General features: G+C 34.1%; 7 protein-coding genes and 2 pseudogenes across 9 annotated transcripts; 3 read left to right on the top strand and 6 right to left on the bottom strand.

The window, feature by feature from the left end:
* Positions 1-6,460: 6,460 nt before the first annotated feature.
* LOC124840721 (uncharacterized) lies at positions 6,461-9,051 on the top strand. Its single transcript, XM_047316827.2, has one exon. It carries the CDS (start codon positions 8,337-8,339, stop codon positions 8,790-8,792), a length of 456 nt encoding a protein of 151 aa, XP_047172783.1. The 5' UTR covers positions 6,461-8,336; the 3' UTR covers positions 8,793-9,051.
* A 15,736-nt stretch (positions 9,052-24,787) lies between these two features.
* LOC124840720 (ATP citrate lyase (ACL) family protein) lies at positions 24,788-30,140 on the top strand. The gene is made up of 12 exons (XM_047316826.2): positions 24,788-25,047; positions 25,303-25,413; positions 25,628-25,739; positions 25,991-26,055; positions 26,712-26,789; positions 26,914-26,988; positions 27,085-27,237; positions 27,322-27,456; positions 28,631-28,795; positions 28,955-29,077; positions 29,506-29,577; positions 29,668-30,140. The coding sequence occupies exons 1-12, from the start codon at positions 24,946-24,948 to the stop codon at positions 29,743-29,745; spliced, it is 1,269 nt and encodes a 422-aa protein (XP_047172782.1). The 5' UTR covers positions 24,788-24,945; the 3' UTR covers positions 29,746-30,140.
* A 2,861-nt stretch (positions 30,141-33,001) lies between these two features.
* Positions 33,002-34,448, top strand: LOC124840723 (CRIB domain-containing protein RIC6-like). Its single transcript, XM_047316830.2, has 4 exons — positions 33,002-33,451; positions 33,531-33,631; positions 33,734-33,812; positions 33,894-34,448. Exons 1-4 carry the CDS (start codon positions 33,391-33,393, stop codon positions 34,292-34,294), a joined length of 642 nt encoding a protein of 213 aa, XP_047172786.2. The 5' UTR covers positions 33,002-33,390; the 3' UTR covers positions 34,295-34,448.
* A 157-nt stretch (positions 34,449-34,605) lies between these two features.
* On the bottom strand, positions 34,606-36,329 carry LOC124840726 (uncharacterized). The gene has a single exon (XM_047316834.2). It carries the CDS (start codon positions 36,151-36,153, stop codon positions 34,798-34,800), a length of 1,356 nt encoding a protein of 451 aa, XP_047172790.2. The 5' UTR covers positions 36,154-36,329; the 3' UTR covers positions 34,606-34,797.
* A 4,949-nt stretch (positions 36,330-41,278) lies between these two features.
* Positions 41,279-58,882, bottom strand: LOC124840716 (uncharacterized). 2 transcript variants are annotated; one of them, XM_088097342.1, is made up of 12 exons: positions 58,681-58,882; positions 58,187-58,377; positions 57,812-57,907; positions 56,086-56,189; positions 44,379-44,557; positions 43,709-43,831; positions 43,530-43,618; positions 42,796-42,901; positions 42,360-42,457; positions 41,956-42,204; positions 41,778-41,861; positions 41,279-41,685 (listed from the first exon to the last, which is right to left on the bottom strand). In XM_088097342.1, the coding sequence occupies exons 2-12, from the start codon at positions 58,310-58,312 to the stop codon at positions 41,668-41,670; spliced, it is 1,272 nt and encodes a 423-aa protein (XP_087953468.1). In that variant the 5' UTR covers positions 58,313-58,377; positions 58,681-58,882; the 3' UTR covers positions 41,279-41,667. The 2 variants fall into 2 exon arrangements, with proteins under 2 accessions (XP_087953468.1, XP_047172778.1); XM_047316822.2 differs by having other exon boundaries at positions 41,279-41,654; positions 58,681-58,880.
* LOC148194406 (uncharacterized) lies at positions 53,460-55,317 on the bottom strand (annotated as a pseudogene).
* A 3,032-nt stretch (positions 58,883-61,914) lies between the features above and the next one.
* LOC124840724 (casein kinase 1-like protein 6) lies at positions 61,915-69,658 on the bottom strand. 2 transcript variants are annotated; one of them, XM_088097847.1, is made up of 14 exons: positions 68,927-69,658; positions 68,770-68,810; positions 68,028-68,097; positions 67,578-67,726; positions 67,405-67,500; positions 65,483-65,553; positions 65,047-65,108; positions 64,867-64,930; positions 64,680-64,764; positions 64,231-64,357; positions 64,059-64,132; positions 63,921-63,987; positions 63,573-63,706; positions 61,915-62,590 (listed from the first exon to the last, which is right to left on the bottom strand). In XM_088097847.1, the coding sequence occupies exons 1-14, from the start codon at positions 69,000-69,002 to the stop codon at positions 62,336-62,338; spliced, it is 1,371 nt and encodes a 456-aa protein (XP_087953973.1). In that variant the 5' UTR covers positions 69,003-69,658; the 3' UTR covers positions 61,915-62,335. The 2 variants fall into 2 exon arrangements, with proteins under 2 accessions (XP_087953973.1, XP_047172788.1); XM_047316832.2 differs by having other exon boundaries at positions 63,921-63,984.
* Positions 69,659-80,658: 11,000 nt separating this feature from the next.
* LOC124840722 (scarecrow-like protein 23 pseudogene) lies at positions 80,659-82,188 on the bottom strand (annotated as a pseudogene).
* Positions 82,189-84,614: 2,426 nt separating this feature from the next.
* On the bottom strand, positions 84,615-94,814 carry LOC148194405 (uncharacterized). The gene is made up of 15 exons (XM_088096073.1): positions 94,607-94,814; positions 94,449-94,500; positions 93,933-94,221; positions 92,800-92,974; positions 92,406-92,489; positions 92,058-92,299; positions 91,542-91,758; positions 91,190-91,269; positions 90,778-90,862; positions 89,996-90,127; positions 89,793-89,906; positions 89,658-89,705; positions 86,314-86,398; positions 85,361-85,417; positions 84,615-85,198 (listed from the first exon to the last, which is right to left on the bottom strand). Exons 3-15 carry the CDS (start codon positions 94,157-94,159, stop codon positions 85,086-85,088), a joined length of 1,659 nt encoding a protein of 552 aa, XP_087952199.1. The 5' UTR covers positions 94,160-94,221; positions 94,449-94,500; positions 94,607-94,814; the 3' UTR covers positions 84,615-85,085.
* Between the last annotated feature and the right edge of the window lie 30,842 nt (positions 94,815-125,656).

The following is a 125,656-nucleotide window of genomic DNA, read 5'->3' as shown; positions in this document are numbered from 1 at the left end:
TATAATTACTCGATCGTGTTTGACGATTAAGAAGTGTCTAGGAGATAACGACTGAGTAATCTTCATTCATATCCGATGAGTTCTTAGTATTGAGAAAATAAGTTTTGACTCATTTTTCCATTCGTTCTTAGGTTGAAATTATGTATGTTGATTCTTTGTCGCATGTGTCTTGTGTTATCTTTTCCTAGTTTCTTATTAATTTAAGGTCCTAAGGACTCACTCTAATCACAATTTGGTGATTTGTAGGCTTTTCTTGCATTTGAAGCAACAATTAGACGTTTTTAGAACTATAGTAGTTCTCTATGAGATAAGGGAAACTAGTGTTTGTATTTAAATTAAAATATAACGTATGAAATTGTAACTACTGGGATGTATGATTGTATATAATTGATTATGCCTAAAATGTGTGTTTTGATGTTAACTATGTTGATTAAGGACAATGAATGGTACGATGATTGATTCTTTGGGTGAACTTAGTGTGAAATTGGATTAACATCGTGAATACGGTTGGTTTGATGGTGTTAGTGTTATTTTTGGTGAAAATGTTAAGAGTAAAGGTGTGAGTGAAGTTATAGGTCAAGTTTGGTCTAAAATGAAAGTTTGAGAGCTATTTTCTGAAATACTGGTATAATGTGAGGATTTGTGGTTTAGGATAGTTAACTTGGTCTTTTGGAGTTAAGAGAAATCTGATCTAAGATAAGTTAGTAGTACTTTAAAGGTGTTTTGGTTGGTTTTTATGATCATTTTTGGGGTTTAAAGTAGTAAGATCTTGAACTATAGATTCTTGGTAAAATTGGTCAGTTTAGAGGATATTGATAAGTCATTTTTGACTTGTTAGAGTCTCTAAGCTACTTAAAAATGAACTAGAACAAGTAGAATGCAATTTTGGTCTCTAAGTTGGGAATTTAGTTGGTTTTGAGTTGATACCTTATTGTAAACAGTTTATTATTAGTTTAAGATAGGTTATACACTTTTATTTAGGTCTAAAATAGTTTATAATCCAATCTATAAATGTTAGAAGTTGATAAAAATGATTAGAATAGGTAATGGGTAGTTTAGGAGTGCTAATTTTGCAGTTTTAGTGTTGTAGAGTTATGTAGTCCGGCTGGGTGAGGGCAAGTTTAAGAAAGTTCTGGTAGTAAGTTCCAAAGCTAGGCGAGCCAACTCACTCAGCTTGAGGAGCTTGCTATTTTGGCTCCCGTTGGAAGATGGAGGAGCTCGCTAGTCGAGAATTTGGGGTTAGTTGCAGAGGCTGAGCAAACCAGCTCGCTTAACTTGGGATGGTTATTGTTTTGCCTCTTGTTGGACGAGCAAAGACTGTTAGCTGGGCAAGTGAGTTTGTGTTCTTGGGTGTTTTTGAATTCTTTTCAATTATGTGTTTGGTTTTTAAAAGTTATAATGTTTTGTTGTATTATCTATGGTAAGGTTTTGAATATATATGTGAATGGAATGAGGTGTGTAAGAGTTCTAAGGAGGATTCTTAATGGTTGTATCAAAGTGTTGTTAGTATGAATGCATGAAGCTCAATCTTGGGGGTTATTCTGAGACTCTAATTATCATTCATTTTCAAGTAGAAAGGATTGATACATGTGGTGAGAGTAGTAGAAGGTCTTAATATACGTGCTTCTAGTATGGCTCAAGACGCGATATAAACTAACCTTGTGAGTATGGTAGGGTGAAACCCATTGACAATGACTTTACAAAACAGTAGAGGCCACCACAAGTGCACAATCCTCCATAACACAATATTCATACTAAATCCGGATAATCTAGTCTAGGTCTTGACATGTTTTGGATTGCTTTATATGAAATGTGATTCATGTGTGAAATGTTACAGTATAATATGAACTATTTTGTATCATTGGACTACCTTTTTGTTTGTATCTCTTGTTAGTATGTTCGTGTATGTGATTGTCTTGGCTATGATCATCTGATGGATGTAAGTAGATGGTGATGAAGTGACCATGGAGCAAGTCTTAGGTGAAGATGACCTAACAACTTTGTAGTTATTGTAATAACTCTTTAGTAGTTCTTCTTTCTTTTAGTTGTTTTGAAAACACTAAATCTTATGGTGGTTTGAGCTTAGTAAATATGGTTATGGAGTTTGATTATAGTTATATTTAAATAATTGTAATATTTTATATTCTTCTAATTGTTAACTAATTTATTTTATTAATTATGTGATAATTTTTTTTTATTTTAATACTATATATTTTGAGATGTTAGAGTCCTAATTTATATAAATTAACATTACCATACATTATTGATATATATATATATATTTGTATGAAAAAATAAATAAATTTAAAATTACAATAATATAAATGACGTGAACCAAGTTGTCACAAATTTATAAATATAAATATATATTAAAAAAGTATACTTGTTTCAATTTTGTTGAAGATATTGGTGCTAAGATTATGTAAATTCTGAAGATATAAGAGAATACTATGTGATTGTACGTGAGAGTGGAAAAAATATGAACATTAATCTACATTTTTTATTGAATCCAAAGTTTGCTAAGTTTAGAATCAAAGGACCATAAGTTTAATCTTTTTAGGAAGTTTGTTTTGGCACGTAACGTGGGTATACTATACCTAAAAATGCTACATTGTAAAAATGGAACAAAGTTCAAAATATACCATAATGCTCACCACTTACTTTCAATTGATTAGATGTTAGATGCCATCATTAAAATATAATATCAATCTTCAAAAACAAAACACGAATTAACACCATCAAAATGCATTTTCATAAATAAATAAAAAATAGAGAGTTGATAAACATCAATATAAATACAACCATAGACTCTAATAAATAATAATGATAAATATGTTAATTTCAATTATAACTATAATAAAAAGTTATATCAAGCCTATTGTTATATTAATTCACAATGTAATTCTTTTTATCTTGAAAAATATACCTATTAGATGTATAATTTAATCCGTATTCATTCTTATATATTAAAACTTATCAAATTTAATTTAGATTGATTATCGGTAACAATTTTATATATTATTAATTTAATTTTACACATACGACAGTTTTTTAATTAACCTTATGTACATGTTTAAGCAACATAAGTTCAAGATTCAATATGAAAATACATTGATTTGTGGTATGTGTTGGGATTTTAATTAAAAAATTAAAATATACCAAAACTACCAAAAACTTAAAAGAAATATATACATAACAAAAGTTTAAAGAAAACCATTCTTTAGTATACCAAAAGGTTAAGTCAATTAGATAATTGAGGTTGAATCTATCAAAAATTTAAACAATTATATTTTAAAATTAAGTCAATTAAAACTTAAAATTAATTTCACTCTAACTAACTGAAAAAAAGAGTTTATTATTCCAAATAAAAATCAAACTTTGGCGCAATTAATTAGTAGCTATTTTCTTTTTCATAATTCACATTAGATTTAGTAATTACTTAGAGAATTTTTAAAATAAAAAAGAAAGTAAGAGAATTTCTTATTGAATTTTGAATTTGGTCACGTGATATATGTGTGCCGGTCAAAATAAAATATCTAAGTCCATGACCTTAGCCACTGCCTCACTTTACTATAAAAAGAATTTCCAAAATAAAACAAAAATTAACATAATACTAGTAGCATTTTAAGGATATAAAAATAACTTTTCATATTGTGACTTGGTATGTTTTAACTACTTTTTCAAAGTAAATTTTGGAGAAAAGACATTTTTCTAACTTGGTTTGAAAATAATATATTTAATCAGAAAATTATAATTATAATTGTATTTTAACATAATGTTGAGTGTGATTGTAGAATAATAAAAAGGGATTATCTACTTTAACTCATCTCTTTTGATCACCAACACAGTAAATTAGAGACATAATAAAATAATTTATCTACTTAAAAATATTAGTTAATTAATTAAAAGTTTAAGTTTGTTATAAAAATTAAATATGTTTACATAAATACATATATTAAAATATGACAAAGTACAAAACAGATAGAAGATGAAAAATAAAGGTTTAATGTCTCAATAGATCCCTATTTTTATTCAGAATTTGAAATAGGTCCCTTTATTTTTTGGCGTCTCAATTGGGTCCTTATTTTTGTTAATTTGATGCAAATAAATTCTTTCCGTCAATTTCATCAAACGGCGTTAATGAATGTGTGACGTGGCCTGAGGACAGTATTGACACGTGTAAGGCCACGTCACACATTCATTAACGCCGTTTGATGAAATTGACGGAAAGGATTTATTTGCATCAAATTAACAAAAATAAGGACCCAATTGAGACGCCAAAAAATAAAGGGACCTATTTCAAATTCTGAACAAAAATAGGGACCTATTGAGACATTAAACCAAAAATAAACTATAACAAGGCCTTATTTATATCATTTTTTTTGTGGATTTATTATTCAAATGAAATAAGAGATATCAATTTACGAAGATTTTCTTTGTTCGTTTAGAACGATTTACAGGTGAGTGCGAACGTGAAATAGTGAGATCAACCCTTCATTTCATCCCACTTCATGTGAGGAGATTTGTAGGTGAAATATGTTGTTTTACAAAACTAATTTTGTTTGAGTGTGTTATTTTTACTACTTTTAGGTGGTGTGAGATTAGGAGAGTTGTTGGATCTTTGATGAAGGTCACTTATTTGCTTTATGTTTACGTGGAGATAGTGCGACTATGGAGAGAGTTTGAGTGTGGAGACAACTCGATTGTGGAGATAGTTCAGCCTATATAGATAGGCCAAGTATGAAGACAGTTGGGTCGTAAAGACAACTAGGCTATGTATTAAAAACTTTTATTCATTAAAAAAATAAAAATAATTCTAATTTATCTAAATATCATTTTATATTACTTTCAACGTAAAGACAATTTTGTAATCTTACTTTTTTATTTATAAAAACTTTCTTTAATCTATCACATCAATCAAATTCTCACAAACTTTATTCCTAAATCCACCCACCATCCTTAAAAAGAATAACATAACTTCACCTTCAAATCTATCCAAAATTCATCCTTGTAGTTTATCTAAATACAATTACTTAAATATGAAATAAACTCTTTTTAGTAAAGACTTGATACATTTTAAATATTTCTTCATAAATATAGACCTACTTTGTTTTACATTGCATTCTTACCATTAATATAAATAATTTAGATAAAATTTAACAAATTTAAGGTACTCAAACATATTTTTAATTAAAATAATTAAATTTTTGGTGTATAATTCAATTAAGTGATATATTTATTAATTTTTATAAATAAACAACATTTTACAATTTATTTTTAAAAAAGTATTATAAGTAGTGATTTTATATTATTTTTTTCAGAGAAACTCAAATAATTTAATTACCTTTATTTTTTTTCATTACATAATAAATTATATATATATATATTTGTCATTTTATATGAAAAGAAGGATTAGTAACACACTATATTATATATACTTATTTTTTATATCGTTTTGATTTTATGAGAATAAAAAAAAAGTAATGATTGTTAGTTTATATTACATATAAATTTTAGTGATATAATAAGTAAAATTTTATTTAGTGATATAATTTATATTATTTTTATCTTACAAAGAGCTTTATTTTTTGCTTTTCATTGGATTGAGCGAGCTTTATCTTTCAAGGTTAGAAGTGCCTTAAAAAAAAGTAACCTCAATAGCAACAACATTTGAATACAATATGAACTCTACACGTTTATGAAGATTGGGCTTAGAACTATTGATGGTAATATTCGAGACTAGTTTGCATAAAGGATTAGATCTAAACTTTGATATGATTATTATACTAAAAGCGGATTCATCAAAGGGATAATAATATAACCTTATTAACATTTGTTCTGTGCATTAGGAAGGAGTATTTAGTCCCTTTTCAAAAATTAAGCATCAAATCCTAATCACTTTGATTAAACAACGCGATTCTATCATCATTTACATAAACTTAAATCAGTATTTTATTAACAGTTTAACCTAATATGCATTGCCCACATACTAAATAAAGAAGTTGACATCCAAACTCACTATACACAATCTGAGTTTTAAATATTCACTAATACCAAAATTCTAATCCTGGTTAAAGATGTTGACTATCAAAATCATATACGATAAGTCAATTCTCATACAGCTAATCCTTCAAACTTAAAGCTCTATTTTTTAATCTGAGTCGGAACCTCAACATGTTAATTTGCGTTTTAATAAGCATTCCGATTATTTCCAGAAAGAAAACTATTTTTACAACAAGTTTCTCGTGTTATTTTATAATTTTCATTAAATTTAGTTTCCAATGGGTGAACGAAATATGTATGGTTACACGTTTTGTGCTGAATAGCATTTTACTTAAATGAGTTTAGATAGTTGATTAAAAGTTATATTCAAATATAGACTTGCTTATTTTAGAGTTATAAGATAACCTTTATGTTAATTTGTTTAATGTAAAATTGCTAAACACAACTAAAGTATATATTTAAATTGGTTATAACTAAAAAAATCACTTTAGAATGAATATGATAATGCTAAGACTAATAAAAACATAAATTTATACTAAAGCAGTGCAGGAAAGTGAAACAGGGTAAGATATAAAAATCATACCGGCTGAATAAAAGTTTCGGACTTTGATCAGCATAAAAACAAAATTTCTCCAGCATCTGAACTACATAGTCCGAATTAGTGCTGCAAACCCAGTTAAAATGAATCTTTGCATTGTCACCAAATTTTCTGCTACTTTAACTTTAGCAGCTCCACGGGAAATAATCATATGCACCAGCCTTTGCCTGAAATCCAAGGTCTATTCATGAAATTACTTAGCAACAGTCTAGTGGCAAACTCTGGGATTAAAACACAGGATAATGCCTCCAAAACTCAATTACTAATTTCCTTAAATTCCGAGTGGGCAGAAAAGATAGAATAGAAGTAACCATCGGTAATTCAGTTTACTATTTTTGCAGAATATGGTGCGTGCCATGATAGTGTTACTCTACAGTCATCACCTGCAGAAGAGATAACATGATGCCAAGTTCTCGAGTTCCATGCTCTAGGTTCTACCAGTTCCAGATCCCACCTTTGAATAGTATACAAGTTTCACTATTCATCTGAAAAATAAAACTAACAACAGAAAATCAGTCACAATCTGTCCAAATTTATTTGAACCAAAGTTTGAGAATAAATACAGATCTATCTGCATTTCAACGTTCTATTTAATCAACAAAAAGAAGGGGTTTATAAGATAGTCACCAAAATAAAACTACGAGTTATTCAAGTACGATAGATTATATGATTCACCAAACAAGGTAAATAACTTCTGGATTACATGTCTGTAGCAATATTTGGGGGAATTCATTTTCCAGACCCTATATTATTCATATGTCAGTCAGCATGCATCTTCTGCACAGAGTAGCGTGAAATCCAACCAGCCAGAGAGGTTTATTTTTTCCTTATCACCAGTGGTAATGATGTATTTTCAATCTAAACATTCAAGTGAATAAAACTTCGAAATCCAAAACGGTAGGTCTGACTGCAAAATCAATCAGTGAGTGAGCAAAACAAAATAATTTCATATGAGGCAACTCTTCACCTTCTCCTGTCTCATACAATTCCATTGAATAGCAATCGCATTCTTGAGACCCGGACCCAACCAATAAATCAAACCACTCCAAGAATTAATCAATTACCAGAAAAATTAATAAAATAAACAAAACAATTAATCACCCTCCTTCCGTTCAACGAATCGCCGTCCGCAAGGGAAAGCAAATGCAATCTGAACCAATCCTCGGCGCCATGAGAAAAGCTTAAAAGGGGAAAATTTTCCATCATCATTTTGGGAAGATAATTATAAAACGGGAGGGTAATTGAGTAATTTAGGTCAACCAAGGTATTTTAGTAATTAGCTGAACTTCACAGGGGCAATTAGAGAGAAGAAGCGCTATAAATAACGAGGTCCCTGACCCGCTGCGCATTCTCTTCTTCTCACATTTTTCTCTTACATTCTCTCTTTTTCGCTCTCTCTCTTTTCCTTTTCTTTCATCTTCTCTATTCTCTCTCTACCTCATCTCTTATTTTGTTTTTATTAAATCTTGATAATTGCCAGATTCCGGCCACAAGTTTCTCTCGTCCCTGTCTCTCTCTCCCATCACATCGTCTTCACCATAGCGTGCCCCATCCGTTTTGTATCAATTTACCCTTTTACCCCTCTTTTCCAAATTTACCTTTTTACCCCTCATTTTTCACCCGAACATAGATAAATAATTACCGTTGTTTTTTTTTATTGTTTGAAAAACAAAACTATTTGTCAGTTTTGTTTTGAGGGTGGTTTGGTAGTGACGTGGCATGCGGATAGAGAGCCATGAATACCAAAACGATGCGTCTTCCCCCTCGTCGTGTATTGACACCTACCAATAAGCGCAAAGAGAGAGATGACCCGTTTGACAAGCCCAAGCCCATACCCGCACCACCCACCACCAAAATACTCAAGCCCGATAAGCCCGTCGACCCGATCATCGCCACCAACAAAGCCGTCTTGTCGCAGCCCAAGCCCTCTAACCAACTCTTAGCGGGCTACCTGGCCCACGAATTCCTCACCAAGGGCACCCTTCTGGGCCAGCCTTGGGCCCCACCAAAAGGAAAGTCGACGGAGGACGGCGGCGACGAAGCAGAACCCACGGCGGCTCCGCCGCCGTACCAGCGGACGGAGGAGGAGCGGGAAAGGTACGCCGAGGTGGCGAGTTTATTAAAGGGTGGTGGGACCCAGCTCCCCGGCGTGGTGAACCCCACCCAACTCGCCCGTTTCTTGCACTTGTGATCTAACGCTAGAAAACCACTGGGAGAGTCCTATCGGACACGTGGAACGATCGCATTTGCTCTCCCTCGTTTTGCTCCTCCCGAGACAAAACGAAACCGGGTAGAGAAATTTCTCCTCCCTCGCTCTCTTTTTTTTTTTTTCTTGTTTTTTTAATCTGAGAGATGGAAAAGGAAAATTTTCTGATGCATGCAAGTTGTATGTATGTCATCCTCTTGATGTATGCATTTTCATGCAAAGTACATGCTTTTAGTTTCAACCATTTCATTTGTTTTCCTCTCTGGTGAACAAATCTTCATGGTTTATCTAATTATCTTATTTCTGCTCTTTGTTTTGATTAGATTATTGGTATGAGTATAATTAATTAGACTGTTTAAGCATTGATGATAGACAGTTGATTGAAGTAACGCACGTAACAAAACACTTGTAATAAGGAAGAAGAAGAAGATGGTTATGCCTGATTTAAATGTGTGAAGAAAGATGGTATTAATTGAAAGTGTGTTGATTATTCTGGCTTACACGGAATCTGATGCTTTTTTTCTTGAATTGTTTCACGCACTTAAAGAAAGTGTTCATTATTAGTATGACGGTGAAATCAGTGATGGGTTTGGTGCATGGAAATTACAAGTGCTTATGCTTTGTTAATTTTCTTACCTGCTGATGCAAGATTTTTAGAACTGATTATGGTAGTTCTCACACTGTACTTACCCCTTTTTTTTAATGCAATTCAATCTGTTCTGTAGAGTTTCTGAATGTTTCGGATAATGTCTAAATCTAATTTTAAACCCCAATTCAATGCATTCAATTGGGAAACCGAATCAGTTTTTGTATTTTTTTTCCGAGTTAGATTACATTTTAGACAAATTCTATTTTTAAATGGTTTTTGTGAAAAAAGATTGTTTTGTAAATAGATTTGACTTTGAAAGTAATTCTTCAAATTTTATAATAACTACACTTTAATTTTTGTTATGGTTTGATTAAATTAAATTAGATTAAATCTCTTTCACGCCCTTGAAGTGACCAACATATTTTCGTATAACCATGTCTTAAGTCTTATTACAGTTAGAGTTGAATAGGTATTCACTTTTAGTATAAAAAAATTACATGTTTTACCAAACAAAATGACTTTTAAAATAAATATTATAAAAGTTATTAACTAAAACCCACTAATTAATCTTATATGTAATTGGAAAATATGTAAACAGTGAAGATGTTATCCGAAGGTTTCATGAAAGAGTTTTTCTGAAATTAATTAAAATTTTCAAAATAAAAAATGACCCTTTAATATAGAAGTTAACAAATTTATCATAATTTATGTTGTCTTCCACTTCCACGGTTCTAAGGGTTTAAAGTTGGGGAATTTTTTTTATGAAAAAGTAATATTTTCAAATTAAATATAATTTGAAAAATAATTTTTCATTGTATAACTTATGAGGTAATTATTGTCAAAGTTAAAATTTATTGTAAACCACGATTTCTGGTTTAATGATAACTTAGAAACAGTTATGTTCTACCAACTCCATATTAGGGTTCAAAGAGGAGGAGGTTTTCTTGTAATATTAAAATTTGTCGTAATATTTTTAATGTAAAAATTTTGTATCAATTTTGCCAATAATTATATTTATGATAATGATTAAAGAATTAAGAAATGATAATAAAAAGTATACAATTTAATGTCATTGAAGTATTTATTGAAATGTTTAATAAATATTTATTACCTCTTTTTCTATTTTTGTATTTAAAGTGATAATATTCCGTAAGACTAATTTATATTACCTTGTATAAATGATAATTTTTTGTGTTGTTTATCTATTGTATTATTAAAATATATTGACCTATACTGATTTTAATATTTTAAACTATATTAAAAACATTAGTATATCGGAATTAGTGTATTTTAAAGATATAGTAGACAGATAACATTAGAGAAATAACACTAAAAAAATCAACAAAGACATTCATTATCCATTTGTAAAATAATAATGAACAAAATTAATAATCTAAATTAACAAGTCCCTTTTTTATTATCAACTTGTTTTTATTTAATCATCAAGTTTCACTATCATAATTCTATTATATGTATATTCTTTTCTTTTTTTTTAAATTATTACTAGTTGGACCCAATTGTTGTTTAAATCAAGCTAAGTCTGCATTCAACGTTTTTACATAGAAATAGGAATTGAAACTCTAGTATAACTTTCATATATCTAGTAGAGTAAGTTTTATTGTTTTTCATCTGTTAGGTTTTTAATCACTGAACTCTTAATTGTATACATGAATAGAAAATAATTACATAACACTATTTTCATTTAATGCATTTAATAAAAAAAATTCTCATCTATCATATTATAAAACATTTTACTTGTTTACTTTGAAAAAATAAGAGAGTTGACTATCTTTGGTAGATTCCAACTTTCTTTAAATAAATCAACTAAATAAATCAAAACACGTATTTCAATTTATCTTTTACATGTAAACATATACGACTATACACGAAGAAATTTATCAACTAAAAATTCATTCAGACATTAAATCAAACATTTGAACTGCATTGTTAATTAGTGATGAAATGTTTGTTCATTGTTCGCAAAGGATATTTTATGGAACATTGATAAGCTAGGGTTAGCGTACTCCACGCCCTTAAATAAGATAAAGTGTTTTAGAGCTTTGAATAATTGAATTTTAACGGTCGTATATGCGTCACCATGCTATAAATATAATAAATGCTTTGGATTCTGTTACGAAAAACAAATGCTATAGATTGAAATAGGTAAATTAATGCAATAATAGGTATCCAAAAGAAGGTAGAAGAATAAGTAAACAACTATTTCTTTTTTCTTTTTACACCACTTTTTAAAAATAATTCATATTAAACGTGTTTCTCGCTTCAAATTATGTCGCTTTCTCTTATCTTCTACCTTTGATACAAACAATACTTGATCATTATTTAAAGTACCCTAATAATTATTTTTGGACATGTTTGTAGGTAAAGAAATTCATTTTTAGAAAACACCTTTGCATTTGATTTTTTTTTTAAATGAAGATGAAATGGATAAATAAGAAAATGTAAAATTTTAATTATATACTCCATCTTCTCCTTTTTTTAATTGTCTTTCTATTTATATGTGTTGAAAAATATTTGAATTATTATTTTACTAATTATATTCTTACTTTTTCAAAAATTCAAAGAAACTATAATGATTCCTTCTATGAGATTTTAAATAAACCCGAATTCAAAGAAAATATAATGATTCCTTCTTTTACCTATATATTTAACCTGGTAGGTTGAATGAAAACTTTTTATAACAATTTTGACAATAGATCACATATCAATATTTTATTAATCTGTTTAAATTTATTTTTTTTTAAATTAAAATGGATCAATCACAAACCACTACACGAGTGTTGTAAAAAAAATTATTAAAAAAATATTTTCCACGTCTAACAAAATGAGCGTTGGTGTATAATTTTCATTTTTTATTTGCAAAGTGTGATTAGAAGAATATCTTGAATTTTCAATGCGTGGAAGTGCAAATTTTCAACCACTTTCTTGTCGTTTAGTTACCTAGACATTTGAATGAAAAAGTAAAAATCTTTTAACCATTCTTTAAATTGTAAAGAAATTTTAGAATTATGTTAAAATTTTGAAATATTAATTTACATCCCTCATATTATTGATTATTTGTCAAAGAGAGGCACACACAGTTCTTTTTCAACTCTGTATCCATGGTTCTCAATAAGGCAAAAACTGTCCATGGATGCAAAACTATTTATTGTGTTACCATATTTTCAATCACACTAAATGCTTCTTATTTCTTTTTGTTACCCCCATTTCACCTTTTTAGTTCTTGTCAGTGTTCGTTTTTTTAGGAGAAATTGGTGTTCGTGTCATTTCTATAGATGCTCTCACCAATATTATAAATTAAATCTGGTTTAATGACAATATAATTAAAATTTAGTTCGTTTTTGCAAAAATATTGAATTGTTATCAGTTTGAAAACTAATTTTAAAAAGTAAACTTTAAATTAATATTATTTTTAGGTCAAAGTGTGTATCCTAGGAATGTGGGATTACAAACTTATAAGTGCTTCGATAATATTTTGATAAAATAAATTTAATAAATAATAAATCTAGAGTGAATTTTTAGATGATTTTAATATTATTTTAAAAAGTAAATATATGTTAAAGGTGAGCTAATTTAAAAGAAAACATAATAATTAAACCTGCAAATATGTTAAGACACTTCGTTTATAATATTTTTGGTTTTTGAAATTTAACAAACAATATTAAATGAAGTAGTTTTAAGTATAATCTTAAATTTCCAAATAGTTAAAACAAAGGAACATAAACATCGTGCTAAATGCGTTTGTTAGAAAAATCTAAATTGTTTACACGAGCTAGATGAACTCTCGTCACAAAATGATGAGTTTGGTAAACACACTAAAAGAACAAATCTTGTTTCAAACCACATGTTAAAAGAAATCACACTAAACACACTCTTGAAAACAACAAGTAACTACATTAATTAAGTGATAACATTGTCATTGACACGATCAAATTAATATTGAAGGTGCGGGAAAACACTAGAAGAGGGGGTTGAATAGAGTTTCCATAACTTTTTCGTAACTTTTAAGTTGATCATGATGTACGTAACACTTTGTGAGTTGTTAGACTTTAGTTTGTAAACGCTTATCCTGAATGATCATGTACATGACCAACTCAACGTGTCCAATGTTTATACGTGTAGGCAGTAACTTTAAACAAAGTAAGGCGTATGATCAGAGAGAGAGAATGAAAACTCTAACTACACTACATCGTTTATCAATAGATTAAAACACACAAAATGTTTTATACTGGTTCACCTATTAAGGCTAGTCCAGTTCTCATCTAAGTTAACTTATAGGGTTCTATTAGATATTCAATGAAGTACAATTGAGTGTTTTAAACCACTCCTGGTATTCCTAGTCCTATTGAGTAGCCATTGTTACTTTTGACTAGTTGAGTTCAACTCACTCCTGATTGCGTAGTATTATTCACCACTCTTGGTATCCCTAGACGCTTCTAGTATCATTATGATACATCGTCTAGTTGAGTATCACCCACTCCTGGTTATGAAGTATTTTCACCACACTTGGTATCCCTGGTTAGCGAATAATCTCCAGTTATCCTAGACCAGTTGAGTATTCGCACCACTCCTGAACTTGTCGAGATTTCCTTGAGTATTCACACCACTTTTGGTATCCCTAAGCAACCTAGTATTCATGATATCGCCTAGTTGAGTTTCACCCACTCTTGGTTGTGCCTTATTCTTCACCACTCTTGGTTGTGCCTTATTCTTCACCACTCTTGGTTGTGCCTTATTCTTCACCACTCCCGGTATTTTTGTAAGCCCTTAGAGTGATTGTCATCACAAATCATACTTAGATAATCTCACATACAAATTTTATACCATAAACCATTCATAAATAACCTTTTTATAGTTATTTCACAAAATTCATGTACAATGAACCAGATGAACCTAATTGTATAAGTAACCTCAATATTTATTCATTTATGGTAATTTCACAATTTCTTATTTATCATAATCTGTAAAGATTAGTTGTACTTTGTACTCATTAGTCAAGATAAATTAGTTAATAATAGTCATTTTAATCTCTAAGGTTTATACTTAAGGGTATAATAAGTTAAATTATGTATTATATATTATAGTGGCTAGTCAAGAGAGCTAATACGACTAATTTAAATCCTCAAGGTTTACACCTCTAACAACAATAAACTAATGTATGTATTGAATTTTGTAGAGGCTAGTCAGATTAAATAAGCTAATACAATCCATTCAAATCCCCAAGATTTATACCTCCAACTACAATAAATCAAATTATGTAATTTTATAATGGCTAGTCAAGATAAATGAGCTAATCTGACTCATTTAAATCTCCAAGGTTTACACCTCCAACTAGAATAAATCAAATTACATATTATATTTTGTAGTAGCTAGTCAGAATAAATGAGCTAATCTGATCAATTTAAATCTTCAAGGTCACCTCCAACTACAATGATTAAAGTATGTGTTAAAATGGAATACAGGAATATGTATTACTTGAGGTCTTAAACACCTCTACACTTACATTTATAGAAAACAAAGCAACTAACCACACTCCTTTCCAACTCACTCTTAGTTGGAACACACTTGAACATAACTCATACACACATAACTAATAATTCTAACACTCCCCTCAAGTTGGAGCATACAAATTGTATGAACCAAGCTTGGAATAATTGAACTCGGTTTTGAACTGGATGATTTGTCTTCAAGAGTGTGAGGCAAACAGAGATGGGTTATCACATGTCAATGAACTAACAACAGCTTGTGAAACTTCAACTTCAAAAGTGGATGAAGGAGAGCAGCGGTGGACAATGCAAACTGCAAGGTCTGAATCCCCATCAATGATGGATGAGTGAGGGGATCTGCAGTGGCTGAAAGCTATAAACCTGCAGGGACTACACTGAATCCCCATCAATGATGGATGGGTGATGGGATCAAAAGTAGTAAAAGCTACAAAACTGCAGGGACTACACCCATGTTAAACTGCCATACTTGGTTTGCAGGATGGGTGATGGGATCAACAGTAGTAGCTGAAAGTTACAAAACTGCAGGGACTACACCCATGGTGGACTGACATTTCCTTTGCAGTGTTGTCTTGGAACGATACTCCCCCTCACTGTAGGGACTAAATTGCCATCACTGATTGATGGGGCCTGTAGTGGTTGGAAGCGACAAAACTACAAGGACTGTCATCACTAACTGACTAGGTGATGGGGGCCTATAGTGGTTGAAAGGACAAAACTGCAGGGACTGCCATTACTAACTGATGGAGCATGTGGCTGGAAACATATTGCAGTGGTTGAGAATGAGGTAACGACTAGGGATGGGTCGCACTCCTCGAGACGCACAAAACTCCTAACTTCGACAGAGAAAATGTGACAATGGCGGAGACGAACGTCGAACAAATGTGGCGCACATGGCGGCGTTAGGATGAGAACTAGCCCTCTCGCTCAAGGAGGTGATCCAGATCACTAGTCGTCGGACTAAACTGTGGCAGTAGATGTAAACGGAGGACAATAGACGGTGGTTGGCAGCGGACGGTGGTCGGCAGCGGACAGTTGCGGACGGTGGGAAACAACGGATAGCGGCAGACAATGACGAACGACGTCGGGAACAGAAGTTGATGGTGACAAACTTCTACAACTCCTCACAGTGGCAAAACAGTTCTGGATGGACAACGACAAATGGCATCAGACAATGACAAACGATGTCAAACAGCGACAAACGATGCCTGGACAACGACACATATAGTGAGAAAAAGGCAAGAACAACAACTCAGAGACGAAAACCCCGTACGACAGAGCTGAAGGATGACGAAAGTTGAAAAAGGTAGGACTAGGCGCTGGTCCATCAACGGCGGAGACGAATTCTAATTTCCCTCTCAGACTAAAAAATTCTCAAATCTGTTTTCCGTCTCACATTTCCTCCTTTCCCAGGCCCAAAACTCTTTTTTTTTTCATAAAATTTTCCAAATGCGATGGCAGAAGCGTTTATTATGAACTTTGATCTTGCAATGCCAGTTGCGCCATATCTTGGTCGGCGCAAACATACGACTGCTGCGGCACATGTTACCGAAGGTGGCCTAGCCAACACGGTATGTGTCGTCGTCGGGGATGCGAGTGATAAGCTACACGGCACAAGCTGTGCCCCATGACTTGGCAGAGGTCTGGTGGCCGACGCGCTTTCTGACGACGTAGGGCTGACGACTGTTGCGAGAAATATTGGAGTGGACGAAATTAACAATGTTGGGGCGTATGGGAGCCTTCATGACATCAGGAAGTGGGACGCTGGGGCTGCATCGCCCTCTAGGGTTTGAACGGAGATGAAGACAGACGAAGATGACAGCAATGACTACTCTGGAGGGTCTGAACAGAGAGAGGGAGGTCCGGCGAGGCGACCGGCAGCGGCGCGGTTTGATGCCGACGTCGAGAAGGCGACGCTTGATGAACACGCGTCCGAGATCTATCGGAGAGAGGAGGCGCGTGACGGCGCATGCGAACGACACAGAGATGTCGACCACCAGGGTTAGGTCGCGCTTGAAGAGACGGTCCAGATCCACAGGACCCCGGTCGGAATTGTGATGGTGGCCGATGAGAAGGCGGCGCGTGACAAACACGCACCCGAGACTGGCTGAAGGAAGGCGACGCGTGAAGAGGAGTCTGGTCTTGACTCCGACCAGGTTGGCCTTCGCTCGAGGAGATGGTCCAGATCCGCTGGTCACCGGTCGAAACCGTGACGGTGGCCGGCATAGATCGGAAAGATTTGCTCGTGGCGGCTGAAGCGAAGGCTTCAAAGGATGGGACCAATAGGGTTGGGTTGCGCTTCTCAAGGCGCACCCAACCCTTGACTTTGCCGGAGAAAACGACGTTCAACGACGGGGGACTGGCCGAAAAGAAGCGGTGTGTGGTGGCTGGCACTGAATCACGATCACCTTTATGAGCCTCTACCGGAAACCCTGCGTTTGATGATGCTAACAAAAGGTTTGGTGAGAGAGCGGAAGGAGAAGGTGATGTTTTTGATGGCTCACTTGAGAAGGTGGATAATGACATTTTTAGGGGCTGTCGGCGGCCATGGCGGCCGGCCGCCGGCAGATAGCAAAGACCACCATAAGAGATCAGAGAACCTACTTTGATACCATATTAAAATGGAATATAGGAATATGTATTACTTGAGGTCTTAAACACCTCTACACTTACATTTATAGAAAACAAAACAACTAACTACACTCCTTCCCAACTCACTCTTAGTTGGAACACACTTCAACCCAACTCATACACATAACTAATAATTCTAACAGTATGTAATATTATATTTGCATATATACCTAACATTTCCGAAATCACTCAGATTTCACATCTAACATAACACTCAATTTATAAGAATTGTATATTTATTACAACTCAATTAACTTTCCATACTACAACTTTGTCAATTATTTTACACAACAACTTAACTGCACATTTAATAAACTGGCAAGGGACTAGAAATAAAACTACAACTTCCACAAAAACCCAAAAAATATTTTTCTTACATTTTAGAGATAATGGATTCAAGAACACAATATAAAAAGGATCAACTTAATTGGATAATGATAAAAAAAGTTATACATCAAACAAATAATAAAAGTCAAAATTTTCCACAACTTAATCTAAAGAAACCTTACAAGAAAAATTACTCTCACTATGTACCTATGATTCAAAATCTCACTAGTTGAAGTAAAGAACTATGTATTTAAGACCTACTGTTAAAATTTTAACTTAATATGACAGTTACCGAAACGAAAATCTTAATTTTTTGAGATGACTCGGTCTAGAAAATGGAGTGTTGCTCAAATGAGAATTTACTCGCTTGAACGACGATATTTGTTGCCTAGACACAAAATTTTGTTGCTTAAGTGATAATTTGACCGAAACTTCGTTTAATTGCAATATTATTCTCTATTGAATGAGAATAGTGTCACTTGGACAATAATTTTCTCGCTTCGAACAAAAATTTACTTGTTTGAACTAAAGTTTGAAAAAAAAAAAGAATTAATTATAATGATATTCTCGCTTGAGAATTTGATAAAGACACAGCACACCATATCTCAATTTTATGGTTCACGTTCTCATCATCAATATCATTTAATAAAAAATATCTCATAAACAAGTACATATACAACAATTTTATCAACCAAACACAAAACAACAAAACTAATTCAATCCAGTCAAATCACAAATCATAAACCTTATTAATATTTCAAACTTTTAATAACAAGCTTTCCTTATTTATTCACTTACACTTAGCTAAATACCATCTCTTATTTATAAAACAGGATTTATACAATTATCAATTAAAAGTCAAGCAATATTTATAATTAAACTAGAATTTCTTACTTTCGAATTTATTTAACTTTCCTTTCTACTACCACGTATATTATTAATATCACTTGCAATTATCACAATTCTAATAATCTTACAATTAAATTAAATTTATTAATTTAAAGAAATAGACTTATATAATTAAACTAGTCTCTTATTTAAAAAAAAAAAAAGACTTTTCCTCTTAGTGAAAATAAATAAAAAAATTAAAATCAAAAGAATGGAAAGGTGTGAGTAATTACGGAGGTGTAAAGGATTAAAATTGGAAGGTGTATAAAAGGCTGGTGCAGGCCCTAGACGTTCATGCTTCTCCTCCACAATAAGGTACAGAGATTAAGTTGGTGGGTGTACGAAGTAACCCAGTCCATCTTTACCTTGAGACCTTAAGGCTCTTCTTCACACACAACCACCACCATCTCCCTAATGCAACGGCGCCGCCTCCCTTCTCGCCGGATTCCGTTTCTGGCGACGACGCCAGCGTCAGCAGTGGCGCTCCCCCCTTCATCCTTCTTCTCACGTAAACCATCTCTGGTCATTCTGTCGTTCACCGCCGCCGCTCAGATCTCGCCAACTCGAACCCACGTAGTCGACAGCGGTAGTTGCTTGTGACCTCTCCGGCACCGCTGTGAGCTCCCTCCCTTTCTTCCTTCGATTTTCCATCCGGTGAGAGAGGTTTTGCTCTCCCTTCTTCATTCTTCCCAAATCTGGTTCCCCATGGAGGACCTAGCGACGCTCTACTGTGTCACTATCATGCGCTACCGGTCAGAGTAGTCGTCGGCCTTGCTATTTCGGCTGGAGGTGTCGCCGTCCGACACGAGCTCGCCACCGTCCGGCGTCCATTGTCTATCCAGAGCAGTTTTGTCGTGATGTAACATAGAGGTTTCATCTATCTAATGCATTATTATTATTATTATTATTATTATTATTATTATTATTATTATATTATTATTATTATTATTATTATTATTATTTTTAGAGAAAATGTAAATAAATTTGGCGTTTTATCTATAATTATCAAAACGAGGATGGTGGATGGGTCTGTGAATTGAAGGTTAAAACATAATTGTTTTGGTGAGAGAGCTAATGGCAGAGAAGGGGAAATAGAGACGGCCAGTTACTAGATTCTTTGAGATTGTGAACAAAACAAGTGAACGTGAATGGTGAGGTGAGGGAAAAAGATGTTAAGGGAACCTTAATATTTTGTCATTCATTTGAGTTCATGTTTGTCTTCATTTCACTCCATGTTTATTTTACACATGATGATGAAGGAGATTTGAGAATTACTTATTATTTTACTTAAATTTTTATTCAATAGTTGAAAAATGATGGTTGGCAAAATTGATTCAAAGGATTTTGATTCAAAATGGATGCTAAAATTCATTCAAAGGTGTGATATTGTTTTCTGAATATGATATCGATATTTCTGATTTTAATTTTATTTATGTTGTATATTGTAACTATTGTCGACATAAAAAACATCACTTCATATATAACATCATTCATTATCATAAAAATGATTTTTTTTTGTTAGTTTTAACGTTAGAGAAAATTCTGACGTCTTAGTCAAAGATGTCATGTCGGAATTGAATACATACATTATGTCTATTGAAGTCTAATTAACGTTATTTCAAATTAAAAGAAAATGCAGCATTTGATGTCTCTTACGTTAAGAGACGTCAAATTAAATGTTTTTTTTAAATATATTTTTTTATATTTACAGTTTATTCAAACCTAAAAAAATAGATATTTCAGTATAGATTATATATTAAAACTAAATTATTAAAGTTAATATTAATATAACTAAGTAGATTATATGAAAAAAAAAGTAACACTTATATTTATAACATGAATTTTAACTCATGTTTCATTTTTCTGTATAACAAAATTATATAATTGTGCATTATCTTGGAATGATGACATTAGTTGCTAATGAATTCTATTATGAATAACAAATAGTTAGTCAATTAATTAACATTATTTCATAAAATATCACATTCAGTAACACTTACCCATCAATGTATGGGATAATGAATATATATCTTTACACATCCATGTTTGCAAATAAGTTTGTTTGTCTTCAAGTGTGTTTCTATAATATTGAATGGTCTGAGGTTCAATAAATCCACACATGTAAGCTCGACCTTCACTAATGCAAAAAGAGTTTTATAACCTTACCATATCCATGTTGCAAGTACTAAATTTCGATGACGTTAAAGTGTGTAGTGACATTTTTATAAATATTTTGTCCAAATTGAAGTCGGATTTACTCATAAGAGACGTCAATCTTCCTTTTAAAATTTCATAAATAACATCAATTTCTTCATGTTTCTCTTTAACATTTGCACAAAACCTCTCACCAAAGTGCAGTGACGACGCTAAACTCATAAGAGCAAGTTTTTCAACTCATTTCACTTTATCTTGCAATTGTGGTGCTCGTTTGGACTGAAACTTTCATTCTCCCCGATTACATATCTCATTAATATTGATTTTTTCATTCATTAGCCACTATTGTGTGACCTAAAGATTATGTTTTTATGGTTTTAAATTAATCTTGAGTTTTGTAAATTTCAAGTTGTCATAACTTTTGGTATGGATCACGAATGAAGATGCTCAAAAAATGAAAGTTGTTGGAAATGGTGATCAGCGCGTTAGCCATTGTTTAATGTATTTTTTTTTTCTAAAATGTTCTAGAATTTTAAAAAATTCATAGTTTAAGGCATGTTTTTTTATTATTACTATTTTTCTCCCATTTTTCTAAACTTTACACTTTTATTTTAGATACTCATACTACCTCTAAAATTTTGAAAATTTTTGTAGTGTATTCTTTTATTGTATATTAACTAACGTTTGTTTAGTGATAACATACGTCACTTTGATGTCTCTCGCTATTACGTCAGACCTTTAACTGACGTCAAAAGCCTAAAATAACAAATGTTAAAAGTCTTTTTTGTGTTAATGATTGACCCACAATGACTGTGTCCATGTACCTATAACAAGAAAATTAAGTATATATTAAAAAGTAGCAATTCTAATATTTAAATATGGAAGACAATGAAAAATCTTACATGTACCATAGTTGTATGATTAAAATATTCAACATTTTGTCTCCCATATGTTAAGACAAAATCGTCTATGCGTATAAAACACTCTCATATTTTGAAGTTTAATCATGGGGAGTACACCAAAAGTTAGGATAGTATGGAATTAGGGGGAGTTTTTCTAGATTCTTAAAGTTCATCTTAGGAATCCATATTTACATTCATGTAATTTGTTTATCTATTTTTACATTTACATGTTTATTTTATTTGTTGTTTAATTTATGTCTTCATTTATAACTCTTACACTATATTGTTTTTCAATTGTGTTTGCTAACTGCATGCAAAAGATAAAAACAATAAAAGATGTAAAACACACAACGAACCTAAACACACATAACTTAAAACTAAATGCTGAACTAGGTAAGATTATATATCGTTTAAATGTGTATTTGTTAAACATAAAAAAAAAGGAGATTGTAAAGACAAAATCGTCTATGCGTCTAAAACACTCTCATATTTTGAAGTTTAATAAAATAATATTAAAACGGGAAAATAATCTGAAAACAACTTAGGGTGAAAACACAAGACTTAGAATCTGAATCTCAACATAGAAAACCTACACAAAATTAGAACTTGAATCCCCAATATAGAAAAGCTTAGGAAAACACTTAGGTTCTTAGGAAATAGAAAAACATTTAGGTCAAAACACCTAGACCCAAGATTAAACGATATTGTGCCTAAAGTGTCTAACAGAGTTGGAGTTAAACGCTTGATGTTTATCATACCTAAAAAAGGTATTAAGCTTAGTTGTCGAAAACAAAACAGGTCAAGATGATGTCTTTGACAAAATAAACTAGAAGACACAAAGATTAAAATATTAAAAAAAAGCTTGAAACAAGCTAAAACTATCTGTCTAAGAAGAGACAAATACGAAAGAAGCGTTTACTTGACTAAATGATACCATGAGCTTGAACAATACTTTGTCCAAACAATAACGTCCTTATACAACACTTGGTATCTTTAGAAAATAGATTAATTGTTAAAAGCTACCTAACGGTAGAAATAAAAAAGCACTTTGTTGTTCTGAGCAAACATTAAATGACATTAAATGCTCAATGTTTAAAAACAACAAAGGTGATAAGAAAAGACCTATCTGTTGCATGCACAATTTACTCTACTCTTTGTAGATAAGGACATTAGACGGTTCAGTCTTATAGACGATCTTGTCATAGCAACAACGACTCACGTCCTCATTGGGTTAGGCGTTGTTACCTGTGAGCCTCCTGGTTTGTGAGTTTTGGCAAAGGAAACCCCTCTTCTAGGGGCTAATATACAAAATCCATTTTTATTTTGTAAAGTAAGACCTATCTAGCTAAAATACACATTAACATTTATTTTTATTTTGAGTTTTCTAAAAGAGAAAGATAACATTTATTCAAAGACACTATTAGTATTTAAAACGAGTATGAGGAAAATTCTACTTAGGAAAGACAAGGTTCTTAAGTTTGTCCATTTGTGACTCATTTCTTTGCTGAGAGTTTACTTAGTAAACTTATAATAATATTCCCTCTCGAAAACTTCTATGCACTGCACAATTGGCAATTTGGGTTATAATACTATCAATTTACACCATCCTTCATTAAAAGCCTAAAGCCTTGTGTGTAAATGGAGGGTTGTTCTGGTATTAAACCTTCCTTGCGTGCGGGTGATGGTGTTTTCTTTGTCCTTGTGTGGCAGGAATACATGTTTCTTAGCTGGATTACGGGACTACTCGAACAAATTTATAAGGGAGGCTACAGATGGTCTGTAGGAGTGATTACATGCAGGTGAGGTAGGGTACATGATTCAGACTGTCTCTTTCCACTATGATGTTTATGATATTATGGAGGCTCATGGTAATGTCCATGATGGAGTTAATCATGATGATGGTACATGTATTGAGGACGATGATGCTCTAAAGGATGTTATGTTGATAATGATTGTATCATGTGGTATAGATTGTTTGTGTTATAGGATTGAAATTCTATGATTAATACTTCTACGTATGGAGTGTTGGATTATGGTTGATATAATGAATATGCATTTATCATGTTTTAATAAGAAAACACATACACTAGTTTTGTTTTTATAAATATTTTACTTTTATTAATCAAAATAATTATATTATTTGATAAACATGTAATCCCTTTATTTCACATCATTTCTTGATTAAAAAATAACTAGTTTTCATTTCTTATTTTTTTTATAAATTTATTTATTATTATTATTACTATTTTAAATCATGTATATGTATATTGTTCCACTATTTTTCCTTATTTATAACATAATGTGGCGTATGGTAAAATCCATAGTATTCTTCTGACCATTATAAAATTGCATGTATTCCAGTAACTTTCAGTCTATATTTTTATTAGGCTAAAACTACTGAAAATACAGAGCATGTGTGTTATTTATATGGGATAATAAAAAATAATGAAATTATTATTATAAAAATAAGTACAAATAATTTTTATAATTTAATTATAGATAGTTTTTATTTATTGTGTAATTATTTTTATTTATTTATTAGATTATTTTTGTTGACTTACTTTTAAAAAATAGTTAAATTTAAACAAAATGATAATTTGAAAGATAAAAGTGAAAATTTGTTTGGAGAGAAATCACCCGTATATAAAAGTTTATATAATATAATTTATAAATTTAAAAATAAATAATTTATAAAAGTAGAACTTGAATAATTATATAATTTCTTTTTAATTGAACAGTTATACTGTATTGTTATATATTTTATTAAACAATAAACTATTTAAATTTGATAAGGAGTGAAATTGTATACATAAATAATACTAGTAATTAATCTTAGCTTTTTTTCAATTATATAGAATAGATATATTATAATACTGTATTTTTTTCATTGCTATACATTATTATTACATAAAAGAAAAGCAACAGGTTTATACATAGGTATTTGGAGATTCGGTTTTTTCACTTTTTTTTTAAAACAAAGAAATTGTTAGGGTCTTGGCGTCTGCCACAGACTGCGCAGTGTTTGAACGTTGAAGGGAGCATAAGACGCAGAGGTTTTCTCACTGTTCAAACGAATCGAATTCTATTTGATAGTGCCACTCTCGATCTCCAAATCCGCAACAACAATGGTGAGGGGATTGCTCAACAAGCTCGTCTCTCGCTCTCTCTCCGTCGCTGGAAAATGGCAGCACCACCAACTCCGCCGCCTCAACATCCACGAGTACCAGGTCTATCTCTGTTTTCCTACCTCACCGTTATGGATATATTTACGATTTACAAATCAATTCGGAATCTGTTCCCAGAGATGCCTCTCACGGAATCTGTTCTTAACAAATGATGCCTTATAGTTTCTATGGATAATGAATCTGGAGTTCCTTCGATATATAATTTGTGAAATTGTGGATGTTTATTTGTCGGAGCACTTTGATTTATTGATTGAGCGAGCATCGCGTTTAACGACAATTGAATTTCCATAAAACTAGGGCGCTGAGTTGATGGGCAAACATGGTGTGAACGTTCCCAGGGGCGTGGCTGTTTCCTCTGTTGAAGAGGTCAGAAAGGCCATTAAGGACTTTTTTCCTAATGAAAAAGAGGTAATCCATGTCGTAACTTGATGCTCTCAGAAAATACTAACAAGTGTTTTTTTTTTTCGAATTGCAAAGTGCTATGTGTTTCAATTAATTCCCTTAGTAAAAATAGAAACCTTAGTTCTGCAAGTTTTTCATCTGGAAACGTTATATAATGTCTTGGCTTGGGATAGATTGCATGTCACTATGATGACGAAGTGTAAATCGGATGATTGTGCAGTTGGTGGTTAAGAGTCAAATTTTAGCCGGTGGAAGAGGCTTGGGAACTTTCAAAAGCGGCCTTCAGGGAGGAGTGCACATTGTTAAGACTGAGCAGGTTGAAGACTTAGCTGGTAATGCATGTCATCCCTTTATTCCTCTAATTGCAATTTCCTTGTTCTCATTTTATGGTCTTTTGGCCTTCAATACTAAACTATGCCCTGTGACATAACGTGCTCATATGCATTGATTTATTAAATTTAATTAATAGTGGATATACTACTCTATCATGCGATTTTAAGTGATATTTTTTCTTAGTACTATTATTATTTCATTGCTGTCATTGTCATTGTCATTATTATTTTTATTATTATTATTATTTCAGGGAAGATGCTTGGACAGATACTAGTTACCAAACAAACTGGTCCTCAGGGCAAAATAGTTAGCAAGGTTTGAAATTATACAACCATTCTCGGGCATTTTCAGTTTCTGCGTATCTGCTAGGAATTTCCATTTCTAGAAATTGAACATTTGGTCTGGCAATGCAATGATATAAACCTTGACAGATGTATTATGCTTGGGTAATTATTGTTTTTTTTTTCTTTATGGAAAAATTTTCCAACCTCATTTGAGCCCCCGACAGGTCTTGTTTCTGTAGTATGTTCTAAGATAATTTGGTGCTTCCAATCATTACTTCAGTTACTTCGCATTTATAGTTCGGTTTTATGTAGGTTGATTTGAACACGTAAATTGGTGTAGTCTGGCGTGACTTTTAGTCCTTGGATTGGTTAACTGAACATGCTTTCTTTCAAAATATTTCTATCAATTGTTACTTAAGCTATTAATTAATAATCAACTGTGCTAACCACTTATTCCATTTGATTCCTAACCTGTTGTATTGATATTGAAGTAAATTTCCTGTGAGTAATACCAAATTGGATATTCAAATACCTTGTGTAATGCTCATAGTTTCTTTATTCTAAAAACTGGATGTGCAACGCCGTGGCTATTTTGTTTTATTTTGGGTACCACTCAATTCATTTATATAGAAATATTCACAAAAAGGGGGTTGTTTGTTTTAACTGCACATTTTCCATGTTCCACAGGTTTACTTATGCGAAAAGCTTTCTCTTGTAAATGAGATGTACTTTGCTATAACTCTGGATCGTACAACTGCTGGTCCAGTACGTTTCCTATTTCAATCTGTTATCTTTGATTTGCTTTATATACAAAGTTAAATTCATATAACCAATAAACTGTTATATTACTTATTGCAATTATTTTTTTTTTATGTTTTTTCTTTTGTAGATTATAATTGCTTGTAGCAAAGGAGGAACCAGCATTGAAGACCTTGCAGAGAAATTTCCAGACATGATTATAAAGGTTTGTTATGCATGGTTTTTCTTGTGACGGTTTGATTTTTTTGCTTGAGCAGTCTTCTTTGCAGGACGCACCTGATGCACTCCTTCTTTCTAGTAGGTACCTGTCGATGTTTTTGAAGGAATTACTGATGAAGCTGCTGCAAAGGTTGTTGATGGTTTGGCTCCCAAAGGAGCTGATAGAAATAAGTCAATCGAACAAGTGAAGAATTTGTATAAACTTTTTATTGATTGTGACTGCACTCTCTTGGAAGTAAGCATAAGCAAGTTTTAGTTGTGACTTTATTCAGAATTATTTTATGAAGATGTCGCAAAAAAAAATGATTATTTTGAACAGATCAATCCCATAGCAGAGACAGCGGATAATCAATTGGTGGCTGCTGATGCTAAGTTGAATTTTGACGATAATGCTGCATATCGTCAAAAAGAGATATTTGCTCTCCGTGATACAACACAAGAGGACCCTCGAGAGGTTTACTTCTTATTTTGTTTGTTTTACCTTACATGGTGATGGAGGATTTATTGCCCAAATCCACTTCATCTTTGCCACTTGGGCCCAGGGGGATTCAAACCAGCTGAGATTTAATTGAAAATGCCTTGGGTTCTAAGAATTAGGTATAGTGTGTTTTTGGGTTAGATCCAAAACATATTTTAAGTAAGCCCGACTTGGCATGATGCCATGGTAACCATTTTTTGTAATTAGTGATAAATAAGAAAAGTTCTCGACTTAAAATAGTACCTTTTACAAAACATGATAATATATCTATTGATATGCTTTCTTTTGAATATATATATATATATATATATATGTATATATATGTATATATATATATATGTATATATATATATATGTATATATATATATATATATATATATGTATATATATATATATATATATTGTAACGTTCCTTAGCTTTACTTTCCTACTTCTAAATTTTAAGACATATGCAATATCAACATGCTTAATATTCAGCTTTTTATGGTTTGTCTATATAGGTTGGCCAGGCTATTAATTGGGCTGGGCCTGTGTTCAGGTCAAAAAATTGGCCTGACCATATATATTGGGTGGGTTCATGTTAAGAAACCCAGATCAGCCTGTCCAACCTACACATGTCAGCCTTATTAATGTAGCTACGCACATTTCTTTCGTGGCACTGTGCTGCTTTTGATATGTATGTGGAGCTTAAGTTTATGGTATACTTATGGTAAGACAGTGAGATTGTTAGGAAGGCCCAGAAATGCCATAAAACCTAAATGGTTAAAGGAATTTATTGGACGGGGTTAATACATCAGGATATTAGGTTGTTGTTTTAATATTAAATAGTTTTTATTTAAATTTACTAAAGCCAAATGATGACACCTGTAGGGTCATTATTCGATTGTTGGCACCATTTAGGGTATATGTGCTCCTTACCTATTATCATGAAGGGAAATATGAATGCTTATTTTATTATCTTTCTACTCTTTAACTTTAATGGTAGTCTTCATGGTATTTGCAGTAGGTAGTTCTTTTTTCTTCATAACAAAGATTCTATGTGGCAAAGCCAGTTTCATCTGATCTATTTATGGCGTATTATTAAGCCTTTATATCCCTGAATCTTCTTTCTTTATTGCGTGTAACATTATGGTTTTTTTCTCAAAACAGGTGACTGCTGCAAAGGCAGACTTAAATTATATTGGGTTAGATGGAGAAATTGGCTGTATGGTGAATGGAGCCGGTTTGGCAATGGCCACAATGGATATAATTAAACTGCATGGGGGTACTCCTGCCAATTTTCTGGATGTTGGTGGGAATGCCTCTGAAGGTCAGGTAAGTTCTGGAAGTTGGTATTACCATTAACCATTATGATCAACAACATAATTGTTCTTGTGTCCTTACTCCAAAAAGACAATTAAAAGACATCGTTTAATATGAATAATCTCCATCTTATGATTTTTTGTTCATATTTAATGCAATTATGTAATTCAGGTGATTGAGGCATTTAAAATATTGACTGCTGATGACAAAGTGAAGGCAATTTTGGTTAATATTTTTGGTGGTATAATGAAGTGTGATGTTATAGCAAGTGGAATAGTGAATGCTGCAAAAGAGGTTAGTGAAGCTATGACTATATCCACCCCCTCTCCCTCTCTTTCCACAAACAAATATTAAAAGAAAAAACAAAAAAATGGCTAAGTTTTGTTCCTTCTCTGTGCTACCATATTGATGAGAACGAAGATTATTTATCTGTTCAGATTAATTTTTTAATCTTATCTTCATTATCAATTTAGACTATGGTTTTATGTGGATCTTTTTGATATTGAGAGACCAAAGTGAAGCCAAGAAAATGTAAATTCTTTTTATTTGACGTCTTTTAACATTTCAATTTTTGTCTACGATGTTGATGTAAATTGTGGATATTTCAATTTTTGAAATAATGTTTGACATAAAGAACTACTATCATTGTTGTCGATTGAACATAATACCTATTTTATCCTGATATTATAATAGCATTAACTTTTCCTGCGATTGTTCTCAAGGTTGCATTGAAAGTACCAGTAATTGTTCGTCTGGAAGGCACCAATGTTGATCAAGGAAAAAGAATTTTGAAGGTAAATGTTAGATTTATTAATTATATGATATAATGAAAAGTGTTGTTGAAGAGTTGCTTAGTATGTTTTTTATTATCAATGGTTCAACAGGAAAGTGGTATGGCATTAATAACTGCTGAAGATTTAGATGATGCTGCCCAAAAAGCAGTGAAAGCTGCTTACAAATGAAGAGTTGCTTCTCTTTAGATTTAAAATTCGGTTTAGTTATAACATTATTCTTCGTGTTAAAACATTGAGGAGAAAGGGATTGATGCAAGAAAGCCTTAGTGATTTCATTTTGGCTGCACTGCTTATCAAAGAGTTTCCAATAAGTTAGTGATTTCCAACTTTTGTAGTTCGTGTGGGTTGATGCACGTGGATTACTTTTTGGCTTCTCTCACAATTCAAGATACTGGTCCCTTCCTTTCTGATTTTTCCTGGTTGAAGATACTACTCTATAGTATGCATATAACATGGGAAATACTTGTTTATCTGTTAGACATGGTCGTTCATTGAGAGGCCAAAACCTGATTCTAAATCGAGGTTATTCAATTTTGGATGTTTAATGACAAATGTCTTTCTTATGTTCTGTTGGCTCAAAATTAAATCACCAGAAATAAGGACAAAAGGAAAAGCGGTTGTAGTAACGTAAAATATGACCAATTCTAACTTAAAAATGTAGGATGCGGCATAATGCAAGTCACACTTTCAAGGATATTAATTTTAAACCAAATAGTATAGGGATTGATGTCAACTCAAACCAAAATCGAAACATAGAAAATTGCAAATAAATATGCTTCAATCAAAATTTTTAAATCATGTGATAAGTTTTGTCATTATTCACACAGTAGACACAACTATGTTTTGTATACATCTATGTTAATTCAAATCAAGTCAGCGAAGGGTGTAAATAGACAAAGTTTCACTCAGTTTTGATTCCTTTATAAATCCAATCCAATTAAATATATTAAAGAACACAATTCAATAAGATTCACTAAGCTTCTTAATTATGGAATAGTTCAAACTTATATTTATTTAGACTATATTCACATATTATAATTAAATATCATTTATTAAACTTCTTATGGAATAGTTCAAACTTATATTTATTTAGACTATATTCACATATTATAAATAAATATAAGTAGTTTGGTATAATGATTATTATTTATCATTCCATTATTATTTATTACATTGTTATTATATGTCTCAGGTAAATATTATTCTAATAGGAACATAGACTTATGACCCATATTGATCCTATAAATACTTCTAATATTTTTTGAGGAATACTTACTTCAAAAACACTTATACTTATTATATGTACAAAGATTCTAACTTTTTTACTGACTTGAGTGTTGAAAAGTCTTTTGTAAGTGGTTCTTCTCCCAACAACAAGGAGTCTCTTCTAGACAACGAGAGCTATCAAAATCACGGCTAGAATCTTGCCACCTGTTTGCAAGTGCATGCTCAAGATCCTATTAAGATCATTTGACACTCACCTGGTAAAATGTTTCCCGATCTCACCTCCTTATGGTTACCACCCGAAAGTCTGACCTACTCAGCTATGAGATGGAAGTCAACCAGGTGGTGACCCTCTACGAACAAGTACAAATACTCATACAATAGCACGACGAACAACACAAACAACATGACATCGAGCTTGAGGCCTTACGCATCAATAATAAACCAACTTGTAGGAGCTTTAGCAAAGATTGACCAACCTCGAAAATGAGAGGTCATCTCATCAGCCTCGTCATGACCTTTGAGAAGAAAACCCCTGGAATCATCAAACAAGGTATAACTAGCCAGCTCGATGAGATTCAAGTGGGAGTCGGGACCGCTCCCTTCAACACCGAGCTTAGGGAGATCGAAGCAGGTTGACCAAGCATGGGGTAGAAGGAACCTAAGGATGCTCTCGCCACTCAACAAAGATTTGCAAGAAGAGATTTATATGGAGCAACCTCCAAGATTTATTTCTTAAGAGGAGTCTTCTGAGTTGGTATGTCGTCTTTTGGGTTATTATGTCGTCTTCGCAAATCCTTATATGGCCTAAAACAATCTCCTATGATATGGTTTGGAAAATTTAGTAACATTGTTCAACAATTTGGTATGACTTGATGTGAGATAAATCATTTAGTCTTTTACTGTCACTTGAGTGTTGGATGTGTCTACTTGATAGTATATTTTGATGATATTGTTCTTACAGGTAGTGACAATCATGTCATCTATCAAAGGAAACAACATCTTTGCAATCATTTTCAAACCAAAGATCTTGGTAAACTTAGATACGTGTTAGGTATTGAGGTGGCACAATCCAATGACGGTATTGTTATATCTCAAAAGAAGTATGCATAGATATTTTGGAGGAAACTGAATTAATGAATTCAAAAATTGTTGACACACCCATGGATCCTAATACTAAACTTCTACTAAAACAAGGAGAGTCTATGTCAAATCCTAAGAAATATAGAAGACTAGTTGAAAAATTGAATTACCTTACCGTTACTCGCTGACATTTCTTTGCAATTAATGTGATAAGCCAATTCCTTAATTCCCTGTGTGAAAATAATTGGAATGTAGTTATCCATAAATTTTGTAATTAATATTGAATTTTAAAATTTTAAGTTTAATTTAAAATAACTATGTTTATTTTTTCTTTTTTTTAATACATATACATATATTAAATTAAAGAAATAAAAAGAACTTAATCACTTCTCATTTTTAAAATTTAAACAACGCAAATATTACTTATTTTCTACTCTTCTTTCTTGTTATCTCCTTTTCTTTCTTTTCTTTTCCGGTGTTCATACATGCTCTTAGGTTTCTCATTAAGAGTAAACTATATCCTAATACATGGAAATCAGTAGTTTCTTCTAAGAAGGCAGGTACTTTGTAAGATTAAAACTGTTAAATTAGTTAACAAGAAAGTGGATGTTGAGAAATATAAAAAAGATGTGCTACGTGGAATAACATTAAATATTATTTAATTTCTAATTAAATTTACAACCTGGTTTTGCCAATAATATTTATTCTATCTGGACTGTAACTTCTTACTCCTATAGTCGTGTAAGATTATACACGAAGATATCATGCGTCAAGAGACTAGATAATCATAATTTGTGGCTCTATAGTTTCTTATATTATGCAGATAATATGTATCTGTTGAAAACTATAATCTAAGAGTATAAGATATTACTCCTTTTTTTTCCGTATACGAGGATAATTGTAAAATATAAATAAGGCAATTCCCATAATTTAGTAATGAGAATATCCAACGACCTATTTTCCATTGAGGAGGACTTAATTTTTTGTAGAAATGAGGTGGTAAAGGGTTCTTAATTTTAGCATATTGAAATTGGATTCCCTTAAATTTGGTTTTGTATAAGTTGTCATTGTCACAGCTGAAATTTCGATCAGCTTCTGGCTTTGATTGTAGGGAAAAACGAACGAACCAAAAATGCAAGGAAGATGAGAAATGTTGGTTAGATAGAGCCCTTTTCTGACCATTGCCATCTTCATGAAACTTTTGTCAAAAACTGCCTAAAGTTTTTGAACCATTACCATTATCTTTCTTGAAACAGCAAAAGAAAACAAGCAGAAAGGCATATTTGCACACACTGAGAAGAAACCAAAAGCACATACCTCCCACCATCCTTTCATGGGGGGTTCTCTTGGGATCGTTTCTTCAATTCCATCATACACACATTGCTGAATGTTCAACAGACAATGTTCAACAGCAAATCAATGTCGGTTTCTCGTCTTCCAGATTTTACTTGAGGTTAACTAATTCCAAAAGATAATTCAAACGCATCAAATTTTGTTCACTTGAGCATGTCCGGCGGCAAGGTGAAGGGCATTCTTAAAGGCTTTAGATACTTTACTCAAATATTTGGTAAGCATTTCCAATGCCTTTTTCTTACCATAATAAATTATTATTCTTTTTTTTTCTCTTAAAAAAATTTACATGACAGAGAGTGAAAAAGAACAAGAAATTCAGATCGGACTTCCCACAGATGTAAAGCACGTGGCTCATATAGGGTGGGATGGACCCTCCGTAAATTCTCCCAGCTGGGTAATTCTCAATTTTCTTATAAATATTTGATCTTGCAGAATATGAATGAGGCTTCACCAAATAAAGGGTTTGTTTGAGGGCTTCTTGTGTGTGTGTTTTCAGATGAACGAGTTTAAAACTTCTCCTACTGTAGATCTCCACAATAAAGGTCTAGAAAATGGAGTCAAACGAGTTGCCGAAGGTACATTTATTATTAATCGAGTTTAATTTAGGTATTATTATTATCATTATTCTCACTATAGCTAAAAATGTTTGCACATAGAATCAACGAGAAAAAATCTTCGAGGGTCATCAGATTTACCCAAGCCATCTAAAAGACAGTCAACGGGTGTTACGGATTCTCCGACAAGGGAAAAGACAAGCAAACCGCGAACGAGGAAAACGTCGCACCACAAGAACAAAGATGAGGTCGCACACTCACCCCGAATACCCGAATACCCGGATCCATTTCAACTACCTCCTCAACCCGTACCCTCACCCGATAATAATATTCCTAAAAAGTCTCGTCGCCACAAGACAAAAGAGCATTCTGGTGGCGTCCCATCCAAATTGAGAACCAAAGCCCATTCTCCTTCGGATCCTGGATCCCCGGCCCAACCCCAACCCAAGTCTAGGAACACCCACACCACCTTTGATGAAACTGAACACGATCTTTTGCTCTAATGTAATGTTGTCCTATTAGTTTAGTGTTGTGCATAGATAACTCTTGAAGAAACCCTTCGTCCCATTTTTATATTTGTTATTATTACTATTATTATTTGTGTCCTTTTTGGCCTTCTCTATAGAGACAGACTATTGTATCATCACTCATTCTTCATATCATATGTAATCATTCTGGTTTCCACTAGTTTTTTCGTTTCAAACGCATCATAAAATTATTAACTTCCTATTTATAAGGCAAAGTAAAGTTAACAACCAATTTTGTTAAATAGAAAGAAATCAAGGGAACTAAAACTCTAATACTCCAATTTTAAATAGGCATGAAATAAATAATTTATATATTAAACTTCGAGTCTCCTACATTCTCTTCACTCCCATCACTTTACAACGTCAGAAATAAACATGTGGTTTTGTTGTTTACTGGTAAAAAAGAACTAACTTTCTCCTAAAGAGACAAAAAAGGACAAAACCCATTCTCTACACTTAGGAACAAACGGAAAACATCCTCAAAATCCCGTGAAGACAAGCACCCCAGCAGCTAAAGTAGCAAGACCAACCAACAAGGAAAGGGAATCAAAGCACATCAGAAAAGAAGCCCCACTGAAAACGACAGCATCAGGGACATCAGTTTTCTTGCAGGGTTTGAGTTGACCCAATCCATCACCACCACTTTCACACTCCATTATATTCTCCAAACATAGCCCTCTGTTCCCTCCAACCTTCAGCTTCAGCTTTTGTCCTACTCTTGTTGACAATCTCACTCTCCCACTCAAATTGTTGTTCTCCAAGTTTATCTCACCACCATACTCCAAAAGCCCAAAAGGCACAGGCCCGTCAAGCTTATTGTTATCAAGCCCGAGATAAGACAAATTTTTCAAATATACACCCATTGAAACAGGGATGCTACCCACCAGACCCATCTCCGAAAGCCCCAATCTTTCAACACCCCCCATATTTTCCCATATTTCCGGAATCGCCCCGGAGAGAGGATTCCCATTCAGATACACTTCCTTCAACTTTGGGACCTCCCCCAGGAACAAAGGCACGCCGAAACTGTCGAAACGGTTGAAGCTTAAATCCAAAAACTCCATACTCTGCAACCCTCTTAAACTCTCCGGGATTCTGCAACCAAAAGCGTTGAAGCTCAAATCAAGCTTCAAAAGCCGAGAGAGATTCCCAAGCGAGTCGGGTAAACAAGCTTCAAACTTGTTTCCACTGAGATCGAGAACTTTGAGCTGGTTGAGGAGCCCCAAACTGGAAGGAATTTCACCGCTAAGGTTGTTTCTGGATAGAGTAAGCTCTTCCAAGTTGAGGAAGGCAGCAATCTGAGACGGGAGCTGGCCGTGAAAAGCGTTTCCGATGAGAATAACTCTGCGGAGAGAGGTGAGGTTTTGAAGCAGAGAAGCCAGAGGTGAAATGAGAGAAGGGTTGTTGATGAAAACAAGTTCCTGGAGGGAGGAAGGGAAAGAGAAGGAAGGAGAGAGAGAAAGAGGGGCGTGGTTGAAGCAGTTGTAGAAGAAGAGTTTGCGGAGGTAGGGGAAGGAGTTGAAGAGATGAAAGTGGAGGGTGGCATTGGAGGAGCAAGGAGGGTTGGGGGTTTCGTCGGAAACGTAGCCGAAGCTGAGTTGGACGATGTGGGGCGTTTGGTTGAGTTGCGTAGGGTAGTCGCAAACGACGCCGTGCGGGGCGGAGAGGCAGAGGTCGTCGGGGAAGAGGGTGCGCCAGGAAATGGTGGGGTTGAGGGAGTGAAGAATCTGGTAGAGTGATTCTTGTTCGGAGGAGTCCAAAGGAAGTTGCTGGTGAGAGAGAGAGAAGAGGGTGGTTGTTAAGAGAAGAGAAAGGAGTATGGACAAGACAGCCATTTGGTGAGAGGAATGTTTTGTTCTGAGGTTGTTGGTTTGGTATTAGTATGAGGAATGTGGAATGTAGAATGCGCAGGCAGAGGAAAAAGACGAGAGAAAGAGAGACAGAAACCTGCTGAGGAAAGAAGCGACAGTGGTGCGCCGCACTCGCCGACTTAGTGTGTCGTGTTGTAGAAAGCGACTCGTAACGCCGTCTACCTACATTCCTTTTCCATTTCTATCCTTCTATAACATATAATAATATTAGACTCTTTATGCTCACTTTATTCTAATATTGGTATCAACTTACTAAAATTATAAACTTTTTTTTTTAATTAAACACAAAAAGACAAAAGTGATATACACATTTTTCGAAACCTTTTCATTGTATGGTTATTCCTTCCCTTTGTCATTCTGTGGGTCTTTTTACTTTAATGCCATCGCTTGATTTGGTTATTTTAAGAACTCGATTTAAAGAAAAAAAAAAATACGATGAAAGAGAATAAAATTGTGGATTTATTCGAGATAAAGTGAAAAAAATGAAAAAAAAAAAGAAAATTATAAAATGACATACTTATAAAATGATATTTTTTTATAAATTAATTTTAATCAGTTATTAAATTATAATTTAATTATTAATGTTAATAATAATGTTATTTTTATTTTTTATTATAGTTATTTTTATTAGTATTTAATGTATATACATTATTATTACTTTTAACTGCTTTTGTTTAATTATTTTTATTTTTTATTATAATTATTTTTTATATATATAATTAATAAAGAAAATATTTAAGTTTAATTGTTTATTTAGTCTTAAGTCTCAATTTCGTCTTTGTATAATTCATCAATCAATTTTTTTTTCTTAAGTTTACAGAAAACGAAATTAAATTGAGAAGTTTGCATATTTTTTTCTCCTTTTCTTCTTTTGCTCCTTTGACGTGCATCAATCATTAATTTATTCAATCTGTATTCTTTTCTAATACAGATACAACTCTGTTTTCAATTTCAATTTTCATTTTAAACATCATTTTAAAAAATATTACTTGAATATTATATTTAAAAATTTAACAATCGTATATGTCTTCATTGTTATTTTTTAATATGTTTTATGTTTAACTACTCTGTAATGTAAATGTCTCATGTATACATATTTTAACTTTATAATGTTTTATACTTAATTTTAAACTTAATTATACACACATTTTAAACTTAATTTTAAACTCAATATTTTTCAATTTAAAATATAAATTTATTTTTTATTTATAATTCGTCAAAATTATAATTATACTTTTATTTATATAATTTAAATATATAGAAATTTTAAATATAAATAGCGAAATGTTTTGGTAGAAAAAATTTCAAAAATCTAATATTTTGTATTTTTCGAAACATTTTCATTATATGGTTATTCCTTCCCTTTGTCATTCTTTGGGTCTCTTTACTTTAATGTCGTGGCCTTTTCAATCTTTTGTGGTTTGGTTATTTTAAGAATACGATTTAAAAAAAATAAAATACGATGAAAGAGAATAAATTGCGGAGTTATTCGAGATAAAGTGAAAGAAAAAAAATAAGAATAATTTGATATACATAATTATTTTCAAAGAAATTATAAAATGATCAAATTTGTTTTTATTATAGATTAATTTTAATCAGTTATTAAATAATAATTTAATTATTAATTTTAATAATAATGCTATTTTTATTTTTTATTATAATTACTTTTATTATTATTTAATGTATATACATTATTATCACTTTTAATTGCTTTTATGTAATTAATTTTATTTTTTATTATAATTATTTTCTTTTATATACATAATTAATAAAGGAAATATTATACTTCAAAACGAAATACTTAATCATAATTAATTATTCTTTTTCATAAAAAAAATAAATTTCTCAAGCTAGGTGATTCATATAGCAAAAAAAGAATCAAAATAATGCGAAAGTTAAATAGTTTAGCAGATGAATGTACACACACACATATATATATATATATATATATATATATATATATATATATATATATATATATAATAAGGTGTTTGAGTGCTTTCAAGAGAAGTTGTTCAACTTAAGAGGAAGAATGACTAAAGAAAACTTAAAAGGAGTGTAGTGTTATAAACTTTAGTGACTTACGAGAATACAAGAAGTCGACAACTTTTATATGGCATATTCCCAACCCATCACATCTAAACACATATATGTACCTTCATCTTAGTGTCACCCATTTGTTGAAAAGATTGTTGAAACGTCCTTGCAACTAGGTTGGAAGATGCTCATGTTGGACCAATAGAGCATATATGTAATGCATGTTAGCTTATACACATTTGAGAGTGTCAGGTCCCTTCTCCGATAACCTATGGAAGAAATTGATGGTCAACTTAGAGCAAATGAGATAAAGAGAAAAAAAATTCATGCAAATGGAAGAACTTAAAACCTATTGCAACCAAGGGTGAGCTAAAAACGCATTCAAAAGAAGCACAAAAAGAAGTCCTAAACTAGGAAGGACCATTCCAAGTTTGACATAGCTTCGACAAAGAAGCATATTAAATTAAAAATCTGAACAACATTGACATACCAAAGACCTAGAAAGCAAGCCAATTAAAGTTAATTTTGTTTGGTGATATGTTTCAACCAAATGTACTCCTCACCATTATTGAATTTTATTTTTCTACACAGAGTTGTAACAAGGAGGCTGTTAAGACAAAATCGTCGATGTGCCTAAACGCTCTCATGTTTTGAAGTTTAATCAAATAAGATTAAACGAAATAATAATATGAAAACAACATAGCATAGGACTTAAATTCAAAATCTCCAACATAGAAAAACCTTAAGAAAACACTTAGGATTTTAGGAAACATAATAAAAACTAAGTCAAGACACCTAGACGCATTGCTAGACGACTAACAAGTAAAAAACGTCTAAGAGAGTTGAAGCTAAATATGTAAAGCTTATCATACCTAAAAGGTGTTCAGTTTAGCTCTCGAGAAAACAAAACAATATCAAGACGATGTCATTAACAAAACACACTAAAAGACTAAAACTTAAAACACCAAAGATAACACAAATAATGCTAAACTTTGTTTATCTAAACAAACAAAATCATAAGATGTGTTTACATTGTCTAAACGATATCATGAGCTAAAACATTACTTCGTCCAACGATGAAGTTTTTACTCAACGCTTGGTATCGTTAGAAGAAAAACTTAATTGTTAAATGCTACCCCAACAGTAGGAAATCAAAAACTACTTTGTTGTTCTAAACAAACATTAAATGTCATTAAATGTTCAAACGTTCAAAAACAACAAAAGTGATAAGAAAAGACATATATGTTACATTCACAATCTACTCTATTTTTTGTAGATGAACTATTCTACACGCATCCACAAGCTTTAAATCAAAATATCAGAAGTGGGACATTAGAGACAAAAGAGATATTCGCAGAATGTTCTTCACTTGAAGCGGTGTCCTAAGGAAAGTATAACCTACTTCAAGCAAAGTACTGGAAAATCATATTCGCTGTGACAAGTTGACTTTATCCAACGGTGTTGTACACGAAGAAAGAAAAAACACAAAAATCAAGGCCAAGAGCTTAGTCTAACAAAAATTTATACAAAAGCCTTTAAATAGAAGAGCCTTTAAAAGAAAAAATCAAGAGGATAGTAAGAAGATAGCATACAACAAAATATTCATCCTAAGAAGTGCTAAAAAAAAAGAAGTAAAACAAAGGGCTCAAGAAAAAGAAAATATCTAAGCAGAAAAGGAGAAGAAGAGAAAAGAAGAAAAAAAATACTCTTAAGCTTCATTGTTATATTGCTTAGTGATTGTAAGAAAGAGAGAAAGAGAAAAAAGAGAAACACCTACGAGTGTTTAGCTTGCATTGTATTATAATCACATCCTTTCTGCGAGAGTAATAGTTTGAACAACTAGTAAGCAATCTTTAATTACAATTCTGAAGAGAATTAAAACACTTATTGAACTCAATTGAGTTAAGAAAATCTAGGCAAGGTTGCCTAGTACCAGGAGTGGTGCGAATTATACTCATCTAATCTAGGGTAACAGGTGGTTATTCGCTGACTGTAAACCAAGAATTGTGAGAATACTCATATAATCTGGGATAACAAGTGGTTATTCACTGACTGAGAAGACTAAAAATGGTATGAATATTCAGTTGTAATCTTGTTGAAGATTATAGTGAAACCCTTTGTGGAAGAAACTAGATGTAGTTCAATTAAAGTAAACTAATATAAAATATCTATGCATTTATCTCTTCTTTTGCCTAAACACTTATCTTACAAAACTTGCAATTGTGTTTTTATTTCTAAATACAAAAACCTTCCAAGCTAAATTATCACTCTTCAACAAATAAAGTTCTTATAAAATCTGCAAATAAAGTTCTTTAAATATTTGATTTAAAAAATTAAAGGAATGAAAATATTTTCAATATCCGTGGATGTTGTATAAAAAGTACATCTATTCTTTTCACAGATAACCAAATTCTTTTAAACAAGTACCGAATATCTGCTATCCCTACCCGGCCCCTACCATCCCTAGCCAGAATGATAGAAGAATTCTTTTTTCAACAATATAATCATTTGTCATCCCTAACAATAAAGTTATGGAATCTTCTATACTTTTGCGTACATAATTGAACCGCACGAGGATTTTTAGCTTTCAATTTAACCATCATTAATTTTCAAAAGAAAAATTCATGTTTATATTTAATACTAAAACAAATCTTTTCGACGGTTAGAGCTTTGAATGCACAACTGCAGAACATCTCAATCCTAAAGATCATTTTGAAAAAAGGTTTGTATGATGAGGAAAAATTTACAATAAAATTGGTTTTTTTCTTTTTCATTTAAAAAAATGAATGGTTTTCAGCTTAGCTTAGCTTTGTGTTAATATTCAAGATTTCCTAGTCAAGTTTTGAAAATACCCTCTCCTCCAAAAATAAATTGTCAATATTCCATACACATCAAAATTATTAATAAACTTCCAGTTATTTTTAAAGAATATATACTTTACATATTTGCCAGCTCTGATTTGACATATAATGAAACATGAAAGACTCCCAACAACCAAATGAATAGATTTCGTGTCCTCCGAAAAAACAAGCATTTCCATATTTCAGACACATTAAAACTATAAATATACTTCCCTTTATTTTTTTTAAATATATTAGTAAATTACACTTTAGAAATATTTAACAAAATCAAAATTATAATATACAACTCACTAAAATCGACCTAGTTGTAGAGAATTTAAATAATTTACATCATATCCTAAGTTCAAACTTCATTTCAACAAAATAAACCAAATAAATGAATTTTGTATCTAAAGTTGAGGTTTTCTTGTTCTCTAGACCTTGCAACATCGTCATAGAAGTATTTTTCAAAGAGAAGGAAAAAATGAAAGAAAGAAAACAATGGTCTGTGAAGAGCAAGTGAAACCTCAGAAGCCATCATATAGTTGCAGGAGATCTATATTCTTATCTCTGTCATCACTTCTTGGTCTGCATGGAAAAACTACCAACCTTCACACATCTTTGTTGGAAGAAAAACAATAAAATGATTTAAATAACATTATGGGCCATAAGAGCTGATTTTTCTAAACAAAGACAAAGAATGGAACTTGCCTTGCTCAGGTATTTTTTCTGAATTTTCAGTGCTTCAGTGCATGCCTTTTTAGCATCAAGATTTGAGGTGATGTCACCCAAGATCTGAAGAGATAGTTTCATGTGAGATAGATGCAGAAACATATGCAACAACATTATGTATGAATCCATAAAGGGAGATGGAATCAGAGAGAAGAACCTTGACAACGTCATCAACACCCTTGGCTTCATTCAAAATCCGCCGATTCTTGATCTCAAGAACACTTGCAACAAGAAATACAGCCAGTGCACTATGTTCCTCTGTATAGCCAGTCTTCACATTTTTTCTCTCAAATTTTCCGTATTGCTTCAAAACTTTGTCATTTGCTGGTGAGGGACCTCTTGTTTTAGAATCTGGATCCTCATAATTTATGAAGATATTTGGGTTGTATTCCATGCCCCACATCAACTGGAAACAATCTATATTATGTCTCAACAATGAGCTATGAATGTGAAGTACTCTATCTCATCAAGAAATGCTGAGGAACCAGAAAAATGGTAGCTCTCAACTTTTAAAAGTGCATTTCTTGAGAAAAGTTATATTGTTGTTGAAACCATCCTTACCTCCCAAAGGTATAAAGTATCTGCAAAAGAAAATTCTCTTCGGAAAAGAACCATAAGCATCCGAAATGCAAAGAGATACTCTCCTCCATCTAAATCCTCTGAAAAATAAAAGATGAAGTTGAAATGAAAAAACAAAATTCTTGGTTCTTTCACATCGATATATAGAAGAATGCTTCATCATGCAATGTCTCCCTTCATTAGTCGTCCCCTTAACTCCATTGACAATGAATTTTAATAAAAATCAGACAGGTAACTCTACAGTTTTCTGTTCTTATGCAATCTCGGAATCATTGTCAAAGAAAAAAATATTTCAACAAACGTATACCATCTTGGATGCATTTGACGCTGAATCTGGTTCAAATATGAAGATAAAAGAATCTGAGATATGAAACTATAACTCAGCACGTTAGAAGCTTCCTAGAGAAGTTTTACGTACCAAGGTGATGATGAAGCTTAGGGTCAACTGTTTTTATTATCTGTGAGAGTGTAGCTAACTGAGATTGGACCCCCATTGAACTTGCACTGCACCTGAAGTTCTCTCTCTAATATGAAAACAATAGCAAGAATGTAATTGCAAGTGAAAAATACAAATTGAAAGCACACGAAAACAAAATTGACAGCAAGAGATAGACTATACTAAATATTATCCAAGTGAATCAGAAACACTTCTTTATTTGAACTAGCTACAGTAATATGTTCAACTGCAGTATAGTCAATTGATTTTCCACATTTGAGAAAGGACTGGGTACAAACACTAATAAAATAATGAATAAGCCACTACTTTTTCTTAAGGAATCAGTTCCCATCCCAACAGTAGTGAGTCTGTGTTCCAGGACTTAACATACACCTCTTTGTGCAACAAAAAATTCAGGAAATATCGAAATCATGTATGTGAACTGAATAGAACAGGAACGAAGTTAGAGAAATTCCATCCTTTTCTAGTCTCAACTCACCAACTTTAACAAAAAGTACCAAATAAGTTGTGAGAATAGCATCCCTGAGTACATGCACAAAAATGTACAAAAAATCAAAGCATGAAAAGAATCAGTCCGATGGACAATTAGGCATGTATTCACTAGATTGTGGTTGCCCATTATCGATTATCCAACCAAGAAATACATATAATTAGCACTTTTAGGCAATTTGTTTGAAGTATTATGTCTGTCTTACCATCCTTCGCATTGCACGGTCAAAGCACCAGTAGCAATCTGCTTCATTCTCAATAAGAATAATTATAGGTGAGCAAATATCATTCATTCCTGCAAAGAAAATAACCCTTTGAGAACGTCTGAGACTTCTCAAAGCCATTTCAGTTCAATATCTACAAATTGAGAACTATAACAATTCACCTTGTACATAACCAATATCATTGTCCAACCAAGCATAAACTGATAGCACATCCCAAAGTTTTGCTTGATTAACTTCACTTTCATAAAAGACAAGGGCCCGATCTGTTCGAACAACATCCAGGCCTACATTGCAAAACTAATCAATTGCTACCATGGCTGCTTGTTAGAACAAATTAATTATAAATAAACACAAGCAGACAATTTTTAAGCAAAATTAACAGCATATGACCTTGTTCTGTGAACACCATGGAACAGATGCCATTGACATCACAAGCCCAAGGCACATATTCTGCCTTAAATGGTATCCAAAATTTTCAGGTCGCTTTTCCATTTTAATGACTTCCAATTTTTGTTAATTAGCTGTATTTATGAAAGTATAAACTATATGTTCAGGATATTTGTCTTATTAGCATTGAAAATTTACTTGCTAACAAATTGTGTGAAAAGTACTGATAAAATTGTGGCCTTATTACACCCACAAAAAGAACACAACCCAAGCTTCTTTCATTGATCTATGAGACAACCTGAGTACATAAAGAGTTCCAACTTTTATGAATCCGCAAATTTATGACACTAGCTTTTCAGGTAGATGAAGTCCAAGAAGCAAAACTTTTGAACAAAACTAAAACCGAATAGAATGGAAAAAGTATTTGCAGAAGCAGTTACGTACCGATCTGATGTAATAACTGCAACCACTGCAAAACTTTCTTGTCTGAAGTCTGGACAGTTACCAAAGAAGGATCTATTATCTGACCATCATCATCAATGAGGGGTGTAGTAATAAATTTTCCAGAACCAATGACTGGGACCATCCTTTGACATTCAGCTTTCCACATATCATACTGCCCCCTGAGTAATAAATTTACAAAACATGTCATTCTGTTTATTTTCAATCAATGCAAAGAAGTCACCCAGTCTCGAGTCTAGATTATTTGGAAGATAAAGCAAACAAAACTAATCTTATTGTTCGTACATTACGAGGCACCAAGGCCAAGGATTAATAGGAAGCATGGCATCCAAGAGATAACAATTTTGGTCTCACAATTTTGATTAGAATAATAAAGTATGAAGATTTGGCTAAGTGCCGCAACTGCAATGGTAACTCTGGAAATTAGGTTAAATGGAAATTGATATGTTTATTACAAAGAGATCATACAAGATATATACGGGAGACCTAAGCTATTTTAGGAAATATAATAACTATATTCTATTCTAGAATCCCTTGATTTATGGGATTGTCCCTATTTATTCAAATCTGTACTGATTACAATAAAATATATACTTGTTATGAAATACACAAATTTCCTAATTTATTCTTTCCTAAAATACTATTTGATTTCCCACACTCCCCCTCAAGCTGGTGAATAGATGTTTTCCATTCCCAGCTTGGATACAATCTTCTCAAAATTGTGGCAGCCCAGCCCCTTGGTAAGAATGTCTGCAATTTGATCTTGAGAGGACACATATGGAGTGCATATCAAGCCACTATCAAGCTTTTCTTTGATGAAGTGTCTGTCCACTTCAATATGCTTTGTTCTATCATGCTGCACTGGATTGTGGGCTATGCTGATTGCTGACTTATTATCACAATAGAGCTTCATAGGTTCTTCCCATTTTATCCTCAAGTCTTCTAAGATGATTTTAAGCCATAGCAACTCACATATACCTTGTGCCATGGCTCGGAATTCCGCTTCAGCACTGGACCGAGCCACTACACCCTGCTTTTTACTTCTCCAAGTCACAAGATTTCCTCCAAGAAAGGTGCAATAACCTGTAGTTGACCTCCTATCCACAATTGACCCTGCATAATCAGCATCAGTATAGGCTTCAAGCTTCACATTACCATTCCTTTTGAATAGAATCCCTCTTCCTGGAGTTCCTTTAAGGTACTGTAAAATTCTGTGGGCAGCTTGTAAATGGGTCTCCTTTGGGCTATGCATAAATTGGCTAATTAAACTCACTGCATAGGCAATATCTGGCCTGGTATGAGACAAATATATAAGTCTGCCCACTAATCGCTGGTACATCTCTTTTTCAACAGCAACGTCTTCTTCTGCATTTCCAAGCTTTATGTTTGGTTCTAATGGGGTACTAGCAGGTTTGCACGCTGCCTTGCCAGTTTCCTTGAGCAAATCAGTGATATACTTCTGCTGGGATATAAATATCCCATTCTTGGAGTGGGCAACTTCAATTCCCAAAAAATATTTTAGTTTTCCCAAGGTCTTGATCTCAAATTCCTTGCCCAAGCATTGGCTCAACAATCGCTGCTCTTCTTTATCATCTCCAGTTAATATTATGTCATCCACATACACCAATAATATTGTTACTCCCCCTGACTTGGAATGTTTAAAGAACAAAGTATGGTCCCCTTGACTTTGTTTGTAACCTAGACCTGTCATAACTTTAGTAAACCTGCCAAACCATGCACGGGGGGACTGTTTTAGCCCATATAATGCCTTTTTCAGCTTGCAAACAGTGTTGGTTACAACGTCTCTACCGTATCCCGGAGGTATCTCCATATAAATTTCTTCTTCAAGGTCTCCATGTAGGAAAGCATTCTTAACATCAAATTGTTCCAAGTTCCAGCCATAATTGGCAGCAAGAGACAATATCACCCTAACTGTGTTCATTTTGGCAACCGGAGCAAAGGTCTCCAAATAATCAACTCCATAGGTTTGGGTGAACCCTTTGGCAACTAGTCTTGCCTTATATCTCTCAATTGATCCATCAGCCTTGTATTTCACTGTATAAACCCACTTACATCCAACTGGCCTCTTTCCTATTGGTAAGGTGACTAACTCCCAGGTGTTGTTCTTCTCTAACGCCTCCATCTCTACATCCATGGCTTGCCTCCATTTTCTGTCAGACAATGCCTCAGATAGGGTATTAGGTAGGAGTGTAGTGTTTAGGTTTACTAGGAAGGCTTTATGGGTAGGAGAGAAATTTTCAAAGGACAGGTAATTTGAGAGAGGGTAGATTGGCTGTTTGGTGCATTTTCTTGGCCCTTTTCTAATGGCAATTGGGAGGTCAAGATCATTTTGGGTTTCAATTTCAAGATCATTTTGGGTTTCAATTTCAGCCTGCACAGCTGGAGAAAAAATTGTTACCTCTTTTTGTGGATTTGAGTTGGATTCTTGAACATTGCTTGATCCTGGAATGGCCTTAGTCTTTCTTGAGTATACCAGCTTCTTACCAAATTTTCCAGCTTCAACATCTCCTTGATCAGCTTCACAATTAATTTCACTTGGTACAGCTTCAATTTGATCTAGTTTAGGTTCAAATATCAGGTCTGGAAGAATGGGAAAACCAGAATTACTACTTTCCTTATCTTCCCTGAAACTCTCCCCCGGAAGATAAGGTTGATGGAAATAGCCCTCTTGTTCATTGAAGGTAACATCCCTAGACACAAAGAATTTTTTGGATGGGGGGTGGTAGCATTTATACCCTTTCTGAGTGAGTGAGTAACCAACAAAGACACACTTTAAGGCTCTAGGATCAAGTTTCCCCCTGTCTGTATTATGAATATGGACATATGAGATGCACCCAAAAACTCTTGGTTTAAGATTATTTGTAGTGGATAGGTTTGGATAGAAAGACGACAAAGCTTCCATAGGGCTTTTTGATCCTAAGACTCTAGAGGGTAGTCTATTGATAAGGTGTGTTGCTGTAAGAACAGCTTCCCCCCAGAGATTTTTTGGAACACTATGTTGGAACAACAATGCCCGAGTCTGATTTAATAGATGCCCATTTTTTCTTTCTGCGACCCCATTCTGCTGTGGTGTTTTGACACAAGAGGACTCATGAATTATACCTTCTTTTTGACAAAAAGAATTAAGGACATGATTGAAGTAATCTTTGGCATTATCTGACCTAAGCCTCTTAATATTAACACCAAACTGACCTTTTATCAGGGAGTGGAAGTTTAGGAAGACAGAACTGACTTCTGATTTTTGTTTAAGTAGGAAAACCCAAGTGACCCTTGTACAATCATCTATAAAGGTGACAAACCATCGAGCACCAGACACATTTGAAACATTAGAAGGTCCCCATACATCAGTATGAACAAGATAAAAGGGGAAATTGCTAATTTTATTACTTATTGGAAAAGATACACGCTTGTGCTTAGCAAGTTCACACACCTCACAATGAAGACTCTCAACATCTAACTTTGTAAACAGAGAGGGAAACATAATTTTGATCACTCCAAAGGAGGGATGTCCCAACCGACAATGATAAAGCATGATTTTTTCTCTGTTGGTCATCAAAGATTCAGATATGAAGGAATGAGAGATTCTGTTTTTGTTGGACAGATTTGGATCTTCAAGATAATAAAGGCCATTCCATTCTCTAGCATGTCCAATCATCCTCCCCGAATCCTTGTCCTGAAATACACAATGATCGTTGTAAAAAACAACCTTACATGACAAATCCTTTATAAGTTTTCGTATAGAGACTAGGTTGGTGGACAGCTTTGGGACATGGAGAACATCTTTTAAGGTTATTAAAGAATTGATTTGGATATTTCCTTGACCAGCTGCAGTTATAAGGGTTCCATCTGCTGTGGCAATTTTCTTGTTGCTGGGACATGGGGAATATGTGGAGAAGTATTTGGCTAATGGTGTCATGTGGTCTGTGGCTCCAGAGTCCAATATCCAGTAATTGTTAAAGGGTGTATCTGAGACATTTAATCCAAAAGAAAGTGGAAACTTACCTGAATATGCCAAAGAACACACACCTGTAGGTTTTTCCAGCTTACTAAGAAAGGTTCTCACCCTTTCTATCTCCTCTTGATTAAGATGGGCAGCAGCTTCTGGATTATTTCCTTCATTTGTTCCAGCAGCAACATAAACTTGTCCTCCTTTCCTTGAGGGGCCTCCTCTGTGTCCCCCTTCTCGATCTCGATTTAAAGGCTTCCCATGCAACTTCCAGCACTTCTCTCGGGTATGACGAGGCTTATTGCAGTAGGTACACCAGAGACCATCACCTTTTTTCTCCACATTTGCTGATCCTCCTTTCTTCTGTTCGGCTACCATGGCCAACGTCTGTTCTCCTTTATGGTCAGCCACCATTGCTGAGTTCTCTACTACTGCTGGACTCTCCAACATGAGACCCCTTCTGCTTTCTTCACTTCTCACAATAGCCACCACTTCATTGAAGCATGGTACCTTTTGCTTCCCCAATATTTGAATCCTAACTTGATCAAATTCAGGATTCAAACCAACAAGGAAATCATAAACTCTGTCTTGTTCGATATATTCCTTGAGAAGTGCTGAATCTTCAGTACATTTGGCTTTTATGACTCTATAATGGTCTAGCTCCATCCATAATGATTTCAACTGATTGGCATATTCTGTAACAGTCTTGTTCCCTTGTTTTGCTGCCAAAGTTTTCACCTTTACGTCATATACTTGAGCAGCATCTTTGGCTTTAGAGTAGGTTTGCTCTACAGCATCCCAAATCTCTTTTGCCGAATTAAGGAACATGCATGTGTCGCTGATTTCTGGAATCATTGAATTCCACAGCCACGCCATGATCATTGAATCTTCCTCATCCCATGTAGTAAACTTGGGATCCTCCTGTTTGGGTCCAGACTCCATCAGGTGACTCAACTTCCCCTTTCCCTTCAGCACTGTACGAACAAGTTGGGCCCACTTCAAATAATTTCTTCCATTGAGTCGATATGCAGAATGGATATTCTGCAGTTCTCCAGGAAGCTGGGAATGGGAATTCCCTGTTTCTGGGGTTGGGTTCACAACTTCCGCTTCCCTTGACATCATAGCAAGAAGATGGCTGAGCGGAAAAAAGGAAAGGCTGTGCAATTAAGGCACAGAGAAGACAGCAGCAACAGAAGATTGAGCGATAGAGAAGGTTGCAATAGCAAGGGAAAAAAAATGTAATGAATATAGGAAAAGATGCAGCAGCAATGCAGGCTGCCGTCTTAGGGTTATGAGAGATGCAGCAGCAATGCAGGCTGCCGTCTTAGGGTTAAGAAAAATGCAGCAGCAATGCAGGCTGCCGTCTTAGGGTTTACAATGCGCAGACAGAGCTTCCTGATACCATATTAGAAAGTGGGTTTTAAGCCTAACTCAACCCCACAAAACCGGCTTGTAGGGTGAGGTTTGCACCTCACTTATATATTATAATTTGGCCTTATCTCTAGTCGATGTGGGACTTCCAACACACCCCCTTCACGTCGAGGTATAGACATCTCGTGCGTGATAGTAGAAATTGGGTGGTCCGATAACGGCCCGATAGCGGGTGGAATAGAAGAATAGAATGTCCACTTAGAACTCGCTAGGATAGGCACTAACCATGGCTCTGATACCATCTGGAAATTAGGTTAAATGGAAATTGATATGTTTATTACAAAGAGATCATACAAGATATATACGGGAGACCTAAGCTATTTTAGGAAATATAATAACTATATTCTATTCTAGAATCCCTTGATTTATGGGATTGTCCCTATTTATTCAAATCTGTACTGATTACAATAAAATATATACTTGTTATGAAATACACAAATTTCCTAATTTATTCTTTCCTAAAATACTATTTGATTTCCCACAGTAACAGTAGCAGTAATAGTGGTTATAAATGAAAACAAATGATAGGAAGCAGGTAGTCTATATAGCACAGCTTCGGACATGTCACAAACATGTGAAAATGGAGAAAAAAACAAGACACGGAGACACAGCACACACACAGAGACATCGCTGCAAGGAATAGTATGTTGCTAGTGGTGCTGTTATTGGGTCGGGTCACAACTGAGAGTAACTGATAAGGTTTTCTAAAGAACAAAACATTAAATGAAGACTCAAATGGAATATGGATGATTTTTATTTTCTGCAGAACAAGAAAATCAGTAAGATATGAATATCTCACTGCCCAGAGCCAAGCTCCTTAGAGAAACCAAGAATGGTTCCCTTTCCACTAAACCAAATAACCGTCCTCTCCCAAAACTTCACTGCCTGATTCTTTTTAAAACAATCACACCCCTTTCTCTCTCTTCTAACCAACCTATTCCTCCCTAGTGTGCCACGTCACCCTTCCTAGTCTTTTTTCTCTCATATACTCTACCCCATCTATTCTTGATCTTTTCTTCTTGGATCAAGGGCTCATTCAGCCCAATAAAGTTTGGGTCTGTATCAATACCCCTTTCTTGAAATAGAGCCTTGTCCTCAAGGCTAAATTCTGGAAATTGGCTTCGAATTATCACTTCATCTTCCCAAGTAGTTTCATCAACATTTTGTCCCTTCCAATGCACCAACAACTTGCTTCTTATTTTCACCCCTCTGTGTGATGTTCCGAGTCGCCAAGATCCCCTCGGGAACTAATAATTCCGCTCTGTCATCCTCCAACCCAGTAGGAATATGCTCCTCAACCTTATACTTACCCACAGCTCTTTTTAATAATGATACATGAAAAATAGGATGAATCTTTGAATTTGGTGGCAATTTCAGTCGATATGCCACTTCCCCAATTTTCTCCACAATCTCAAAAGGGCCATAATATCTAGCACTTAATTTTGGGTTGACTCTGTTCATGACAGACTGCTGCCTATTCAGTTTCAATTTTAAAAACACAAGATCACCCACAACAAAGTGTCTTTCCTTTCGATGCTTATTGGCTTGAGTTCTCATCCTGTCCTGGGCACGGAGCAAATGGGATTTTAGTTGCCTTAACACCTCATCCCTCTCTAAAAGATCTTTCTGGACAGCTTCAACTCTCTACTTCTCCTTGCACCACTTGCACAATCTTGGGGGGTGGTCTCCCATAGACAGCTTCAAAAGAAGTCATTCCTGTAGATCCATGATAAGTGGTGTTGAACCAAAACTCTGCCCAAGGCATCCAAAGCACCCACGTTTTGGGTTGGTCAGTGATAAAACACCTTAGATAAGTCTCCAAACACCTGTTTGTTACCTCAGTTTGTCCATCCGATTGCGGATGATAAGCTGTGCTCATTTGTAATTTGGTGCCTTGCATCTTAAAGAACTCTTTCCAAAACAAACTCTTGAATACTGGATCCCTATCACTCACCACAGAATTGGGAATCCCATGAAGCCTCACTACCTCCTTAACAAATATTTCAGCCAGAACCTTTGCAGTATAAGGATGTTTAAGGGCCACAAAATGACAGTATTTTGTTAAACGATCAACAACCACCAATATGGCTTCGAACCCTCTAGATCTTGGCAGTCCCGTAATGAAGTCAATACTTAGATCCTCCCAAATCCTTTTCAGAATTGGTAGTGGTTGTAGTAAACCACCAGGAGCTGTTGTGATGTATTTTTGCCTCTGACATGTGTCACAAGCTTGGACAAACTGTTGGACATCCTTTTTCATGCCTTTCCAATACAAGTTGGCTGCTAATCTCCTATATGTATGATAGAAACCTGAATGACCACCTTAGGGAGTAGCATGAAATTCTTCCAAGAACTTAGGAATCCAATCTGATTTTTCCGGAACAAGAAGGCGATTTTTATAGTATAATACTCCCTGCTTGTATTCGTAACCCGCATGAGCGTGCCCACCCTGTCCTGCCTTCACCTCTTCAATTATCTTCTTTAATTTATCATTAGCATGCACTTCGGCATTGAGTTCTTGCCAATCTAACCAGATTGGAAAATACACCATACTATTTATTTCCATTTCTTCTCTGCTACGAGACAAAGCATCGGCCCCCTGATTCTCTTTACCAGGCTTGTAAACAATCTCAAAATTATAGCCTAACAACTTTGCCAACCAGTTTTGCTGTGCCCCAGTAGTTATACGTTGCTGCATTAATTGTTTCAAACTCTTTTGATTTGAGAAAACAGTAAATTTTTTACCCAAAATATAAGGTCTCCAATGCTGTATTGCCAATGCTACCGCCATCAGTTCTCTCTCGTAGGCCGATTTTGTCAAATTACAAGGACTCAAAGCCTTGCTATAATACCGGTGCGGTGGTAATCCTTCGTTTAAGTTCTTCAAAGGCTTCTTGAGCCTTCTCATTCCAACCAAAACCATCTTTTTTAGTTAACTCTGTTAGGGCTTTGGCTACCTTACCATAATCCTTAATGAATTTACGGTAATAGCCTATAAGACCCAGAAAATCACGAACTCCCTTCACATTCTTAGGGACAGGCCACTCCATGACGCTGTTAATCTTGGCCGGGTCAACCGCAACTCCTTGTATTGAGATAATGTGCCCCAGATATTCAACACTTTCCTGCCCAAACATGCATTTTTCCTTGTTTGCAAATAACTGGTTAGTTCTCAACACTTCCAACACCCTTTCCAGTAATTGCAAATGTTCTTCCCAGCTACTACTGTATACGAGAATGTCATCAAAAAACACCAGTACTCCTTGCCGTAACAACGTACGAAAGACTTCATTCATGAGTGCTTGAAAGGTTGAAGGTGCATTCATTAATCCCAAGGGCATCACCAGGTATTCGTAATGACCCTCATGTGTTCTGAATGCAGTTTTTGGTATATCTTCCTCCTTCTTCCTAACTTGATGATAACCCGAACGAAGATCGAGTTTAGAGAAAAACCTGGCACCATGGAACTCATCCAACAATTCCTCGATAACCGGTATGGGAAATTTATCAGGGATAATGGCTTTATTCAATGCTCTATAATCAACACACATACGTCACTTGTTGTTTTTCTTTTTCACCAAAATTACGGGACTGGAATAAGCACTCTGGTTGTGCCGCACATAGCCCACCTCTATCAATTCTCACACTTGTTTCCCAATTTCATTCTACTGATGGTAAGCATAACGATAGGGTCTCACATTAATAGGTTCTTGTCCTGGTTTAATATTGATCCTGTGCTCCTTCATGCGTACAGGTGGCAGCCCTTTTGGTTCCTCAAACACCTCACTAAATTGCTGCAACATATTGTCCAGGACGCTCCTCTGCTCCGAGCTCATCCCATCATTCTCCGTTTTTCCTTGATCTTCCAATAAACCACAAACTGACATTACCAAGGAATTCCCATGAGGAACCCCTCTAAGCAACCTTTCACCTTGATTAGTTTGTACTTTCATAATCTGTTTTTTCCAATCCACTGTGGTTTCTCCCAACGTCGTTAACCACGACATTCCTAATATTATATCCATATCCTCCAAGTCAAAGAGAAATGCATCGATTTCAAATTCTCCCTCATCAAACCTTACCTTTATACCTCTACAAACACCTTGAGTTTTTAATTTGTGTCCATCTCCCATTAAAATCTTCATTTGTTTTGTCCTTTCCCACTTCCAACCCAACGCTTCAACAAGTCTCCTAGAAATAAAATTGTGGGTAGCACCACTATCTATCAAAAACAACATAGGAATCTCTCCAATCATTCCACGCAACTTCATTGTTTTCGGTTGATCATCATTGTCGCTCTCAATAGTACAGATATTTAATGTCGTGCACAAAGCTACAACCTCGTATTCCTCTTCATTGTTGTCGCTTTCCTCTTCTCTCTTGTCGCATTCGACTTGGATTTCCTCGTCAATCATGATGACCCGAAGCTGTTTCCCCGGGCATCGATGGAGGGGTCCAAATAACCCACGACATTTATAACACAAACCTTTTTGTTTTCTGTCCAAGAGATCCTGATAGGTGAGATGATTGGCTCCTCTATCTTTAGGTCTAGTTCTACTTTGCCCACCCCAATCTTTTTTTTCACTTGGGCCTGGTCCAATTCCTCCCCAATTGCCCCCATTCTGTTTTGGGCCAGTTTTACCCAACACACTAAAGACAAGTCGGTTTCTCAATTGGGTTTTACCATCACTACGTGGCTCACCTCTTCCCTGCCACATTTTGTTTCTCCCTGACATCTCCACATTAGTTGCACGAGCCACATTCATCATGCTCCCCCTAGAGAGAGGGTTTGCAACGTGTAAACTTCGGCGGTACTTGTGTAATCAAATATTCAAAACTTCTAATATAATCCTCCACACTTCCTGTTTGTTTCAGAGAAACCAATTGATCATAAACACTTCCTTCGCCCATTCCTCCATATCTCTCCAGCATCTCTCTTTTCAAATCTTCCCATGTTAACTCCTCATATTCATTCAACAGAGACTGAAAATAATGTATCGTGCTTCCTTCCATTCAGAGATGGGCAAGGTTTACACGAAGGGCTTCTCGTGTCCCTTGGACATTAAAATAAACCTCTGCCCTCGCAATCCACCCTGCGGGATCTTCACCGTGGAATGACGGCAACTCTATTTTCTTCATCGATTGGCGAAATTCCAACAAATCATCTCCGTCAAGTTGTTTCATACTTGGAAACACCTTCGGTATAACCTTTACCGAATTTGTTTTCTTCTGTTCCACCGACCCCTGTCCTTCGTCCTCGTTCTCTCTTCCCTTTGTAAATTCTGACATTAGGTTGAGCAACTTTGATTGATTCTCAGCTGCCTCCTTACGTAATATTGTGATCTGCTCAGCGGCGTCCTTACGAACATTCTCCAAATGGGTTTGGTTCTGCAACAATTGCGCAACTAGCTCCTCAACAATTGCCTTGAGTTTGGTCACTTCTCCCACAACGAACCCTACCTTTGTCTCATCATTCTCCTCAGCTACCGGTTCCCCTTGAGTATTGTTCTTCTTCAGTGGCATTGTGTGCAACTATCCAGCAGGTCGGACCAATGATAAAGTTTTTTAAAGAACAAAAAAAATTAAATGAAGACTCAAATGGAATATGGATGATTTTTATTTTCTGCACAACAAGAAAATTAGTAAGATATGAATGTCACTGCCCAGAGCCAAGCTCCTCAGAGAAACCAAGAATGGTTCCCTTTCCACTAAACAAAATAACCGTCCTCCCCCAAAACTTCACTGCCTGATTCTTTTTAAAACAACCATACCCCTTTCTCTCTCTTCTAACCAACCTATTCCTCTCTAGTGTGCCACGTCACCCTTCCCAGTCTTTTTTCTCCCATATACTCTACCCCATCTATTCTTGATCTTTTCTTCTTGGATCAAGGGCTCATTCAGCCCAATAAAGTTTGGGTCTGTATCAGTAACAGTCATAGCCTTGGCTGCTCCTAAGCCTTTCTTCTCTTTTGTGCCAAACTGATCAACAATACTTGAAAGCTGGAGTCAGCAAGAAAGCACTGCAGGCAGTGGCAATTGAAGTGTGGAGGAATTCATGGATGACAGCTAAGTATAGTCAGCTTATTTGATTTGTTTTAATTTCCAAATATGTTAGTCACAACAAAAGTGATAACATGATCCCTTTTCACAGGAAAAACAAGACAAAGTGAAAAGTGCACCAATAACATCAATTGTCTTAGAAGCAACACCAATTGCATTCCTAATGAACATAAGCCTGAATCCAGAAGAAGATGACAGGTTTTATAGAGAAACATTTAAAGGAAAATATACCTCCTGCGTTGCTTGAGCTCATTCCGTTCTTCAAGTGTACTGTTAGGATCATAGCAACCTAGCAAGAACTCCCACACTTCCCCTTTGATTGAAGGATGGACACCCTAAATAATTTATAGAAATAAGTGCAGGCACAAATCAGAAGGAATAAAACTTGATCAATTATATGATACTGAATTTAACTTTGTTGGTGTACATTGTATGAAAAATATCAAGCACTTGAAATGGTCATCACAAATAATCATCTTATGGTGTATCTTTTATGGAGAGTGTCTCAAAGGCATTTGAGAACAGGGAGGGGGGTGTCATCAACCAACTTATGCTCATAGGTACAAAACACATTAACGATTTTATACTTTGGCAACACTTCTAATAATTTTATTCTCAAGCAAGAGCGTCTGGGGCTTGAAGAATACAAATGCCTTGGCCAGATAAATGAATGATGACAACAGGGATAGAACTATAGCAATTAGGCATTTAGGTTCTAAGTGTTTCAAAAGGATAAATGATCCAGTAGTTTGATTTTAGCTGTTTTCAAGCCCTTGCCAATCACCGTGTGTGTCTTTAGCTTTAAAACAAATTAGCAAGTCGCAAATATGAGATCACAAGAAGTTGGCTTTGGGGCAGTGTAAATCTGTCGATTTGCTTCTCTACCCTGTTCCTTTTTCCCATGATAATGATGGACTTTGCAAACCTTTTTCTTTTGTATTAACTAATTTTTAAAAATTAATTTGAAGTTAAAATGAGCCTTTTTTGGTATACTTTATTTGACTATGGAACTTGGTGGCCTAAGGTAGTTTTAAAACTTTAAAAAATCTCATCTAAAACAGTCTAAAATTATAAATTTCACTAATTGATTATCAGAAAAACCCTAATTTTCCAAATACACACACAAACACACACACAAACACACACGTATCTCCCTCTCTCTCTTCCCTTCTTCTGAGTTCCTAGGTCCAAAATAAAAACTCACCCTCTCTCTCTTCCCTTCTTCTGAGTTCCTAGGTCCAAAATAAAAACTCATACTATTTCATTGACTCAACAATAGTTGAGATGAGCATATTAAGTCTTGGGGACTTGTGAATGACACGTATAAAACATTGAAGACTTCACCAAGTCACATGTCTCAAGCTCATTTTGTTTTTGACTAATTGAGTTTGTGCATGCGTGATCAAATGTGCTGAGAATTATATTAGCCTACCTACTACAACAAGACTCATCATGCCATAAACTAACTCTTTGCAATGTTTAAACTATTGAGTTAAGATTTAAGGCATATTAATGGTTTTATGCTTTTTGTAACATTTCTAACCAAAATGTTAGGTTCTTTGAGGGGATACATAGAGGAGATTTGACACCAATAAACTATGAACAAACCCAAATAAGAGAGTAAGATACCAGTTAAAACCCAAAATCTCAAGACAATAAGTTTGTGGGTATTTTCTCTTTATATATTAATCTTCTTGTTCAGTTTTTCCCAGGATGGAACTCAAGCGTACACTTGACATAACAATTAAGTTTTTATATTATTGATACGGTCTCAAACTATAGGGAAAGGATCATGTAATCGAACTAGTGTTTTCAGAGTGATTGCAAATCCAAAAACAAACAGAGGCACAAAAATAGAGGCAGGAAGCTGAAAGAAAGATAGCTATTACTCATTAATCGTTATAGATAGATTCCGCAACAAAATTACAGCACTGTGCAAGTAAACAATAGAAATTACCCCTCGCTGAATTCGTCGTAGCACTTTTGCAATATCCAAGTGACCATCTGCAGAGAATGATGCTAGCCATCTTCTTTGACTTAGAGTTTTGCCAGCCTGTGGAAACAGAAAATGCAGTGTGTAAATCATAAGACTTTATTTTTCCTTTTGCAAAATTCCTAAACACCATCTATGTGGTATGCGTGGAAGAAACAGAAGCACACATTTCAATCTTGCGCTAGTATGAATGTGTGACACATCACATTCAAAGGGGTACCAAGTGCACAATCATTCCAAATGAAATTAATTGAATTGGTGTGCATTAGTGATCAAAATAAAATGACCATGCACTAAGAAGTGTACCAAGAAAGCATTGGTTGAGAAGCAAAAGCTCACCCTTGGTTTAAAACGAGGGGCGGGAACATCAGCTTGGCATTCTGGTCGAATGGGGTAGAAGGCATTCAACTCAGTAGTTCCAGCACTCTTCATAAGAACCCCAAACAGTCCCCCACAACCAATCATCCACCAACGCCAAGCTCTTCAATTCAAACTATTCCCTTACTAGAGACCCATCTCAGCATCAATTTCTGTTCATTGAAGAAACTCAACCCATCAAACAAAATTTAATTTTTTTTTCTTCATCGAAGGAAAATAAAAAGAAAGGGTCAAATCCACTTGGTTCGAAATCTTTCGACAAAAAATACCAAGTCAGGTGCCTTAAACTTGTCAAGTTGTCGGAAAAAACAAAATTTAAAAAAAAAATTACGTATCAAATCGTTTTTATTGGTAATACCGATAACGTATGGCTCGTCAAAGCAGGTCCTGGAAAATCCAGTTGGGGAAACGTTTGTGACGCAAATACAAAATCTTGAGCGAGGAAAAGGAAGTACCTTGGCATGATTGAAAGTGATCTATCAACGCGATGAGGTGAAGGTTGTGGAAGGAAGGTGCGAGAGATGGAATTGAAAGAAAGAGAGAAAAAGTGGAGAACGGAATGTGTCGCAGGAAACGAAGGAGAGAGAAAGATGGAAAGCAATGAGTGTTGAATAGGATAATTCGCCCAATGACCAATGATTGTTGACGAGGAAAGGGAAGAGAAGACTATATATATATATATATATATATATATATATATATATATATATAGAAATTTTAGGTGGGTAACTGTTTGTATATTCATTATGTATATTTGTTAGTGATATAATATTTGTCTATATATATCTTATGTGTAAATGTTTCGTTCATATAATAAAATATAATGTTTTTCTTTTTCCTCTTCTCTCTCTTTCCTCTTAGATAGTATCAAGAGCTGATCTAAGTTCTTCCATGGCTTCCGTTCTTTTCTTCTTCAGCCTTCACTCTGAAAATGTTATTTCTTCTTCTTCCTTTCCACCTCATACTCTGAAAATGCACTCTGGTAACAAGTTCTTGCCACCGTGAAAGGTCTAAACCTGACCAAATTCTTGGAAGGTCATGATATTCCCTTCCAATTTCTCACTCCCAAGGATGCGATTTCTAACAGCATCACTCCAAATTTTCTAAACTATGATCAACAAGATCAATTGCTTGTTGCCTAGCTCCTAGCTTCTGTGCCCCTTCTCACAAAAATGGTTTATCTTTCTTGATAACAAAAAGATTGTTGACACCTTCGCTGCTATTGGTTCTCTGATTAATTACCACTAATGATCGTATTAAAGCCATTCTAGATGGTTAATATGACAGTTTTATAACTTCTATTCTATCTCTCATTGATTCACACACGGTTGAAGAGATTGAATCTTTACTATTGTCACGAGAAAAATGTTTTGACAAACAAAAGATCAACAATGATAATATTCCTCTCCAAGCTTATCTCACCTCTGGGCCTTCGTCTTCAAACAACAACTACAACTCAAAGAACAAAGCTTTTCATTGTCTGCACATTAAAAATTGTCTCCACAGCTGAGCCTCAATGCAAGGAACTGAGCCATGGAAGAAATCCTCCGGTGAAAGAAACCTAAATTGATTAAATCCGGAGAGCTTAAACATCGTGAGGAAGAGCTAAGCCCAAAGGGGTTTTAGGAAGGAAAACACTAAAGCAAAAAGTTAAGTCACAAGAAAGTCTTGCATAGGAGGAAACTTCCCCTGCTGAGCACTGAAGATTCGAGTTGAGTGTCAATCTATATTTTCTAGAAAAATAGAGTGTTAGGAGTTCTTCTCTTAGACCTTTTTCTTAGGATTTCTCTTTATATTCATTGTAATATTTTAGATAATCATGAGAGAGGGATAACAACTCGTAACAAGAATCATCAATATCACTAACTCTCTTGCATTGAAGTTGAATGCATTAATACGTTAGTTTTCTGTATTATATATATCATTGTTGTTATTCATGTGTTAATGACATGGTTTATGCTTTAATACTTGATGAATTGATCGTTCATTTTATATAATTGATGTGAATTGAGTTGGGAAATTAATCTTATGTCTAAGATCCAACCAAACTATAAAATGTGTTTAAATATTAGGAATAGATTTAAATACTTTGTTGAGTTAAAAGTTCTACATTTAAAGCAATTATTCATTTATTAGTAATTGAGGAATCAACGTTATGATTGAGATCCTGAGGTTCTAAATTCAAGTGATTAATTAGAATTAGCTAAAAACTTTTAGTGACACGGATAATTGCATTGATATATATTGAATAAGTAAAAGTACAGGTGAGGAGATAGGTGAAATCCAATCCTAATATATATTGGTTACTTTCAATCTTGTCTTACTTTATTTAAATGAAATCATTTACAACAATACCATGAAAATTGTTTTAGAACAACTTCATAACAAGTCACAACAGATTAAAGTTACTTGAGATTTTGCATAAGTCCCTTTGAATATAACTCTTGTTTGGTAATACAACTCTCAGTACATTTGATTAAAGGTAAAGAAAGAAGCCAACATATGTCAATACACGCATCAACCTCAATAACATCATTCATTGGAAAGTTGTGAAGCGCATCCTTCATTATTTGGCTGGGACAGTTGATCGTTGTCTTCTTCTCCCAAGCTCTCCTGCTTCGTCCATTGTTTGTTTTAGTGATGCTGATTGGGGTTATGTTGGTCGCAGTCTTGTTTCCTGGGGCTCTCACAAACAAGGAGTTGTGTCTCACAGCAGCATTGAAGTAGAGTACCAAAGTATAGCTTTTGGGCTTGTTGAAATAATTTGGATAGCTTCTCTTCTTCGGGAACTTTATATGGTCTTTTATACTCCTATCCTATCATTTATTCTCACAACCTTGGTGCAATTCTCCTTGCTGTCAATCCTGTTATGCACTATCGCTCCAAACATTTTTTATCTAAACATTCATTTTGTTCGTGATCGTGTGCAACAACCTCAAGTTCAACTTGTCTACCTTCTTGACCATTTTCAAGTTGTTGACATTTTGACAAAACATGTTTCAGGAATTGTGTCATATTGGTGATTAATAAACCCACCATCATATCATTAAAGGATGTTAAATAAGTGTTTGTGTTAGTTAAATCTGTTCATTTTGTTTATTTGTTAGTGATGTAAGGGCTGCCTATACATCTCTTATGTGTATATGTTTTGTCACATAATCTTTACAATCTTTACCTTTTTCCTCTTCTGTTTGTTTTTTCTTACAATTTCAAATTTCAAACTCAGATTTTGACATTTTCTCTTTATTTTAGTCACCATTAAAACTTTAGAAATGTATTTTGGGTTTAACATGTATCTAACTTCTTCATGTTTAGATTATGTTCAATATCTAAAATGAAAATGAGTTTAATTGGTTTAAACATTCAATATCGGTTGTTCAGACCTTCTAAAAATATCTCACAAGAACAGAAGTAAAGTCTAACTAGTACATTTTTCAAAGAAACTTGGGTTTATTTATCATAGTTTATACATAAATTTTATTTATGACCATGTTAATCGTAGATCATTGTATAATTTAACTTAGAATAACCGGATTGATCAAACAATAGCCTTTACTCAACATCCAACTTGGAGGACATTGCAATTTCAAGATTTAAGTTCGAAAGTGATCGACACCACTTGCATTGATGAGTTCCGGTTCTAAAGTAAGAACAAAAAGTCATTCATGCTAAAAATAGAAATTCAGGTATTTCTTGAATTAGCTAGTTTGAAACCAAATACTAGCTCGTGAATAAATTTCATTCTTAAGGGCAGTGTTAATATGTAACATACAGGCAGCGTTGGAGCTCATTGTTAACAAGCAATAACATGGTGTATCGTAGAGAACTTGCTACAACTCAGGTGTCGTCTAGTACAGTAATTAAATATAAGAAAGAATCTTAGTTGAATTCTCTTCTGGACTTTTTAAGAACACGTTACAGTGGCCGAGAAACCTTCTGAAGCAATTCTAGGGGTAGAAAAAAGTCCACCTTGGTCCAAAACTGGTATAAGGAGATCAAGCCATTATGACCTCCATTCTTTGGTTTCTTTCCATAGTGTTTGGGACTATTCTTGCATCACAGGTGTGTCAGATACAGAACTGGAAACAAAAGGACACACCCTTCACTTAATTACTTCCTGATGTTGAGGAGCTCAAAGCTTCTCAGAGGATCATCGCGGTGGCCTCTGCCACGGACACCAGCACCGCGTGCATAATTTGCTTGTTTGGTGTCATATGCCGGTTGAACTCTATTAGAACCAGATGGACGGCTCCCAGTCATGGTTGGCCTGCCAGTATGGTCACCTGAGGAAACTGGCTTGTTTGATGTGATCATGGCTTTTCTAGAAGTGCTGCCATATCGACCAGTATTGTGCTGGCCATAGTGCTATCAACAAAACATAAAGAGTCAAATACATACAAATAAGATAGTTAAACACAGGACTCAGTCTTTCACATGCAAATGTGGTTGGACTAAGAATTAACAGTAGAGAAAATAGAGCCGGGGAAAACTATATCCTTGTATAACAATAGAGATTATCTATTCAATCAATAGATTTTCGTTGTGTCACTCATCAAATCAATGCTTCTTTTAAATTATCTATTCAATCAATAGATTTTCTTTTTACCGATAATACAACCTGCAACATATTATATTAATTTTGGGGAGTGATCAAAACTGAATGTTTCAGCCGCCTCTGTAGTGTTTAGATTTAGTTTAATTAACAAGAAAGAAATCCTTTATCAATTTAATCGGTCTTATCTGACTTTTTTTATAATTCATATTTTACACGTATTTACTAGCACATGTATACTGGATACTTGCTAGTTTCAAATAAATCTTCAGTTAAGAGCAAGGATATTGAAGCCATGTACAAAATTGAAACATAAAGTTAACACTTAAATTCACCCCATCGATTATGAGAAAGAGTAATAAGCTTATTCACTTTTTTAATTGGTTTCTCCCCCAACTCTTTCATGACATAAGTACTTCAAAGCCCAAACTACAAACCCTCCATAGAAATGACCATAACATGCAACATCTCTACAAACCAGCTATATACAAAATAAGAGTATCTCTTTGGTTTGAGAAAACTTCATCATCTTCATTTCTTGTTTTGTTTTAAATGATAATTCTAGAAGTGAATCACAATTTTCGCTTAGTGAAAAATAATATTTTAGTGTTCTCATCATATTCTTCTGCCAAATCTCAGGAAGAAAATTGAAAATGACATCATTTTATAGTTATAATAATTTAAAATGGAAATAGGAAGTGAAAAAAGTTGTCAAATCATGCCCTAATACTCTCATAAGAAAAGAGCACCAAATGGTGGTCAATATATTATTGGTGTTGGATAAACAATATTTACCATATCCTTTTGCACCGGTACATCCTCAAAACTCCTCTGTTTGACGTGATCAACGTGAGGACTCGAACCTGCAGGATTCCTCCTGGAGAATGCTTCAACTGCACCAGAGAATTTCTCTCGAATGTCTTTCCCAACTGAAAGAAATTGAATGACCAAAATATACAAAATGGAATGAGAACATTGCACCAGTTTAAGTATTGATGTGAGCCACCAAAAAGATAACTATATCTGACTGCTTTCGTATAAATTTTCAGCCACAGCATATACTAAATTTCAAATTTTGACTGCCCAAGTTCAGGCTCATTAGGACTGAACTTCTGTATCTTATTCAGCTGAAAGAGAATGAACCTGAGATTTTTTCTGGCTTTTGTACATGTGGACTTGCTTGCCCAGCTGCCTTGCCAGTGCCATGCTGCTATTACAACTACGGTAAGTGACCAACAACAGAAAACATTAATCAAAATTTGCAAGCACAAATGTACCAACCCGTCCTCTTGAGCTACTACTGATCTGTGGATACTTTAACATAGTCCAGTCGAAAATGTAGTCAAATTGATAGCCTATATAAACAATGACAAAATCAATCTGCAACCACTAAACACACAAGTTTCCAGTAAAATATACAGCTTTTATTATGCCAGATATTTTGGGAACATACCTTCTCTAATAAACAGGTCTCGGAAAAGTCTCTTTAAATATGAATAATCTGGTTTGTCCTCAAATCGCAAAGAACGGCAATAGTGGAAGTATGATACAAATTCAGAGGGATAGGATTTGCAAAGCACCTGTTTATACAAGCACGTTAAAAATAATGAGACAGAAGAGGAATATTTACAGGTTATGCAAGTGCCTACTGTTGAATGCAAGGGTCAATATACGGTTAAGAATCAAAATGTGGACGTCAACCTGAGAGCATTTGATCATCTAAGTGTTTATTAGAAAAGAATACTTTGTTCAAAATGTCTAAACTATTGTGAAGCTGGCCTTCAAGCCCTGTCTTTTCTTTTAGCCTCTATGGCATCAGAATATCTAACCTAACATAGTATAATGTCAAGATCCAGTGTTACTTTCTCCCAAAAGCCTGACAGATCCAATTAGTCATAATACCTCTATGGGAGTAGACACCTTTGTCTCACTGATTTTATCATATTTTTGTTTTTTGGTGCCAGCCTTCAGTCCCTGCCAGGGAAGACTGAAAAAGAAAACATAAGAAAGAAATCTGATGGTAAGAAATTATGCAATAACATCAAACCTCCAAAAGTCATAAAGTAGAAGCATTTCTCAATTATCTAACCTTCCTCTTAAGAAATACATGAGCACGTAACCAAGAGATTCCAGATCATCCCTTCTGCTTTGTTCTACCAGTTAAATAAATATAATTAGCTTATACAATACATTCAAGTCTGATAATAATGTAATGATTTACATCTAATTTTTTTGTCAGCAGAAACAATCAGCACAAAATATTACTCACCAATTCCAAGATGAGTATTGACACTTGCATAGCGTGCTGTACCTGTAAGGTTCTTGTTTTCCCTATGCAAGGAAAATGCATACAATTATCAGAAAACCTGTTTGAGATCGAGAAGAATATATTTCAAACAACCAAACTCCAATGCTAAGTTAGGTTTGGATGGGTATCACATTATTCTACCAGTGGGAATTTTCTGGAGCAATTTCGATGATGAAAATAATAATAAATAATAATTAGTATTATTAAGCTAAACAAGTAATACAAGTGCAGAGGTTCCAATAGAAGACAGCATAAATGCATAATGGTCTAGTAAAGTGATCAAATGCTTAGAAACAAAGAGAGGAAGATCTGTGCAATATTATATAGGCTAGGATTGCCTATGTGTTGATTTTTTACTAAATATTACACCCTCCTTAAATAATGACACCGAACCAACCTGTATGGTATGTGCCTATGAGTCTGAAGATCCCTATATTTTTTTGCAAGGCCATAATCAATGGCATACACCTGAAATGAGACACAAAGACAGACGTATAATTAAAAGAACTGAAATTTGAATGCGTAACTAAGTTATTTCTTATCAAAATAAGTCAAACATTTCATTTCTAGACAGACAACACAATTGGATTCAGCTGCCATAGATTGGAAGTAAAAGATGGATAAAACAAGTCATTTATAACATCCACAAGTTAAAAGAATAAAAGAATGTTACAAACCCATATAAATAATGTGATAATTGAGAGAAACCAAAAAAAGAACAAATTTGTTGAATGACTAAGAATATCCTCTTCACAAAGGATTTCCAATTTCATACTAACTCTGTAATTCTTTTAATGAATCCTCCCATATCCTCATTGCCCTGTTTATCTGACCAATAGCCTCTCCCTAACTATTTTCCCCTCTCCTTTTTCTGTCCCAACAGAAAATTAACTCAATCCGGCCCATCACTGAGCATATCTGATACAAAGAAAGTATGTCCTTTTTACAGAAATGAATTGCTTTGACCTGCAAGAAGGTCAGCTTGGGGTAGAGGATCAGCTTCATTCAGGGTAACCCTTCCATGTTGAAGGTACGACAAATAAATATATGAAAAGGTCTGAGTAAGTTATTTGTGTTATATTGCAGTATCAAATGATATGATTGGTTAAGCTAAAACTTATTGCAAACCAGTTTTGAACCATCTTGGTTCCAAGTACAATCACGTACTCAGATAGATCCACTTAATGCTTACCCTCAAATACTGCTTTTTTTTTCAACACAATAGATATATGAATACCAATGATATCTACAGTGCACGTACCGAAACAACACATCTTCTCATAAATTAAAGTATTAGGATGTATTACGAACAAAACCACATAGGATTGTACATGTGGTAAGAAAATAAGAGAAATGCACAGACAAAATTTGTTTAGTATCGTAAAGGACATAGAAGCAAGAATATCCTTGATCAACCAAGGACAAACATGGGAATCCGACTCCAAACAGTGATAAAAACATATTAGGTCAGATGATGTCATTATATTCAGTCAAAAACCAAGCCTTCCAAAAGGATCTTTAGATCATTTGTCAATGGCTTCTCTATTTTTAGTTGGGTTTCTGTTGGACTCCACATATGGTCAAACCACGAGATTTGATTATCTTTTTTCCCCCAGTAGGTGCTCCTCCTACTTTCTCCAAAGTAACATCAATAATCTTATTTATTTTCTTTGATTATGCTTTTGTTGGCACTTCAGTACCCAATGTAGACTGTGCTGTAAATTTTCCTTTTGAGCTTGAGACACCTTTCAGTCAGAAATAACAACTGAAACATTTCTCCATTTAATCCATCCCACATGAATCCTGAGATCTACATCTCTTGAGCTTCCTCTATTTCTTTTTCACTTTGTACAATAGATACAAGATACCTAAACTGTGCAACTTGCAGTTTGATATAATCTCCAACCTCTAAGTAGATGATTATGCACCTCTTGCTTAACATACTCTTCTATTTAAGGCACTTCACTTGTATTAAGGCCCTTTTGCTTAAGATTAGTGATTAGTAATGAAGTGATTTTTGTATAAAATATTCTAGTGATTATTATTTAGACATGTTAAAAAAGAAGAATCTAATTTATGTTTGTTTACAATTATAAGAATAAAATTTCTTTAAAAGCAGCAGTTGATTTTACAAGAAGCTAATCAAAGCAGCTTCCGATTTTTATACAAACACCTAAAACTAAAGTAATTATTTTTTAAAAAGACAACACTCTTTTACAAAAGACACATACTGCTTCAACTTTAGAGAAGAGAATAGAGAGGAGAGAGAGAAAATAAGCAAACAAAAATCAAAAGAAATAATCTTCAACAATATCATACTTGATTTGCTTTCCGTCCTAGACCCATTAAGAAATTGTCAGGCTTGATGTCACGGTGAAGGAAACCTCTGGAATGCATATATTCAACTCTGTTAATCTGAAAAAAAAAAATAACACATTAGTATAACTTCTTAAAGTACCTTCTTGGAAAAAAACATCACCATACAGACATACCAGCTGATCAGCAAGCATTAACACTGTCTTCAACGAGAACTTCCGGTTACAATAATTGAACAAATCTTCCAAACTTGGTCCAAGAAGGTCAATAACCATGACATTGTAGTCTCCCTCAATTCCAAACCACTTGAGGTGGGGAATCCCCGCTTCATAAAGGAAATGGCATATTCGATTACTCAAAAATAAAATGTTGATTGCTTTCTAACATTTATTTTAATTATTTTGTTTAGAATGCAAGGTTTGAGACTAATAGTTCTGATTTCACTTCTAGACTAGAATTAAAGGAAACAACGAGAAAAATGTGTACCAATCATAAAACCAGAATTAAAGGAAACAGCGAGAAAAATGTATATCATCATATAAATAAATATAAATATTAAGCAACAGTTGATTAGATGATTCTTTTAGTATCCTGGATATTAAAAAGAAAGAGCGATTTAGACTTACTTCCTCCTTGAAGAAGCATATACAGTTTTGACTCATAGTGAAGCTGTGGATGTCTGGTCTTCACAGGCTCCTGGAATTTTGAGAGAACAAGATGGCATTGTTAGAAATTTGAAATGTAGAATATCATGAGTAATTACGACTATTAACTAGTTACAAAAAAAATGATCTCCAGAACCAGTAAAATATGATGAGGAGTCCAGTATAATCTATGTTGGAAAAATATGAAGCAAAGTGAGTATCCAGCAGATGCAAGACAAAGCTCAAAGAAAACCATATGACACTCCACATGTCACTTCAAGCATAAGAACAGATCATCCACTTATTGTTCAAAAGTTAACATTCAACCGCAAGACATGACATTACTTTTATTATTTACTTCAATCATTAATCATTACTCATGTCAAATTCCATCTATCGCTGTTGGTTGTTGGAACTCCCGTAGCATCAACAGAAAATTCAGGACATTTCACATCCAAAGTGACAATGTCTACTGCGTAACAAAGGACCACATAGCGAACGATATATAATTCCGAAAGCAGAAGTAACCAGATTATAACAAGGTGATGATTAACATCATCATGCATATTAAAGACAATATACATAAATGCAATCTGAATCACCAGAAAGAAAAACACAAATATATCAAGCGATCTCCAGAAATCCATGACAGATTTCAATATAAAAAAATGTGTGGCCCATCCAGACAGAAAAAGGTTCAAAAGCTTCAAGAAAATTAACGTACCAGCTTAACAGCCACCTCCTCTCCAGTTTGTATATTAACACCTAACATGAGACAGAATATAACTTCAACATTTTTTACAGCAATAGAAACGTAAAACGATACAGTATGAAACATCAAAACAAAACAAAACAAATAGGGAAAAGAAACATAAACATACCTAAATAGAGCTCCCCAAAAGACCCGCTCCCAATTTTCCTTCCCAATTTAAACTTGCCACCAATCACATGCTCCATGATGGGACGACCTTCACCGCACCTCAACCAGCAGCCGCTGCAATGATCTATTCTGCTTAGATTTGGGCCCAATTCAAAGTGATTGTGACAATCCCAAACAGAGAGGGAAAAAAACACTCCACCCCAACAGATTCACCTGAGTCAAAAAAATTCAAACTTTCTCCAAAGGCCCACCCAAAGCCAATGAGATTTCGCAGCCAAGTCAAATTAGAACCAATTAAGGGTATCCGGGGCAAAAGGATACACAAAAACCGAATCAAATTGAAGAAATTTACACCACCCCTTTGAATGAGGATGAAATTGTTATCAAGAACACAACACCGCCTCCTCCAGCTACATTCCTTCGCCCCAAATCAATCACCCCCAGAAAGCAAGAATTGAGGCGCAATTTTAGAAAAATAGAACCCCATTGACCCAATAGAAACAGAATCCTTGACGTACAGGAACCCCAAAAGGGGCCAAAAAAATGAACTTTTTCGCGAAACGGGTTGGGAAAGCAAAAGGGGAGGAGCCTGTATAAGATCAGAGAGGAAGAGACAAAAATGGTTCCACAAATAAGAAAGCAAGGAGATGAAGGGAGGAAGCTGGTGTGGTTTGGTGCGAGGAGAGAGAAAGATGAGAGAGAGAGAATGAAGATGAAGAATGTGAACGGAAAAAACCAAGCATGAGGATTATAGGAAATCCTGTTTCCTTTTTTTGGTTGGATTTTTATTTATTTTTTAAATAAATTCAATTTTCCCTAGAGGTTTTTAGGCTTATTGTTATTATTATTTTAAATTTGTTTTTAAATAAACTCAATTTTTTACTGAGTTCGTTATCTTTTTTTCTTTGTTGAAAAAATTCCAAAAAAAAAAAAGGAGAGGTTACCCGATTCCTTCTCTGCTGCCGTCCATGTTTGTGCTGCCAAAAAAAACCAAATTTTCCTTAATTTTTTTACATTTTATATATAAATATCTTTTTCCTTTTTCTCACTCTTATCTTTTTCTGTTATTTTTCTTTCATTTTTTCCCTCTTTTTTATCTTTGTCTAAGTACATTGTCACTAGGTCAATTTTGAGAGTCTCTTACTTGTCAAAGTATTTGGTGGCTATTGGTCTTTATGATAATTGGAGAAACTTATACAATTAGTTTGTTTCTTTTAGTTTCCACTTTATATATCATTGTCTATGATACATATAATCTCTGTTGTAGTGCTAAAAAGCTAAAAGAATCAAATAAAAATTTATAGGGACAGAAGTTTGGTGAATAAAATAAAAATAAAAAAAGAAAAAAAGATTGAATTGAATGCAGAGATTAACGATTAAACTCATATATAAAGAAATTAAATATTAAAACATAAATAATGCACTGCAGAAGGGAAAATAAAACAAATATATCATAAAGGTGAATAAAAATATAAAAATTATATGTTAAAGTTACCATCATGTAAACATAATAAGATAACTATATGGATTGATTTATTATCAAATTGTAAAAACTTTATAATTATAGAATGTTACTAAGTCAAATGTTAATTTTTCTTTTGATCGATTAATATTCGCATGAATATTCATGCATAAATACAAACATTTATAATTTATTTATGAACTATTCATATAAAAAAGATTTATTTGGTGATTTCTTAATTATCAATAGCTTATTAAAAATTATAAATAAGATCAAAATTGAATTTTATTTATTTCAAATTAATGATTAATTTTTTCATTTTTAATAAAAAAATTCAAAGTTTTCAAAATGAATCTTCTTATATTAGGCCTTGCTTGATCCGAACAGGAGAGCTTCTCCTAATACCATCCCAACTTCTTCTTCCACCACTTCATTCTACAATTGTCCCTTAGTAAAAATATAAGTAGAGTGGTTAAAAAAATTAACTTCTTCGTCTAACCCCACACATACTCCAACACCCCCCGCTCTCATTCTCAAATTTCTCTTCTTCTCTACTTGGTGTGTGCTTGGTGGTGTTGTGCTTCTGGTGGTGCGAAGAGGTTGGTGGTGCAAGAAGGTAGTGCACTGAACGTCAACGTTGGTGGTGGGTGGTGGTTGGCGGTTGCGGCAGCTCTTCGCTGGTACAAACGATATATCAAAAGCTTGAAACAGATTTACATATTCGTTAACCCTTCAACAGATATCGATATCCGTTGACGGATCTTAATATCCGTTGAAGGGTTAATGGATATGTAAGTTTGTTTCAGGCTACCGTATTCAATTTTTATATTTTAATTATTTTTTAAATGTTAGTTTGTTAATTTAATAATTAGTATTTTTTAATGTTAGTTTATTAGATTATATGGTTAGTTTATTAATTTAAAATAATGTTAATTTTTTATAATGTTAGTTGATTAATTTAATATAATGTTAGTTATTTATTTGTGTAAATTATATTATTTAAAATGTTAGTTTATTAGTTTAATAATTATGTAGATATTTTTATATTAATTTGTATTTTATTTGTTTAATAATTTAATAATTGTATACATAAATTTATTAATTTATTTATATTATTTTAATGAATTATGTTATTGAAAGTGAATATTATGTTATAGGTGAATATTGTAAGAATGGAAGAATATCTTCGTGATATGGATTCTCAAGTTCATTCTAGTCTTATATCAGATTTTTCTTCTTTCATAAAAGAAGTTAGAGAGGGAGATTCCACAAATAATTTCACCATAAATGAAATATTTCGTTCTCGCAATCACTTAATTTAATGGGTGAGAGACATCGCTTATAATTTAGGATTTGTCATGGTTATAGCTAGATTTGACATAACTACTAGTGTATGGGGGAGAAAGACGTTTGTCTTACTTGCATGTGAAAGAAGTGGAAAATATCGGAAATATAAACCCGATGCGGAGGCTAGTGTATACAGTACTCAAAAATGTGAGTGTCTTTTTAGGTTAAATGGTAAACCATGTTCTGATGGGGACGGATGGGTGTTGAAGGTGATGTGTGGACATCACAATCATGATTTCGCTGAAACTTTACTTGGTCACTCTTATGCTAGTAGGTTAAATTCGAGTGAACAATCATTACTCATTCATATGACAAAAGGTAAAGTTACACCTACAAATATTTTATTAACCCTGAAACAAAATAAGATAGTAATGTCACAACGATTAAACAAATTTAGGCATGCGTATAAACGATCATTAAGAGGGTCCAAAATTGAACTATAGCAACTGATGATAATGTTGGATCGAGATAAGTACATTCATTGGAGCAAGTGTGTCGAGGAATCAGATGTTGTTAATGACCTCTTTTGGACACATCCTGTGAAATTGTTAAACGCATTTAATATTGTATTTTTGATGGATTCAACGTATAAAACAAACAAATATAGACTTACGTTGCTTGAGATTGTCGGTATGACGTCTACAAGATTAACCTTCTCAGCTGCATTTGCATTCTTGTCAAGTGAAAAGCAAAATAATTTCACTTGAGATTTGGAAAGGCTGAAAGGTTTATTTTTTACATTTGAGGGCGGTTCTAAAGTCATTGTGAGTGATCGAGACTTGACTTTGATGAATGTCATTGCAAATGTATTCCATGAGTCATATCAAATGTTATGTTGATTCTACATCCTTAAAAATGTTAAAGCTAATTGCAAAACGTTAGTTGATTCTATTGAGGCTTGGGATGTGTTGATGAAGGCATGGAAAACGTGATGAATTGTATTGATCAGACAATGTTTGGTGACTATGTGAATCGTCTTCATTATGTCTCTAGTTCATGGTCTTTATTCTTTAAATATGTGAATCATACTTGGATTATTCCATGCAGTACTTACTTTGTAAAGGCTTGGACAAACAAAGTAATGCATTTAGGGAACACAACCACAAATAGGTATGTTTTAATGTTATTTTAATTAATTATTTTTTATAAATATTTTTTGCTATTATTGATGGTTTTCTTTTCTTTCAAGATTGAGTTTGCTCATTGAAGCTTGAAGAAAGTTTTGGACACTAGTATGGGAGATTTGTGTTCTTATTGGGATGATATTCATAATGTCGTTATCCTACAACACAATAAGATTAAGGCGTTATTTGAAAGAAGTCTCTTGCTCATGAGTGGTTGTTTTAAAGGATACATATATAGAAAACTTATTGGACATGTATCTCGATATGCATTGGATATCATTGTTGAGGAATTGGAAAGAGTGCAACAGATAGGATTAGATTCATCAAAAGTGTGGATGCATATTGAGACGTACATTTGGTCTCCCGTGTGTCTGTGATTTAGCACGCTATGACCCTAAGATGATCCCTTTGGATGAAATTCATATTATGTGGAGGAGATTGAGTTTCTCAAATGTTGATTTATAAATAAAACAATTAATTTAAAAAATATTTCAATTAATTATAATTAAATTAATAATAATTAATTCATTAACTATAAATAAAATAAATAAATAAAATAATTACGTCATTAATTATAAATAAAAGAAAATTCATTTAAAAACTATCAATAAAAAATTTATAAAATAATAAATTAATAAACTAAAAGGTTCAAAGAAAATAAAAAGAAATCATTCAAGGCGTCAACAAAAATGAGATATTTGTTGGGCCTTCAACGGATATCGAACCATCCACTAATGTCTAGTCTCGCGCTCGAGATGTATATACCTTGGCGTGAGGTATGTGTGTTAGAAGTCCCACATCGACTAGAAATAAGACCAATTTATAATATATATATATATATATATATATATATATATAAGTGGATGCAAATCTCACCTTACAAGCCGGTTTTGTTGGGTTGAGTTAGGCTTGAAGTCCACCTATATATTATAAATTGGTCTTATCTCTAGTCGATGTGGGACTTCCAACAGAAATAACCACCAAGAATTTTCTCTTGGAACTCTTTTCAAACCATACTTCACCACATTTATAACCTCACGCAAAAATCAGCATATAATTCAATATTTTATTAATAAACAAGCTTTAAAATACTAATAGGCAAAAACATGTTTATTGATGAAATTGAGTACCTCTTTGCTCATTTGGTCATAGACAAGATGCATTGGATAAACCCAAACACTCAAAAACACTTATAACCAATTCTACACATTATAAACTAGAATTTAACAAACTAAGGGTCTAAACAAGTCATAATTGACTCAAAAACAGACCCTCAATTCTTCAATTTTATCATAAACCTATCCTTTAGACTTTCACTTGTTAAAACTCCTAAAATGGACAAAAAACAACCTAAAACTCAACATATTAACTACTTACCAACTCAATATAAGATTTATGGTTAATTAAAGTCTTAGAAAATTTTGTAATGATCTAAAAAAAAGTACCCAACATCAATTATAGTTCCAAAATCACTCTTATAGAATTTCACCTAGAAAAACCTCAAATTAGACCGAAAACCTCCAACAACACTTCCATTCCACTACTTCAATTCTAAAAGAGATTTATACCTCCTAGCTCTCCAAAACAACAACATTCAAAGTTCAAGTAAGTACCAATTCACAATCATTCACAACAACATTCATCAATAATCCAAATTCATTCATCAAACACAATTCTTACTAAAATAATTATCTCAAATGATAACATATTCAATCAAATCTCATTCTCACAACCTAAAAAACATAAATTTATACTTCTTAACACAAATTAAAGTAAATATTAGCTTTCATTACCTTACAGAGGACCAATTGTTCTATAGGAGCTAAGACAACTCCACCAACTCAAGAAACTCTATCTGTACATACAACTCACAGAAACATAGAGTATACCGTTAGAATCAATGATTAGTAAATAGTTTTATAAAAGACTCATATGACACATGCAAAACACTACGATAGAGTTAAAGATATTATCACTGTAATCACTTATACAATCTCTAATATTTAAATAAATAAACAAGAGATAAGAATCTTAAAAAAAATTAAAAAACTCTAAAAAATAATACATTTTAAAATAATAAAACTCATTCCTAGTAAATATCTTTATATTAAAAACATTAATATTAAAATAATCAAATTTTATCATCAAATAAACCAAATGAATTTTTAAGTTAATAAATAGAAGAAAAGTCACTGTCTCCATATTTACACACACATTTTCACCATTTTTATTAAATTTTCTAAATTATAGTCACATAACATCTCTGGTGTACATAAACGTCACATTAACATTAAAATGCCACATCAACGTATCATATCATGTCATATAACAAAAAGTTAAATTTGAAAAAAATAGAAAATTAAAATCGAAATCACATATTAAATATTATAAGAAAATATAAAAAAAGTTGCAAGTTGTTCATTATTTCCATGGTGCACCACATATTATTTTGTTACTTAGGAGTTTATGATGCTTCCTATGTTTTCTTTTTCTTTTTCACAGTTTACATTTTTCGCCGTCTATAAGCTTGTTGGTGCCGACAACTTTTTTGTTTGCTACTTCCTTCGTGCTAGGCTAACCTTGTGTCCCACACAACCACAATCTCTACCCTTTGCCACAATCAGATCACAATAAGAAAATAAGATAATAATTGTTTGGAAATTAAAATTTAAGTTTCAGTTTAATATTAAATAAAAAAGTATGTATATATATATATATAAGGAACTATACTCTATAACCCCATTATTTGAATGTCTGAAGAGGTTTGGCATAGTTTGATCATCTCTCATATAAATTGTATTTATATTTCATAATTCCTTTCTTGGAAAAAAAATCTAATAACAGTATATGATTCTTTTCTACAACAAATATATTTATTATTAGTCGTACTTTTCTGATGTTCAGTGCAAATTTAATATTATTTGTATTTTAATTGTGTGAAATAAGTTATTTTATGATTTCAATCTGATATATTTTATTATTATTTTTTTAATTTTAAATTGATTCGCGATTTGGGTGAGCATGTGCAAATTTTAACCAAATAGTTTTCAAATTGCTACACACCTCCACACACAACTTTGTGATTTGTGATTTTTTTATTTATCTCTTTTGGCATTATTATTTCTCTCTTTCTCCTGCTTTTGTTCTCTCTTCTTTTAATTCCAGGTTCCTTCAAGTCTTTTTCTTCTCCTTTCTTTTTCAAATTTTAAGTACAATTTTTGTTTTTAAATTTTACATAATTACTAATTCAATTATGACCTTCCTTCTTCTTAAATATTTTAGTTTGTAAAACACCACTAAAAGCAATTTTCAATTGTACTATGATTTTATGGTTTGTAATTTCTTATTTTATTGATTTTTCTTATATCACTACAAAAAATAGTTAATTAGTCAAGATTTTTTTTAATTTGCAGATAATTTTATTTTTTGCAAATTAATTTTTGAGTTTTCTTAAATCTTTATATTTAGAGTTGTCATAATCGATTTGCAGAAATTTTTTCATGATTTTTTGTATCAAAATTGTATTGCGAAGATTATTTTGTAAAGAGTGTTAACCTCTTCTATTATTTATTATTATTTTGTAAAAGTTTGAAACTTTATAATAACCTATCTATATTTATAATTTCTTAATTTAATAAAATTTGTTTTTTATAATAAAAAATAAATAAAATATAAAATTGCAAAGTATATAAAAATTAATTAAAATTAATTTTATTGATGATTTAATATAAAGTACCTCCATTAATAATTACAATATAAATTTAAAAAAAAATACATAATGCTTAATTTACATTCATTGTAGCACGTAAACTCTCCTTTCAAGGTTCTTGATTTGATGTTCCAAGTGGTTTCTTTACCTCCTTTTGTTCTTGTAATTACAAGTCTTGTGATTCACCAGTGAATCCTTCTAACTCAAAACAAAAATTATAACGAGTTTCCCTTTCTTCCTCTTCAAACTCAAATTTTCGTATAATTTGATTATCTTTTCTATTCTGTCTTCAATGATTTTCAACAATTATTTTATCACCACCAGATCATCGTCATCATAGACATTTGGCCCATGAAGGTAATCATTCTGCAAATTCAAAGCACCCATTAATAAAAACGAAAAAAATTGTAAGCAATACAAGTTAACATGTCTCTTTAAATAAATATTTTATTTTCAAAGCAAAATAGTTCTTAGCTTTTACAAAGTTATAGCAAACCCTTAGACATTTAACTACCCCTTTAACAAAATTCATTGAAAACTAAATGGAAATAATACTTAATATTTTGAAGATTGATAATTTTTTGTCTTTAATGTATTAAAAACGAAATTCTGATCCTAAAAGTATATTCACGCAAAGTATTAAACATTTAACTTAGAAAAAGTATATGAAAGTGTTTGCTTAAATCTTATTACTGTCCATAAGTTATTTGAACAAGTTTTTGCCACTATTTTCATTTATATTTATGCAACATCTTTTTTATAGCAATTTTGATACGTGGACCAAAATTGTTTAATATAGTAAATTCCGAGAAACATTTTGAGAATAGAATTGTAAATTATGAAAAAAGTGAACCTAATCTTTTTTTTATCAACAATAAACTTTGAACTTAGAATTTGATACAAATTATCTAAACTAGTATAAACTTTGAATCCATGACGTTTTCACATCTTTAAATCATATTTTTTGAAAATTAAAAATTATTTCTGGTTAATCATGAGTTTTAAAATGTTTATAAAAATATTCAAAATTGAAAGTAATTTAACATTTGTACCGAAATTTTAAATCATTTATCACACATTAAATATGTAACATCCCAAAAATATAGTTTTAAACTATACTTAAGGATCCTTATATTTATAATAAAATAGAACCATTACAAGGAAAAGTAAAGTTAATTTAAAGTTACCCTAAAATAACCATAAAGTAAAAACTTTACAGAAACAATACTAATACACACCAAAAGAGGTCGGTCATACGAGAAGTGTATCGACCAAACGGTCCTACACAAATACAACAGGAGTACAAGATCGAACAGTCTTGCTCTTAAACTACCGAACGGTCATCTGCACCTTCTGCTCACACCCATCGGTGATCATTGCAAAGACAAGGACGATCGAACGGATCACATGACAAGACAGGAAAATAAGGGTAAGCTAGTGTAATTTAATTAACTATGTAAACATTCATTTCATACAAACACATAAAACAATCATACTTCTACAGAAATCACACCAACATATTATAACCGACCATTTTCACTTTGACTGTCCGGACTGTATGAATTATGTAGCTACGACGTTTTTGCACCCGGGTGATGTAGTAACTGGGATGCCCTCAACAACTGCCACCCGAGGTTAGTCCGTTATACTTCGTCCATCTTAACCTTATGAACTAGGACCTCCTACCATTCTCACACATGATTTACTCCTCTCTACTTGAGAATGAGTAATCATAGAATATCAGGATAAACGCCACCTTAGCATGACCACATTCATACTTTACCATTCCATAACAAATCCTGAGATATTCCTCCCTGGAATACTCTTTCATATCCATACTATTCATATCACATTTTAAATATCATCATATTTCATTAACAACATATTTCCTCATCCATAACACCTTTAAATAACTTCAAACCGAACATTAAAATAACATCACCATTGAGCACAACTGACTCAGAAATATCAACACTTATTATGAATAAAACCTGACGGTAGAACACCCCCATATGCGAACATGATCGTACAGGATATTGTTTCCCTATGGTGAACATGACCGAACGATCATGTAAAGAGTGAAACTCAAACATGAGCCAAACGCTATTAGCTTGATCAGAGTACTATTGAATTAGACGGAACATTTATTGATTAATGCCGATTACTAGTAAACCATACCGAACACTATTATCTTAGACAAATCACTATAGGCTTAAGCTGAACACTGAGGCTTATGCCGATCGTTATAACCAGGCTAAACACTTTAGTTGAACCCAATGCTTATTGTGAGACAAAACATTTTCTCATTATTCAAAGACTATAACCGAACTATATTTACTAAACAGAATCCAAAGAATTGACTGAATAATATAGAACATCTATAATTGGACATAATCAAATACTAAAGCTTGTAATCAAAATCTAAGAGCTTAAACCGAATACTACGAGATTAGACCGAACACTCTTAGTTTCAATTTCAGTTACGTAATTTTGGTAATAAGCTGAGACCAAGTGCTTAGTGCATCACCGAGCACTACTGAAACCGAGTGCTGGCATCTGGCTGAGCACTACCGAGACCGAGCAGTCACTAACAGTTATAGTATATGACAGACCGAACGCTATATTAAATTAAAAATCAACACTAGACCGAGCGGTCATTAACTGAGAATCCACAATAGCAGAACTAAGTTAAGACCGAACACTAGAGAGAAGTCGAACGATCAATTAAAGGCCTTCAGCAAACTACATAATTCTGCAGAATAACTGCAAAGTTAGGATCAACACCAAACCTTACCAATTTCACTCGGCCACTAAACCAGAATTATGCAAAAACAAAATCATCATAAACACAGCATCAATATTCCACACCAACAACATCGAACACCCAATTCATCCAATTTTACATTCATACAGAATCATCCAAATCAATTTCATACATTAAAACCAAGTAATTAAATTAGCTAGCTTCCCTTACCTCTTAACCGGACCAAACAGCTCTACCACTTTAGAAATTTGCTCCTAATACCAGAAAATCTCAAGAACCTACCGTTCTCCAATTTGCGATAACGGACCAACCCAAATACTAGAAAAGTGATTAGAAATAAGAAGAAGAAGCTGATGAATGCAACCAGAAACATGGCTTGCATGTGTCCGAAAATAGAATTTCTAAGAAGAGGATGAACTTACCAACTCTAAGCTTGATTTTGATCGGTGGAAAACAATGATCTTGCCTCCTAGTTTGCTTAAACAGTGGTTGGTTGAAGAAAAAAATGAAAGGAGATGAAAAATTTCTAGAGAGAAGGAGGATAAAAGTTAGAGGCTTGAGTTTTAGAGAGATGCATATTTATGAGAAAATGAGATGAACTGTGGTTTGAGAAATTTTATAAAATATTCACTCTTTTGAGACATCTGTGACTCCCTTCCAAATATATTTTCAGGTTTTGACAAAATACAAATAAAAAAAGTTATTTTCATCGCAGCTAAACTCTTTTTTAACCTATCGGAATAATTATATTATCACGTTTCCGTGAAAATAGCGCCAAAAAATATTATCTTTTAAATATTTTACTGCTTAAAAATAAAATGAACATGGAAAAGTTTTCAGATTTCTGAAAAAAGAAAAAGTTAATCTGTAGGGTTAAAAAATATTCCACTGTAGTACGCATTTTCCACAAAACATGCTTCACCTATAAAAGTTGGACACAATTTGATTAGGTATTAATGAAGTGCATTCCTGCCTGAAGCGAAGATAACCTAATTGCTTGTTCACACACACAAAAGGTCTGTGAAACAAAAACCAATTAAAGTTGAGAAAGTTGTTGCCACTCTTATTTTTTATTATGCATACGCATATGCATGTCTAAATTTAAACAACATTTGGGACCACATAAAGGGAAACAAACTTAATGTAGACACAGTAGCATTTAACTTGTAATGTTTTGTCATGTGGTTAAATTACCAAGGGCATGAGAACCAAGAAAATAGGAAGCAAAAAAAAATGGAAGAAAAAGCAAAGAAGCTAGATTTCTCAAGGGAGGAAATAGAAAAATGAATGTTCTGAATATACAGCTGAATTTTCTGAAGGTAGGAAGCTAGTTAGAAGTACAACAGGTCCATGCAGAAGCTGTGTACAAACTTGTATCCTTCCATCCAAGCCTTAATGTGCCATCAACTTGTGCAAGACTATACCCATAAGCTGGTGAGAACATGTTCAATATCAACTGAGCTTGAGCCATTGAATTGGCACTCATGGGAATCTGCTGAAAATAGTGGTTAGCAAGCTCTCTTCTCCACTGCCTAAACTTGTCTTCACCGTTCCTCTTAGGGCCTCCTATGGCCAACACATTGTTGATTTCCCTAGAGAGAAGGGCATGCTCCACACGGTGCCTGTTTTCATCATCAAAGTGTAAGTATGCTCCAAGAGAATCAAATAGGGTGGAGTAGTAGTGCAAGGAGCCCACAAAACGATCCAAGAATGAGCCTCCATGGTTCACATCTTGCTCCACCAAGGTGATTATTCTTGGCTCCAACTCCTCAAGGAGCCTTAGTGTTTTCCAATCAGGTCCAGTTGCATCGTACAGTGAATGCTGCAACCAATGCACTGCCAGTGCCTCGCCAGGCTTTACATGCAGCATAGACACATCGATTACTTCCCCAAACTTGCTTGCAATGGGGTGGAACTTGAATGACATGCCAAGCCTTCTTGCAAAGTTGGAGAGCTGTTTCCCAGTTTCAACGAGGAGTTCCGTTGAGGTTCCGAAGCATGTCATGGTTACCTGTGGTGGACCCTCCATTCTGGTGGCTAATATATGGAAAAAAGCTGGCCATTGCAGGCCTTGCATGATGTCCAAGTCGATTATGTGAATACTGTCACAATGGTTTACTGCCTCAAGGATTGCCTGGTTGGAAGTGAAGTGAGCAAATTTTATGAAAGGGGAAACGTTGTTGAAGACTTGGAATGCTGAGTTAATGTTTCTGTGATCAAGCAAAGGGGAACACATCCCAAGCCAAGAATTCATGACCCTGCAAGTCATGGCCTTGGTAAAATAAGCAACAACGCGTTCACCACACGATGCTTTGTAGGGTGAGGCCATTTGTGTTAGCTCTAGTAACATCCTATGAGCCTCACCCAGGTTGTCGACTGAAATTGCCACTGCACACTCCATTAGAAGGCTTATGAGGCTCAACCCTTGATCACAGACATTGTAGCTATGATCTAAACCTGAGTGAACATTGGTGATGGCCTCAAATTGGGGTCTAAAGCCTGAAGCTTTTCTTTCACTGATCAAGTTGGGTAAAAGTGAGGGAACAAGGTTGTGATGGGAAACCCTTGTTGTGTTATTTGGCACCAAGCTATCAGAAGTGGTTTCTGGTAAGTCTTCAACAAGGTGTTTAGTGATGTCATCAATGTGTTCCTCCATCCAATCAGAGACTTCATTCTGCCCCATGTTTAGGCACTGGTTTTCTGTTGCTGGCTTTGGATATAGGTTTGATGGGGTTGGAGCCGAAAATGGCAAGGAAGTAATAATATTTGAGTAGTGATCCCATGTTTCATGCATGTGCGAACGAATCATGTTTGGATTATAATTTGCATGAACCAGCTCGAATCCCACTTTCATCATACAAGGATCAAATAATGCAAGAAATGTAATAAATTATTGAGATAGGGAAAAGAAACAAGAGCAAAACACAAAAGAAGAGGAACAAGGGAGGAGAAGGTGTAAGAGGGGCTTTGAAGAATAGGCTTGTGCCACTTTTAAAGGCAAAGTTTGACGATAAAAAAAGAAAAAAAGAGTTTATTGTGTTGTTTTGTATTGTATTGTCAATGACATTGCCAATTCCAGGGGCTGGCCGGCATAATAAAGCCACTAAGAAAAAGATAAGTGGCTAGAAGCCTAATCATTACACGTCGATTTGGCAGTGATTTTACTATTATAGTAATGAACTTAAATGTTTGTAAGCTTTTTATTACATGTCTTAACTTTGAGCTATTTTTCAAAGCTGATGTGAATAGCATGGAGAGTGACGTTTTTGTTTGTGGTGACATGGTGATGGAGAAGGAGCAACTACCCTATATAAATAATAATATGATTAATGTCATCATAAACTGTAGTGAAAATTGCTTTTCACTTGTTTATCTTAATCCTCTCTGACTTCGCAAAGCCACTGAGGAATTAGGAACGAAATGGAAATTGCTTTTCGTACACAGTACACATTTATCATATCAGTTCTGCTTTTTACTTCAACACTTTTCAATCCTTCCCTTGTAGATATTTATTTAGTGGCATTCTTCTTTAAAATTTCCTTTTCATTATTAACCGAGAATAAGATATATTAATTGAGTAATTATTAAACCACCTTTTAGAAGAAAGCGAAGGTTATGTTAGTTTATTAAGGGTGAATGGGTATGGAAGGACCGTCCCAATTATTTTACCATGCTACAATGACAGTTTAATATAGAAAGATTATTGATGTCTAATTTTGATTAGTAAAGAAGATGAAGTTAAATATCATGCTTTAAACGACACGGCACATGAAAAATAATGGTGTTATTATCCGTGGGCTGTTTCATGGTGTTTTGTGATATAATTCTTATGTAAGTTTGACATTTTCCTCATCAAGGCTGCTTCATAGGGAATGAGTATGCAGGAGAATGCAATTATTTTATATTTAGAAAAAAAAGAAGTAAAGAAATAAAGCAAGGAACCATTCCAATGCATTAAAAAAGAAGTGTGAGTGTCACACTGTAAATATGAGAAGAAATCAAATGTTGGAGCTAAAGGAGGCAGTCAAAATGTGTTGATTCTAGGTAAACACAGTTTAATTTTTCATTTTTTAATTAGTTTTGAATTTTTATAATCTTTTATATATATGTTAATTCTTTTAGTTATAACAATTCTGCCATTTATCAATATTAGTAAACTATTGTAAACTAAAAGTATCTAAATAGTAATGATGAGAAATTTATTTTACATCCTTTGTCAATATCTTATATAAGTAAAAGATAAAAATGAGACATTTTTATCTTAGATAAAAATATAAAACCATGGTATATAAGTAGATGAAAATAATAAAATAATAAAATCACGTTTTATAGAAGAAATGTAAAAAAATTAATAAATATTTTAAAGATAAAATAAGGCATATGTCATCTCTGAAATCTGGACAGAATATTCGAATAAGTTTTCCTTGGAATGCTCTTGCACCAATCAATCATAACAATCACATATATTGGTGCGGTTTTAATATGAATACGACAATATTTAACCTTTTTTTTCCTTCCCTCAAACATGTGTTGAGGCACTATTTGTTGCTTTAAGTACGCATGATTTAGAAAAGGGAAAACATAAATTTTGCTGTAAACTATTGATCAATTAATCAATTGCAAATTTGATGCAAATTTCGCCTGTTATAATTTCACTATTTTAAAAAATATATTTTGAGTAGGAAGTATGTGCCAATTCGTTTACTTTTTTCTATCAAAACACAGTCCAAATTAAGAACGTAAACAAAATATACAGACTATGATACGTAATAGCAGATGCATCTTCGGTATGATCAAAACTGGAATGTCAAGGTTAATAATATCTTTAAGCTGAAAAATATTTGAGATTATTTGAGGGGTACAAAAACAGTTTGGTTTGAACCATTTTCGTTCAATTTTGGCATAAGATAAGTGATGAGCCAGCAACAATACCACCACGTCACAGTATGATGGTATTAATCATGTCAACTTCTGAAAGTAGTGCTCACCAAATCCGACACCCTTCAAAAATTACACTTCAGTTTCTTGTTTTTTAGTAAAATAAAATAGTGTTGATGTGATGCATGAAATAAGAAAGATGATTTTACATTTCCATATGATGCAGGAAGCATGTTAGATTCAAGAGTAAAAGTAATGCACAATAAAAGATGCAAAAGGAAACTTTTCACATATTATGTGTAATAAACACTGTCAATAAGAATGTAGGTAATACTCCTAAAAATACAGTATCATGTTAACTGGCTAAATATTACAGAAGAATTCAGTGTGCAGAAAAGAACTGAGTAAATAGGAAAAGTAATCCTCCAATTTTAAAATGTAAGCAATGAAGTAGACATCAGCTTAGAGGCATCCCGTCCAATACAATAATAAATAAACGAACCATAACCCTTACAAATTAATGATATTTAAAAAAAAAATGTAAATAGATGTTGTTCTTATATACTACACTCCAATGATACATGGACAAATGCTTTGGTATCATTAATGTAAAAGAGAACGCGAATATACATTGTATGAAGTATTGATAGACAATGGGTGTATGTTTTAGTGTAGCATGTGTAACAAGGGAGGTGGTGAGGAGTAAGAGATTTACAAATCAATAGTTGCGAGCCACTGACGAGACTGGTCCAAGCCATTAGTGTAATGAAGAACAAATCCAAACGCATCAAAGAGTGAAATTTTAAAGGTGGAAATGGTTAAAATGCTGAGTTATGATTCCTACTGTGTCAGTGGATAGATCACGCGAGAAGCTTGTTAGGACCTGGGAGGAAGATTCTTGTCTCTGCGAGATACCTCTAACTGGGGTGGCAAGAGCTTTAAAAAGCTTCCTTGAGCAGATGTGTCGGACAACTCTTGCTCTGGTGTTTCTGATTCACAATCAATCATGTCAGCCAGTTTTATCACTTCAAAAGATTTATGGTTACATTACATGAAAGAAACGCAGGTATACCGTACACAGTGAAACACAAGCTAAAAGAAAACAGCTATAAGGAATATAATGAATGGTCCCAAAGCAAGAGAAAGCCTACCGAAAAGTGACTTGATGGTTGGCCTCTTTGGTTTGGATTGTTTCTTTTTCAGTTCAGCTGGGAGCAAGAGGAAACCAAAGTCAACGCAAAAGAACAAAACAAACGACCTTCCAGGACATTAAATGCAAATACGATCAGCACAAAAGACAAACACAAAAATTCAAAGATTTTTGCCTTTCAACATAACCCCACCAGTTTACGTTTCCTTCCTGAAAAAACATGTCACCTCATTGAAGTGAAACTGAGGTTTTATATATCCTTGCAATAATATCTGAACAATGCTATTATTTTTTCATGTAACAACCACTTACTGACTTAAACAATCATACTCTCAATTAATGTATCTGTTGGGCCTTTAACCCCTGTTCACAAGAGGAGGAGGTGTAAAAAAGAAGGAAGATGGGCTGAGACTAAATGGGCTAAAAGCATGGAAATGCAAAACTAGAAGGTGAGATATGGATAACAAAATGTCCACATGGAAAGAGGATATTGGAGTGGAATACTCAGTCATGAGGTACGAGAGAGTAGCAAAAGGGCGTGACAGAAATTGGGTGAGGTATTGGTAGGCATGGTTGCATCTTGCAACTCTGGATGTTATCTTCTTTTCTGGATTACTATTTTCCGTTTTTCCTGGTTTCTTTTTCTAAGCTTGAGTTATGCTGTTTTGGCTGTAAAGTAATTGTTCTCCTACAATATCATCTACTTCCTTTCATATAATACCAGTTTCTATCAGTACCTAAGATGGAAACACATACACAAAAAGAGCTCCTCAACCATAATTATCTAAAAAATGATTTTGAATATCTGAATATCCCTCTTATAATAAATATATCTAACATAACAAGCATAATAGCTATGACATGACTAAAAGAGAATCCCCAAAAAACATTAACATAAAACAATTTGAAGCAGTAAAAAGTGAAAAAAAAAAATAAATAAATAAAGAGATGTACCCATCCCAGGGACTTGATAATCGTTGACAATTTCAAAGTTCTTGTATGTGTATCCAACAAAATTTAAGTCCTTAGATGAAAGCATCTGCAACATCTCAACAAAAAAAAGGACAAAGGAAATCGATAGGAGTGAGAAAACAGAAATTAACAAATTGAAGATTTGAAGATAGAGAATATAATGTAGCAAGAGAAAATATTAAACAATTGTGATAGACGTCAGGTAAAAAGAACAAAATAACTAACAATTATAACTTGCAAGATACCCCTTGGCCGCTGCTAATAATAAGTATAACCAAGTTATACACTGGTAAGTTTTTTATAATGGTTAACAAGAACTGCCTTTAGCTAATATAATTCAGACTCAAGAAGATCTAAGCAACCCTGTGTCGTGAAAGTTATTGCTAACCTAGTGCTCACGTTTTTCAAAGCTTTAATAATACACATTTCAACACGGGCCATGTTACGTACCTGAGTACGTAAACTAGCCAAATACAACCTTGCACACTCTCTCACACGTAATAGAACAATAAACACACGTAATAGAACAATAAACGAATAACAATGGATGAATGAATCTCTTTTATTGATGGTAATATCTGAATAAACAAGGGTAAACAATAATTGGGAGCATAACCTCCTTCAATTACTTTGAGAGCATAACCTCCCTCACAAGACAATAATGTCTGTCACAAAACTCAATAATCACCAGCATACCTTTAACCCTAGACTCTAACTTTATTTATATTAATTATTTCCAGCCCATCTCTTATTAAATATTCCTCTATCTGCATTTAATATAAATATCCTTATATTTAATATAAATATCCCTATATTTAATATAAATATCTCTATATTTAATATAAATATCTCTATATTTAATATAAATATCTCTCCGTATATTATCCTAGCATATATCCTTAATTATAAATATCTTATATTGAATATTTCCCTAAATATATATTTATTTACTCTAATTAACTTATACTATATTTATTTACTCTAATTAACTTATACTATATTTATTTACTCTAATTAACTTATACTATATTTATTTACTCTAATTAACTTATACTAAATATTCTCTCTGCTCATATACTTTCCAACCCTTATTATTACCCCTACCTTAGATCGTAACATTACTCCTCGCTGCAAAACAACCTTGTCCCCAAGGTTGGATTGGGGAGCTTGATCTCATGGCTCCTCATCAATTCAAGTCTGGAGGTTTGGGTGGTGGAAATTCTTCGTCGTCCTCGGCATATATCAGGACTCTCAAACTCCTGTCCGGACAACGGTGCGCAGGACCGAACCGCTCGCCGCATCTAAAGCACCTTCCTTCTTTCCTACGTTTTTCATATTCCTCATAAGGTAGATCCCTCACGTTTCTTTCCTTTCGTCCGGTCCCCACATTCTCCGTGATGTCCGCCCGGCTCTCCACGACAGTTACCGTTCGGCCTTGGTTCGGGCGACTGAGCTCCAGTCGCGTATCCACCCCGTTCGGTTTTTCTCCAGATTGATTCTCGATCACACTTCCGCTCCCAGCCTTCACGCCCCCTTGGAACTCTTCCACATCCTTTGCCAGTCTCATAACGTCCATCAACTCCCGCGGATCAAGTAATCTGAGTTGATTACGGATCCCCTCCTGCAATCCTGCCATAAAGTACCCCATCAGCTGTGCGTCGGGCATTGTTTCCGTTTGGCCGACCAAGACTTCAAATTCTTGGATGTATTCTTCCACGGTTCCTGATTGTTTACAGGCCGCCAGTCTCTCGAAGACGGTTCCCCGGTTTCTTCCTCCAAAACGGATCACCATTGACTCCTTTAATCCTGCCCACGAACGGTTCCTGGCCTTCTCCCTCCAGAATCTGAACCAGTGTCCTGCGATTCCCTCCATGCTGATATAGGCTAGGTGCAACTTTTCTTCCTCCGACACTCCTTGTAGCTCAAAGAATTTGTCCGCTCTATTGATCCAATTCAAAGGATCGCTTCCTTCGAAGATGGGTAAGTCTACCCTTCTCCTCCAATATGGTTGCTCCTCTCGGTGTCCACCATCTAGCCTCCTGCCCTCTCTCTCGTCCTCCTCATTCCTTCTCCCATTGACAGACCCCTGACTTCCATCAGGATTTCCCTCATGTCGTCGACCTCGCTCTCCCATCACCTTCACCAGTTCCTGGACTGCTGCCTCCAGTCCTCCCATGGAGATTTCTATGACCTCCAATCTTCCTTCAATGACATTCACTCTTCCCTCCATGATGATCCGGCAGTTTCCTCCCTTGACGATCCGGCAGGTCGGACCAATTGTTACGTACCTGAGTACGTAAACTAGCCAAATACAACCTTGCACACTCTCTCACACGTAATAGAACAATAAACACACGTAATAGAACAATAAACGAATAACAATGGATGAATGAATCTCTTTTATTGATGGTAATATCTGAATAAACAAGGGTAAACAATAATTGGGAGCATAACCTCCTTCAATTACTTTGAGAGCATAACCTCCCTCACAAGACAATAATGTCTGTCACAAAACTCAATAATCACCAGCATACCTTTAACCCTAGACTCTAACTTTATTTATATTAATTATTTCCAGCCCATCTCTTATTAAATATTCCTCTATCTGCATTTAATATAAATATCCTTATATTTAATATAAATATCCCTATATTTAATATAAATATCTCTATATTTAATATAAATATCTCTCCGTATATTATCCTAGCATATATCCTTAATTATAAATATCTTATATTGAATATTTCCCTAAATATATATTTATTTACTCTAATTAACTTATACTATATTTATTTACTCTAATTAACTTATACTATATTTATTTACTCTAATTAACTTATACTAAATATTCTCTCTGCTCATATACTTTCCAACCCTTATTATTACCCCTACCTTAGATCGTAACAGGCCATGACTTAGGTTTCCAAAATATTCCGCACAAGTATCAATTCTTGTTAGAAAAATTGTAAAGTTAGTTAGATGTAGGAAGTACAATCCCAAACATTATTCATATCAAGAGTTTGAAGAAGATAAATAGTTCAAAAAGTATAAACAAAGCAATGATGACTAATTGATTTTTCCTACCACCATGGTCCTGCCTATGGTTTGTACCATCTCAACAACAAACACAACTCATATGACGACTAAAATATACACCAATAATCTACTCATAAATCACATCCATGCAAAGTATAAAATGATGACTAACTAATTTTCTCTGTCCTTTCTACACTACCGGGGGCAGACACAAGCTCTATAGATGACTAACTAATTTTCTCTGTCCTTTCTAACTAATTTCGCACAGAGAAGGAAATGCCAAATATTACCTTCCTCCATGGACCAGATCTTGACGATGATTGACTTTGGCTGTCAGACTACAATTGCAAAAGATAAAATGAGAATAAGTGAACAAGGCACTTCTAACAAGCTACACAAAGCGAAAATGTAAGAGACTCAAATACCTCATCAAACTTTTCAAAATTTTGAGTGTCTAACTCATCATTGACCTCAGGAATAAATGCAGCTTCCATATGATACAGCTTATCCCATTCAACACCTTTGAAGAATGGATGAGCCTAAAGAATATGGCAAAAAGGTAAAATCCATACCAAAAAGTATAATATAGCAAACAGATGAATTTAGAAAGTCATAGAGCATACATCACCTTTATTTCATCTGCACCATTTGACCCCAGCCTCTGATTTACATTACACAAAAGTTTACTAATAAGATTTTTAGCTTCTGGGGACAGCCTAGCTTCTTCAGGAAATTTCAAATAAGCTTTCCAATTTACAATCTACACAAAAGAGAAACCAAGATTAGCATGCTCTATAAAATTTATACACAATTATGTAAACATGATTTTGCTACTACTATAGAGTGTAGGTTGCACTATACCATGAATCATGTTAGAAAACCGTTTTATGGAAATTGAGAGGAAAAAAAAAGTGATTTTAATGCTTGACTGAAAAAATGAATAAAATCAAGAAAGATCTCTCCTCCAACCAACCTCCAGCTTTGTTCTAGCACATTTTTATGCCACTCCTTTCTACCTCTCCAATTTTAAGCTAAATGCATGTGTATTTGGTTCAGTTCAAATCATCCAAACAGATGTTCAATGCCAATGATACAAAATGTTTCTTCTTTATTTCATGCTTTGGAAAGTGTGAATTACCATTTGCAATGATGAAAACAGGTTCCCAAACACACTCTGACTAATTGTTCTTTCTATACTATATTTTAACAGACCATTGATAAGAAAATCAAAACAATTAGCTTCTGAAGTCCAGGCATGATATCATATTGCTTGTACTTCATAAAAAAATAAAGAATGCATTATCAATATGAATTATGATCCACCACTCTGCACTTATAGAAAGTTTACTCTTTCCAGTGTGAATGTCAAACAAGCATAATCAAAAGAAACATTTCTTTTGAAATGATTACCTTCCTACAAGTCAACATCGGATCATCAGAATAAAAAGGTGGATATCCCACCAACATTTCATACATAATCGCTCCAAGTGACCACCTGTGAATTTCGCAAAAACCATCATTGCATCAATATAAAATATGTAACTTAAAACTTATGTTCACAAATTCCACATAAATGAAACAGAATCTGACATGCTTTTAGAACATTTGAAAAGGAAATAATAAAAAAAAAGGAAGTGTCCGAGATTGCATCCCAATGATGGAAGTAAGAAATTTGAATGCCAAACTGGGTTGGAACTTGAAAATTATTGAAAAGATCACCAGAAATGAATAAAATGACAAACTCAATTGTTATGATATAGATACATCATAGCATAAATAAATTAATACTTAACATGCCAACATTCACACACATAAAACTCACCAATCACATTCCATCCCATAACCTTTCTTCAAAAGAACTTCTGGAGCAATATAATCTGGTGTACCAACTGTGGAATAAGCCTGCAAGGGTTTATACATTTAAAAATTACAAGCACACAAAAAAGATGTATAACAATGTCATCTTTAACCATTAGTTTAATGGAGCCATTTATTTTCATTTTTTCATTTTGGGTTGGGTGAGCAGATAGGGTTTTGATATGTACAAATTATCAAAACTGTAACATTTCACTGCATCACAAGGAAAACACAACATCAAGTTTTACAATTGCATGCACTGTCATAACAAATAAAAGGACTTAAAAATAATAATAGCGTTATAGCAGTGAACTTACAAGTGTTCTCCTGTTCATTTGCCAATGTTGAAGTTGTTCTTGTTGTGAACGTTTAGGAGTTATCCGCTCTTCGTTTTGTGGAGTTCCATTCACATTCTGACCCACAGAAAAATCCTTTTCTTCAAGTGTATTGCAATCTAATGGTTTACAAAGTCCAAAATCTGACAATTTCAAGTGCCCGTATCTTTCAAGTAACAAATTGTCTGGCTTGATATCCCTGTAGCACAAAATATTGAAGAGACAGACTTATACTATATAAATGATTAAGTTTGCTTTAGTTTCAAAAAGATAAACACAAACAAATAGATGTGGCTTCATACATCAACAGTTTTCACAATTAGATCCTTTTTAAATTAGTAGCAAATATGTAAGCCTCACATTTGTAACAGTATATTCTGGAAATTAACTCAGTTATACCAGAATCAATTAAAAGATAACCCTACATAAAAAAGTTAAATGTGGAATAACAAAGGAAATCGGACTTCTCTGGAAGTAAATGAACAAGTATATTTATACCTGTGTATATAATTGTGTTTATGTATAGATTCAATAGCCAGAACAGTTTCTCCAACATAAAATCTGGCTTCATCTTCGGTCAAGGTATCCTTTCTCATTAGTAGAGTCATCATATCCCCACCCGGTAGATACTCCATAATAAGATACAAATATTCAGCATCCTGGAATGAACAATAAAGTTTGACTATGCAATTGCTGTCAACCTCTGCGAGGAGATTCCTTTCAGCTTTAACATGCTCAACCTGAAAAAAATAACAAATTGGAATAGGTATAATGATCTTATTGATCATAGGCATTTAAACTGCTAAATTCTGGAAAACATAATCTAGCTTGACCAATGCTTGTAACCTGGCCTCTGCGGAGCATCTCTGATTTTTTTAGCTTCTTCATTGCATACACATGACCACTAGTCTTCTCCCTACAGACTCTGACCTGGAAAAATTCAATTTTCAGAGAAAAAAAGTGGGAGAGAGGAAATCGGTTGGAAAATTCTGTCACCCTTTTACACACAAGCCAAAAATGAATTTGTGTTTCTCGAAACGGTAGGTGCTCCACCACATAAAATCTTCAAATTAATCCTATTTTAAGATAGAAATCAGTCTTTTATAAGTTGACAATCATTGTTAATATTTTACAGAGATCAGTCTTTTTATATACTTTAAGATAGAAATCAGTACATTCATTGATCAGAAGTTCAAGGAAGAAAGTAAAGCCAATCATAGCAAGATAATCATATACATACCTCTCCAAATGCTCCTTTTCCTATCATTGTTAATAACTCAAAATCATCAACACCCATCTTATGCCTCTGAAGGCGCATATATTCAGTTTCCTTTTTCTCTAAAAACTTAAGCAGGTTGTTTTGATCCTCCTCAGAGACATCAGCATCAGCCAACTTCTTTTCCAAGATGGTTCGACTGTTATAAGTAGGTGAGGTGTTACAAAAGTTGATCATATGTTTGCCGAAGCAACTAACACGGTACACATTAATATTCAAGCAAATTACAGTTTCAGAAATATTCACATGCACCTTACAAAAAACAGAGGAATCCATCTCCCACATTAGTCATTTTCTGATCCCGTTAATTATGAGAACTTTATATCTACCACACTAAGAGTTTGTGATATGAGCCAATGACTTAAGTCTTCGTTAAATCTTTCCAATTTTTCTTAGCAGTACAATGGTCACACTAAGCTTAGAACCTACGATCTCACGCATACTACTAGGCAACCCATAAGAGCTAGGCAACCCTAGTGGGTCATTAAACTTTCCAGTTAAGAACATAGAAAAGAGATGTCTTCCAACCCATTAGACGAACGTGCACATACAAGCTTCATGAAAAAATAGAATTAGTAACCAGTTCTTTATATGAATAGTCCACCAAATTTCACAAAAACATTAAAACATCCTGGCGGAAATAATTACAGTGCCAGATTTGAGTTAGAAATTCAAAGGTTTTCATAAGGATGTACTAAATGAGACATAATCCAACTTCAATTTTCAATCACAGACTCCTTTCGAAAGTTCGTTCAGTAAGAGCAGTATGTATGTAGCGATGGAAAAATGCCACGTCAATACTAAAAACATATACTAGAAGATTTACAGAACTAGAGTCTAGCATGATGAAAACAAATACCAACAGAGCAACTATCTATCTGACAAAAATTATAACACTTTAGAATCAATCGACCGCATCAGTTATAAGAAATCTAATATCGAGAAAATTACTGAAAGTCTTTAATAGAAAAGAGAGGAATCCCACAAAAATGTACCCAAAAACTGTACGCAAGATGTTTGAAAACAAACAAGTGTCAACACTTGATGTTTCTCCATACATAAAACATTATCAGAATCAGCGATTAACTGAATCATACCGCTCTTTCCTCTCCTGAAGGTTCTTCATTTGCTCCTTGTAATGATTTTCAATGTACTGCTTTGCTGCGGCCACCTTCTGTTTCGTGACACTGGAAAGCACTGCTTCATCCACCGCCGCATTCAAATCCTCGTTTCCTCCAATACTATCCTCCTCCTTCTTCTTCGCAGCAGCCCTGGTTCTATCTCGAGGCTGGAACTTCTGAAGCCAACTCCTTGCAGAATCCATCTCCTCGCCTCAATGTTAAACAATCAACCTTCTAACCATTCCCAACACTTCATTCCAAACCCCTAAAAGGATAAACACAAAAACCCAACTGTAAGAAATCTTTATCAACAGGAACACAACTCACCCCCTACAATTTTCACACACAAAAAAGCTAACATATTTAGTCTCATTCCCTGCACTTTCTATTTTCGCCGACGACCCATTTTCCACAAAGATACATACTTTTTCCCAAAAAAAAAAAAGTTCAGCGAAAAAGAAAAAGAAAAACGAAAGATTTCCTTTCCGGCACCTTAATTGCTCGATTTCAAGCGTTTCCAGGGCAAAACAGTAGAATTGATGCCCTGAAGTAACAGAAGCAAAAAGGATGTTAGGGTTTAGGAACGGCAAAGAAGAAATCAGAATGTAGAAGAATTGCGGTTCTAGAAAGAAGCTGAGGATTCGTATTACCGAGTTATGAAGAAAGGTTCTTCTTTTTTAGATCCCCGAAACCCTAAAGAGAGGGAGAGAGTAGTAAATTGGTTGGGCAATGGCAACGACAATGGCCAATGGCTTCAGTGAAGAACTACTGACAGAGATCAACTTTGCGCGTTATTCAGTGTTTCAAGCTGTCTTTCTCTGTGTATGTATCATGATTCGTACATGACATGGCGTTCACCTTTTGTGCCAAATTTGCAACTAAATCTTCTTACTTTTTAAATGTATTTTTTAAAATAAAAAATGAAAAATTGCACTGAAGAAAATAAATAAATGGGTAATTTTATCATTTAAAAATTAGTTACTTTGGATCCCGCGAAGAACCGGTTTCGATTTCAGTGTTGTCTCCTTTTTTACTGAAAATAATTTTGTCTCTTTTGTGGAAATAATATTAAAATCGTTTTGGGTAAGTTTAAAAAATGTTAGGTAGTCATTGCTTGGACAAGAGGTATCGTTTTTCTCAGCAAAATTGGTGGAGCCACCACAAGTGCCGCCGCCGCTGCCGGCCTGAATTTTGGAAGCATGAGCACTGTTGTTTGCTTTACAAAGTTTCGAGAAACAAGAATTGGTAGCCCAACAGTATGTTAGGATAACAATGGACCATTTCGCACGATTAGCCGCCCTAGCAACTATTAAATTATGGGATTAAGTAAGATTTTAGTTTCAAAACAGTTAAATTAGAATTTTTCTACTTTTTCTATTTTTCAAAAATTTTGATAAATTTTACTTGGTACGCTGAAATGTTCAATATTAGAGAAATGTTCAATATTATATCGTGCTGCACAATAAAAAATTGAAGCATTTATTCAGTTTTGTTTATGAAGAGTCTTGGACATTTTTAACGCTTTAAGAAAACAAATCCATTTACAAAATATGGGACAGCAAAAAGAATCAATTTCAACTGTTTTCACAAAATATGAGAGTTTGTTAACATGTAAAAAAAATATGACTACTTCGAATAAAATTAACAAACCAAGAGATCAAAATACATATTAAACATTATATATTTTATTGATATATTTAAATAAAATAATTATTTTAAAATATTAAATAAAATATATAAAGATATATTTGTTCCCAATTATATTTTATTATAAAAAATTATTAATTATCAAAGCTCTTTTTTCTTGAAAAAAATAGAGAAAATACAAGGTTTAATTTTTGTGTCTATTTCCTCTTCCTAGCTTAACCAAATTGAGTTTGGTTCGGCTAAACTTCTTTTACTTTTTCATGTTTTTCTTGTCTTCTTCATGCCATGTTTGACTTGATTTTTTGTGGTTTTTAATTATTTGTTATTCTTGGGTTTATCTTTAAGGTTTCATGAAGCTTTAATCAATTTATTTTCACACTTTCATAAGCACAACTTAGTTGCAGCTGCATTAAAACACTTCAAGATATCCAAAGAATCATTAAGATAATCGATTATTTGCACATTGTGTTTCGGGAATAATCGATTATCTGGGATGATAATCGATTATCCCTTCATACGTGATGAATCTAGAAATTTGTTGTGTCAGAATCATTGAGATAATTTATTATCTTAAGTGATAATCGATTATCACAAGGTATTTTGTGTAAATGTGAACGTTTTGAGAATAATCGATTATCACTTATGATAATCGATTATCCTAGTGTAATTTTATTGGAAAAGCGCGTTTTGATGGACAATGGATGCGGACTTAGCTTAAGGAGCTATAGAATATGATAATAATCAGAGAATGAGATTAATGGTTATGTTTAAGGTAAAGTTTGACTTGTGGTTGAGGTTGAAGCATGAGTGAGTATTGGGATGTACTTGAGTATGTGGTTGATGAGCATGAGAGTGGAGAATAGGTCTACTAGTTATACCTAGTAAATCTTGGTTCTATCTGCGATAGGTGTTTCCTTTTGCCTTGTGTGCAAAGGAAGGGTTGCTCAGGTATTGAACCTTCCTTGTGTGGGGTGATGGTGTTTTCCTTGTCCTTGTGTGTCTGGATTACATGCTCAGGACTACTCAAGCATATATGTAGGGAAAGCTACAGAGTGGTCTATAGGAGCGACTACAGGCGGGTGAAGTAAGGTACAAGAGTGAGACTGACTCTTTTCATGGTGATCATGGTATGGTGATGCTTATGGTATTGTTCATGACTGAGATAGTCATGATGGTGATGTATCTATGATGATGATCATGGTATTGGACATGCTCCAAGTGATGTTATGTTGATAGTGGTGTTACTATAATGGTTATAATAAGTAGTTAGCATAGGTGCTAATGAGTGGATAGACCAAGGGTCTATGTGTGAGATGTTAGTAATGACATCCAGGATCAAGGAATAAGGGATCGAAGATCGAAGATCAAGGATCGGGGATTGAGAATTGAGTAATTTATTGTGATTAAGTTGTCGTGCTAGAGGATTAGGAATATTTTTGTTATTACCATTGACTATGGGGTGGTTTATGAGTGATATATATTTAGTGTGTTTATATCTTATAATTATTATGATTGTTTCATTGGTAGCTTATCACATACGTGTTTGTGTTTGTGTGTTGTGAATGGAGTTATCGGCAATGATTATATAATGTGTTATACGTGAGTAGATTATGTTGCAGATGGTGCTTAGGCATGATAGATTTGAGAGATAACAGGGAACAAACTTGGGATTTTTAATGAAAGTTATTTTTGTTAAATTTCAGGCAATGTTGTTGGAGTTCATTTAATTCCTTTACTTTTTTTCATCATTTGAATAATGGAATTGGACAAGTCTTTTGGAACTCATATTTCAAATAATTCACGCATGTTTAAATGTTATGGTTTTGAAAAATATGTTTTTGCGCTATAAGAAAGTTTTGGAATTTACGGTTTTTGAATCACCCATGACACCCTAGAAAATGGGGCGTTACATTTTTGGTATCAGAGTCTGGTTTCGAAAAAACTTTTGGGGATTTTGGGGAGTAGGCTCGTCTAACTTTTGTTGTGTGACCTGATTGCATGTGTATGTGTATGATTGTGTGGATTGCATGCGTATGTATATAACTGTTGAATTGAAATGATTAAATGAGTGTTATTGTTGTGTGTAAGAATTAGTCTGATTCTTGTATCCTACCTCATTCGTATGTAGTCGCTCCTACAAACCATCTGTAGCCTTTCCTACAAATCTGCTCGAGTAATCCTGCAATTCAGCTAAGGAACATGTATTCTTGTCACACAAGGATAAGGAAAACACCATCACCCTCACATAAGGAAGGTTCAATACTCAAACAACCCTCCTTTTGCACACAACGCAAAAGGAAACACCTATCCGCAAATAAACTCAGGATTTACTAGGTACAACAAGTAGACATATCTTTCACTCTTATGCTCATCAACCACACATTCAGGTACATCCCAACACTCATTCATGCTCCAATCTCAACCACAAGTCAAAATTGACTCTAAACATAACCACTAATCTCTTTCTCTAATTATCACCAAGTTCTATAGCTCCTCTAGCTTGGTTCATGTTCATTCTTCATTAAATTTACCATTTTTTTTAAAAAATGCAATGAGATAATAAATTATTATTCTTGAGAAGTTCACAATTACACAAAATATATTATGATAATCGATTATCACTAGTGTTAATCGATTATTCCAATGGCTCTAACACATCAAATTTCCATATTCGTCACACATGAAAAGATAATTGACTGTCTTCCTAGATAAACGATTATTCTTGAGACAAAACTCAATATCAACGCGAACATAATCGATTATAACTATTGATAATCGATTTTTCCTCCCTTAGCATCAATACATATTGTAATGGGATAACCTAACAAAGCCATAGGAAAAATCCAACACAAACATGACATGGACCCTATCCTCATGCATACATAACCCTTACCCAACAATAATAACATATAATCATAATAATAATCATGTACACATACATCAAAACAATGATTACCATTCAATATAATCAAAACATACACATATAACATACATCAAACACATGGTAAGCTTCCACATATCTTGGTCAATCCTAAGACTTTATCTGCAACTCCAAAACACCATCACTCTTCACTTGCATTAAGGTTCTCTGCAGCTCTTTCTCTTCTCTCCCAGAAACGTCTCTCTCCCCCTATGTCTTTCTCTTTTTGATTTTTTTATTTAGGGTAACAATGTGCAACACTTTTTTTCTCTTTTCCTTTTTATCTTTTTTCACTTTATCTCTATCTTTTTGGTTAAAATAAAATAGGTTTAATAGCCAATTTTGTCTCCAGTTTCGTTGACAAATCTCAATTTAGTCCCTCATTTTAAAAGTGTTTGAAATAGGTCCTCACTTTCAAAATTTTGATTCAAATTAGTCCCTTATGTTAAATATAACCAAACGACGTTAATGAAGTAATGATCTGGCACAATGCAGTGGTGACGTGTCGTTTTTTATTTAGGACATTTTGATTTGTGTGATATTAGGTTATGAATTGTTGGGTTTTTTTAATCCTAATAAATGTTACCCTTTTTTCTGATACAGCTGATTACCTTTTATGAATTGCTTATGTAATCAATTTCATAAATGTTTCATAAATGCTTTTTTAGTGATTTTAATTAAAGAAATCTGGACTTTTTTTTATTAAGAATCCATTTATGTCTATGCAATTTTAATTATTCAGAAAACCTTAAATTAAGAACCCTAATTAAAATCAGAAAGGGAAAATTCCTAATTTGAAACCCTAAGCTTGTGAACCCTAAAATTGGGAATGATTCTTGGCCTTCTGGTGCGTCACACCTCTGTTTTGCAAAACTCACTTCATCTCCTTCGGTGTTCTTCACCACGCTTATGGAATTTGCATTCTGATTTCTGGTACGATGGTTTTCTTCTTCTCCATTCACGTTTTTTGTCACGGAGGAGAACTAGGTCGCGGTGGTTTGGGTTTTCAAGCTGGCCTGTTTCGTCTGCGATGGGGTTCTCGTGCAACAATGGTTGTCAGAGTTGCGATAGTTTCCTCTGGTGAAGACGCGACTCCTTCTTCGATTGGCAACATCTTTCGTTGCCAATGCAGAAACAACTTCGCTCGTGAATGACAACGGCTCAGATGCGTCTACGAGATTTGGTGCTTCGCACCTGTTGGGTTGCTCGAGACAATAGGAGTCACATTGCGTCACGACGACGCTACGTCACGGTGGTCCTCACTCTCACGATGGTAGAGGCACAATCAGTGGTGACGTGTTCATTGGTTTCGTCTCGGGTCGGTAAACACTTCCTCAAGCAACTCCGAAAGAGGGAACACCTCTTCGCCAACCACGAACCACCACACTACTGCAAACAGAAAACACTCAAATCGAAAGCCAAAACAACAACAACAGAAACGAAAAGAAGATAAACAAGAAGAGCAATTGTACTGTGTTCGCAGTGGAGGTGAATAACTCTATGCAATGTAGGTGAAGAACTATGCCCTAATCTCGCAGAAATGAAAATGCCCTAAAATCAATTTTTCCCCAATTTCAAATATCCAATCTTTAATATCCAGCTCAACTCTAACTTTGTAACACGTCACCACTGCATTGTGCCAGATCATTAATCCATTAACGTCATTTGGTTATATTTAACGGAAGGGACTAATTTGAATCAAAATTTTGAAAGTAAGGACATATTTCAAACATTTTTAAAATGAGAGACTAAATTGAGAATATCAACGAAACTAGGAACAAAATTGACTATTAAACCAATAAACCCTAAAAACTCACAAAGATTTCCTTTCATATTTTATCTCAACTACTTTTTAAAATATTAACAACTACCTAAACTTCCCAAGAATCACGTAATCTTCTATTTACATTTTCATATTTTATATTATTTTGCATACTTTTACTTTTTACACCCGAAAAATAATTTCATCATTTAATAAAGGTTAAAGATACCATTTTGCCCCTAGGTCAAAAATACAATTAAAATCTAAGTTTCTCTTAAACTCTTCTCCCTGTGAATTGAACTCACATCTATTCCATCCTAAACAATATCTTTACCAACAAATCAACACATCACATTGATAATATCACACACACAAGTCACCCAAATTAATAACATACCAATAATATAATACACTTTATCAATAATAACATCAAATAATTAACATAAAAATTATAATTCCAAAAAAGACACTAATTATCAAATAATAATACTCAAATTTTAAAACCACTTTACTTTTCAAATATTATATTTTTCTCAAATCTTACCCAAACCACGCCTATAGCCGATATGCTTATGTTTATTGAGAAAAGACAATTGTCTTTATATCTCTCGACAAAGTTACAAATTATTACCTGACATAAGATAGTTAATAAAATTAATGCACACCACTTTAATCTTGCCAAATCCGCGACACATTATTCAAAAGATATTTAACCCGATAACTAACCTCTAACAACCAATGACATAGCATACTCAATATTTTTCGTAATTCACTTGATATTCTACTCTTTTCAACTCTATTAATAAGTTATTATTGCAATTATATCAATACAAGCTACCAATCTCAAATCTAAATTTCATAACATTCACATACTTTCCAAATTTTCCATGAGTCATATATGTTATTATTTATTAATATAATATTGCAAAATATAATTTAACGTTACATTCTGCAAGTTTCGTGTGATGCGGTTGCCAACGTTAAATTTTTAATGTGTAACGTTTAAATTGTTGCTGCATGGTCAAAGCCACTTCCGGAAGGCACGGGATTTTTCCCATTGGCATTGGACCTTAGGCCAATCTTTGTTGATTTTCCACTCTATAAATAGAGTGGCTTTCTTCATTCCAAATACGCAGATTTGCACTCTCTTTCCTTTCTCTCGTTCTCTAATCTTTTTGTCTTCTTTTCTTCTAAAATTATTCTGGGTTTTTAATATTTCTCTTTAGGTATCCTTGTCAGTTCTGAGATCCTCAGAAATTCTGAGAAGTTTCTGTTGTATCCTGGGACTTCCGGAATACACCGCGGATAAGTCCTTAAGGACAGTGATCTACACGCCTCAGGAAGTATTTTATTCGTGATCTTTATTCTTTATTGTGAGCTTCTACAACAATATATCCCAAAAAAGTCACATAATGTGAAATAAAACATTAAATTTCCTTATGATTGAAGCCCACTTTATCCAACAATTATTTTTTCACTAATTCATTCAATTTAAGTGAGCTTGCTTATATATCAATCATATAATAGCATTCTATTGCCTTAGCCTTAGCATACATCCAAAAAGAAAAAAAGAAAATGACCCAACTTTTTATATGATTGATTTTACTTACCACAATTAATATTTAATTGGTTCAATGTGATCTTCACTTAATTGGTCCTAATTAAGACCTCAATCTAATATAAAATATATAATTAGAAACATGTTTATAACAGAAAGAATGTAAAAAGAAAAAAAGTAAACTAACATATAAATGTTTAACTTCTATTCATAAATGTCAAATTTAATTCATTTTAAAATTTTATATAAAAATATTACTGAGCCATACAAATATCAATTTAAAATGTCTATAATATGCTGATTAAAAATATGCTGATAATTGGATAAACCAATTTACTTATTTGCTCGAAGAAAAAAAACACAGTAAATGGTTATAAGAGTAGGAAATAGTACTTTTTAAGAAAAAGTAGTTTTATAATACGAAAATGGTGAAAAGTTAGTACATACAATATGTTTTATAAAATCCACTCTGGTAAAGATTAAATTTTTCAACTGCAGAAGAACGTCTTAAAAAAATGAATTAATAATTTATTTCTGTAATTCTTAAACTTTAGTTATAATCTTTATACTTAATAATTTATTTCGATATTTTAGTGCTATCCACGGTATTTATATATATATATTAGAAAAAAAATACTTTGATACACATAAACTTTTCACATTGATACTAGTTTTTCTTATTCTTTTATTTTTTTTTTGAGAAATTATAAAAGTTTATATTTTTATTATCATTTTATTCTTATATTATATTTTATTCTTATATATATATATTGTATATTAAATGAATATAAAAGTTTGTCACAGTACTATTATTTTATATTTTGTGATACTTTTAGACCGAATATCCTAAAACATAAAAAGGTGTTGCAGTAAAGACTATAAAAACGTTGAAAATGTCATTACAGAAAGTAGAAAGAGAAAGGGATGGTGTTAGAGACAAAATAGGAGAAGTTTCTAGAATTGAAAAATCATTTTAATTATTTTTCATTCTTTTTTTAAACTTCATTTGGTTAGGTTTGAAAATTATATTTGTGGTCCAATCAAAGGTTTATTTGTACACGGCAAAAAGATTCCAATTTTAACGTTTTGTTTTGAGGTTTAACGAATAAAGGCCTCCCACACGTCAAGAAATTCTAAATGGGCGTTATCTAAGTAAATTCTAACTTTGATTAAATCAACTTTTTAATTTTAGAAATATAAAAGTATAAATATTTTGTATCTAATAATTAAAATGTCATCATAAAACATAAGTTTTTAAGTTTGTTAATTTCTTATAAATTAATTAATTTACCACCAATATATAATAATACTATTTTTCAATGTATATTCAATTTAAAACGAAGTTTAACCTCCTAAAACTTACTCTTTTTACAACACGACACTCAAAATTTTAATTTTCTTAATTAAATCTCAAACTTTATCCTAGATACATTAAATTTTAATTTTGTTTCAATTGATTCTTAAACTTTAATTTTTTTTTGTTAAATAGACATTAAGAACTCTATGTTTATTTATAATTATTTTTTAAAACTTATTAATTTTGTATAAATAATTTTTCTAACCGTTTTGAGTTAATAATTTTTGCTAAAATATTATTTTTGTCGCTATTATTTTTACTATTATTACTATATTAAACTCAAAGCTCTTAAAAAAATATTTATAATAATATTAAAGTTTTAACTGTCCATTATAAAAAACCACATTAAAGTTGGGTTATTTGTAGATAGAACTATTTATAAAAGAATAAAATTTAAGAAATTAAATAAATTAATAAATTTATTTTTCTTGTAATACCTTAAAATTTTTTTCACTAAAACACGTCAAAATTAAAAATTTCACAATTGAAAATAATTTTTCAAATAAATTGAATCAATTTTTCTTTTAACACAAATATTCAAATTCAAATGATTATTAATACATAAATACGTGAAACTTCCTTAAAGAAAATAACTCATACACTTTACAAAATCCTTGCTGAAAGTTTTTTTCTGTCTCTCATACGTCTATCCAACATTGAATATATCTACAATTACTCCTATAAAATACTAACATTATACTATCATTGCTACATATGTAACACCCCGATTTAGGCGTTACAATTTATATTCCACAAAATACATATATAATTTTTCTTTAACAAATTTCAACACCCATAAAATATTAAGTTCTTTATTACAGCACAAGTCTTCTGAAAATAAAAGTCCACACAGTTCATAAACTTCTGAAATTTAAAATTTCTCACAGTTCGGAAATTCAAACACAGATTTATTTTAGAAATTCCCCATGTCTCCTTTTCCCCACAGATCTCTCATCTTCTAAGCAAGTCCAGAACCATCTGCTAATTCATCTGATATAGTTTCTGCTCCCGTATAATATCACACATTATACGATCATCGCATTCACATGCACAAACACAAACAGTAGGGTGAGCTAACCGATTCAAGAAATATACATCATCCACAATCTTACTAACCTCACAAGTGTGGCAATCAGTCAAATACATGCATCTCAAACATACTCAAAAACCAACTATTACACTGATACTTTATAATATTTCTCCAGTCAAAATCATCAGTCGATTTACTCGAGTTAATACAACATATTATTAATCTGCCTACTTACTAAAGCACAGCAGTCAACCATCCTTCTGTCTACTTACCAAAGTAGTATAACCATGATATACTGATTACTTACCAAAGTAATCTAACAAGGTGATTTTTATTATTTACTTACCAAAGTAGTACAACAAGGTGATATTGTCTACTTACCAAAGTAGCACAATAAGGTGATATCGTCTACTTACCAAAGTAGCACAAAACAAGGTCTTCTGCCTACTTACCAAAGTAGCACAAAACAAGATCTTCTGCCTACTTACCAAAGTAGCACAAACCAAATTCTTCTGCCTACTTACCAAAGTAGCGCAACAAGACAATACTGTCTACTTACCAAAGTAGCACAGTATAGTTAATCTGCCTACTTATCAAAGTAGCCCGATTTATATCATTCTTTTTATCTCTTCATTCATCATCTCATCCTGCCTACTTATCAAAGTAGCGCAAATCACCCTGCTTACTTACCAAAGTAACGCAAACCCAACATCTACTCGCCTACTTACCAAAGTAGCGCAAACCAACATCATTTACATTATTTCAACAAATTATTCATAATCAACCACAACCCATCCAAAACTAATCATACTCAACAAGCATAAGAAAACCGGTGAACTTTTCTCAATTCCCTTCTGTCTACTTACCAATGTAGTACAAATTAACCAAATTACATTTTCCTAACATATTATTCATAACCAATCACATGCCATCTCAACCACTAATCCCAAACCAATCATGCTTAACAAGTACATAATAACCAATCAACATATCTCAGTTTCAATTCTGCCTACTTAACAAAGTAGCACAAATTAACCAAATTACCTTTTTCAATATATTATTTATCGACGATCTGAACCAATCAAACTAATCAACAACATGTTTAGATCATACGGTAAGCTTTTCAGTCCAATCCAATGGTTAATGAGGCGGAAATCATCAATTTTGTATAAATGATCCAAAAACATAAATTAACAATATTGAGATCCCTGAGAAGATACGAAATTAATATCTCTAATTCTGTAACTCCGATCTAAAATCCGAACGGTCGAAGTATGCCACTATCTCTTAGGATCAACATACTAAAATTTCAGATTAATCTAACGGTTATCTAAGTAGATATGGAGATTTTACCGAGGTAACTCAGAGACAGAAATTTAAGTGGTTCTCGGTTAAACTCAAAATGCGAAATGAATTCCTCTAATCTCATACATCTAATTCCAAATCTGAACGGTCAAGATCACTTAATATGTCTTATGAACTACATACTAAAGTCTGGGCTCAATCTAACGGTAAATGAAATATCTATGAAATTTTTACCATAATAACTTAAGAACAGAATTGCAGTGTTCATCAAATATTTCAAACTTTCGAAATTTCTTTCTCTAAACATAGACCTTCAATTCCAAATCCGATCGGTCAAACTGTAATAATGTATTCTAAGAATCATATATCCAATTTTCAAGTTGATCTAACAGTCCCATAAGTCAGAATCTATACTTTACCAAGGGAACTCAGTAATAGAACTGCAGGGGTAATTAATTCACTCAAACATGCAGGATATATATCTCCAAGTACAGACTACCAATTACAAATCCGAACGGTCAAAGTGTATTAATATGTCTTAGGGATCATATATCAAATTTTGAGGTTGATCTAACGGTCCAATAGGTCAGAATCAATATTATACCGAGACAACTCAGTAACAGAACTACAGGGGTAACTAATTTACTCAATCTTGCAGAACTTATTTCTCCAATTACAGACTTCTATTTTCAAATCCGAACGGTCAAAGTTTAGTAATAGGTCTTAGGATTCACATACTAAAATTTTAGCTAAATCCAACGGTGAAAACAATTAATAGAAATTTTTCACCACAGTAACTCGAAAATGAGATATTATAATCTTGAAAACCAAATTTTACACAAGTCAATATATAACTACCATTACCAATTTTAACACATGCATACTCATATTCATGATCATAATCAAGAAAGGATTAGCTCCCCTACCTCTTCTCCTTGCAAGAAATTCTTCACTCTTGATACACCTAGACCACCACCCTTGCTTGCTCTCCTTCTCAAATGTAAAAGTATTTTGTAACTTAAATCTTATTTCTCTTGCCCTCTCTTCTGGCCGTATAGGTGCTATATAAGGAGAAATAAATTCTCTTTGGCAGCTGGCTTAGCAATCATTCCATAAGAAAATAATGGAAAATGAAGGGTCCCATGTAAGAAATTTTTACACCCATGATTGAAAGCCTTGCACTCATGTTTCACGGAAAGCCAATTTCCATAATTCAAGTTTTGTCTTCTTCTTCTTTTCACATTATTATTTTATTTTATTTATGACCCTCCTTTGATCAAACATGGACCACACAATTTGCATTAAATTTAAATAACTAATACAAGACAATCAAGCTAAACAAAATGGTGGACAAAATACAAATAATAGTATTTATCTTACATATGAATGCACACCATAATTAATTATTCAAAACCACAACATTCATAAAATTATTTTGATTTTTCTATGGGTCTTACATTCACCCCAACTCCAAAAATTTTCGTCCTCGAAAATTAAGATGTTACCCAAACAAATGAGGGTATTCTTTTACCATATAATCCTCTAGCTCCCATGTCATCTCCTGGGTTTCCTCGTTCCAAAGCACCTTCACTGTACGAATTTCCTTTCCCCGTAACTTCTTTGTTTGAACTTCTAACACTCTTACTGGCATCACTTCGATAGTAAGATCTTCACGCACTTGAATGTCATCTGTTTCCAAAACATGAGTCGGATCAGAGACATACTTCCTCAGCTGCGACACGTGGAACACATTATGCAAGTTCGCCAACTGTGGTGGTAATGCTACCTCATATGCTACTGGTCCAATCCTCCTAAGAATATCGTAAGGACCAAGAAACTTTGGTGACAACTTCCTTGATTTAATAGCCCTACCTATGCCGGTAATCGGTGTCACACGTAGAAACACATGATCTCCTTCGCTGAATTCAAGAGGTCTTCTTCTCTTGTTTGCATAAGATTTTTGTCGACTTTGTGTTGCACGTATCCGGTCTTGTATCAACTTGACTTTTTCTGTCGTTTGCTGTAATAACTCGGGACCTACTGAAATTGTTTCTCTATCCTGAAACCAGCACAAAGGTGTCCTGCACCTTCTCCCATACAATGCTTCATACGGTGCCATTCCAATGCTTGCATGAAAGCTGTTGTTGTATGTGAATTCCACCAAAGGCAATACCTCACTCCAACCTCCCAAGTGATCCAATACACACGTTCTCAGCAGATCTTCCAATGACTGAATAGTCCTTTCAGTTTGTCCATCTGTTTGAGGATGATATGCTGAACTCATTCTTAACTTTGAACCCAAAGCCTCTTGCAATTGCTGCCAGAACCTTGACGTAAACCTTGGATCCCGATCTGAGACAACGCTATTTGGTACACCATGCAATCTCACTATTTCCTGAATATACAACTCTGCCAATTTCTGCATTGACATTCTTAGGTTGATTGGCAAAAAGTGAGCACTTTTCGTCAATCGATCAACTATCACCCAAATGGAATCATGACCCTTCAATGATCTTGGTAAGTGAGTTACAAAGTCCATCGAGATCCTGTCCCATTTCCATTGGGGAATATCCAAATGTTGTAACATTCCACCTGGCCTTTGATGTTCTATCTTAGCCTTCTGACATACCAAACAAGAAGATACAAAATTTGCCACATCCTTTTTCATCCCACTCCACCAGAAAGATTCTTTCAAGTCTTTGTACATCTTAGTCATACCGGGATGTATGCTAAGACGACTCTTGTGTCCTTCTTCTAGAATCATCTTCTTCAACTCATCCTTTGCTGGAATGCAGACTCTATTTTTAAAACGAATAATACCATCTAATCCCAAATTGAAGTCTTTAGCTTGATTCGTTCCCAACAACTCCATTGTATCTTGCAGACATGTGTCTTCCTTTTGTCCCACTTTGATCTTTTCTAAGAAATCATTTGTGATCTTTAAATGATAACACCAAAGGTGTTCTTGGCTCAACTTCAATCCCAAGTTCATATCTCTGAACTTCTCTATTAACTCAAACTCCTTCACCATCAAAGCTGACATATGCATTCGCTTCCTACTCAAAGCATCGGCTACAACATTTGCCTTCCCTGGATGGTAATGTAACTCAAAATTAAAGTCCTTCAAATACTCCATCCATCTTCTCTGCCTCATGTTCAACTCCTTTTGATCGAAGAGATACTTCAAACTCTTGTGATCACTAAAGATTTGAAAATGTGATCCGTACAAATAATGCCTCCAAGTCTTCAAAGCAAAAACCACAGCCGCTAACTCGATGTCGTGCGTCGGATAGTTCCTTTCATGTACCTTCAACTGTCTCGATGCATAAGCTACTGGTCGCTTCTCCTGCATCAATACACAACCGAGCCCATGGTATGAGGCATCACAAAACACTTCAAAATCTTTAGAAGTATCAGGAACTGCTAATACTGGAGCACTTGTCAACCGTTTCTTCATCTCTTCAAAACTTGTTTCACACTTGTCGGTCCATAAGAAAGGTTGTTCTTTACGAGTCAACTGTGTCAAAGGACCCACTATCTTGGAGAAACCTTCGACAAACTTCCTGTAATACCCAGCTAGGCCCACAAAACTTCTTACTTCTGTTACCGTCTTTGGACGTTCCCATTTTAGCACTGCCTCCACCTTCGTTGGATCTACAGAAATTCCTTTGGCAGAAATCACGTGGCCAAGGAATTGTATTTCCTCCAACCAAAATTCACATTTAGATAATTTCCCAAACAATTGATGCTCTCTAAGAGTCTCCAACACAATCCTCAAATGTTCAGCATGTTCTTCACGATCCCTTGAATATATAAGAATATCGTCTATGAACACAACAACGAATTTATCTAGCCACGGTCGAAATATTCGATTCATGTAATCCATGAATATAGCAGGAGCATTGGTCACTCCAAACGGCATCACCACATACTCGTAGTGACCATAACGTGACCTGAAAGCCGTCTTCTGACTATCCTCTGGCTTGACCAAGATCTGATGGTAACCAGACCTCAGGTCAATCTTTGAAAACACACCAGCTCCTCGCAACTGATCCAACAAGTCATCAATTCTTGGCAGTGGGTACTTGTTCTTAATCGTCAACTTGTTCAATTGTCGATAGTCAATACACAACCTTGAACTACCATCTTTCTTCTTTACTAACAAGACTGGAGCTCCCCATGGTGACACACTCGGCCTGATAAACCTCTTCTCCAGTAGTTCCTCAATTTGTCTCTTCAGCTCTGCTAGCTCTGTCGGAGCCATCCTATACGGAGCCATAGACACTGGTCCAGCTCCTGGTACCAAGTCTATAGAGAACTCCACTTCCCTGCTTGGTGGCAACCCTGGTACTTCATCTGGAAAGACATCCTCGAACTCTTCCACTACTGGGATACCCGTCGTCTGGACCTCAAAACTCTTCTTCTCTTGAGCTACCAGCACAAAACACATGGCCCCATCACTAACATCCTTTAGAACTTCTTTGGTTGAGATCAGTTCTAAACCATCCGAGTCTGGAAAAATCAATCGTTGTTGTCCACAGTCAAGAAGAACGTGATTGGCGGTCAACCAATCCATTCCCAGAATTACATCTAAGCCTTCGAGAGGTAAGGAGATCAAGTTCACTTTGAACTTGCGTCCGTAGACTACAATCGGGCATCCAACACAGATTGAACTGGTTGAAATCTGACCCGATGTTGGTGTCGAAACCACCAATTCATACCTTAGATTACTCACCGGTATACTGAAGTCTTTCAAACAAGTAGAAGAAACAAAGGAGTGCGTAGCTCCGGAATCAAACAATACATGCACACATTTACCAAACAAAAGGCATGTGTCAAGGATGAGATTACCTGACTTTGCAGCCTCTTCACCGGTCAAAGCGAAAACCCTTCCAGCTATCTTGGGCTTCACGCCTGAAGAACTTGGTTGCTGTTGTACAATGGTTATCTTCTTATCAGGACAAACATGAGCGAAATGTCCTGGCTTGTTACACACAAAGCACCTCTTCTCTTCAACCTTCACTCCAGAGAGCTTAGGACAATCCTTCTTGTAGTGTGCACCACCGCATTCAAAACATTTCACAGCTGTTCGCATAAGCGGTTGGGGTCGCTGATATGGCTTCTTCCATGGCTTGCTTCTAATAAACTTGTCCTTCTGAGTCTTGTCAACTCGGTTTCGGTTTATTTCTAGTAACTCCACCTTTTTTGTCTTCTCGACTAAGGCTGGAAACTTCTTGATTTCAAGAGGTACAATCATTCTCCTCAGGTCATACCTCAGACCCTGCTCAAATCTTTGACACTTCCACCCTTCCGTCATGTGCTGACTATAAAAACGGATAAGATACTCAAACATGTCGATGTACTCTTGCACTGACATCCCACTTTGACGCAAGGCCAAGAACTCTTGCTCCCTTTCGATCTTGGCGCTAGTCGGGAAGTACTTTTCCAAACTCTTGTCCTTGAAACTGTTCCAAGTAATAGCCTCTTCATCAGATTCCATCAGTCGCTTCATACCATCCCACCAGTACTCTGCTTCCTCTTTGAGTATGAAGGTTGCGTAATCTAGTTTTTCCTCATCTGTGCATTTGATCACATGAAAGATCTTCTCAATGTCCTTGATCCAAGCATCCGCTTTATCTGGCGTAGTCCTTCCATTGAACCTTGTTGGGTCGTGCCTCAAAAAGTCATTCAGCCTCGAATGAGTCCTCAGTTCCTGAGTGGTATGTTGCCTTTCCATTGCGTTGATCATCCGATCAACAGCCCGATTAAAATCATCAATTGGGGGTGTTTGACCAACATTGTTAGATCGACGTGCCATGTTCTACCATATACGTCAAAAGAAATTAATTTAAACACAAGTTAAAACAATGCATATCTCTACCTTTCAAACCAACGCTCTCCAAAAGAGCTACAAAATCATCATAAAAAATCACAGAGTCACACAACAGAAGTTAACGAGCTCACTTCCCAAAAGCCCCAAAAGATTTTCGAAAACCATTGCTCTGATACCAAACAGTGTAACACCCCGATTTAGGCGTTACAATTTATATTCCACAAAATACATATATAATTTTTCTTTAACAAATTTCAACACCCATAAAATATTAAGTTCTTTATTACAGCACAAGTCTTCTGAAAATAAAAGTCCACACAGTTCATAAACTTCTGAAATTTAAAATTTCTCACAGTTCGGAAATTCAAACACAGATTTATTTTAGAAATTCCCCATGTCTCCTTTTCCCCACAGATCTCTCATCTTCTAAGCAAGTCCAGAACCATCTGCTAATTCATCTGATATAGTTTCTGCTCCCGTATAATATCACACATTATACGATCATCGCATTCACATGCACAAACACAAACAGTAGGGTGAGCTAACCGATTCAAGAAATATACATCATCCACAATCTTACTAACCTCACAAGTGTGGCAATCAGTCAAATACATGCATCTCAAACATACTCAAAAACCAACTATTACACTGATACTTTATAATATTTCTCCAGTCAAAATCATCAGTCGATTTACTCGAGTTAATACAACATATTATTAATCTGCCTACTTACTAAAGCACAGCAGTCAACCATCCTTCTGTCTACTTACCAAAGTAGTATAACCATGATATACTGATTACTTACCAAAGTAATCTAACAAGGTGATTTTTATTATTTACTTACCAAAGTAGTACAACAAGGTGATATTGTCTACTTACCAAAGTAGCACAATAAGGTGATATCGTCTACTTACCAAAGTAGCACAAAACAAGGTCTTCTGCCTACTTACCAAAGTAGCACAAAACAAGATCTTCTGCCTACTTACCAAAGTAGCACAAACCAAATTCTTCTGCCTACTTACCAAAGTAGCGCAACAAGACAATACTGTCTACTTACCAAAGTAGCACAGTATAGTTAATCTGCCTACTTATCAAAGTAGCCCGATTTATATCATTCTTTTTATCTCTTCATTCATCATCTCATCCTGCCTACTTATCAAAGTAGCGCAAATCACCCTGCTTACTTACCAAAGTAACGCAAACCCAACATCTACTCGCCTACTTACCAAAGTAGCGCAAACCAACATCATTTACATTATTTCAACAAATTATTCATAATCAACCACAACCCATCCAAAACTAATCATACTCAACAAGCATAAGAAAACCGGTGAACTTTTCTCAATTCCCTTCTGTCTACTTACCAATGTAGTACAAATTAACCAAATTACATTTTCCTAACATATTATTCATAACCAATCACATGCCATCTCAACCACTAATCCCAAACCAATCATGCTTAACAAGTACATAATAACCAATCAACATATCTCAGTTTCAATTCTGCCTACTTAACAAAGTAGCACAAATTAACCAAATTACCTTTTTCAATATATTATTTATCGACGATCTGAACCAATCAAACTAATCAACAACATGTTTAGATCATACGGTAAGCTTTTCAGTCCAATCCAATGGTTAATGAGGCGGAAATCATCAATTTTGTATAAATGATCCAAAAACATAAATTAACAATATTGAGATCCCTGAGAAGATACGAAATTAATATCTCTAATTCTGTAACTCCGATCTAAAATCCGAACGGTCGAAGTATGCCACTATCTCTTAGGATCAACATACTAAAATTTCAGATTAATCTAACGGTTATCTAAGTAGATATGGAGATTTTACCGAGGTAACTCAGAGACAGAAATTTAAGTGGTTCTCGGTTAAACTCAAAATGCGAAATGAATTCCTCTAATCTCATACATCTAATTCCAAATCTGAACGGTCAAGATCACTTAATATGTCTTATGAACTACATACTAAAGTCTGGGCTCAATCTAACGGTAAATGAAATATCTATGAAATTTTTACCATAATAACTTAAGAACAGAATTGCAGTGTTCATCAAATATTTCAAACTTTCGAAATTTCTTTCTCTAAACATAGACCTTCAATTCCAAATCCGATCGGTCAAACTGTAATAATGTATTCTAAGAATCATATATCCAATTTTCAAGTTGATCTAACAGTCCCATAAGTCAGAATCTATACTTTACCAAGGGAACTCAGTAATAGAACTGCAGGGGTAATTAATTCACTCAAACATGCAGGATATATATCTCCAAGTACAGACTACCAATTACAAATCCGAACGGTCAAAGTGTATTAATATGTCTTAGGGATCATATATCAAATTTTGAGGTTGATCTAACGGTCCAATAGGTCAGAATCAATATTATACCGAGACAACTCAGTAACAGAACTACAGGGGTAACTAATTTACTCAATCTTGCAGAACTTATTTCTCCAATTACAGACTTCTATTTTCAAATCCGAACGGTCAAAGTTTAGTAATAGGTCTTAGGATTCACATACTAAAATTTTAGCTAAATCCAACGGTGAAAACAATTAATAGAAATTTTTCACCACAGTAACTCGAAAATGAGATATTATAATCTTGAAAACCAAATTTTACACAAGTCAATATATAACTACCATTACCAATTTTAACACATGCATACTCATATTCATGATCATAATCAAGAAAGGATTAGCTCCCCTACCTCTTCTCCTTGCAAGAAATTCTTCACTCTTGATACACCTAGACCACCACCCTTGCTTGCTCTCCTTCTCAAATGTAAAAGTATTTTGTAACTTAAATCTTATTTCTCTTGCCCTCTCTTCTGGCCGTATAGGTGCTATATAAGGAGAAATAAATTCTCTTTGGCAGCTGGCTTAGCAATCATTCCATAAGAAAATAATGGAAAATGAAGGGTCCCATGTAAGAAATTTTTACACCCATGATTGAAAGCCTTGCACTCATGTTTCACGGAAAGCCAATTTCCATAATTCAAGTTTTGTCTTCTTCTTCTTTTCACATTATTATTTTATTTTATTTATGACCCTCCTTTGATCAAACATGGACCACACAATTTGCATTAAATTTAAATAACTAATACAAGACAATCAAGCTAAACAAAATGGTGGACAAAATACAAATAATAGTATTTATCTTACATATGAATGCACACCATAATTAATTATTCAAAACCACAACATTCATAAAATTATTTTGATTTTTCTATGGGTCTTACAACATACACAAATAAGTATGGGTGAACTAATCGAATAAACATCAATTCACCAATACATATTTACATCTCGATCATTTAGTCCCTATCACAATCCTATCACCATAACCATCATCAACACACAATAAGACTATAACAAGCCATACAATAACAATTCATATTTTCCCCTAAAAGGAATCATGACCAACCCATTAACTTTAAACAACCTGTTCGTTAATGACAATCCGTACCAATACTAATAATCTCTATAAACGTATGTCTTCTTCCAAACTTCATCCCATCATTCCTATTTACCCAAACAAGACAATTTGAGTGGTCATCCACCGCAACTTCAAACATATCTCCCCTGCTCCTCACGCTATTAACACCAGCTCTAAACTCAGCATGAATGGGAATTAGGAATGACAATGGGTCGGGTCAAGCATGGATACTGCCTTCCGCAACCCAACCCGTAAAACAAAAATCCAACTCACAACCTATCCGCTACCCGCGTGGGTACCCACTTAAACAATACTCGCGGATATCCGCGGATACACGAAAAATTTTCAAAAAATATATTTTGTACATTTTTAAAATAAAATTTAAATAAAATTACAATATATATAATATATAAAATAAAATTTATTATAAATTAAAATTTAATTTTAATTCCAAGAAAACCAAGAGAAATATAACCTCCAATTAGTTAGAACAAAATTGCAAGCATAGAGCCCATAACGCAAGATCAGAAACACAAAGAAAACCCTAAAACACTAAAAGACCAAAAACCAACAAATTTCCCAAACCATAAAAGAATATCAAAAACTCCAAACTCGCTACAAGATCACGAAAAACCTCATTCGCAGGAACCCTAACCCTAAATCGCGAGAAACAACAACCCTAAATTCCCAATTTTAAAACTCTTAATCCCGAATAAGAACCCATAATATTTCGCCACCACCTGTAGAGGAAAAATAAAGAAAACTCAATTCCAAAATCATGAGTTAAATGCGAGAATCAGACCCTTGTGCTCTGAAGTCGCCGCAAAAGCTTCCTCTGCAAGACGAACCAAAAAAAGTGAAGGGAGATGAAACCTCCCTCCTTACACAACGAACCAGCACGAAGGGAACGAAAATAACAAGAAGGGTCACGTGCCTTCGCAAGCCACTAGAGAAGACGATAACATCACCACAGATGATAACATCGTCAGCCACTAGGGAAGACGATAACATCGCCAACACTATCGTCTTCGCCACCACGAGGTAACCTCCTTTGTGCGAGCCACAGATGATTTTTCTCAAGCTAAGTTATCCGCACGAGAACAGAGATAGAGAAGAAGCTTGAAGCTTCTGGGTTTGTTCGCGAAAAATGTAAAAAAGAAGAGATTGTGGAAAGAAACTCTGAATAGAGTTTTTGAGATAAACCAACAATTGGAAATTTTAATTAGGGTTACATAATATTTAATTGAAAAGCTTTCCGTTTTTTTAGAGTAATAAAAAGAAAATTTAATTTTAAAAAATTTAAATGAAATTATTATTTTTTTTTTTAGGTAACGGGTACCCGTAGGTAAGATAGTATAATACCCGCGGATAATAAATATTCGCGGGTAGTAACTATCCGCCTCAAATTTTATCTGCAGATACCTGTACCTGTGGAGTTTTTTGTCATCCCTAGTCGAAACCCTACTGATAACAGTTGAAAAACTGTTATTTTCATGCTTAAAAGTGATACTAAAAGCAACCTTTAGACTTAGAAACTAGCTTGAAATCATGCATTTTGTTTATATTTTCAGAAATAAGAGAGCTGGACAGGTTTATGCTTGATTTGAGTGTTTTTGTGCAGGTTTTGAGGTGAATTTGGTGAAAGAAGTGAAGAATGAGAGAGAGGACATTAGAAAAGACAAGAAAGAGTGCAAAAAGGAGAAGTCGAAGGCACCGCTCAGCGGCAAACTACCGCTGAGCGGCACTCAAGAGGTGACGTTGGAACCGCTGAGGGGCAAAATGGCCGCTGAGGGGAAGAAAGAAGACGCGTAACCACCGCTGAGCGGTAAATGGCGCTGAGCGGCACTTTTTGGGCTTGGACTTTTATAATCTTTTGTAACTCTAGATTAGTATTTAAGGGCTTGCACGTCCTTTAGTTAGTATCTTTGGCAGAAACGAGGCAAACACTCTCTCTTTCACCCCTTTGAAGGAGGATCTTGGATGCTCAGGCTACCTCTTCACCTTTATTGGGTTTATTCTTTCATACTTTCATTGTTATTCATCTAGGTTCACCATGAATATGGTGAACTAAACCTTGTATGTTTGTTGGGGAATCAATGTAATCTCTTGAAGCTCTCATATATGGATTTGTTGAATACATCTTTGAATTAAGACATATGCTTTCTTTTCATCATTAGTTAGGGTTTTTCCTCTTTGCTCAATGCTTGCATTGTTTAACTCATTCTAATGCATGATTATTGGTTTTGTTGATACGGACACGTACGGGGAAATCTAGATCCGGGGAATTTCTCCCAATATTTTACTGACAACATTATATTGGTTGCCTTAAGCTCCTGCAGTAATGAACTAATCATTAGGAATGCTAGGAATTGTATGAACTATTTGATTAGGGAGAAGCCATCTAGAATGGTACATTAGTGAGTGGCATTAACAATGATGATTTGAATGATGAATTCCTAAAATATATGAGAGTGGACGAGATGAAATTGACCCCCAACAACATATTCATTCATTTAATCCATTGAAAGTGTTTATCTTTTGTCTTTGCCATTGATCAATTCATGCATACATGTTTATTTTCTGTCTTTGCATATTAAATTTTGAATATTTCGTTTGTAAGTCTTAGTTAATCAAGAAACCACATAACTAAACTAGGCCGTGAGTCCTTTGGGAAGAACGATACTTGGTCTTACCAAGTTTTATTACTTGAACGATTCGGTCATACTTGCCGATTGTGAAACAAGTTTGTGACATCATATTTTGGTGCTTACAAATTTGTCCATCAAGTTTTTGGCGCCGTTGCCGGGGACTCGTGGTTTAACTGGTTAATTTGTGTGATTATTGATTATCTTTGACTTATTTTTTTTATTTTATTTTAAATTTCGAATTTTTATTTTATTTTATTTTATTTTTTCTGTTTATATTTTTCAGTTTGTATTTTATTTGATTCTATTTTATTTTATTTTATTTTATTTTATTTTATTTTTTTTTTCTTTTCTGTTTTCTGTTTTTCTGTTTTCTGTTTTTATTTTCTGTTTTTTATTTTTCGGTTTTTATTTGATTTTTTTTTTAGATTAGATTTTATTTTATTTTATTAGATTTTATTTTTTTTTTAGGTTAGATTTTACTTTATTCTTATTTTATCTTTTAGGTTAGATTAGATTTTATTTTATTTTTTTTATTTTATTCTATCTTATTCTATCTTATCTTCTGAATCTTTTATCTTTTGAATCTATATCTTCTTCTCTATCTTTTTGTGCTAACAATTGTTTTTAGGGTTTTGTGCCTAATGTCTGCAGAATGCAATTTGGTCAAGAGTTTAACTATAGGGGCACTCAATTCTACCAAAGTAATCTCAACCAATGGTGGGAACCTCACTCAAGCATGGATCAAAGCCAATTTTGGCAAGCTGCTGGACAATTTGAGAACCAACCACAACAACAATGGCAGCAAAAATCCTCTCTATCAGAAAGTTTGGAGGACACCCTTCAACGATTTTTGAAAAGTTCCGACTCTACTCAGAAAAGCATTGAAGAATCATGTAAAAGGATGGAGATGCACTTTCGTTACATTAGTCAGAGATTGGATGATGAGGTTAATACTGAAGTTAACCTTAAGGAGGAAGGGCAAACCAATGTCACTGAAAGTGACAAGATTCTTGATGAGAAAAAAATAGAGGGAGATGCGGAAAAGATAGAGAGAAAAGAGAAAGAAGAGTTGAGTGAGAAAAATAAAGATGAAGAAAAAGAGAAAGAAGTGGTTGAGAGAGAAGAGAGAAAGAAAATTTGTGTGAAGATAAAGAAGTTGAGGAGAAAAAGAGAAAGGAAGAAAAAAATAAAAGAAGAGAAAAAGAGAAAATTTAGGGAGAGAAAAAGGAAGAAAAAGAAGATGAGAGGAAAGAAGAAGAAATCACATGAAAAATCACATTCTCATCTAAAGAAGAATCATAGGAAGGAAAAGAAATTTAAGTGCTTTATGGAAATCTTCAAGAAATTGGAGATTAAAGTTCCTATGGTTGAGACATTGCAACAGGTTCCTGGTTTGATCAAATTTCTGAAGAAGTTCAGTAGAAAGAAGAAAAAGAAGAAGGAACTTGAGGTTGGGTCAAGCTAATGACGTTAAAAGAGCGCTTGCTGGGAGGCAACCCAGTGATTTAAGAACTTTTGATTTTATTTTGGTTTTGTAATTTTTAGTTTGTGGACTTAATTTTTGTAACTATTTTGTTGGAGATAGCATCTACTGAAGGATGCTAGGTGGTTAAGTATCTACTGAAGGGTACTATGTTTGTAACACCTACTGATGGGTGTTGGTAAGAAAATTTTGCACCTCCTGATGGGTGCTGGTAAGTTTGAAACACCTACTGATGGGTGTTGGTGGATTTTGGGTCAGGCTCGTGACGTTAAACAAGCGCTACCTGGGAGGCAACCCAGTTGATTGATTGTTTTCTGTTTGTCTATTTTAGTTAGGGTTTGCATAAGCATTTTTAACATTGAATTGCAGGGAACCTATGAGGGGTATGCTAGGAAGGCACGTAGGTCAAGAAAAGAAGGAGAAGGGCACATCACGAAAGTGCCGCTGAGCGGCATTTACCGCTGAGCGGTACTAACGCAGATGGGCTTAAGTTCCCCTTAGCGGAACCCGAGCCCATTGGGGTATTTTTAAACCCTAAGCTGCGCATTTTTACATTCTTTCAAGTTCTTCTCTGCATAAACACTTCCACACCTCTTCTCCTAGGTTTTCCACATCTTTCTACTCTTCCCTCTTTAGAAGATTTCTCTTCCACTCACTTTTATACTAGTGTGTCATCAAAGTTTGGGGTTGGAAGAGAGCATTCTAGTTTGGAAGCATTCTCATATCATCTAGCATCTCCACCCAAGTAAGTAAAATGCATTTTGTTCATTCTAGGGTTCTTGAATTTGAATGTGATTGTCAAAGCATGAATACTTAGGGGTTTTAGTATCTATGCATGATTTGATGATATATTTGATGTTTGAACCGATTAAACTGCATGATTATGAACTGGAAAACTGAAAATTGCATTTGGGTGGAGTTAGGGAAGCTTTAAAACTGATTTTTCAAAAATCTGCAGAGTTACCGCTGAGGGGTAAATTACCGCTGAGCGGCACTCTGCCAGATTTGGTTTTTTCTGATTTTTGCGTGTTGGAATGTGGCGCTGGTGGCGCTGAGGGGAAATTCTAGCCCTCAGCGGTGGTTTAGCTTCAAAAGGAGTTTTGTTTTGTGTTTACTAATGATTAACATCATGTTTTGTGGTTTTGGATTTATGTTTGAATGCAGGAATGGCATCCTCTTCAGGAAAGAGATTGAAAACCATGGCAACCAAGAGAAAGGAAAAGGAACCAGAGCAGCCCCATAATGGCAGGTTCCTCTCTAGGAAACATGAGAAGCACTTTAGGGTGGTTCAGGACAGGAGACTTCTAATGGAGAGAAAGGTTGGAATGATACCTAACTTTGCTCCTCAATTTGGAGAGCAAGTGTTAGGGAATGATTGGGGGAAGCTAGCCACTTATCCATCACCTGCCAACATAGCTGTGGTGAAAGAATTCTACACCAATTCAAAGAAGATTGGTGATTATCCAGCTGAGAATTATTTGGGCTATGTTAGAGGCCATGCTATCAGGTATGATCCTGACTCCATCAATAACTTTCTGGATACTGTGTGGGCTGGTGAGCAATGCCAGTTTGCTCTTAGCATGGAGGAAGGTGCTGACTTTGAGGATGTTGAGAGAGTATTGTGCATACCTGGAGGACACTTCCAAAGGAATAGATCTGGCTCAGTGGTTAATATTAGGAGGACAGATTTGACTCCTCTTGCAAAGTATTGGATGGCATTTTCTCATGCCAACATTCAGCCATGTTCACATGTGTCAGATATTACTCTCAGCAGGGCACTCTTCATCTACTGTGCTATCAGAAACTTGAATGTTAATATTGGGCAGGTGATAGCTGATGAGATTAGTGTGTGTGCTAACACCTCAAACAACAAAGCACCACTGGGACATCCTTCTTTGATCACTCACCTTTGCAAGCTAGCTGGGGTGGACACTTCTGTTCCACCATTTGAGAGGCAAAGAAAAGCTATAGATGAGGCCTATTACAGACAGTACTGTGGAGGTGAGGAGGCAGCCCAGCCAGTGCCACCACGCCAGGCTCGTAGAGAGAGAAGGCCAGCACAGAGCAGGACTTCTGCTGATACTCATGAGGCAGAACCATTCCAGATGAGGGACATGTATATGTCTCTTATAGGTGCTCAGTTGCAGTCCATCCACAGAGGGCAGGTGGCCACGGCTGAGATGATAGTGGGGATGTATGATACCCCTCCAGCACACAGGTGGACTATGGATGAATTCCATAATGTGGTAGCTTGGCCAGAAGAACCATGGCATGGAGGAGCTGAAGCAGCTGAAGCTTCAGCCCGAGACATGGAGGAAGATGAAGTAGAGGAGGAGGATGCATTTGATGAAGATGATGATGAAGAGGAAGAGGAAGATACAGAGAGCTCGGACTGATGAGGAGCTGAGATAGCATTTACTGATGAATGCTATCATATGATTATGCTTTTATGGTTTAAGTTTTCTGAACTTATTTGTTTTTTGTTTTTAGATTAGGGTTTGATGTACTCTATTGAACACCTGGTTTGTTATGATGGTTTGCTATTAACTGTGATTGTGTGATAAGTAATGCTTGATGATGCTTATTGATTGATTGATGTTGAGATGATGTGCACATTAAAATGCTTATACAGGTGATTCACAAGCTTTGTGAACAAATGCATAATATCATGATTGTGATTGTGAAATTAAGCAGGATGTGCATGTCAAATGTGAATGAGCTTATATGTGAGGTTTTGAGCTCCAGAGTTGTTATTGTTGAATGCTGTTACTTTGAAAGCATGAATGACTTTGCCCAGGTTTTCTATGATTGAATCAATTGCTTGTTTTGCATCATATGATCAAAGGCCGTGTTGTTGAAACCCTTTTTATTGGCCAAATTCATAAAGTTAGCCTTCTAAAAGAGAACACGTTGTGTTCTATCCTTTGAACCCTTAGCCTTAAATATACACTGAACACCCTTGATTGAAAATCTTTACCTTGAGTTAAGTAGAAGATCTTGTGTGGTATTGTTAAATGTTCAAGTTTGGGGTTATTGGGGAAATATTAAAAAGGAAAAAGCATTGAGCTAAGAGCTAAAAAGTAAGAATATGCAAAGAAAAGAAAAGAAAAAGAAGCAAAGCTCAATGCAAATGCAAAAGCAAAGGCAAAAGAAAGTTGGGAATGAATAAGAAGATTGTGTTGTTATGATTCTCTTAACTCAAGGATTTTGTGATCCAGAAAAACCAATTTTCTTGTTAGCCCAGCCACATTATAAGCCATTGAAAAGTCCTTGTGATGATGCATGCTTGTGAATGTATTTGATTGTGGTTAAATGAAAGGCAAAGTTGATTCATGTGACATTGTGATAGTGGAGTGAATGAGTGAAACACTTTACCTCTTATACACTTGTGTGTTGAGTGAAACACTTTACCTAGTGAGGAAAGATTCCATAAGCACATGAACATCCATGCTTAATTGATTGATCATTCATGAAAAATAGCATTTGTTGGAACTTAAATAACTTTGTGAACACTAAAGCATGTGCACATCTTGAATTAACTCTTGGTCATAAGTTTGAGTGAAGTTATTACTTATCTTGAAAAGAGGATTTTGAATGAGTGAACCATCATATGAATTGGTTGGAGATGGAGTTACATTTTGTTTGCTTGAGGACAAGCAAAGTTCTAAGTTTGGGGTTGTGATAACAGTTGAAAAACTGTTATTTTCATGCTTAAAAGTGATACTAAAAGCAACCTTTAGACTTAGAAACTAGCTTGAAATCATGCATTTTGTTTATATTTTCAGAAATAAGAGAGCTGGACAGGTTTATGCTTGATTTGAGTGTTTTTGTGCAGGTTTTGAGGTGAATTTGGTGAAAGAAGTGAAGAATGAGAGAGAGGACATTAGAAAAGACAAGAAAGAGTGCAAAAAGGAGAAGTCGAAGGCACCGCTCAGCGGCAAACTACCGCTGAGCGGCACTCAAGAGGTGACGTTGGAACCGCTGAGGGGCAAAATGGCCGCTGAGGGGAAGAAAGAAGACGCGTAACCACCGCTGAGCGGTAAATGGCGCTGAGCGGCACTTTTTGGGCTTGGACTTTTATAATCTTTTGTAACTCTAGATTAGTATTTAAGGGCTTGCACGTCCTTTAGTTAGTATCTTTGGCAGAAACGAGGCAAACACTCTCTCTTTCACCCCTTTGAAGGAGGATCTTGGATGCTCAGGCTACCTCTTCACCTTTATTGGGTTTATTCTTTCATACTTTCATTGTTATTCATCTAGGTTCACCATGAATATGGTGAACTAAACCTTGTATGTTTGTTGGGGAATCAATGTAATCTCTTGAAGCTCTCATATATGGATTTGTTGAATACATCTTTGAATTAAGACATATGCTTTCTTTTCATCATTAGTTAGGGTTTTTCCTCTTTGCTCAATGCTTGCATTGTTTAACTCATTCTAATGCATGATTATTGGTTTTGTTGATACGGACACGTACGGGGAAATCTAGATCCGGGGAATTTCTCCCAATATTTTACTGACAACATTATATTGGTTGCCTTAAGCTCCTGCAGTAATGAACTAATCATTAGGAATGCTAGGAATTGTATGAACTATTTGATTAGGGAGAAGCCATCTAGAATGGTACATTAGTGAGTGGCATTAACAATGATGATTTGAATGATGAATTCCTAAAATATATGAGAGTGGACGAGATGAAATTGACCCCCAACAACATATTCATTCATTTAATCCATTGAAAGTGTTTATCTTTTGTCTTTGCCATTGATCAATTCATGCATACATGTTTATTTTCTGTCTTTGCATATTAAATTTTGAATATTTCGTTTGTAAGTCTTAGTTAATCAAGAAACCACATAACTAAACTAGGCCGTGAGTCCTTTGGGAAGAACGATACTTGGTCTTACCAAGTTTTATTACTTGAACGATTCGGTCATACTTGCCGATTGTGAAACAAGTTTGTGACATCATATTTTGGTGCTTACAAATTTGTCCATCACCTACAAGCGAGAAATTCATCCTTTTCTACCCCCTCGCAAGAGGAAAGAGTGACACTCGAATCTCAGTCTCTTCTACCGCCTATCTTGTACAAAGAGACCTATTTCTTCCACCACCTCTTAAAGACAAAAAGATTCACCTTTCTACCCCATCGCAAGAGAAAATGTGACTACCTTTCTACCCCCTCGAAAGAGGTATTGATTAACAAAGTTGAAGACATACTCAAAACATAACTACCACCACACATGGCTTCTTCAACACCGTGACTTTCTCTAAGTTTATAATAATCACAGAAAATCATTACCGCTCTTCTCGTAACCCATCCTCTTCTCCTGCCTTACACAGGCGTAGATGACCTATTTCCCTAGCCTTGCACAAGAGAAAGAGAGACTCTAACTTTAAGGGTATTCATCGTCAACCATACTAGATCAATTATTACTCTTGAACAAGTTGAGAGTAGCCCTCTAAATATCTCCCAACTCACAATTGGCTTACATAAATATGTTTATTCCCTATCCAGACCCAAACTCATCCTAACTGAGTATACCCATTGATATCGAAGAAAACTATCACAATAAATATGAACAACTTTCATCCCTTCCAATACTATACACCATAACACATATCATTACATATTATAAACAATACCCATATATAAAGATATAAACTAACAAAAACTCTCCATAAACACGTTCAACATGTTCATTACAACTTCCACAACATTACAAATGACCAACAGAAATGTAACAGAGTTTCTAAGCATATATCCAATCCAAACAGTCATTGTAACACCCAAATCATAAGATTGCATCAAAATAACTAAGTAAACAAAATCAAATGTCATCTCATACAATTAACTCACGATTTTTCTTTATTTTCTCCCTACTTACAGCCATAACCACTGTACTAATTCATTTTATTTGACATAATGACATATAAATAATGCATTTATAAAACAAAAAAAACATTGTTTTCAGCACTTAGAATTACATCACGTGACCTTTAACCCACCACAATAAATTCTTACCAATTAAAACATATGGTAGAAATAAAAATATACCTCTTTTAATTAATATTAACATGTTCCAAAAGCAACCTTATTCCTAAACAATGCATCTATTTCTCGGATCTTCATTCTTTATTTTAATGTTATTTTTATAAGTAGCCGATAGACCGTATTTGGAAAAGGAAGCCAAATTCCACTCACCACTTTTGTATATTTTTAATGTGATTGTCATGCATTAATTAAAAATGGTTTTAATATATATATATATATATATATATATATATATATATATATATATATATATTATCATTCAATTATTTCTTCTCACGTCTCCCTGTTTTCCCCTTACATATTTTTTCATATAAAGACAAAAAAAAATAATGATCCCAACATATGATTCATCTTAGCCATAGTAATAGAGTCTCTTACCTACCTCCAACAAAATACTGTTAAATAATAGTCAGAACTATTCAGTAATTAACCTCACTCATGTAATTCAAACAGCATTATAAAATTTAGTAAGTATAATTTATTTTTTAATTATTTTTTTTATAAATTTAAATACTTTTAACTGAATTTTTATCAAATTTTGTATTGATATTAAAAACTCCAATACTTCGTCATCTTGTTTCTTTGTATCCATCTCAATCAATTAAAAAAAGATTAAATATTGTGTTTGTTCTCAACTTGCTATGA

This window comes from Vigna umbellata, chromosome 8 (genome assembly GCF_029865625.1).
Source record: "Vigna umbellata cultivar VRB3 chromosome 8, Vumbellata_1.0, whole genome shotgun sequence".
NCBI lineage: Eukaryota > Viridiplantae > Streptophyta > Magnoliopsida > Fabales > Fabaceae > Vigna > Vigna umbellata.
The sequence above is the reverse complement of the archived record's forward strand: the minus strand, read 5'-3'. Positions and strand labels throughout refer to the sequence as shown.

Coding starts and splice junctions, on each gene's coding strand:
- LOC148194405 (XM_088096073.1), bottom strand. CDS start 94,159: ATGGATTCTGCAAGGAGTTGGCTTCAGAAGTTCCAGCCTCGAGATAGA. Junction 91,759..92,057: donor AAACACAATTATATACACAG/GTATAAATATAC, acceptor TTTGTGCTACAG/GGATATCAAGCCAGACAATT. Junction 90,128..90,777: donor CGATGTTGACTTGTAGGAAG/GTAATCATTTCA, acceptor TCTTTTGTGTAG/ATTGTAAATTGGAAAGCTTA.
- LOC124840716 (XM_088097342.1), bottom strand. CDS start 58,312: ATGATTGGTTGTGGGGGACTGTTTGGGGTTCTTATGAAGAGTGCTGGA. Junction 56,190..57,811: donor TACGACGAATTCAGCGAGGG/GTAATTTCTATT, acceptor TAAATTATTTAG/GGTGTCCATCCTTCAATCAA. Junction 43,832..44,378: donor GCAGTTATTACATCAGATCG/GTACGTAACTGC, acceptor TTTGCAATGTAG/GCCTGGATGTTGTTCGAACA.
- LOC124840720 (XM_047316826.2), top strand. CDS start 24,946: ATGGTGAGGGGATTGCTCAACAAGCTCGTCTCTCGCTCTCTCTCCGTC. Junction 26,989..27,084: donor TTCCAGACATGATTATAAAG/GTTTGTTATGCA, acceptor TCTTTCTAGTAG/GTACCTGTCGATGTTTTTGA. Junction 27,238..27,321: donor GTGACTGCACTCTCTTGGAA/GTAAGCATAAGC, acceptor TATTTTGAACAG/ATCAATCCCATAGCAGAGAC.
- LOC124840724 (XM_088097847.1), bottom strand. CDS start 69,002: ATGGAGCATGTGATTGGTGGCAAGTTTAAATTGGGAAGGAAAATTGGG. Junction 65,554..67,404: donor TAGGACGGAAAGCAAATCAA/GTATGATATTGT, acceptor GTCTCATTTCAG/GTGTATGCCATTGATTATGG. Junction 65,109..65,482: donor CATAGGCACATACCATACAG/GTTGGTTCGGTG, acceptor TTCCTTGCATAG/GGAAAACAAGAACCTTACAG.
- LOC124840726 (XM_047316834.2), bottom strand. CDS start 36,153: ATGGCTGTCTTGTCCATACTCCTTTCTCTTCTCTTAACAACCACCCTC.
- LOC124840721 (XM_047316827.2), top strand. CDS start 8,337: ATGAATACCAAAACGATGCGTCTTCCCCCTCGTCGTGTATTGACACCT.
- LOC124840723 (XM_047316830.2), top strand. CDS start 33,391: ATGTCCGGCGGCAAGGTGAAGGGCATTCTTAAAGGCTTTAGATACTTT. Junction 33,452..33,530: donor ATACTTTACTCAAATATTTG/GTAAGCATTTCC, acceptor TTTACATGACAG/AGAGTGAAAAAGAACAAGAA. Junction 33,813..33,893: donor AGTCAAACGAGTTGCCGAAG/GTACATTTATTA, acceptor GTTTGCACATAG/AATCAACGAGAAAAAATCTT.